Below are 144,179 nucleotides of genomic sequence, written 5' to 3'. Positions count from 1 at the left end.
CTCACTCCGCTCTGCTGACCTCTTCTTACTCACTGTACCCCCTACACCATGCGCCTCCTCACGCTCCCGTTCCTTTCAGCTCTTGGCCCCCCTACACTGGAACTCCTTACCTCTTTCTATCCGCTCCATTCCCACCTACTCATCCTTCTGCACCTCCATGAAAGCCCTGCTTCTCCACCCCCGCGACTTTCCTTCCCTTCCTTCCTTCTCCCCTCTCCAACTCTCCTGTTCCCTTCCCATCACCTTTCCCTCCCTTCTCCTTCTCCTCTCACCCATTGGTCTCAATTCAGTTATTTGTAACTTCCTACCCACCTCCTCTCCCTCTCCCTTCTCCCTTCCCTCTCCCTTTCCCTCTCCCCCTCCACCTCAGTAAATTGTTCTACATTCTGCCTCACTGGTTTGATTCATGTTTGTATATATGCTTCTTTCTTTATTGTACCTTGTTGTTATACTGTAAAGCGCTTTGGCTTAAAGCGCTATATAAACCCAATAAACAAACCTTTCCGCAAACAAACACTCTGCACAGTATCGAGTTGGGTGTGAACATTTCAACTAGACCACATGGGACATTAGAGGCTTGGGGGATAAACCGAGGGAGGCGGAGGGGCTTCGTTGTGGTTAATATATTACGTTACACCTAGCTCTCCTTCTAAAAATAGGAACTGGTATATTTGTAAAGCAATGCAGGAACAGTAAGGTAACAGTAACATATGAATACATGTATTGGTGTCCATGCTAGACCTCTACACTGAACCGTGATTGTATCCAGGGCATTCTAGTGCGATAAGTGTGATCCATGTGTCGAATGTGTTAAATGTGCTAATATGCAAATATGCAAATGTCCACAGTGTGACATGACCTCGGGTTAAACTAGCTAAATACAGAATTGCTAATTACTAGCCGAACATGACAAACTTGCCACTCCCACCGCTGTAAGTGCGGCAAACTAGCACCTTCTGTGCTACCACGATTGTGGTTGGACTGCGGCCTGAAGAAAATTAAAAGCTATTAAGCTGTTGTTGACCACTACTCTAGACAGTGTGACCTAGAAACTAAACGCGTTAAACACACAGCAGCTATAGCATGTATAGCTGGTGTCCACCGTCTTCAACTGAGCAGCTCTTACTGACTTATAAACGTAAGGGAGCAGCATAATAAACAACTGATGTGCGTCCCGCTCAAGCTGGAGTCTATTTGTGTAGAAAATAACAATGGACGAAACAACACAGGCTTGCAACTGCTCTCACGTTGCGATAGAAACTGGTAAAATATCCAGAATAAAAGAGCACACAGAAACAGATGCCACTGCGATACCTGCTGAATCTGAAAAGCCTAATACTATCCAGATTCGATGATCCAGCCGTACCTGCCCCCCTAAGGTTATCTCGAACTCCAAATTATCTGTTAATTCTAAAAAGCTAACTTCATTTTTTTCCTAAAGAGATCCTGCTAAGTAGGATTGATGAAAAAAATGCTCCAAAAGAATTAGCCTCAGAATTAAATATATCCTTGAGCTGCTTAGGTTCTAAACTCATTGAGGACGTAATTCAGTCAAAAACTGATGTTGGAAATAAAGAAATACCTATACATACTCTGGGAGTAACCATATCACTTAAAACTCAAATTTTAAATGAGAATATAGAAATACAGGAGCCAGTGGACAATTTGCAAGATGAAGTCCATACAGCAATTGCTAAACATAATATTCCAACAGATGTTCGACAGGGTCACCTGACCCATCATGACACTCAAGTCAAGCTGGTAGCGACAACAAAAGTACACATTCACAGTGGTGTGAATAGTACACTGATCGATCTTGACACAACCATTGATTTGCTGCCAATGAGTGAAGAAGTAGAACATTTAGGCAACGCAATGGAGCTCTCATCTTGTCCATGTGTGATGTCAATTGACCCATCGAGCTTCTTTGACACTCCACAAGTAGACAATCCACTCACGACCCTTAGGGACATAAAAATAGGCGCCACTGATGAAAACTATAAACCACTGTGAAGATGACATGCTTATGAACATCGAGGAACCCAAAACTGGTATAGACACAATAGTATTGGCCACACTAGAAAACAGAGAAGTGAGTAGGACCTCTGATGAAATGTTCCTTGCCTTTGAATGTCTCCTAACCACGCTGGTGAATACTTGAAGTAAACTAGAAAAACAACTCGATATTCAGTCCGTGCTTTTACATAAATGTATTAATAGAAATCGAAAAATCATGTGTGATCAGACTAACACTGAAATAACTGGTAACATAATGAGCGCAACCTTCACCTTTAATGGAGACACAGACTCGCATGCAATGAAAAGTCCTCAATTGACAAAACTGGTCGGGGGTAAACTACCTGCTATTTTTAAAAATGTGCTTAATGGAAAAAGACAAAATAAAAACAAATCTGTTACACATGCGTTTATGTACGCTTGACGACCAAAGACCACAAAACATCTAGGCAATACTAAACTAAAACATAATTCGGGTATCAAAATAATATTACCTGAAACCTCTCTCTATGACGGTAATCCAAAAGAAACCAACTTGCAATGCCTCGCTGGCAGTTACAGAAGATGATCTGATAACCACACTTCCATCTAGCAAACCTTTTACATCGGATAGCCAGCCGACTAAGCCAACAATATCGAACAAACAAATATCTTGCTCACCCCCTCCTATTGAAAGTGTGGTCTTGTCTAACCAACGTGTATCTGTAGATTCAATACGACAAAGGAAATTGACGGAATTATGGCCGAATAACACACATATCAGAAATTCTACTCCTGCTAGAGGGGATGTAAATAAATCTCTTCAATTAAAACCAGAGAACTTTCCTCCTCTGAATAGAGCAGCAGTTCTAAATATACTTCATTCTAGAATTGGCTTACGTTGTATACGATCTGAGGATATTAAGATCGTCGACCAAATTGACCACAGCCATACAAGTATTGCCAATATTTGGTTTGAATTCTCTAGCACGTTAGATTACAGTTTAAAATTTGAGAACACGTTGATTAAACAAGATTTCACATGTGAATTAGAACCCCGGTTGTAATTTGAGATAGCACCAATAAAACGGACAGTATAGCCAACACTAATAGTAAAAATAAAAAAATAAGCTAATTGGAGGAAAAAATCCAAGCACCACCAGTACGATCATTGTACCTCTAAGACCTCTACATCACAATCTATAACCAAGAAACAATACACTATTCAAAATATGCAACAATTCACTGGAACTGGTGCTAAAAAAAGGAAATGAGTGACCAAAAAGGTGATGATACCGGATACTGGCTCCGGTTAGCCTTGAAGTCTCATGTATCTCAACTGAGCCGATGACATTGATCTTTTGTATTGTATTTGGAGACAAAGGGCTATTGTCCAACATGAAACTATTCAGTATTATAGTACTGTAAGAAACATGGTTGGCCGACAATTTGCTGCTCAAATTTGCTGCTCGTTCGACGCACCACAATCCAAAGAAAACCCGTCTAAAGGCAAACTTGGCCATCCGAAAGGCCGGCCTGTTGATTACTGTTATGCCTCAATGGTCCGTCATCGAAATCCCATGTAATTCGCCTTTAGTACTAGTTGGAATCTTTTCAAGGCCAGATTTTTTAGCGATTATTATGAATATATACTATGATAAAAAAGTTTTGCAACATACTACCACCCTATATTATGGGTGACTTTAATGCCAATATAATCTCTGTAGATATCGAAACGCAAGTAAACCTCCACTCCATGCTTAAAAGTAAAAAAAAAAGGAAAGAATTGAGTCAGTGGACAAATATGGTAGCCACATATGACTTGACTATTGTAAATGGGAACTACCGGCCGATGATCACAGAGCATTCACACGAGTAAGCAGGAAATGTGCTTCAACTCTAGATTATATCATCGCAAATGAACGTGGGATTGAATGTGTAATCGATATGGGGATCGTAGCCGGGATGAGAGTGATCTCATTATGATCCCACTATGCCTGAAATTTAAGCACCTAGGCAATATAAAAAAAGAAAATGGCTATGATAGGTCTCGGGACATGTACCTGAATAATGCTAAAAATCGAATCCAATGGGACACGGCTACTTTAGTAAAGGGTCAAGTGATGGCTGAGCAATTACTCCCCGATTTCATACATTTTTGCAAAACAGAAGAGACGGATCGTGAAAAGCTGTGTGATGCTTTCGCAGTAATGTTAAAACAGATTACAAATTTGGTGGTCTCCTCATGTAGTAATAGGTCTGTTCGGGAACTCACTAATAGAACACAAAAAAACGCAATGCCTATGACCCCAAGATCAATCAGGCCAAAAAACAGCTACGCATGACAATTGCTAATTTACTGGCCTCTCACACATGGAGTCATGATGCGCCTGCAGTAAACAGCAAAATCCAAGAGGCAAAAACTATTTATAGACGTTGGCTTGGTCATTATAAAAAGTGTTGTGAGAATGAACGTTGGCTTGCCATTGCCCTTTTGGGCAAAACAAATGACACAGTGAATATGTAGAGAACATTGAGAATAAGTGATAGGAATGAGCTGCCTATCAATTGCATAGCAGAAGAAGTATGGGTGCAATATATAACTAGACCCTTGGGAGTTAGTGATAAATCTGCGACAGGATTGGAAATTCCTGATGCGCCTTGGGTATGTAAACCGACCTGCACAGAAACAAGAGCGATAATTGAAAAACTCAATAGATCGAGGGCATGTGGCCCTGACGGAGTAAATAATGGCCTTTTGCAAATGTCTGCCGAGTTATGGGCAGAAGCGTTGCGGCTATTGTTTAACAGGATTGGAAAATACGGTACTATTCCCGAAACATGGAAAAAGAGCTACACATTGCCAGTTTACAAAAAGGGCCAACAAAGTGACCCCAGGAAATACAGACTACTGGCCATGCTGGACATACTGGCAAAGGTTTTTGCTCGGTTACTCTTAGCCGATCTAAACTCCTGGATTGAGGAAAATGATATCTTGAGTAAGTACCAGACTGGCTTTCGAGTTAAATCTAAAAGAGCCCATAATATACGTGTATTAGTTACTGCTATTGAATATGCCTGGGTACGTAGAAAGACACAAGTATATGGTGCTTTTAATGCCGCTTTTGACACAGTGCTGAGAAATAACCTGTGGCGCAAACTTAAAGCATGGAATATTCCTCAGGGCCTGCTAAGGGTGCTTCTGCTATTACCCAGAGAAACGAAGGTAAAGGTTAGACTAAATATTAATGGTCAATTGTCTGTATCAATACCCACTGGATTAGGCATAAAACAGGGGTGTATAGTGGCCGCAACTTTATTTAATTTATACTTGGCAGATCTTTTTATGTCATTTAACCCAGCTGGTTTATCGCTTGTAAAAGTGGGCACAGAGCGTATAAACTGGCAGGGATATGCCGATGACTTGCTGTTAATTGGCTAAACACCCAAAGGGGCTACAAAGGCTACTTGATGGCCTAGGGACCTTTGAAAAACTGAACATGCTTCATGTGAATGTAGGAAAAAGTAAAGTGACGATATTCTCTGGAAAAAGCAAAAAGCTTGCAAACATGAGCTGGTATTTAGAAGGGAAAAGAACTAGAGCAGGTAAATACCTACACACACCTTGGCCTCTTTTTTGATGAGACCTTAGATCGGAAGCCTAACTGGGAAAACACCAAACTGAAATGTTGGAGAATGGTAGGCGCAGTGAGCGCCTTCCTAGGAAGAAATGGTGGCCTCTCATTAAAGACTGTACTCCTCTTGTACACAATGAAAATAGCCCCGGTATTAACATATGGAATCGAAATCTGGGGCCACAGTTTACATGCAGAATTAAAATGGTTTGAAGGCAAAATGCTTAGAAAATTGTTCCGTATGCCAAAGGCCTTATCTCGAAATCGACTTAACTTGTATTCTATCTAGCCTAATACTAAGCACCTTTATGTGTTAAATTCATTTAATAACCTTGAACAACAAGACCAGAATGGCAATTATGCTAAGGCCTTTTTGAGCTTGGATAATTATGAACAGATTGGCACATGGGGAACAATATTCACCGCCTATAATCAGTGTAGGAGAGGATGTGATACTGAAATATCCGCTACTAATAAAAAAAGGATACAATATTGGCTGTAAAAGAAACTCAGACTATTTCATCGCGAGAACAATTCCGTACAATTAACGTGCAGTTCTCATAGCAGACCTTTTATCCAGTACATAGAATCACGAACTTGCCTTCCAACCTATATTGTGGCCTTCCCAGAATTAAGGCTGATGAGACAGTACTTACTTTTAAAATGTTTTAAAAGTAACGTCCTAGAAACTGATGGAGCTCAGAAAGGACTGGCACAAAACGAATGGGAAGGACAATCGAATCATTAGAACATATCTTGATAAGATGTGAAAGTCTGACATATATTAGAGACCTGTCGTCGAAAGCGTACAATAACTGTTTTAGTGTCCGGGACTCTACCATGCTGCGGCAAATGTCCATGAATGGAAGTTATTTATATTTTATTTATTACATGACTACATTTTATATCAAATGAAATGCGTTCATTGCACTTTTTTGAGTTATGTAGGAACTGTTTTAATCACTACATTTTAGAAAGAAATCATGAACCTGATATATGAATGAATTTGATGTAATTATGAAATTGTCTTAAAGATTTCAGTTGACACTATTTATGGTTGTAGGTGATTTATGTCTGTAATGTACATTTTAAATGGTCGTTTTTAATGTTGTATATACAAAGCTTTTATGCTGAAAGTATATTAATAAATTCAATAAAAAAAATGTCAGAAATGAAAACCGTTATGGGCAAATATTGCTGGGGGAAATTTGGACCTGGACGCAGCATCAGGTAATTCCAAACTTTACAGGAAGATGATAGCTGTTGGATTGAGGGATAATCCAGTTCTGCGCCTTGACAGAATTTCTGGGATTTCAGCCAGAAACTGGTTTGGACATTTCTCAAGTGTATATATTTTCTTTTTGTTTAATTAGCATTTGGTTTAGCATTTGGTTTTTGACTTAAACCTTAGCTATACAAATACAAATCGCAAACCATTAAAATGTATTATTACATACATTTCACAAGTTCAGAATTTTCAATTACGAATTTGCAAAATGTTCAAATTAACTTCAAACAACTGAGCCCCAACCTTGCTGGGAGCACCCTCACTTTCTAGCAGCCCTCCTCAGGCACACAAATAACCCAGTTTGCTTACTCATCAGGTGATGCTCCCCTTACTTTCTTCCCCTTCTCTTTTTTGATAAGAGTTATTTGTCCCCTATCAATTCAAACAGATCTTCTTCAAAGGCCAGACAAGCCAAAGTCCGCGAGGTTTGGGTGCTTGACATCAGTTTCCCCCAGTGTGAATAATCTAACGAGCAGCTCTCCTGATTTAGGGCTTTGTAAACCAGATCACAGGTCTACTTGGGAGGTGTTCGGGAGGATTCTCAGAAATGTGCTAATTGCCTCCGCCTTAAAGACCCCCAGCAACTTTGCTGGATTTTGAGGACTTGATTTTATTAACCTGGAGAGAGTGAGACCCTTTTTTTCCACTCTCTCATGTATTTTAATGTGATTTTGAACTCTGTTTCTTTTGGTTGTGGAGTCTGACAAACTCCACAGGCATCATCTTTTACATTGGGCCACACAGCACCTTCAGTGCAGTGGCACAGGGAAGTCTTTCAAATTTCCCAAAGGTTTAACTGCCTTCTCTGGGATAAACTACTGTTTCCCAGAGCAGTAAAGTGAAATTGATTTTACTTACCATTGTAACTTCCTAGACCCAGCACAGACTATCTTACAACCGGGTGCTGGAGGGGTTACCTAGTATCCCCTTTGTCTAGCTTCTCATGTAACATTTTATGTTACCCTTTTCGCACTGAATGGCTGATGGCAGTGGTTTCCTTTTAAATACTGTGGTGTGCATTTACCGTGGGCTGCGTTCGCAGCTGCAGAGAAACACCCAAGGGTGCAATTTCTTTCAAAATGGCCCTGGTCTTTTTTCGCCATTCCTTTGCGGAAAGGTCCTTCTTGAGATTTACTCTGCGCGCCAAACCAGGGTTGGTCCCATTGTTCACTTTGACTTTGGTGGGATTCACGAGTGAAGCCCGCTTGGCTTCAGGGTGTCTGGGGGTAGGCAGGAAGTGAGGGAGGTGCCCAAAACTCCCTGTGCTTAGTCTCCTAAGAGACCCAAATGCACTCTGTGGTGATTGGCCGGCTGACTGTCCGGCAAGGACAGCCACCCTGCTGGGTGACTGACAGCTAGGCTGGAAAGAATGGGAGAGATCTGAATAAAAGGTGAGGCTTTTGGCTTGGAAGGCAGAGTCAACCACTGGATGTAGGAACTGAAGAAGAACTTGAAGAGAACGCCTGCTGTAACTCCTGGACTGTTGGTTTGCCCGGCGAAGCCCTGCTGCTGTGCTGAAACTCCAAATTCGTATCGACAGAGAAGCCCCTGCAAGGACGACTTCTCCCTTTTAGTTGGTGGGACCAATCAACTCCAAAGTAAGCCACCTGAACATCCATCTCAGAGCTGGTTGAATTTCCACAGAGTTGCTGCTGGAAACCGTATAGCCAGGGAGAGGAGCACCAGATTGTGTGTGTTGCTTTTAAGCTGGCCTAGAGCTTCAGGAAGACCCTCCGCACTCCCAGGAAGCAGGACTTACCGAGCCTGAGCCCCCTCAACAGAGTGCGGGAACCCAGAAGCAAGGAAAGTTCATCTCGACAGCCAGGAACCGCGGTGTTGCTATTTGTGCTAGATGCGAGGAGCTGAAACACTGTGTCAAGGAATGGCACTCTGTCAAGAGTGGCACAGGGCACCCGGGTAGGTTTTGGGTGGCTGTGCTGATATAAGGTGACAGATAAGCACACACAGCAGGAAGCTCAACAAGAAAGAAGAATAGGCAACAGTAGCTGTGAACAAAAAGGGGCAGGGAATACAAAGGTACAAACAAACTGGATTCCCTCTTGGGGTGTATGCTGAAATGGGAAAGAGTGTTCCACGAACCTTAGGAAACTCCAGCCTTCTGCACAGATTGCTATTACAGAGGCCCACGCTGTATGCTCATGGCTGGGAACAACAGCAGTGGGTGTCTGTACCTGAACCCTAAGGCACAAACAAGGTAACAGTTCTTCACAAGACTGAAGCCTGTACGGGTCCAGCAGGAACCAAACAATGACACGAAGTACAACACTGAAAATGCGGCAAGGGAAGGGGCAGAGGTTGCCCGCCGGAAACCAACAGTCAAGCTCTGTACAAAGGACTTACATAAGACACAAGTGAAGACAAGAACAGAAATATCCAGGGAAAAGGAAGTCAAAGAGAACAAGGTTCAGAACAGGATCCGGAAGAAAGGAAGGGCAGAACCTAGGGAACTAACTGTAGGGAATGGTGACCGGAAACTGTACTCGGGAAAAGGATAACCTAAGGGGAGGACAGACAACTCAAGGAAGAGAAGGACAGGGATCAAGAACAGGGGGTTGCAAGCAAGGAAGAGAGCAAGGGAGCAGTGGCCAGGAAACAGGGGGGCTGCAAACAAGGAAGCAGGGCTGCAGTAACGGATGGCACAAGGTGCAGGCAAACTGTTGTGGACTGCAGAGGACTGTAGTAGGCTGCAAGGCAGGGAGTCCAGAGGAGCCGGACATAGAGCTGTAGTAGGCTGCAGACAGAGAGGCCAGAGGAGCAGGGCAGCAAGGAGCGAGCCCAGAGGAGAAGGGCAGCGAGGCAGGGAGCCCAGACGACCAGGGCTGAAGGCAGTGGAGTGAAGCAGGCTGCAAGGCAGGGTGCACAGAGGAGCAGGGCTGCAGGCAGAGGAGTGTAGCAGACTGCAAGGCAGGGAGCTCAGAGGAGCAGGGAAGCAAGGAGCAAGCCTAAAGGAGCAGGGCAGCGAGGCAGGGAGCCAGAGGACCAGGGCTGAAGGCAGAGGAGTGTAGCAGGCTGCAAGGCAGGGAGCCCAGAGGAGCAGGGCAGCAAGGCAGTGATCCCAGAGGAGCCAGCAAAGGACACTGGATTAGAAGCAGGATAATACGGCAACAGGAACTGCATACACATCATGGCTCAAGGTAAAAAAGGGGCTGGGAGAACTCTTGATGCAAGAGACAGTGCTCCTGCAGGCAGCTGCTTAAATACAGCCCTGCCCTGTACTGAGGCAGGCTAACTGGCAGCACCTGGAGCAACACACCTGAAGGTAATCTGCCTCCTCCCTCTCTGGTCCTGAGAAGGTGGAAACAGCACTGATCGCTAGGGTTTCTGGGGATTGTGATTCCAATACTGATGAATGGGAATAGCCAGGAAATGATAACTGCAGCAAGGTGCATTATGGTACATGTAGTTAGCTGAATTAAATAAGAAAGTACCAAAGTCGTGCAAATGGAAATGAAGGACCAAAGTGTGAATAGGGGTTGTTCAAAGAGTATTATGAAGATAAATGAGTTCCAAATAATCCATGATGGTTGCCAATGTGTGCGCCAGTGGCACAGGCATGAAACACTGAACAGCCACTGAAAGTGAAATTTGCCGGTTGCGAGTTATGACCGTCCCAGTGCATTGCAGGAGTCTCCCGTCGTCCTCCCTCTTGTCCCCGCGACTGAGGCCCAGGAACAGAAGTCATCCGCTGCATCTTTTCTTCATTTTAAAGGTTCTGTACAAAGTCTGAGAGAACTTACCTCTTGCTGTGGAGTTGCTTGCATCTTCTACCACTCGTAAGTCTATTCAGCTTGTGGCCCTACATTTGATTCTTCTTTTCTTCAAAGACTTCTAAAACATTGTGCAAAGACTTTTCCATGAACCTACCAAAGTGCTTCATCCTATATAAGACTTTTTGCCCATTGGCCTTGGCTTAGCCTGTTATAACTGAATGACGCTTCTTGGGGGGGATCCAAAAATATTTACCTGCTTAAGAATATTTGTGGTCTTTTGTTTGTTCTAAATAATCTTTTCCTTTGACTTATTACTATATGATCCTAAATGCAACAGTGACATATTAATGTCCCCAGCACCCCAGCAATTGAAGTCACCTGAGGGTGTAGGTAGTGTCTGTGGGCCATCCCAAAAGGGTACTTACTGATTTAGAGATATTAAGAGTGTGTGTTTTGAAGTGTATTTGAGTGTTACTTTCATATTGCTCCCTTCTGAAGGCTTACTTTAACTGACTGATAAATACATTAATAATTGTTTATTCAAGAAACCTTGAGTATAAGAGTTTATTTGAACACTATTAACTGTAAATCTCTGTGTAACTCCACTACAGCTCACATTGAACCCTCTTGAGATAAGCCTGGCTGCTCAACACGCTACCAAAACTGTGTAGTACAAGCTCATACCAAAGGTTGGGTTTCCTATACCTGTAGTCAGAGTTGTTTGTGGTGTTACCAGAAGGTACTGCATACAAACTTTGCATAACAGGAGGCATGTCATTTGAGTTCTAGTGATTGCTTAACGCTATGCATGGAAGAGCTTGCATTAAATAAGATGACCAATGGCAAATCTGTAGACCCCGATTTGGTTCCGATTGAGCTTTTCAAATGTGAACGCCTGATCTGGTTGCCAATTTTTGCCAGGGCTTTTAATATTTCATTGCTCCACAGGGTCATCCCTCACAGTTGGAAACCGGCAATGAGTCTCCTCATTTTTAAGAAAGTCAATTTGGCAGATCTGGCATGTTATTGCCAGATTTCTTTAATTGATACTACAGCCAAGTGGTTTGGTAGGGCGCTATACGGAAAATGTATGGTATGGGCTGAAGACAGAGCTATTTTTTCTGATATCCAATATGGTTTCCCTAAGGGTTTGGGTACTGCCGATCAAATTGTAAATCTGAATTTGATCCAGCAGAAGCATGTCAATGTATGGGTTTCCAATTCACTTCACTTTAATGGACCCAACCACTGCTTTCGAATAGTAGAAATTGTGTACATCCCTGCAGGCTCCTGACACGTGACCCCAGTGCTAGAAATGTGGGTCAACATGCACAGGGGTTTGTCAGTAAAGGTTTGTGACAGCTCGGGATGATTTACAGACCAAATTAAATCAACCCATGGAGTCGGGCAAGGTTGCGTGCTAGCCCCGTTACTTTTTACATATTAAATCACTCTCTTTTAAAATGGTTGACTCATCGAGCAACGTCCCCAGATTGGGCAGGAGGCGCATCCCTGTGTCGATGCTGTCCTCATCGCGAAAAACAAAAAAGGCCTTACAATTATTGATAACAGACTTTCAGGAGTATATGATGGCACAGGATTTAAAAAATCAATTAAAGGAAATCCAAGGCCATGTGCAAAGGCACCAAAAGTGTAATCAGGCATTAAAGGTGGAGAGAAGCAGCTTAGACAGGGCAGATTCATTTGGTTACTTGGCATTACTATAACAAAAGGGTTCAAGTGGAAGACTCATTAAATCCCAAGAGAATAAGTCTTGAGCAGCTTCCGGAACTTCAGGTGGTCCAGCTCAAGTTTGTGAGGGGCAGTGAGGACATTCTAGAGGGAGGCACCTGCAGAGGTGAGAGATCTACCCCCATTCTCTGTCTAGAGAAGCGTCTGACCCCGAGGGAGTTGGCGGTAGCTGAGCGAAAGGGCTCGAGAAGGAAGGTATTTTGGAAGAGAGTTGGATGTAGTGCGTGCCCAGAATGCCCCTTGGATGGTGCAGAGGGTCTTGAACTTGATCCTTGCAGACAGTGGAGAGATTTCAGGGCTGGACAGGTGCACTCCCGGGCTTGAGGCCCAAGATAAGTCTTGCAGTCCTGTTCTGGTTTAGATGCAGAGGGTGGAGAGTAAAGGAAGGCAGATTAAGAAAGAGGCTGTTGCTGTAGTCCAGCCTAGAGAGAACCAGGGCTCTGGAGACAGTAAGCTTCTGGTTGGGGGGGAGAGAAAAAGAAGAATACCTCTGAGGAGAGGCGGTGGTAGTGGGCCTTCTTGGCAAGGCCCGTGAAGCGAGGAGAGAATGAAAGATTGGAATCGAAGAGGAATCCAAGGTTTTTTGCTTCACAGGAAGGTGGGGGGGGTGGGGGAGAGGGCCCAATGAGGGCGGTGAGAGAGGGATAGCGGGAGCAGGAGTCCCAATGAGAAGGATCTTGCTGGCATTAAGACAGAGATATTTAGAGGCGCACCAATCCTGAATCGCAAATAGACAGTCAGGAATGAGTGAGAGAGGAGAGGAGGCTGAGGGGAGCCTGAAAGAGAGCTGAGTGTCATCCGCATGACAGTGAAGGTTAGAGGAGAAGGTAGAGATCAGGTGGGTCAAAGGGGCCAAGAAGACATTGAAGAGCCAGGGCGAGAGGTTAGAGCCCTGAGGAAAACCACATGTGGAGAGAGAGGTGGTAGAGAGAAATGCCCCAAGTTGGTCCTGGCAGGGACTGTTCAGGAGGAATGAGGTCATCCGCTCCAGTGCCTGACCTGCGACACCCAGGTTCTTGCAGAGTCGATTGATTAGGATGGCGTGAATGACCATGTCAAAGGCAGAAGAAGGGTCCAGGAGGATGAGGACAGAAGGAAAACTGTAATCAAGATTAGAGAGCAGACCTTCACGGGTGTTCAGGAGAGCAACTTCTGTGCCTCTGGCTGCTCTGAAGTCAGACAACCAACAGATTGAGTGAGAACAGGAGGTCCTGGGTTGTAGTGGTGAAGTGAGAAGCCAGAGCCGTGTAGTGGGCCTAGGAGGAAACAGTACAGGTAGAGACTGAAGAAGGATTGGCCAGCTCCTTGCAGATTTTAAAGAGTTTGGTCATGTTGTTGAGACCGCAGAGACGCAGGATTGAATGTGGACACTCTTCTTGGACAGGACAGAGTGTCTGTATTGTCTTTAGAGCAGGCGGCAGGCCAGTTTATCATAGGATGCGCTAGAAGCCTTCCACTAACTCTCAGCCACCCTGCACTTGCATTTCAGGGTGGCGAGTCCAGAGTCATACCAAGAGTTGCACTTGGAGGTAGGCTTCAGACGGATTCTCATGACAGGGGCAAGGCTGTCCAGAGCATTGGAGATAGAAAGATGCAGGTTAGAGAGGGCTGTGTCAAGAGTGTGAGTCAGCCATTGGATTATGAGGAGCAGAGAAAGAGACAAAGGCATCCACTGAGACACGCTTCATGGAACGGATGACTGAGAAAGTAGGTGGCAGTAACGGGTTGGGCTTTCCCTGAGGGACAGAGAATTTCAGGTGAGAGGAAAGCAGAAAGTGGTCGTTCCAAGAGAGGAGTGGTGAGAGGGTTACAGAAGGGGGATGTCTGAAGAGATGAGAACATCCAAGGTGTGTCCTGCAGAGTGTGTCAGACCAGAGGGAAGAATGGAAAGAGGGGGGAGTGTTGCAGAGGTTGCGGAAGAGCCCAGAGGAGGGATTAGAAGCATCCAGGTGGATGTTGTGCTTTCTAAGGAGGAGAAAGTGAGAGGTGGAGGTGAGGAGAGAGGAGGAGAGGTCAGCCTACTCTGAGAGGAAGAGGGCAACCTGACCAGACGGCCTGTAGATGGTGGCCACAGTCAGAGAGAGGCCTGGAGAGATAGAGCACCTGCAGATCAGACATTGAAAGGAGGAGTAGGCCTGCATGGGAATGACAGAAACAGGGACCCATTCCGGAAAGATCAGAGCTACTCTACCTCTGGGCCGGTTGGTTCTAGGTCTGAGACGATCTTGTTGCCAACATGGACGAGAGTGTTGAAACTCGTGACAGAGCTGGCCATGAACCATGTCTCGGTGAGAGCGAAGACATCCAGGACAAGTTCTTCGAGGATGTGGCAGATGTCAGTGGAGTGTTTGACAGCAGAGCGAGAGTTGTGAGTAGCAACGTGGAGCAGGGTGCCACATTTGAAAGTCTTCCTGGGTGGGGTACAGCTTTAAGGTACAGCCAGCGGAAGTGGTGGAGTTAACAAAATGTGTTCAAAAGAAATTACACCCATAATACCAGGAATACAAGGGGGGAGACAGGCCACCTCAGCAGCAAAGAGCAGCCTGTGCAGGGACACATGAACCGTAGTAGTCATTTACCTCTCGGTGCCTGGGCTTCCTGCTTCTTGCAGAGTAAGGTGGCACAGTAGTGTGTTCAGATCTGGAAAAGGCGGGCATTCCTGTTATTAATGAAGTGCTACAAACACAAGACATCCAATAACAGCGATATGAGAGGGGCCGCCACTGCTCGCCTCCCTGCGCTATACAGTGCCCTCCATGGCAGACACAGGGCACAGGAGGGAGGAATGGAGAAGAGAGGGGGAGGGACAAGAAGGGACAGGAAGGGGCACAGGGACAGAAAAGAAACAGGGAGGTTCACAGGGGCAGGAGGGAGGAATGGAGAAGAGACAGGGAGGGGCACGGGAGCAGGAGAGAGGATTGGAGAAGAGACAGGAGGGCGAGGGAGGGACAGGAAGGGGCACAGCACAGGAATGGAGAAGAGACAGGGGAGGGAGGGACAGGATGGGCACAGGGGCAGGATGGAGTATTGAAGAAGAGACAGGAGAGAGAGGGACAGGAAGGGGCACGCGGGCAGGAGGGAGTAATGAAGAAGAGACAGGAGGGAGGCACAGGAGAGGCAGAGGGGCAGGAGGGAGTAATGAAGAAGAGACAGGAAGGAGCACGGGGCAGGAAGGAGGAATGGATAAGAGACAGGAGAGAGAGGGCGGGACAGGTAGGGGGACAGGGCAGCAGGGAAGAATGGAGAAGAGACAAGAGAGAGGGGGATGGAAAGGAAGGGGCAGGAGGCAGGAATGGAGAAGAGACAGGAGAGGGAGGGAGAAGAGATAGAAGAGAGAGGAAGGGGCAGGACGGAGGAATGGATAAGAGACCAGAGAGGGAGGAACAGGGAGGGGCACAGGGGCAGGAGAGGGGAATGGAGAAGATACAGGAGAGGGAGGGAAAGGAAGGGTCACGAGGGAGGAATGTAGAAGAGACAGGAGAGGGAGGGAGGGAGGTACAGGAAGGGGCACGGGGGTAGGAGGGAGGAATGGAGAAGTGACAGGGGAGGGAGGGACAGGAAGGGGGAGGAGGGAGGAATGGTGAAAGGACAGGAGAGAGAGGTAGGGACCGGAAGGGGCATGGGGACGGGAGGGAGGGATGGAGAAGAGACAGGAGAGAGAGGTGGGGACAGGAGGGAGGAATGGAGAAGGGACAGGAGAGAGAGGTAGGGACAGGAAGGGGCATGGAGGGAGGAATGGTGAAAGGACAGGAGAGAGAGGTAGGGACCGGAAGGGGCATGGGGCGGGAGGGAGGAATGGAGAAGAGACAGGAGAGAGAGGTGGGGACAGGAGGGAGGAATGGAGAAGGGACAGGAGAGAGAGCTAGGGACAGGAAGGGGCATGGGGGCAGGAGGGAGGAATGGAGAAGAGATAGGAGAGGGATGGACAGGAAGGGGCACCGGGGCAGGAGGGAGGAATGGAGAAGAGATAGGAGAGGGATGGACAGGAATGGGCACAGGGGCAGGAAGGAGGAACCAAGTATTGCTTAACAGACAGAGAGGAGCCCCTCCCCCGCAACTCAGGAGCTCGCATCTGCAAAGCCGGGCCCCAAACCCGGAGAACAGACATGCGCAGAGATGGGACACCGATCATAAGAGCATGCGCAGATGGGAGCAGGTCACACGAGCACAAGAGCGGCCAGGCACACGAATACCCATTTGCAGAAAGTGCCGACCCCAGGCATGGGTTTGGGAGGTCATTACTGTGATGGGGCGTGCCCGTGCCTCAGGCCGCCCTGTACTAACACGTCCACTCACACACGCACTGACACATTGAGGGAGACATCCGTGTGTTCCAGGGTCCCGGCGGCAACTGCCTTCCGGCCCGTCTTTATTTTCAACGCGCATCCGTGGCCATAACGAGGCTCGTGCATGCGCACAACTTACAAAGACGTAACATTCCTTTTTTTCTTCAAACAATATGGGAAAAATAAATAACATATACCTTTAGCAATGCATCAACTCACAATAACAACTTATACAAAGGATACACTCGACTGGTGCAACGAACAGTCACTGGGTGGTGGCAGTCACCCATTCAGTCTCCTGAGTCCAGGACGTAGTCCTTGAGCCTAATAGGAATGTTGCGATCATGGGTACCTCCTTGTCACTTGAGGACCTGGTGGTGGGGTACCACTTGGTGGAGGAGACGCAGCTGGGCTCTTGTTGTGGGTCTCGGCGTCATCTTCAGGTTGTTCCACTGTCGGCATTCTTGCCTCCATGGGCCGGAGGGTAACTTTCTTGAACAACGATCGGTTGCGGGTGACCGTCGCCTTTTCACTTGCCGCGGTAACCATCGATCCCTTAACATGGGTGACAACCCACGGTTGTGGTTCATAGGGTAGGGAGAGTTTTCCCTCGGGCCTGCGGTTTCGTACTAGCACCGAGTCTCCTACCACTATCTCCTTGTCCTGCAATCCTCTCCTTACACTCTCCTTGTCATTGTGCACCTCTCGTTCTTGTCTCACCCTATCGTTGTCGATCACTCCCGGTTCACGGCCCTCTGCTTCCGGTAAGAGACCTCTCAGGCAGTGTTAGGGATAATTCTCTGTTTAGGCTGAGTTTCCTAACCTAGTGAGTCCCCGAACAGCTTTGCTGGAGTTCTGGAGTTTGTTTTCTTCATCCTGCCAAGAGTGAGACTCTTTTCCTCCCACTCTTAGACATGATTTATGGTATTTCTTTGAATGTTAATGTGTTCTATGGGCTATGGGGTCTTTTACTCCATAGGGTCTCATGTATTTTGCTATATGTGTTACACAGCACCCTCCGTGCCGTAACACTGGGGTGTCCTAGGTGACACCCACCTTAGACTCCATACCCTGGGACTGACTACTGTCTCCCAGGGCCTGTAAAGTCACCATTGGCTTTACTAGGCCTAAATTTACTAACAGAACTAGTACAAACCATCCTATTGTGGACGTACTGGTAGGGGTAATTCGATTACCCCTGGGTCTGTTGTTCGAGGGGGCACTGTCTCGTCGGCCCTCGTCGAGTTTGGGCTGGTGGCAGTGGATACTACTTTTTATATTCAACCGCAAATATATTCCTATGGGAGTCTTCCCATTGTTCGAGGCTAATACTTTTTCACATTAGTCTCTAACAAACCGCCGGTTTATTTATCTTAAATAAATTCACTGGTTGGTATTTTCTGCCAGAACTCAGTTTTTAAAATGGCGTATGTGTTCGCCTCTGTAACTCCAAACCAAAGTTTGAGCCCTTTGTTCCACTTTTGGCGGGCTTCTACACAGAAGCCCTCCAAAGTGGTGCCATTCTGTCTGGGTACCACAGGGGGTGTGGGAGGGGGTTTAGGCATCCTGGACTGAGTTGCCTTGCCAACTCAAATCGCACTCTGGTGTGATTGGCCCAAGTGGTGAGCCGCCCCGCTCACCACTTAGCATGTTTGAGTGACAGCATAAAAGCAGGGCTTTTGGGACTGGAATTTCAGAAGTCGCCACAGGACCTAAAGAATCCGACGAGGGTAAAGCTGAGCCGACCTGCAACTACGACACCTCCGGTGGACCCCTGGTGAACCGACTCACCACTTCCCAACAACAGAGGAGATCTCCCTGCCGGAGAGTCTCCTTCCCCTGACTGGTGGGAACAACCAGTCCCTTGCTTTTTCTTCGCTTCCAGGACGTCTAGTGGTCGAATTGCCCGTGCTGAGCACCCCGGCAACCGGATAGCCACTAACCACTGTACCGCGACCAAAAGGTGGTGCCTTGTGACGAAGCACTCCGCGGCTGGTCTCTTCCCTGGTGGTGCAACGATCTTCGCTTTCCTCTACGAGGAGATCATCTCTTCTTCTGGCAAAGTCCCGACTTGCATCCACCACCAGGAACAACTGCCCCCGCCGGAGCTGTCTCTTCACTTTCAAGGTACTGTGTCCGCCTGGCTTCCCTTGTGACGGTGAGCGTGAGGTGTCTTAAATACTTACCTTTCCACTGGGTTGCCTCCAGACCTTCTTAACTTTTGTTCTGAAACTGGTCCAACATTTCTGTGACATTTTGCTACAAAGACTTGAAGTGCATTTCCACTGTGATACTTTTTGGGACATATCGCTTTGCCTCTCTCCGAGGGGGCCTGGCCTCTGAACTTTGCGATCTACAGTAGACCCTGCCTTACTTGTCTTGCATTTGCTGCGTAAAAGAGTTGGTACTGAGATGATTTCATACCCTGCCTTTTCTCTCCCTTTCTAACGAATATTAGAGTGCCATCTAGGTTAAAGCATTCACCTCTGTCTGCCAATAAGTGGTGCCGTTGAACCTAGACTTGTCGAAATATTGTTAGGGGATTGATATACTTATAGTAATTGTGATTGAAGTTGTTTGCCATATTAGTGCCAGTGTGTTTTTCATAGATGTGTTTTTAAATAAATAATTATATATCTTTACATCAGAGCTCTGGTGTCTGCTTGTTCTACTGTGTAATTTGCCCTATTTTGTATACTCTAAATACTGCCTAACTCATCTTGAGAGAAGTCTGGCTGCTCAGCCACAGCTACCAGGTAAATCTGGGTGGTACAGACTGCTACCAATTGGGTTTACTGCTAACTCCTGTAGTCTTAAACTTTTTGCAGTGGTCCCAGAGGGAACTGCACAGGTTTCTGCCTAACAGGCAGCGGCCAAACAGAGCTTCGGCAGGGGCTACTCCTGTGGAGTGGTGAGGTGTCGCTCGGTACTCCCTGAGAAACTCAAAAAGACTCATTTTCAGTTCTGTTCCACTGTTCGCCGCTATGCGGAACACCTTGTTAAGTGTCCTCATTAGTCGCTCTGCTTCGCCGTTGACCTGAGGCCAGGGCGGCGACACTTTTCTGTGCTGTATTCCCTTTTCTTTTAGATATTGCGCAAATTGGTTGCCCGTGAAGGGCGGGCCATTGTCCGAACAAAAGATCTCTGGGAAGCCGTGCGTGGCAAACATCTTTTCCAATGCGAGAATCGCATGGTCCGTAGCTGTTGACTCCACTAGTTCCACCTCCGGATACCTGGACCACTGGTCTACTACTGCTAAAAAGTACATGCCCCGCCCTGTCGGCCCAAAGTCAGCATGGACCGTGCCCCATGGTCTCTCACTCCTTTCCATCGAGTTGATCGGTGGTGGTCTTTCCAGGGGGCTTGATGCTTGGCACGGCAAACACCCTCTTACATATCTCTCTACCAGGCCTTCCAAATCCAGAAACCAGACTTTGGTGTGCAGTCTCGCTTTCATCTTGGCCACACCTTGATGGCCCGTGTGGGCCAGCTCCATGACTCTCGCCCTCAGCGAGCGGGGTATTACAATCTGGTCTCCTCTCAGCAGCAGCCCATCCTCCGATATGGATAGCTCCTCACAAACCTTCCACAGCGCCTGGATATCCCTCTGGGTGACTTCTTCTCTCCTTCTGCCGCTTTGGAGGATGCCCCTCCACTCTCCGCTCTGGATCGCCTCTCGGATGATTCTGAACACCTCATCATTCGCTGATTGCTGTGCCACCACTTCCCTGGCCATTGCCAGTGGCATGGCCCCCTCAACCACATTGTGAACAAACTCCTGGCACTCTACCACTTCTTCATGGCCACCTTCCCTCTCTGTGTTGGGGTGCCGGGACAAGTAGTCCACCGGATTGTTTGTTCCTGGTCTGTATACCAACTCAACCCAATTAGGGCGAGCATCCACCGCTCAATCCTTGGGGGGGGCTTTGATGACACGCTAGCTAAGATCGGCAGAAGCGGCTTTTGATCGGTTACTACCGTTACGGGCTTGCCTAGAACATACAGTCTGAAATGTCTGCAGCCCCACAGGATCGCCAAGGCCTCCCTCTCTATCTGAGAGTAGTGTTTTTCAGTCTCCGTGAGAGCCTTGCTCGCGTAAGCAATGGGCCGCATTTCACCTCTGGCATCTGCTTGCACCAGAACCGCCCCCAGACCTACCCGGCTGGCATCTACGACGATCTCGGATTCCACAGTGGGGTCAAAGTATGCCATTGTATCTTGATTGGACAGTGCCCTCTTGATTGCACAAAATGCATCCTTCTCTTTTTGGTCCCAGACCCAGGCAGCGTCATTCTTAGTCAGGGCCCGGAGGGGTTCAGAGAGCGACGCCAGCCCCTTGATGAAACGGCCACAGAAATTGACCATCCCCAGGAAACTGCGGACTTCTGTCGGCGTCTGGGGAGCAGCGGCCTCACGGATATCTTTGACCTTTTCCGGGTCTGGGGACACCCTGCTTGCGTGAAACACGAATCCAAAGAACCCAATGCGGTCCTTGAAAAACTCACATTTCTCTCGATGCAAAGTGAGTCCCAGATCTTTCAGCCTCTGCAGGGTTGCCTCGAGTCTCTTCAAATGTTCGGCGTGTGAGGTGGCAAAAACCAGGATGTCGTCACTCATATTTATCACTCCCTTGAGGCCTGCCAGTGCGCCCCGGATGGCATTTTGAAAAACCTCAGCGGCAGAGGATATTCCGAAGCTGAGGCGCTTGAATTGGTACAGACCCTCATGCGTGGTAAAGGTGGTAATGTACCTTGAGTCTGAGTGCAGTTCAAGCTGGTGATACCCTGCTCTCAAGTCCAGCTTGGAGAATATTCTGGCCCCTGTAGTTCACTGATTATATCGTCCAGGGTGGGCGTTAGGTGACGTTCACGCTTTATGGCCGCATTGGGCAGCCGCATGTCCACGCAGATGCGTACTGCGGCAGGTTGTTTGGGCTTTGGCGCCACAACGAGGGGCAAAACCCATGGAGTTGGCCCTTCCACTTTTTCAATGATGTCCATACTGACAAGTGATTTGAGTTCATCCTCAACCTGGGATCGAAGATGAAATGGAATGTGTCGATGTTTCAGTGCTGTCGGACGGATGGTTTTGTCGATGTGCAGCCGCACGGGGTCTGCCTTCATCTTTCCGATGCCCTGAAATGTGCTCGCAAACTTTTCTAAAAGCACATCGACGTCACTTTGATAGACCTCCAGAGCAAAATGCACGATGTCCAGTGCTTCTGAGGCAGCACAACTCAAAAGTGACCTATGCCATGGTTGTGCAGTTTTATAGACAATTATCACAGCACAAGATTCCTCTTTGCTTCTCTGAGTTTGCTAGGGCCAGTATGCCATGGTTTTGCAGTGTTATAGACAACCATCCTCCCCGCCATTCTGTACAGCTGTACCCCTCCTCTATGGCCCTCTGTGTCCTACCCTCCACTGTATATCTGAACTGTTGTTACTTCTGTAAAGCGCTCCATTGCTTCTCAAAGCTAGGTCCGGGCTCAATAAATACAATCATTATAATAATTAAGCCACGGCTCTGGTGGAATGTGCCTTAGGTCTACCTGGCAGCGACCTGTTTGCAAGGGGATGACAATACGAGTTGCAGCCAGATAGCCACCTGGAAATGGAAGCCTTCAACAGGGCCTTTGCTTTTTCCACAGGTCCAAAAGTCAAACGTTCTGCAGAATTCTTTTGTGCGTGCAATATATAACTTCCAAGCACAGGCAGGAGAGCCAAAGAACACTGGCAGAATTAATGGCTCAATGAGATGAAAGGACGATAGCACGCCAGGCATAAATGAAGGGTGAGTGCGTAGAACCACCCTGAATTGAGGGAAAGTCAAATACGGCCGCTTACAGCAGAGAGCTTGGAACTCTCCAACCCATCTGGCAGATCTAATGACCACCGGAAAAGCACTTCAGAGGAGCCCAGTGTAGGGGCTCAAATAATGGCCCATTGACTTGGATAGAACCACATTAAGCTTCCAAACTGGAGCAGGTGCCTTTACTGGAGGAAAAACTCAAAACAGTGCCTTGAGAATCTCTTTAACCAGTCTGCGAGACCAGTGAGAAGTCTGGCCAGTCCTGTGAGTGCAATGAGAAATAGTAGCAAGGAGGACCTTCATGGGTGCCTGGGCCAAGCCTGGTTCAGCCAACAATAGAAGACATGGCAAGATCTGTTTAGCCTTGATCTGAAGAGGGTCGTACTGCTGCAACTGACAGCACCTGGTAAAAGGCTTCCACTTTTGCTTGTAGCAGGAAAGATTGGACGTAGCTCTAGCCTTTGCCAGAATCTTACAGCATTAATATTTTTATTATTATTTGGTGGTGACAGAGAAGTCCAGGCTTGATGCTCAAGAAGTGAGTGGGTGGGTGGTTCACAAGCACAGTGCACACTCTTCAAAAATACTACCATGAGAGACTATGTACACACTATTATTAAAAATATAATGTTTATCTAAAATCACACCACACTTACAGGTAGGGAAACTTTGAAAAAGATACATAAAGTGCCACAATGTATTAGGTGCGTAGAAAAATTCAAGAAGAGTGAGTCAGTTCAAGAAAAGTCTCTTTCCTAGAAGGTAAATTGCAGTAATACGTAAATCAAAGTCCTATCTAAGGAAGCAGTTTTAGGGGCGAACAAGGGAGGTCACTTGAGCAAATAGGGGCAGATTTTGGAAGGAAAAGGTTAGCTTAAGCAACATTGTTTCAAAAGAGAATTTCTGGAGTGCCGGAGAGAAGGGATGGGGGGGCCTAGGGTGTTTTTTGACCGGTCAAGCAACAGGAGACCATTGGTGTGGAAGAAGAGGCCAATAGTTGAGGAAAAAGGCAAAGAAAAGGCTCACCAGTAATGCCAGACAGTCAGCAGAGGAATACCCTGAGACTGGAAAAGCAGGTCTGCAGCAGGTGGTTGCTGTTTCCCAGAGGCTGTTGCTGTGCACGTTGTTTTTTTGTGACTTCCTTAGGCTCCAGCTAAGAAACACTGGTGTAATGGATCCCAGGCACTTACAACAGGGATTGTTGAAGATTCGGATACCCAGGTCCAGTGTCCAGGCGGCAGGAGTGGAAATGCAGAACAGCATTGGGCATCCTCTGGCACAGGACATGGTCTCTAACGCTGGGGTTGTGGAGAGGAGATCCTGGGGAAGAAAGATGACTGAACACTTGTTTATAGAGTCACAGTAGAGATGTACCAGCCAACGAAGAAAGACCAGCAGGAGAGCTCACTGGTGAGGTGCAGGATTGAAGGCTGCACAGAACATTCCAGCTTCCCACACAGTCAGATGGAACCAGGGCACTTAGAACCTGGGATGAAGATTCTCAGGTCGCTTCCACAAATCTCCAAATGCCATACATCAAAGGGGCACCTGCTTCTGGGTCCGGCGATACAGCAAGCAGGATGTCCCCACCGGATATGGGCAACAGAGCACTGCTGCATGTTCCTTCTGGCAGGCGTAGCACTGCTGTGTGTTCCTTCTAGTCTTACTGGAGTAGAGCTTGAGATAATGCAGGCGGAGCACTGCTGCATGTTCCTTCTGGTTTTACTGGAGTAGAGCTTGAGGTGATGCAGGCGGAGCACTGCTGCGTGTTCCTTCTGGTCCTACTGGATTAGAGCTTGAGATGATGCAGGCAGGGCACTGCTGCGTGTTCCTTCTGGTCTTACTGGATTAGAGCTTGACATGATGCAGGCGGGGCACTGCTGCGTGTTCCTTCTGGTCTTACTGGAGTAGAGCTTGAGATAATGCAGACTGAGCACTGCTGCATGTTCCTTTTGGTCTTACTGGAGTAGAGCTTGAGATGATGCAGGCGGGGCACTGCTGCGCGTTCCTTCTGGTCTTACTGGAGTAGAGCTTGAGATGATGCAGGTGCAGGGCCTTGATCTTTCTTCAAGCAGCAGGACTCCCAGAGTGAAGGTAGAGTTCTAGCTATAGACAAGGAATATAGCCAAAGGGGACTGTCTTTGCCTCCCAGAGTGAAGGTAGAGTTCTAGCTATAGACAAGGACGATGGCCAAAGGGGCCTGTCTTTGCCTCCCAGAGTGAAGGTAGAGTTCTAGCTATAGACAAGGACGATGGCCAAAGGGGCCTGTCTTTGCCCCCCAGAGTGAAGGTATAGTTCTAGCTATAGACAAGGACGATGGCCAAAGGGGCCTGCCTTTGGCTCCCAGAGTGAAGGTAGAGTTCTGGCTATAGACAAGGACGATGGCCAAAGGGGTCTGCCTTTGCCTCCCAGAGTGAAGGTAGAGTTCTGGTTATAGACAAGGATGATCGCCAAAGGGGTCTGCCTTTGCCTCCCAGAGTGAAGGAAGAGTTCTGGCTATAGACAAGGATGATGGCCAAAGGGGTCTGCCTTTGCCTCCCAGGGCCTCATCACGAGTTGGGCGGTAACGCCAGCGCTAAAAGCCCTAGCGTTTTTAGCCCTACCGCCAAACCCACCGGCGCTATTAGCTCCGGATCACTGGTTTGGCAGAACGGGTATTGCCCATTCCCCATTGAGCCCATTCGGGAATTCCCCATTCCCCATTGGGCTCAAAGGGGGAAATTTTGCACTTTTACCGCCGATGGATTTCCCGCCAGCAGTAAGCGTGCCGAAAATCGGCAAAATCTCTGCAGATTTCCCCCAGCTGTGAGCTGGGGGGAAATCAGCCGAAGCCGTGATTTGGTGGACCTTTAAATCTGGCGGTAACAGTGCTACGGCCAGATTTAAGGGCTACCGCCAAACTCATGATGAGGCCCCAGAGTGAAGGTAGAGTTCTGGCTATAGACAAGGATGATGGCCAAAGGGGTCAGAGCACCATCTCATCACCCTCTTTAATGCCTCGTTCCCAAGGGACCTTTCTCTGGCACCTGTTCTTCTATTTTACTATGAACTTCATTCTAACACTCTTCTGGGCTTCTGAAGGTGCTCGTTCATCCTGGCACCTCACAGGCGTCGGTACACATCTCCTTCCATTCTCTGCTCACCTGGCCTTCCTCAGTCTCATCTTCTCCAGGCCCGCTTCTGAACACCCCCTCAATCCTTTGCTCACCTTACCACCTCCTCTGTTATTACTACCACTACCGTTGCTGCCTGCTTTTCACCCGACCTTGCAGCACTTCCAAGGTGACCGCCGCTTTCTCTTTGTTGCTAAGGTTGTTGTTGTGACCTTCCTACTTTTCCCTGCATTCTCATTGGCCAATGTGTGATTTTTTTGACCAACTGGGGACTGGCAGGCTTTAGCCAGCCTCCTCCCCAAATGCCCACTTCCTAAGGCCCCTGTCTGCTCCCTGTTCACTTTCAGTACGCTGTTGAGGGATTACCTGCACCCCCTCATTCGATCATTCAGGATGTTGCTACTTCACACTTCAAAGGAATCTGGACTACCAGGACATTCTCACCAACTTAACTATGAGTTAGTTCCCCTCTACTGGACACAGGTACCCTCTGAACTTCACCTACTTCACTCCATCTCATCTTGCCTCCCACGCTTACAGACTTCGATTACACTGTATTCTCACCCATTGCTAGCAATCTGAATCTAGCTGTATTTCAAATCTAGCTGTGTTTTTGCATTTAGCTGTATTTCGAATCTAGCTGTGTTTTTGCATTTAGCTGTATCTCGAATCTAGCTGTGTTTTGCAAATTTGCTGTGCCCTTTTGTTGTATTGAAAGCTTTTTAATTTGAACTTGGTTGGCCCAGTGACTGTGTTGTGCTACTCTGCCCGTTGGCCCTACCCTGATCCTCCCCCCTGCATCTCCCCCCTCTCTTTCTACCTCACCCATGGTGCTTTCTGTTTCTCCTATCTTCTCCAACTGTTTCTCCATTGACTATCCCTCCCTTCTCACCAAGTCTGCAGGAAGAAGTTCAAAAAGGATATCTTGGTCTCTAACCCTGGTCTCCCTAGCGCTGAGACTTATACCAGTGCTTCCTCCAGACAGACCATTACCGACATCCTCTTTGTCGTTCCCTCACCAGATCTCAGGCCAATCTCCTCCTCTTTCACAGACACTTCCCATGCCTCATAAATGTCCTTTCATCGCCTGCTGCCCCCTCTCTTGCCTCCTCGGCTTCCTTGCCTCCCCCTCTGCTCCCTCTTGGCTACCTTGCCCTCTCCTCCTTCGTCTTCTGCCCCCCATCGGGCTCCATCTACACCCCCTTCCTTACCTCCACATGGCGTACCTCTGATATATACTCCTCCCCGGAAGTCCTTTAAGGTTGGCAACCTTCTCCACCTTGCCACTCTCAACTCCCGGTCAGCCATCAACCGGTCTACAAGATCCTCTCCGCACTCAGATCCACTCGGTCCAGATGGGGTGTAGCCCTGATATTCCCTGAGTCGATTCCTGCCTCTGAAATTCCTAAACTGACCTACTCCTCTTTCCAATGCCTTGTCTGCAGGCTCTCTCTCTCCTGGCCACTCTCTTACCGTGGCTACTATCTATCGGCCTCCTGGTCAGATCACCTCCTTCCTCTCTGAGGGGGTGGACCTCTCCTCCTCCCTCCTGGCCTCAACCACTCAACTCCTCCTTCTTGGTGACCTCAATATCCATCTGGATGCTCCCTGTCCCTCCTCTGGACTCTTTTGCGACCGCTGCAATTCTCTCTCCCTTTCTATTCTGCCTATGGCCCAATTCATTCTGCAGGGCACACGCTTGATGTTTTGATCTCCTCTGACCTCCCCCTCTCCATCCCTTTGACCACTGTCCTCCCCTGGAGCGATCTCTCACTCTCTACCCCCCAGGCCAAGCCAACCCCAAAACTGGCACCTACATTCTCGGTCATACGGCCCATGAAGCATGTGTCAGTCGAGGCTTTCGCTCCCCCCTCCCTCTCTGGCTGACGCACATCCTGACACAACCCTTTCCATGCTCTACTCTTCTATCTTTGATACTCTGGATGCTCTTGCCCCTGTCATGAGGATCTGCTTGAAGCCCAAAGCCAAGTGCAATTCTCGGTATGACTCTGACCTAGCTACCCTTAAACGTACGTGCAGGGTGGCTGAGAGGAAATGGTGGGCTTCTTGTTCATCCTCTGACAAACTGGCCTGACGCCTGCTCCAAAGGCAATACCTGCTCCTTGTTCGTACTAAGCAGAGAGTTCACATCCAAGCCCGTATTTCTCCGGCATCTGACAACTCGGCCAAACTCTTTCAAATATGCAAGGAGCTGGCCAACCCTGCTGCAGTTTCTACCTTTCCTGCCACCACCCAGGCCCTTTGCACGGCCCTTGCCTCTCACTTCATCTCAAAAACCCAGGACATCCTGTCCACCTTCTTGTCCCCTCGTCCTCTTCCCCCTTCTCTTCCTGCTAACTCTGGCTCTCCTGTTGCCGCCCCCCACCCCACCCTCTTTCTCTTCCTTTCCTCTGTTATCCCCTGACGAGGTTTCTAGACAAGTCCGATCTATGAAAGTTTGGTCAAAACAGGTTCTTCCCTGTTCTTCCAAAACCATCAAGGACCATATTGACACCCTTGCTCATGTCCTGGCCGACTTCTGCAACCTCTCCTTTGCCTCAGGAGCCTTCCCCTCCCCTTTGAAGCACTCTCTTGTGCACCCTCTTCTCAAGAAAGCCACAGCTGACCCTCTTGCCCGGCTAACTATTGCCCGATCTCCATCATTCCTTTCATGGGCTAACTCCTGGAAAATCTGGTCATCTCACTGCTTAACTTTTACACCGATTCTGTTGGTTGTCTTCATGATCATCAGTCTGGCTTCAGAGCAGCCAGAAGCACGGAAACTGCTCTCTTGAACATCCACAAAGACCTGCTCTCCAAACTTGACTCTAACATCCCTTCTGTCCTCAACCTTCTTGATCTCTCCTCTGCCTTCGACATGGTCAACCATTCCATCTTGCTCAACCATCTCTGTGATAACCTGGGTATCACCGTCCAGGCTCTGGCCTGGCTGACTTCTTTCCTCTCTGATCGACCCTCCCAGGTCCAACTTGGGTCCTTCCTTTCCTCTATCTCTCTCTCTACCTGTGGTGTTCCCCAGGAATCTAACCTTTCTCCCTGGCTGTTCAACCAATACCTGGCACCTCTCACCCACCGCATTGCTGTTCTCTGATCCAATTTTCCGTACAATGCAGATGGTATTCAACTCATTTTCAGACTTCCCTCTGCCACCTCATCTCCTCTCATCTCGGACTGTCTGTCTGCTATCCAGGAGTGGTGTGCCACCAATGATCTCTTCCTTAATGCCAGTAAGACGGAGATTCTCATTGGCACACCTCCTGCATCCTTTCCCTCCACTCTCTGACCGACCTCCCTTGGCCTTCTTCCTACCCCCAACCTGTGATGCTAAGAACCTCAGGGTCATCTTCAACTCCACGCTGTCCTTTTCTGCCGACATCTCTGATGTCTCTAAAAAGTCAAACTTCCAACTGCACCCCCTCAGAGGTATTCTTCCTTTCCTCTCCTTCCCCCAGAAGCTCACTGTCTCTAGAGCCCTGGTTCTCTCTAGGCTGGACTACTGCAACAGCCTCTTTCTAAATGTACCTGCTTCTACTCTCCGCCCTTTGCAACTCATCCAGAACAGGACTGCAAGACTTGTTCTTGGCCTCAAGCACTTGGATCGTATTTCTACAGCCCTGAAATCTCTTAATTGGCTCCCAGGGGCTGCAAGGATTACATTCAAGACCCTTTGCATTGTCCATAAGGCTTACTGGGGCATGGGTTAAAAATATCTTAAACTCTCCAGCCGTAAATACCTTACCACTCGAGCTCTTCGCTCCTCCACCTCCAACTCCATCAGGGTGGTATCAGGTAATATTATCCCCACCAAAAATATCGTCGTACATATGGTCGTCGGGAACAGCCATAGGCGATATTTTTGGTGGGGATAATTTATAGGGTAAATGGGTGGGGGGTTGCGGGGGTGTCCCCCGCAGGTTCCATCGGGTAATATTGCCGGAAAAATATGGCGACATTTTTGCGGGGATATTATCACATGGAACCATCAGGGTCAGTCGCTTCTCCTTGCACGTTCTAAATGTCACTGGGCCTAGTAACAAGATCGTTGTTTTGTCCCCCCCCCCCCCCCGCCTCATCACACTCTGAAACACTAGATACTAGAACCAACAAACTAACATGTGAATTTGGTCAGATTGAGGGGAGTCATAATTGTATAGAACATCTCTGATAATCAAATGCAGACCCCAGATGTTTGCTCTAATCACCACCCTGAGATGATCAAGCATTTCTTCTTTCACTGCCTGCACTTTTATCTAAAACAGGACAATGCTGTGTAAAGGCAAAATGTTTTGCACGAGTAATAATGAAAAATAACGAGATGCACCCTGAAGAAGGCTGAGATTTGGAGAGAGTGTGACAGCTAGTCTCACAGAATTGACATGACCATCTCTGAGGATTATACAAAAAGCATCAGCTTATATAGACAGATCACAAATACAATGTGATATTGGGCCAAATCCAGACAGTTTGCAGAAGGGTAACGGTTTCTTACAACATACGGCTTCTAAGCAGCTTTCAGGCCATACGGTTGCTACCCTTTCGTAACTTGGGTTCAGCTGGCATAGCTTTGCATATATGATGTGAAAACAGTGACTAAGCACCAAATTAGGCAATGGTAGAAGAAGAGGACAGCAAGGTCAGAGGTCAGGTGGTTGCTGCAGCTTAGCAAGATGTGCCAGGCCTGGAGTGTGTGCAGAAATGGGCTACACACACTGGGCCTAGGCAAAGCACATGGATATTCTGCCACAAGAGCTGTAAAGGTTCTCAATAAACTAAGACTATTTCCCCCTTTCTTTTTCACATGTGTTGGGCCACGTTTAGTCTAATTAGCCAAAGTGAGAATACATTGCTCTCCAGTTCTGTTGAAGAGGCTCAAGATAATTTGGAACACTTTACCATCTATGTTTTGAAGTTAAAATTCGTTTTTGGAGGTGTAAAAATATAAGTCACACCAAGTGGAGGCAATTTGTTTACTTAAATAAAAATACTGTAAAACTGTTCTCTTTGTAATTGACTTTAACTTGGCAATAATGTAAAATATGAATTTGTCCTCAATTTCTCCACAGAGCCAGGATCACTGGCATCACTGGGCAGTAATACAGTGGCAGTGCCTGGCTGGCATCACTGGGCAGTAATACAGTGGCAGTGCCTGGCTGGCATCACTGGGCAGTAATACAGTGGCAGTGCCTGGCTGGCATCACTGGGCAGTAATACAGTGGCGGTGCCTGGCTGGCATCACTGGGCAGTAATACATACCTGTAGAACACCTGCCAGTGGCAGTGCCTGGCTGGCATCACTGGGCAGTAATACATACCTGTAGAACACCTGCCAGTGGCAGTGCCTAGCTGGCATCACTGGGCAGTAATACATACCTGTAGAACACCTGCCAGTGGCAGTGCCTGGCTGGCATCACTGGGCTGAACATACTCATGCAGTCGAGTGGGTGAAAGCAGGAAGGACATCACCTATGTGTCCATTGTGTCCAGCTTTTAAGTTGGGAGTATTGGGTAGTTGCATATTTTGGTGAAGTAAACGTGGCGAGTGCACTGCTTGTCTGGAGGGCAGGTATTATGCGCTACCTTGGTTTCATTGTCAATGAAACGTGTTCACTCAGATGTTTGTTGGTTGAACAGCAGGCGGCCCTTAAAACAAAAGGGAATCCAGCAGAAATTGACAAAAGGCAAACAAGAATAGATGGTCTTCAGCAAGCATCTGAACGCCACAAGAGTGCAATCTTAGACCAAGGACATTCCTGTTATATAGAGCAAAAACCAAAAAGGATACACCATCTGGCTACCTTCTGGATGGATGGACTGCAAAAATGGGGGACACGTGCCATAAAGGGCCTGAGGTATTCTAACTGTGGGGTAGGTGGGTGTGGGACCCCAGCCTAAAATGAGACATTTTTTGGGGGAATTCTTTTTAAAAAGGGACGATAGAGAAAGCGGGGCTGGGGGCAGCATGAGTGCCTTGTCCATAATGGGCGAGGGGGCCTCGACCCAGTGGCCCTCTTACCCATTATGGCTTAGCCATGGAGCCTTCCCAGGGAGACACTGAGTGCTCCATCAGTTGTTTTTTTCCAGCTGAGGCAGCGCTCCTGTGCTGGCTGAACTGTCAAAGGGAAACCCTGTTTCCCTCTGGCACTTCAGTTACCCAGTTACCCACCCGCACATGCTCAATGAGCCATGCAAGGCTGGTGGTGTTTTGCTTCACCGGAATTGCATAGCTTATTGGAAATTCTGGCTGTGGAAATGCATGTCTGTATGTGCAAGGGGCGAGCTCCTGCGCCTCTTCGCACAGACTGAGCAGGCTGGAGCGGGGCGTTTCAGCACCCACGCTCAGGCCCCTGCATGCATGTGCAGGAACCAGAAGATCTTGCTTCCCGATTCCTGTTCAAGATACAGGAGCTGGAGCGCAAGGGAGGAAACTTCAGGGGAAGGAGGTAAGTTTATGATCATTTATGTTTTATTTATTTATGTGCATGCTTCTGTTATCAGTGAGTGAACAATGAGTGCTTGTATGAGTGAGAGAGAGAGAGAGAGAGAGAGAGAGAGAGAGAGAGAGAGAGAGAGAGAGAGAGAGAGAGAGAGAGAGAGAGAGTGAGTGAGTGAGTGAGTGAGTGTGTGTGTGTGTGTGTTGGTCCACGGAGCTGATGTTTGCAAGTGGGGGTGAGAGGAGGTTGTACAGCAAAGGTATTTTTAAAATGGCGTTGTTGCACAGTCTCCCTACCCACCTGCCAAAATCAGCTCTCCTTGTGAGGTTGCTGTGGAGCCCAAGGATGGTATTTTCTCTACTGTACATCTATCATGTCAGTTAAAAGAATAGATCCCCAGTGCCTAGCATACACATATTCACTTGGCTTTTGTACGTGCGTTAGGCGCTGTGAGGCCCAGGAGACAGGGATGTATCTTTTTACAGGACTTCTTTCATAGAGGTCCAGCAAAAGATACCATGCCTGCTGTTGTATCAAGTAAACGTTTAAATATGTAAATAAATTGTTCTCCCATTACAAACATCAGCAAAACAGTCCCCCACACGGTCATTGGAAGATTTAATATGACGCGACAAGAGGAGACATTGAGATATGTCCCACAACTATTTAATCTTTGCGTTTTCTTTTCTCTTCTTACCCTTAACCATCCTCCCCTATTCTCCTCCCTCCATGTCAATACGCATTTGGTAAATGTTCATTAATTACATTGTTTTGGACTGAATGCATGATTATTAATGACATTTTGAATGTATACATTATTACCATTTTAAACAATGTGGGTGACTGTTTTGCTGAACTTCACTTCACTAATGATCAAATAATTTTGTTTTTGGGTTTCTTTATATAATGTTTCTGATTTTTTATGTAATTACTCAAGCCCTGATTTGAAAAAGACGGGAGTATCCGTTAAAACACTTGTCATCATAAAGGGCAACTTTAAAATTAATAAACAATCCATGATCACAAAATATTGAGTGTATTCCTTTTTTCCTTTGGCGCATGAACATAATTAAGAGTAACTGCAGTTATAGTATTCTCAACAGTAGATTTGAAAGCGGCTTACCATCAGATCAAGCTACACCCGTCTTCTATGGATCTTACAGCATTTATAATGCCCTTTGGTTTGTATAGGTGCAGGAGGATACCATTTGGTCTGATTTCTGCATCTAGCGTATTTCAAAGAGTAATGAATAAATTGCTCAAGGAAATAGAAGGTGTAAGGTCTTATGATATGATATGGCATTTATAACGCGCCTATACACAAGTGTTTCAAGGCGCGACGAGGCAGGGAGGGGGGAACAAGGGGAAGACAGACAGCGATCCTACTAGGCCAGGTGTCATTCAGACTGCGCAAATGCAGGGGTAGGGGGAAGGGAAAAAGTGCAAGGGGAAGGGGGGGGAGTGCAGTACAAATAAGTAGAATAGAAATAAAATAATAAATAAAGATGATATCTTAGTGTGGGGAAGGGATGTAGAGGAGCATGACAAACGATTGAAAAGTGTGTTGGAGAGGATGGACAAAGCTAAATTTGACTATAAAAATGGAGAAATGCAGGTTTAGAGTGAAGAATGACAGGCATTACTCAACGTAATCGCATTTCTGAAGATTGTATCTGATTAGATTCACATGCTGTGCATATAGTCCGACATCTAGTGGTAATCGCGGAGTATTGCATATTTCTTTCGAGGATCGAAAGGGACGTCGACATGGACATGACTGTAACACTATACCTAACGTGATGTGTAGTGTACCCAAAATACCTCACGCGTCGAGGTCCCTCCAGTTGTTTTTTTCTGCAGTGAGGGAGCATTATTGTGTGCGTGAGCGAATACAGAAGAGAGGAGGTGTACGAAGTATATGTTCCTTCTACTCCAAGAGGGGAGGAATGGTGGGTGCATGTGAATTCAAGCAGATACAGTCATCGGGAATGCTATTACGGTGAGTAATGCATGTCTTCTGATGCTTGTGGATGTGCTTAGAATCACATGCTGTGCATAGACTAGCGAGCAGTACCCCGAGATGGTGGTGGATGTGTAAAGGAACAGTAGCAAAGAGATGTCTTATCACTGCTTGTCCCATTGAGAATCACACCTAGAGTGTGTATCTAGGCAGTAGTGTTGTGTAAAGGTGTGTACAGAACTCCAGGTTGCTGCTTTGTAAATAGAATCTAGAAGAACATTTGCAATTAATGCTATGGTAGCACCTGTGCCCCGAGTAGAGTGAGATCTAGGTGTGAAAGGTAGATCTCTCTTGGCAAGAGTGTAACAGAGTGTGATGCAGTTTAGGATCCACTTGGAAATAGCTGACTTAGTGACAGGGTAGCCTTCTCTACCAGCTGCCACTGATATGAAGAACAGGTTATTTTTAACTAGTGGCTTTGTCTTTTCCAGATAGTAAATTACCGCTCTTCTCACATCCAATGTGTGGAGGCTTCTTTCTGCCACGTTAGTGGGGTTTTTGAAAAAGATGGGTAGTTCTATGTACTGGGGTACCTGGAACTTTGAGATAAGTTTGGGCGCAAAGTGTGTGTGTGCGAATGGGCCCTGAACGGAAAGGGCCTGCAGTTCACTAACTCTCCTTATAGAGGTGATCGCCACTAGGAAGGCGGTCTTGTGAGTGCCTTAAGGCTAGCCTTGTGCAATGATTCAAATGGAGGTCTCATTAGCCTGGTAAGAACCACATTCAGGTCCCATCCAGGAGCTGGGTTGGAGATAGGGGGATGAAGTCTCTTTACCACCTCCATAAAGGCTTTAGTTACTGGAATTTTCCACCACAATGCCCTGCTCTGCGATGTAGTGTACGCCGAAAGCACAGTTAAGTGGACTTTTACAGTCCTGAATATAACAGGTGAGTTAGGTACAGGACGATGTCTTTAGGTGAACAATCCACAGGATTGATGCCTTAGACATTACACCAGATAAAGCGCTTCCACTTGCTGGAGTAGCAATATCTGTTGGTAGATTTCCATGCCTCTATGAGCATGTGCATGCATCTCTGAGGGAGTTTAAGGTGCCCAAACTCTATGACTTCAGGAGCCAGGCTAAGTTGAGAGTTTGGGGGCATGGGGTAGTGTCTTCCCCTGATCTTCCCACAAAGGGGCCACCAGTATCATTGTGACTGGTTGCTGGTGCATCTTGTACACTATTCTGGTGAGAAGGGAATCGGGGAAAGTGTAGACATATTGGGCCTCATTACGACCATGGCGTTAAGGGGTTAACAGCGCCGTAAAAGGTGTAGGCGCCGTTAAACCCTTAACGTCTAATTATGCGGTCCCTTTGCAGGTTTCCGACCTTAACGGCTCGTTTTACCAGCCGTTAAGGAATGGACCCGCAAAGGGACCTTGGCGGCAATTACGGTACCGCAATTACCGCCTTCCCCATTCCCATTGAGCCCTATTGGGCAGAAATGGGATTGGGGAAGGGCAAATGGTGAATGGGGAATTACCGCCCCGCCAACCTTGGAATGGGGCAGTAATTCCGCCATTCACCATGGCGGATTCTGGCATCAACCATGGTGCTAATAGCGCCATGGTTAACGCCTGGGTTGTAATGAGGCCCATTGTTACGCTCACCTGGCATCCACGGGGACGCCAACCAGCCCTGGTTGGAAAATTTGCACTCTCGAACCCTCTCCTGGTCCCTTGGTAAGGTCTCTGGTTATACATGAGTCTGCAATATAGGAGAGCTGGATTCAATACCAGATTGTCTTTATGTTTTCCTACCTCCCTTGGCCTCAACTCCTTCCTCCCCCTTGGGCCTTCTACTCACCTTTATATTGTAAAAGGTGGATTCTCCGTCCTGCTCCTCGTGGCAGGGGCGCATAGATGTGGGGGGCGAGCAGCGACCAAGTTACTTCACTGGTGCAAGCCCAACTGTGGGAATCCAGGCCTGCTGTGACTCCGTAGGTTTGCTGCTTTACAGTCTTTATATGCAGTTCTTATGTTCCTCTTAGTTCGAATAATAATGTCTTGCTTCTTTCCTTTTAGGTATGGAAAGGTATTTTGGTGTTGTCATGCAGTTTGAAGATGAGCATGGGCCGGTAGGCGAAAGCGCGGTGTGCGCGATGCTGTCCGGTGAGAAATGCGCGATGCGCGGCGCTGTTTCGCCTTTTATATTGCTAACCTGTGTCTTTTCTCTCCTTGCAATTTGCGATGTTCCTCGCCGAGCGCCGTAATGTTCCAGCAATGATACTGACCAGGAGATGACTACCCAGGTAAGAATTGTGTGGTTTTCTTCATTCGGGAGGAAACATGAGTAAACACTTACTAATGCTGTCTTTCTTTCTCCTCTTTCCAGGTTATGGTATTCCAGGATGCATGCGGTGCCGGATGATGGAGTTCGTACCTTCAGGTGAGTGGAACTGAAGTCAGCAATGGATTGAAGACAGGATACTGTTCCATGTAAGTTTTGTAGTGTTCTTTCTCTCTCTGCAGGTCCTTGGTTTCAGGTAAGCTGGCATCAAAGAACTGGACAAGGTGAGCGTTACGCTGCCCACAGCAGAATAACGCAAAGCATGTTCTGCTGTTTGGGTGTGGTTTAAATAGTCTCAGGTAAAGTAGTCCAGGTAAAATAGTCCCAGGCCTGCCACACCCAAAGTAGTCCAGGTAAAGTTGTCCCAGACCTGCCACACCCAAAATACTAGACCGCATAGCTCAGTTCCTTGTAACTGAGCTATGTGTGTGCCTCCATGTTGGCTGAAACCCCCCCTCTCCCAAGTAAATAGTCCCATTCTAATGTTGGTCTTCATGATGGTTATGAGCCTGGCGTCAAAGGACTGACTCCAAGAGAAGGCTGACTTGCTGGTGAGGGCCAGGGGCATCATGACAGATATATAAGAACATCCTGCACACTGAAATATTTCCCACATGCACAGCACTGAAATGGACCCTCGCAGGCATGTCCTCGCTCATGACATATAAGAACATCCTGCACACTGAAATAGTTACCACATTCATGATACTGCAATGGAATCTCACAGGCACGTCCTAGCTCATGACCTATAAGAACATCCTGCGTACTGAAATATTTCCGACATTCACGACACTGAAATGGACCCTCACAGGCATGTCCTCGCTCATGACATATAAGAACATCCTGCGTACTGAAATATTTCCCACATTGATGACACTGAAACGGACCCTCATGTGCAGCTTCTCACTGATGCCTAATTATCACTGAACCTTTTTCCACATTATTTGCACTGATACATTTCTTGGTCTGCATGTGAAATACGATGCCCCTTCAAAAAGAAGCGTTCGCACATTCTGTGCTCTCATGCAGTTTCTCACCTGTATGTGTTCTTTGGTGGGAAATAAGAGGTACCTTCTGATAAAATCTGTTTATTTTTTAGTTGGTAAGCTTATTCCAACATGGAACATTTTCACCGTAAAATGCAACTACAATCAGACATGACAAGATAAGAAAATACTGTCATTACACACAATAGAATCACCAATACAAAGACATTAAAAAATCATCATTAAAATCACGTTAAAACTACAATTCATGTAGGCTATCATTCATCAATCCCTTGATAAAATGAAACAAGAACATTTAGTAAAATTCATTTATTTTGGGAATAACTCATTTAAAAAATGCAATGCAGCAAGTTTCCAAGAATTAGATCGTGAAACTAAGATGTACTGCCAAACCACATGATTACATGTTAGATGACTTGAGTGCTCGTCTCTGTGCAGTCAATTCATTAAATTGCAAGAGTAAATTATGCAAGGTCTCCATTATTTCTGCTTCTTATTATATTATCTACAGGTTCTCTTAGATCGCTCTATGCCCTCTCTACCACCCAAGATCACATTTGTGGGGAACAAATTGAGGTGCATTCGAAGACATTGGGCCTCATTACGGGTCCGGCAGTAACAGTGCCGGTGATACCAGTGGGTTGCCCCTGGACCCATAAATATTTACTGGCACCTTACTTCCTGGTAACACAGAGGGATTACAACCCCAGGCGCAGTAAATTGTAAGTCCCCATTCCCATAGATGGGAGTGGGGACCACGGAAGCACCGGCACTGTTGTTAACGGTGTCGGTGCTTCTGTGACGGTCTGCCTGCGGTGGCCACTGTGCCCGGCAGGGTCAGTCCTGTTGGACACAATGGGCCTCATTACGACCCAGGCGGAAAGTTACCGCCTGGGTCGTACCTTTACCACCATGGCGTAAACTATGTTTACGCCATGGTGGTTGGCGGACTTACCGCCCCATTCCGAGGTTGGCGGGGCGGTAAGTCCCCAATCCCCATTTACCCTTCCCCATTCCCATTTTTGCCCCATAGGGCATAATGGGAGTGGGGAAGGCGTTAATTACGCCACCGTAAATTACGGTGGCGTAATTAACAACAAGGTCCCTTAGCGCCATGGATTTTAACACCTGCTAAAAGCAGGTGTTAAATCCTCCATGGCGCTAAGGGACCTCGGAATCAGGCGGTAAGGGTTGGCGCTGTTTACGCCGCCGTAAACCCCTTACCGCCTGGGTCCTAATGAGGCCCAATGGCTCCGGCAGACAGACCTGTAATATGCCGGTCTGGAAACAACAGTGCCAGTAAGCTTACCGGCACCGTTGATTCCAGACCAGCAGGCTCAGAATGAGCCCCATTCTCTACACCATTGTTGACTCAGAAACCTTTGTAAATAAAATGGCAACACACCCACAGATCTAACATCCAACAAGATTGTGGAGTATAGCTTATATCTACGAACAGCCTCAATAGTTTCAATCCATTCCATTTCTTTAATTCTACATTTTGCTTTTGACAGTGTTAAATGTAGTTGCTCAAGAGAAATCCCGTAATGGGTCATGTGGTCCATTCGTTTCAGCATCCGTTTACTCGAGGGTTTACATTGGCATTTATTTTTCATTACATTCAGACACCACCACATAGTCTGCTCTTCTGCATATGTAAGTTGGTTCAACATTCTCAGGTTTCTCCAAATTACCCCAGAATATAATGAGGGTGAGCCCAACTCAGACCTTCATACTTTACCCAGTCATCCTTCAAGTCATAAAGTAATGTTTCTGCTCCATATGTCATGGATGGGAAAACCTTTTCATGTAAAATTCAGTGCCTGTCGTTAAAGAGAAAAAGCCGTACTTCTTGTTCACCTGGATCGCTTGTGCCGATAATGCTTTAAGTTTTGACTTTTTTTGTTCAAATATCAGACTTTTACTCTTAGATCCTAAAAGATGGAAACCAAGATAAATAAAGCTGTCAACCTTTTCTTGAATACTTTGAGCCGGAGACCATATAATTTTAGTGCAGGGATTAGTTCTTCCAGATTTACATACACACACTTTTGTTTTTGATACATTTATTCGTAAACTGTTCTCCTTGGTGTATCTTTCTAATGCATGTAATTGGTGCTGTAATCCTATTGGAGTGTAATTCATTACCATCAGATCATCAGCATATAGTAAATGATGTACCTGCACATCACCCACAACCGGGGATCTCCATTCACACTAGATAAAGTAGCGCCTATATCTGAGATTAATAAATGTAAAGGTAATGGAGCCCACAAGCATCCCTGCTTACTCCCAATGGGCACTGAATGCCGGCCCTGCCTGTTAAATCTTACTGAGATAATCGTGTTGTGTAGAGAGCAATTATCGTTTCTAATAAAGGCCCTGGGCAATTCCAAGCCTGCAGTTTAGACCACAGCGTTACCATCAAAAGCCATACAGAAGTCTATAAATGTGACGCACCAGGATTTCGACTTCTCCACTGCTTCTTGTTTAGACAGACCCAAGATAAAACCATTTGCCGTGGTCCCAATTCTTTTACAGAAGGCGGTCTGGAACACATTCAGTCTTTTGGTTTCTCTTGCCCAGAATTGTAAATCCATGAGAAGCAGTACCGAAAATATTTTTTATGGTATGTCCAAAGAGGCTATGGGGCTATAATTACCCGGATCCATGCAGGGGCCTTTTTTATGAATAGGTACGATAATAGAGTTTAATCAAGATTTTCAAAAATGGTCATCAACTACTTTTCACAAAAACATATGTCCCCACCCTTGGGAATCATGGCGGCCAGGAGCTCCTGAATTCTTGCTCCAAGATATTATAGAAGGAATTGTGTCAAGATTTCTGTCTCATTCCCATACAACATTCGTCGGTTTCATATCTAATACACAAATTACTTTTTCAGATCATACATTTCTTAGAGATGTGATATCCAGTTATGTTCACTAACTGGATTTACTTCAGCTGTTGCCTGGGTCGTCTTATTATTAACCACAGACCAAACTCTTGTGCGTTATCTTCCACCACGGACCAAACTCCTGTGTGTTATCTTCCACCACGGACCAAACTCCTGTGTGTTATCTTCCACCACGGACCAAACTCCTGTGTGTTATCTTCCACCACGGACCAAACTCCTGTGTGTTATCTTCCACCACAGACCAAACTCCTGTGTGTAATCTTCCACCAGTGCACAAAGCAGTTTTCATGCAGCAGTTAGTATTTGTTCATATTTTTGAATACGTAGACAATTTTCAAACAAGCATTTCAACCGTCATCTCTCCATTATCTCATTTATAGAGCTTCCAATGCTTTACGGAGCTCTTTTTTTTGGCGAAATCACAGAATTATATCAATTTTTGTGTAAGACCCATGTAGCTTTGTTCCTACTAATCATGTAAAGGCCTCTGCTAATACATTCTGATATAGGTATTGCCTAATACTATCAGAAAAAAGCATATCCTGGATATTTAGCTACTAATAAAGTGTTAAACTTATACATGTTATTATGATTACAAGTTACTCTGTTTTAACCCTAGGCTACCTCCAGGTCGTAGCCGTATCTGTTACTTTCACAATCATGAGCTTGTACCAAACAGACAACGCTCAAAGGACAGTGATCGCTCATTGTGTTCAACTCGATATGCAGGGATTTAATATCTAAAAATATTTAAACGGACACAAAGCAGTACTCCAAGATATGCCTTTGCATTCCTCTCTCTACTGCTTCTTTTCCCTTCCCTATGACTGATGCTTTAAAGGACAAATATGCATCTTGCGTTTAAGTCACCACACAACATAATTGAATTTGAATTACACAAGCATTGCCAGGAGAACTAAATATGTTCTACTGAATCTACAAACTCTTCACAAGGATTACAGTACAAATTCATTATGAGGGTGTAATCCAAGGAAGGATCATTCTCACGGTGCCACGTTAGTTCTATTGCCTGCAAAAACGGGTTTGGGTGGCTATATGTCGCAGTCTTTACATTAAAATAATTGATTAACCGTACCAGGGAACCTGAAGATGGACGCCTGATCGCCTTTGATCGCAGGCAGCAGAAGCAACGTGAAACCATCCACGACTGGGGGTACAGATAGCCATATTCATTGTAGACAAAGAATATCCACAGAACACAAGTCTACCCCTCATGTGAATAGATGGGCCGCCCCCTCTTGTATTTCACGATAATAGCATAATATCTTTCCTTGACCCATCAGAATGAAGTAGTGGGGTACTAGATATTTGTTTTAATCCACTAAGAGTTGGCTCAGCTCGAATTCAAGGTGGCAGCCAGCCAGTTCCAATCTTCTATTTCTGATGTATTTTTTTTAAAACGGCTGTGTTAATAATTTGTCTTTTTTGGTCCTCTGCTCGGAAACATTTTATTTGCTTTTCCACATTCATTGCACTGATATGGTTTCTCACCTGTATGTGTTCTCAAGTGAAGAGTAAATGTTCTCCTCTCAGCAAATCCTTTCCGACATTCAATGCCCACATGAGGTTTCACACATGTATGTATTCTCTGGTGGTGAATAAGCTGTCCCTTCTGAACAAACTTTCCAACATTTTGTGCACTCATGAGGTTTCTCACTGGTATGCATTCCCTGGTGGAGAGTATGTTTTCCATTTAAAAAGAAGCTCTACCCACATTTAGTGCACTCATGAGGTTTCTCACTGGTATGCATTCCCTTGCGGAGAGTAAGATTTCCCTTAAAAAGAAGCTCTTCCCACAGTTAGTGCACTCATGAGGTTTCTCACTGGTGTGCATTACCTTGCGGAGAGTAAGATTTCCTTTAAAAAGAAGCTCTTCCCACAGTTAGTGCACTCATGAGGTTTCTCACTGGTATGCATTCCCTTGCGGAGAGTAAGATTTCCCTTAAAAAGAAGCTCTTCCCACAGTTGGTGCACTCATGAGGTTTCTCAGTGGTATGCATTCCCTGGCGGAGAGTAAGATTTCCCTTAAAAAGAAGCTCTTCCCACGGTTAGTGCACTCATGGGGTTTCTCACTGGTATGCATTCCCTGGCGTAGAGTAAGATTTCCCTTAAAAAGAAGCTCTTCCCATGGTTAGTGCACTCATGGGGTTTCTCACTGGTATGCATTCCCTAGAGTAGAGTAAGATTTCCCTTAAAAAGAAGCTCTTCCCGCAGTTAGTGCACTCATGAGGTTTCTCAACTGTATGTGAGAACTGATGGTAAAAAAGACCTGCTTTTTTACTGAACTTGTTCCAACATTCTGTGCACTCATAAGGTTTCACACCCGTATGTGTTCTCTGGTGGCATGTGGCACCTTCTGAGTGAATACTTTTCCACATTCTGTGCACTGATACAGTTTCTCACATGAATGTGTTCTCAGGTGAATAGTAAGATTTCCCTTCACAGCAAATCTTTTTCCATATTCAGTGCACCCGTATGTGTTCTCACCTGTATGTATGCGTTCTCAAGTGGAGAGTAAGGCTTCCCTTATGAGCAAATCTTTTTCCACATTCAATACACTCATGAGGTTTCTCACCTGTATGTGTTCTCAGGTGGAGAGTAAGGCTTCCCTTCAGAGCAAATCCTTTCCCACATTCCGTGCACTCATGTGGTTTCTCACCTGTATGTGTTCTCAGGTGGAGCGTAAGGTGACCCTTCTTAGCAAACCCTTTCCCACACTCAGTGCATGCATGAGGTTTCTCACCTGTATGTGTTCTCAGGTGGAGAGTAAGGGATCCCTTCTCAGTAAACCCTTTCCCACATTCAGAGCACATATGGGGTTTCCAACCTGTATGTGTTCTCTGGTGGAGAGAAAGGCTTCCCTTATGAGCAAACCCTTTCCCACATTCAGTGCACACATCGGGTTTCTCACCTGTATGTGTTCTCTGGTGGCTAGTAAGATATCCCTTCAGAGCAAATCCTCTCCCGCATTCAGTGCACTCATGAGGTTTCTCACCTGTATGTGTTCTTAGGTGGAGAGTAAGCTTTTCCTTCTGACGAAATCTTTTCCCACATTCAGTGCAATCATGCGGTTTCACACCTGTATGTGTGCTCTGGTGGCTAGTAAGCAGCCCCTTCAGAGCAAATCCTTTTCCACATTCAGTGCAGTGATAGGGTTTCTCACCTGAATGAGCTCTGTGGTGGAAAGTAAGCTGCCCCTTCTGAGCAAATCCTTTTCCACATTCAGGGCAGCGATACGGTTTCTCACCTGTATGTGTTCTCAGGTGGCGAGCAAGGGGTCCCTTCCAAGCAAACCCTTTCCCACATTCAGAGCACATATGGGGTTTACCACCTGTATGTGTTCTCAGGTGGAGATTAAGATTTCCCTTCAAAGCAAATCCTTTTCCACAGCCATTGCACTTATGAGGTTTCTCACCTGTATGTGTTCTCAGGTGGAGAGTAAGCGTTCCCTTAGTAGTAAATCCTTTTTCACATTCAGTGCACTGATAGGGTTTCTCACCTGAATGTGTTCTCAGGTGGAGAGTAAGGCTTCCCTTCTCAGCAAATCCTTTCCCACATTCACTGCACTGATAAGGTTTCTCACCTGTATGCCTTCTCTGGTGGCAAGTAAGCGGTCCCTTCTGAAGAAATCTTTTTCCACATTCAGTGCACTCATACGGTTTCTCACCTGTATGTGTTCTCTGGTGGCAAGTAAGCTGACCCTTCTGAGCAAACCCTTTCCCACATTCAGTGCATGCATGAGGTTTCTCACCTGTATGTGTTCTCAGGTGGAGAGTAAGCCTTGTCTTCTCAGTAAACCCTTTCCCACATTCAGAGCACATATGGGGGTTCTCACCTGTATGTGTGCTCTGGTGGCAAGTAAGCTGCCCCTTCCTAGCAAATCCTTTCCCACATTCAGGGCAGCAATATGGTTTCTCACCTGTATGTGTTCTCAGGTGGCGAGTAAGGGATCGCTTCTCAGTAAACCCTTTCCCACATTCAGTGCACTCATGACGTTCCTCACATGTATGCATATTTTGGGGGCAGTTAATTAGATCATGCAAATGGAAGATATTCCCACATCCCAAGCACAGATAAGGTTTTTCACCTATGCTCTCATGTGGGCAGTAAGTATGTTAGTTAAATAGCACCTGTTTCCACATTCTGCACATTGGTAGGGCTTCTCTCCAGTTTACTGTATTAGGTGCTTAATAAGAGGACTCTTTCCTATAAACATTTCCCCAAATTGAGAGTGGAGATGAGTTTTCTGATTTGTGATTATTCGTCTCACTGAAGCATTTAAAATATTCAGGACATGAATAATATTTAACAGTTCAAACTTAAAGGGGTTTCAAATAAATCCTTTAAGCAAAGAACCTTTACATTTGAAATTCATGTAAAGTAGCACTTGTATGTGTTCTCTCAGGACTAATAGTCAAAAGGGCTTTTCTTACTGCACATCAAACACACTGTTGCTATCATTAGTCTGTAATGCTACATATGGATTGTAGCGTTGTGCTACTGGATGCTACAATAAATGTGTTGAATGAATGAAACCCATCATGTATTTCATAGGCTTCACAACCCCAGTTCCTGTATAATCTGAGACGACAACTGGACCAAAATCCTGCACACTAAGATGTTAGGAAATTGCACATTGTATCAATAAAGGTTCCAATGCATTAGTTCAGAGAATGTAACAATCACTGCTGCTGCATTTCTGGGGCGTCAATCACCTGCTGAAATAAAAGGAGAAGCACATTATTAGTTTCAAAACGTTGCCAATCACAGGCATCAAATATAATGGACAGACTGGTCTCAGTAGTAGTGATGTGATTATTAACTCACGTTTTAACTCATAAGACCTTGAAGTGCATCTATTTGGGAAAGGCATCCTAAGAGGGGACAGGATAGTGGTGCTCTAATGATAACAATGTGAGAGGTGAAATAGTCTTATTCCTTTTTATTAAGACCATTTAGTATCCAAGAGCAAGAAGAAAAGCAAATGACCAGCCGGGTGAACAAAATATGTTATGTGGATATTTTAATCATCGGGACCAACAATGTGTGCCCTACTATTTTATTTCTTCATAAAAACTACTACACAAAAGCTCCCCATTTCCATTTACAAACAATAGAGACAGGTGTTCAACACTAGGTCAGCTGTTTTGTCACCAATCCTACACATCGTTTGACCAGTCTATTAAGTCATTAGTGATGACATCATTATCTTTGGACAAATGTATATTGCCCCAAAGATAAATATACAAGCAGCTGCAAAATTTAAGAAGTGAGGACTGAATGGGATTTAAAGAAAAATCACCAGTCTCCTTCCACAGTGAGAATGGCACTACATTCAACCACGAAATGTAAACCAAAATAAACTCCAAATACATTCTCCCCAAGGATTAACAGAAAGAACAAGCTTGCATCAGAGATCAATAAAATGGCAATGAGGCAAAGTGTATGGGGACATCCATCTACTCTCAACTATCGGCTCGTTTGCCATCCTTATTGCTTATACGCAAGCGTAATCGCCATGTACTATAGTTACTTGACCAAAAGGGTGCCACTAGTACCAACCTGTTGAAAATATCACTAGGTAGTTTTTTTAAAAATAGATCTAAGTTGGGGGGTGTGAAGTTTGCCATTTTAGTATAGCATAAAATAGGGAGTCTGAGCCAATAAGTAGTTGGTGTGAATCACAAGAGAACCCACTTCTTTTATTAACTTCTAATTTTCTTTTCTATATTTACTGAAAAAGGATATGTCTTCTCATCGCCTTGGAGTCTTCATGGGAGGTTTAATGACTGCAGACAAAACAGGTAAGTTCTTGGGGATCTTGATAGTCTTTATTTATATTATTTCTCCCTTATGGTCTATGTCTCTCTCTCTCTCTCTCTCTCTCTCTCTCTCTCTCTCTCTCTCTCTCTCTCTCTCTTTGTTTTCTTCACGTTATCTTCCACAGCAATTCTTTTCCCTTCCGGTTGTATACTACCAATCTCTGTATTTCTCCTTCCCTTGCTTTGAAACAACTTGTCAGGAAAAATAGTCTCTTTCCATTTATTTCTTTACTTCTCATATATGGTTATGTTTTAGATAACACAGTAGAGCTTCACTGAGGTTTTTGAAGCATAAGGTTTTGTTGGCAACTTGTTTTCTTTATCTACTTTCAAGCTGTGTCGTTCCTCTGCTCTTTACACAAACCTTTTTCCTCAAAGTTCTCTTTCTCTCTCACTTTTCGGCAACTCCCTGTCCCTTCACGTTTTCTGTAGGACTTTCGCTCCGTCTGCTATTCAGGCACTCTCGCTCGTTTGTTTGATCAAACACGGCCCTTCATCCTTCTCTTAGAAATACATCCTTTCTCCATTGACGTGATTCAGTCGACATGCCTCCACATCCTTCACTCTTCTCATGTATACTTTACGGTTTCTGGTCCGACGTAGTTTCCGACTCTTCTTCGTTTCCAACCTTAGCAGAGACTTCGGTTCTGGCTCTCTCCCTCTTCGCTGCGCAACGGCGCTCCTCCTCTCTCTTTGGGATACTCACAACGGTCGTTCCCGTTCTGTTAGCACAGCGCAACGGCACTACTTCAATATTTCTTTATAATGAGCGACAACGGTCGCCTATCTATAGTATTTGTAAACGAGCGCAACAGCGCTACTATTTCTGCTTCACACACGTTGAGCGCAACAGCACTGCCTTCCCTCCTTTATACAGGGTGAGCCCAATAGCGGTGCTTTTCTCGCTGCTCACTCGGCAACCGCGATCAACTAGACAAACTATTATTGTAATCTGCGCAACGGCATAGACATTTTTTTATATCTCTCCCTCACGTTGTCAGTTGTTCACCTCAGTAAGCCCTGCTGAAAACCGTTGGGATTCGCCTCCTCCTCGTCAGCCCCGGTTTCCTAGGATACCAAAACATACAAGTCTTATTAGAGGAAAGTCCATACAGGATTTGCTTCCTGCTTCATTTCCAAGATTTAACAGTGTTTTCCTTCCCCGATACAGAAACATTTAGATGTATGAACAGCCCAGCACATTGCCACAGTGGGTCACTCAGCTTTATTGTTAAGGAGTGTCTGTAAATTGTACCATCATTTGCCAATTTCCCATAACCCGTTCCAGACCCCTTCTTTTTTGGTGGATTATGATCATTGGAACGTAGTGTGAATATCTGCGTCCCCCAGGGGAGTGGGGAAGAATTCATACTATGATAACACCATAAAAGTGTGCTGTGAGGAGTAGTTTTAATATGTGGGTAAATGACGACATAGGAGGATTCTGGGAGAATATCTGAATTGTTACTCACTACCTGTATTCCCTAGTGTTTATTTTCCTTTGGAATCCCTGCAGACATTGGGTAGGGAAGTCACCATGTATTGGCCTGAGGCAATGCTTGTCCCAGAGGGCTCTGCAAAGGAACATGTGCTGTAGGACTGCTGAGACAGCACTTCCGGAGGCACTAAGGGTAACTGGGTGAAAGTCATGCATTCGCCATCTTTGAACTAAACTAGTCTTTACGGGTCCAAACAAATCTTTTCATTGTGTTATAGTAATAAATTAAGACTTTTCACAAAGAGAAATTACAATTTAAAACAATCCAAAAATACAATTTAGCTCTGTCGGCTCTCACCGATTTCCATTATCAATTTAGCCTAACCTAAAAATCATCCAGTCCCAAAATTCAAAAACTTCAAGTACTATAATAAAATATCACTCTTTACGAAAACTCCTAGTTAAACAGCAATAAGATTTAGCACTTTTAATCATTTTTCAATTTCCATTATTAGGAATACTTTGTGCTCGGACACCAGTCTCTCCCAAAAGGAGACCATTGTTAACCACCAGATTTTATCAAAATTTTTGACAATTTCATCACTCTTTTCTAATGTCCCAGCACACTCACTCAAAAGGTGTTTTGGGGTCTGTGCACTAGTGCCATCACATAGCGAGCAAAGGTTGTCCCCATATTCATCCTTGTAACTAATGTGTAACATTTATCGTGTGGGCAACAAATTGAGGCAGCGTATCAGAAAATCCGACCTGCTATGAGAATCCGAAATCTTCTCAAGTACCTAGCTAACTATGCTCGCGGTTTATCCACATTCGGCAGTGACAGAAACACAATCAAGGACGGCATTAATGCAATCGTCCTGATCCAATTAGCTCTTTTTATTGACTCTTTCACTTTCATAGGATTTTGAATCAGATCAATTTCTAAGCGTTCACAGCTCATGAGAAATTCAACAACTAGAGCCTTCAAGTCAGTCAGATAACAATTGGAAGTCCCCTCTAATGCACACCCTATATCCTCATATAATGAGGAATGGAAACCAGGATTAGCCTATACAAAGATACCCACCTCCACTCCATCAATGATCTCATAGAGTGAAGCTCCAATTCGTACCTCAGACTAGCATTTGGGGTAAAATTTGGCAGATTTAATACAGGTTTCCATGGTTTACCCTCTAATCTGTCCCAGTCCATTAGTTTCGACTGTGGGTTTTCATCCAAACCAAATAGCAGAGATAGGATGACTTTACCAGTGTAGTATTTTATGACCGGGGACAAGAAGAATTTACAGTACATATTTATAATGTTCTTCACTTGGGAGCCAAATTGCAATAGATTCCCCTCCAGAGATATTGCTCGATGATTTTTAGTTAGAAAGGATCTCACTATTGACCCCAAATATGTTACTTCTTTAGCAACTGGGATAATTTGATGATCTAAACGTCAAACAAATGGGCGAACAGCCTTAAGTGGATGCTTGAATATAGAAATTCTTGACCTTTGAGGTTTTATCTTCAGGTCATTTATCCTTGCATACTTCTCTAGTGCATTCAACAAACGTTGAAGACCTATCGAAGTGAAGTCCAGAAGCACGATGTCGTCTGCGTTGCCCATTCAATTAATTCTCTCCTTTTCAATCTTCGGACTAGCCAACGCGGACCCATCTAGTCTCTTTGCCACATATGATAGGTAGAGGTTAAAAAGAAAAGCATCCTCAATACATCCCTGTCTTACCCCCCTTTCCGTTTTGATAACACTAGACAGTCTCCCTTTTTTATCAAGCCTTACCTGCAGTTATGAATCCTTATGCAACTCAACTATTATAGCTAGCAAGGTTTCAGGTACGCCCCATTCTCCTCAATGTACCCCACAAATGCTCTCTGTTAACAGTGTCAAAAGCTTGGGATAAGTCAATCCAAGCACCATGCAGTGTCTGCCCACCCTTTTGAAAGGATCCGCTACAGACTGTTCCCATTACCAGACAATTCAGAGAAGTAGAGAGACCCCTTCGAAAACCCACTTGATGTTTCGATAAGATTCCTTTCTGATCAGCCCACATTTCCAACTCTTTTAATACCAAACCATCACAAATCTTCCCATCTGCATCTAAAAGCGAGATCGCACAGTAATGTATAGGATCCGTTCGATCCCCTTTTTATAGATTGGGATGAAGATGATGGCTCGCTTCCAAGACTCTGGGAGTTGTTTGTAGCTCACTGCTTCCCTGAAGAGTACTGTTAATAAGCGGGACAGAGACCAACATCAGATTTCAAGATATGATTGCTCAAACCATTGGGACCAGCGGTCCGGGCGGCTGAGGATTTTTTAATCAGCTCTTCTATTCCTCCTTGGGTGATGTTCAGTTCCCAAGTTACTCCCTCTCAGTAAATAAGCTTAGGTGCCAAAACCGCCCCACAGAGTTTTAAGCAATGATCCCTGTAGCATTCTTCATATGTGGAATGCACACATAGAACTTGGAATGAGAATGTGGGGAAAGCTTGTTAGCTCCACAGCAACAGGTCAGTTGGTGGGAGCCTTTGATGGGGCCAGTGGGATGTACCTATGGACTCCAGTTATTACAATAAAGAAATGTAATCCTTACCAGTGTGGTTAGGATCATTTCAAGGGTGACGAGGATACTCCACCATGACCTCTCACTGAAGAGCTGTTGTGCCCGACTACAGTGCTGCCAGCAATGTCAGAGCGCTCTACCTGTGATTGCGCAAATGTAATTGGTGACCCGAAGTGGTGTGCAAGTGGAAGCAGTCATTGCAGTCTCCAATCTTTTTGAGTGAATTCCTGTGCAAGAACCTGTTTTGGAGTCCTACTTCACTTTTTACTACCACTAGAGGTGGAGGAGTTAAAAACTCCCAGGACCGCGAAGCGGAGCGAAGTGGTGTGCAAGTGGAAGCAATCATTGCAGTCTCCAATCTTTTTGAGTGAATTCCTGTGCAAGAACCTGTTTTGGAGTCCTACTTCACTGTTTACTACCACTGGAGGTGGAGGAGTTAAAAGCTCCCAGGACCGCGAAGCGGAGCGAAGTGGTGTGCAAGTGGAAGCAGTCATTGCAGTCTGTGCAGTCGGCGGAGGCAAGGCGGGGAACCCTGATTTATCATCCATCTTTTGTAGCAGGTAAACCCCCATTGACTCGAACTGTGGCCAGTATATTGACACTAGATGAACAAGTTACTTTCTTACCTGGTAACGTTCTTTCGATGGGATGGTCCGACGACGTATTCCATATCTATGACATGTAATCACCACAGCTGTGCTGCTTCGGAAACTTTTTCGGCGTCTGCGTCCTGCGTCGATGACGTCGATGCGCCGTCGTCGAGGACCTCCTCCGACGTCATCCGATGTGATAAGTAGGACGCACGACGCCCATAGCCTCAGTTGTAGTTTTTTCCCCCAGAACGTGTGACATAAGTCAACTGCCAGTCAGACACAAAGCCTTGCGGAACGTAAGCTGCAATCGCAAAAGAAATTCTGCAGCGGGGAAGGCCGGGCGGGAGCGATATGGAATACGTCGTCGGACCATCCCATCGAAAGAACGTTACCAGGTAAGAAAGTAACTTGTTCTTCGAGGGGATTGGGTCCTCCGACGTATTCCATATCTATGACAGACTCCCAAAGCAGTACCAAAGCAAGGAGGAGGGAAAGAATTTAGAATCAAAATGTAGAATAGCCAATCAAATAGCAGAGCAAAGGACCGCCTTGCCAAAGGCCAGATCCTGTGCTCGGATGGAATCAAGGGAATAGTGACGTACAAATGTATGTACTGAAGCCCAGGTGGCTGCATCACAGATGTTGCGAATAGGAACACCCCTCTGCAGGGCAGTAGACGCAGCCATACCCCTGGTAGAATGGGCCCGCAAGCCAGCCGGCGGGTCCTTACCCGCCAAACGGTAGCACTCCGAGATGGCCAAAATAATCCAGCGAGACAAAGTCTGTTTCGTCACAGCTTGCCCCAAACGCTTTCCAGCGTAACCAATAAAGAGTTGATCATCCACTCTGACCCGGGACATGCGTGAAACATAAAAGCTTAAAGCTCTCCTAGGATCAAGCCTATGGAGCCTCTCCTCTTCCTTACCAGGATGCGGAGGAGGATAGAATGCCGGAAGAACAACCTTCTGGGCCAAATGAAATTCCGTCACTACCTTCGGAAGAAAAGAAGGACGAACTCTAAGGACAACCCTGTCCTTGTGAAATACAGTGAAGGGAGGCTTAACTGAAAGTGCCTGTAACTCACTCACTCTGCGAGCGGAAGTAACCGCAACTAAAAACACAGTTTTCAGAGTCAACAGCCTCAAAGGGCAAGAATGTAAAGGCTCAAACGGAGCACCCATAAGAAACTTAAGAACCAGGGTTAAATCCCAACCGGGCACCAGGAAAGGTGACGGAGGGAACACATTAGTGAGCCCTTTCAGGAACTGTGAAATCAAAGGGATTTTAAAGTAAGAACACTCTTCAGACGAGCGCTTAAAGATGGACAGCGCCGCCAGGTAACCCTTAACGGTACCCACTTGCAAGCCCCTGTGGGCCAAAGAAAGTAAAAAGGACAGAACCATGGGGATGTCACATGCAAAAGGATCCACATTCCGAACTCTGCACCAGTCGCAGAACTTACGCCAACGGCAACGGTACAGAGACTTAGTTGCCGGCCTTCGGGCCGAAAGCAACACCTCCATCACGTCCTCAGAGAGGTCCCAATCCTTATACCTCAACCTTTCAGAAACCAAGCGTGAAGGTTGAGGGAACTGACCTCTGGATGGAGAACCTGACCCCCCTCCTGTGAGAGCAGATCGTCTCGGTAGGGAAGACGACATGGAGGGCAGATGGATAAGTCGAGAAGGTCCGGGTACCATGTCCTCCGAGCCCACGCCGGGGCAATGCGGATCATCCGGGAACCGAACTTCCGTAACCTCCGCAGCACTTGCGGGATGACGGGGACTGGAGGAAACGCGTACAGCAGCGGGAATGACCACTCCACCACGAACGCGTCTCCTAAGGCTCCTTCTGGAGGAAATTCCCGCGAGCAAAACCTTTCGCACTTCCGGTTGACACTGGAGGCGAAGAGATCCACTTGAGGGGTCCCCCAAAGGGCGAAGATCTCCAGGAGAATCTCCTGAGCCAACTCCCACTCGTGACAGATCGCGCTCTGCCTGCTCAGAGCGTCCGCCGTCACGTTTTCGGCACCGGCCAGATGAACTGCCGAGATCGAAACTTCCTGCTGGATGGCCCAGAACTCGAGCTGCATCGCCTCTCTGCACAGCGGAAGTGACCCTGCCCCCCCCTTTTTGTTGAGGTAGTGCATGGCCACTGTGTTGTCCGTCAGGATCAGGACATACTTCCCTCGCACAGACGGCAGAAAAGCCTTCAGGGCTAGCCTGACGGCCCTCAGCTCCAACAGATTGATATGGAGTCCGGACTCCGACGGAGACCAACGACCGCTGACTGTCAGCCCGTTGGCATGAGCTCCCCATCCCGTGAGGGATGCATCCGTCACGATCGTCACCTCCGGCCAGGGAAGCCAAAATGGAGCCCCCTTCATCAAGTTGCCTTCGACGGCCCACCACAGAAGGTCCCGGGCGACCGAGGACGGCACCTGAATCGAGTCCGACATCCTGCCGGAGGACTGCGACCATTGCGTCTTGAGTGCCCACTGCAAAGATCTCATCCGCAGGCGAGCCTCTGGCACCAGAAGAATGCAGGATGCCATGAGGCCGAGCAACCTCAAGAACTCGAACGCTGGGAGCATCTGGGCATGCTGAAACTTGTGCACCATCTGCTGAATGTGAAGAGCCCTCACCTGGGGAGGAAAACACTGCCCCAGGGAAGTGTCGAGCACTGCTCCGATGTACTGGAGCCGCTGCAATGGCGTCAAATGGGACTTCTTTAAATTGAGGGAGAAGCCCAGCCTGTGAAGGGAGCGACAGGCGATCGATAGATGATCCAGGACTTGCTCGGGAGAGCTCCCCCTGATCAACCAATCGTCCAGGTAGGGGTAGACGTGAATCCCCCCTTGCCTGAGATGCGCTGCCACCACCACCATGAGCTTGGTGAAAACCCTCGGGGCGGAGGTCAATCCGAACGGCAGGACCCGAAACTGAAAGTGCGAGTCGCCAACCGCGAACCTCAGGTACTTCTTGTGCTTGGGATGGATCGGCACATGGAAGTAAGCATCCTTGAGGTCGAGTGACACCAACCAGTCCTGAAGCTGAAGGGCCTGGAGGACTTGAGAGAGAGAAACCATCTTGAACTTGTCCTTCCTGAGGAGTTTGTTCAAATCGCGCAAGACCATGATGGGTCTCAATCCCCCGTCTTTCTTCGAAACCAAAAAATAAGGGGAATACCATCCCTTGTTCCTCTCCGCTACAGGCACCAGTTCTATGGCGCCTTTCTCCAGCAGGGCTTGAATTTCCTGCGCAAGGAGCGGATCCGGACTCTGCAAAGAGAGGTTCCCCGGTGGATTGTCGCGAGGCCTGTGCCGAAAAGGAAGACAGTAGCCGTGGGTTATGATCTCCAGAACCCACACATCTGAAGTAATGGCTTGCCACTCTACAAGATGCTGCGCCAGCCTTCCCCCAACCGGCGAACCATGGGACATGGCCTCACGACCGAATGGGAGCGGCTGCGGCGTTACCTGAGGGCAAAGAGGCAACTGCCCGAGCGGCCTTGGCAGCACTGGTACCCTGTCATCCACCTCTGGTACCCCTGCGTTGGCATCTTTGACTGCCAGCTCCTCTCGCTTTACTGAAGGATGAGTAATAGCGAAAGGAACCACCCCTCCACTGCTGTCCCCTAGGACGAAAAGGCGGAGGTTGGCGAACTGCAGCGCCCAACGACTTCGCTGCAGCTTTTGAGGTCTGCAACCTCTCAAGGCTCTCATCAGCCTTGCTGCCAAAAAGGTGTACACCATCAAAGGGCATGTTGAGGAGCCGGGACTGCACACCAGGAGCAAACCCCGACTTCTGCAACCACGCAAACCTGCGTATCACAGTGCTCGCCGCCATGGACCTACTGACGCATTCAGCCAAGTCCAGACCCGACTGAACGGACTCACACATGGCATCCTTACCATCCTGGACCATGGCAAGGAAACCATCCCGTTCAACCCCTTCGGGAATATGTTCAGCCGCTAACGCAACACAGTTTCACGAGTGTGCGTGAAACGCGACAAGGCACAAACGGAGTTGGCCGCCTGAAGCGCCATACCACCAGAAGAAAACACTTTCTTCGCCCAGCCATCAAAACGTTTGTCGTCCCTATCAGGAGGGATGGTAGGGTACGACGCCTGCTTTGCCGGGGCCGTGGCCGCCTGCACCACCAAACTTTCCGGAGTGGGGTGCCTGGTCAAGTAGCAGGGGTCGCTACTGGCTGGACGGTATTTACGCGACAAGGATCTGCCCACCGCCGGGAGACTCTCCGGAGCAGTCCAAGCCGCCGCCACCCTTCTCTGTAAAGCCATATGGAACGGCAGTACCGGGTCAGTTGGGGGACCAACATCAAGGATGTCCGTCAGATCATCCTGCACAAACTCCCCTGGGGGGAGCAGACCATCCCAGATACTCAGACACCCTAGCCATAAGGCGCCGGTACGAGGAATCGGCATGGGAGCCAGGCTCAGGCCTACAAAATTACACCCCCGGAGAGGTGTCCAGTCCACTGGCATCATGCAGTGACTGCCTCAAATCGTCAAACTGACTATGGCCCGAGACAATTTCATCTGGCACCTGACTAGGAACCAGGCCATCAGAATCCTCATCCGCCTCCGAAATATATTCCAGGTGGCGAAAAGGCACCCTAGAGTGCTTGCTCTTAACCAGAGCCTTCCTAGGGGGTACACCCGTGACACGGGGCACCTCCGACACGAAAGGCGTCGATGGCGTCGAGCGAATCGGCGCCGACGCCGAGAAAACCGGCAACGGCGCCGAGGAAATCGGCGTCGACGTCAGATGCAGCGCCTCCAGTATCGGCGGCGTCGACACAGCCCTCGAAGCCGGAGCCCAGAGCGTGTCCTTCGACGACCTGATCGTCGACGGCTTCGACGAGGCCCTCGAAGCCGGAGCCTCGAGAAAGCCTGTCGACGCCCTCGACGCCTCAGACGTCGATGTCTTCCTCGAAGACTTCACAGGAGCACACGGTCTCGAACGCGTCGAGGACCGGGACCTGGAACGGGTACGGCGAGAACGAGCCTCCTTGTCCGAACGGGACCGCTCCCGTGACTCGTGCCGACCACTCTTGCGAGCGGCGTCTCTCGACCTCACACGGCCGACCCCACTCGGGGGCGCGGACGGCTGAGTACCCTGCGACTCAAGAATCGCCAACATTTTCTTCCCAAAGGAAGCCCATTCTTCCGGCGTCGCACGGCTGGTGGGGTAACCGACGTGCCGTGCAGAATCCTCGGAAGAGGACCCGGAAGGCGACCGGTGACGGCGCTTCCGAGAATGCCTCGAAGAGGCCGAGGAGTGGCGAGACCCACTCCTAGAAGAAGACCGACGAGACTTCCGACGATGACGCGGAGAGTCACCCCTCGAATCATCCGTCGAAAGCCCCGCCGACTTCGACTTCCGGGGCTTGGACACCCGACCTACCGACAACTTCTTCATACGTTCGCGTAAGGCTTTGGACGTGAGCGACTGGCAGTCGACACAGTCATCCGTGTCGTGGGCCTCCCCGAGGCACCAGAGGCAGGCGTCGTGCGAGTCAGTCACCGACATCTTGGACCCACACTCCCCGCACTTCTTAAAGCCCGGACGCGGGGTTGAAGACGAAGTGGAAGACATCGCCGAAGGAAATTCACAAACGAACAGGTTCGAAGAACCAGAAAGAACAGAACTCCAAAGAGTCGAGGCTTAGAACCGAGAAACACGAAGCAACACGTTCGCGGAAAAAACTGAACTGAGGCTATGGGCGTCGTGCGTCCTACTTATCACATCGGATGACGTCGGACGTTGGAGGAGGTCCTCGACGACGGCGCATCGACGTCATCGACGCAGGACGCAGACGCCGAAAAAGTTTCCGAAGCAGCACAGCTGTGGTGATTACATGTCATAGATATGGAATACGTCGGAGGACCCAATCCCCTCGAATGACATTTACTAATGACCATTTGAACTGAACTGAGCTGCTTGATATCGCTACTGCTTCCACGGCGAAAATTTACAAAAACATTAGGAGCGAGTGTCGCAATAATCTAACATCACCTCTGCACGATTGTCACAGCTAGTGGAAACAACGTGTGTGGGGAGTAAGAGGAGCTGTGTGCGGCGACTGCGGGCTTCGTAGCCTTTGAGCCGCTTGACTCCACCGCGTTCATTTTAGCGTGGGAAGCAAGAGAAGGGCTGAGCGGTGACTGTGGGCGTTTTAGCCTTTGAACATCTCGGCCCCAATGGGAATTACATCTCCTCGCATGAAGTAGGAGGAGCGTTGTTCGGCGTCTGCGGGGCTCCCAACCTTTGAGCCGTTTGACTCCAACGCGATTCTCTTCTCCGTGGGGGAAGCAGGAGAAGGGCCGAGCGACGACTGTGGGCATTTTAGCCTCTGCGCCGTTCGTTTCCCACATATTCAACACTCATACGAGGGAAATCAGAAGAGTCGAGTCCTCTGCATTTGGTGGTTTTAACATGTGCTGGGAAACACGGATAAACCTTTTTTCTTTTTTTTCTTCCCAATTTTCAGTGCACTTTTATCTCTGTTTTTACCTTCCCCTTTTATTTTGCCCTTCTCCTTTTTTTCTTTCTTGGTATATATCTAAGATTAAATCGGACCCATGAAATTGAGGAGCACTTCATTGCATGATGATCCCAGAGCCCCTGAATGGGAGGATCCGAAAAGGAAAGAATGCCAGTCGAATAGTGGCGCTATATGCTCAACAGAGGATTCTAGCAGGGGTCAAACTATGGAGGTGGGAGAACCGCGGACGCAAATTCGAGCGTTAGTGCATGTAGACTCTTGTATATCTTTGGTTTCTACGCCAGTGAGATGTGTTGGGGCCCTGGGCTCTGAGTCCCCCTTAGTTGACAATTGGAAAAAAGGACTCGAATATACAACAACAACAACAAAAATTCAGAAAAAAATAAAAGACATCTTTGGGGTAAACAAAGTGGTGCTTGAAAAAATAAATCATAGACTCAGTAACACATCTTCAAGCCCTGTAGGAGCCAACAGTCAACCGGATGAACTTATCAATCCCCCCTTTGCTCTGGATACCAGTACTCCTATCTTGAGCCATCTGAATCTCTCGAGCATAGAAAACAATCAAGAACCCTTGAGTCTGGTGCAGGATCACCCACCGATTGAAACATCTTTTGTTATCAGCTCAAGTGAAACCCAGGAGGCATTTGTGGCTGAGGGGGCTGAGTTGAATGTTAACACATTAACTGCAATCAGTTATGTGTTGAATTCACTGGTCTCTGTTTTTGAACTCTTGAAAACTGAAGTACAAATCCAATCGGGATCCATGATGGAATTGACAAAAGAGGTAGCTGTATTGGACGGCTCCGTAGTAGGTTGCTGCAATGCCGTCAATTCAAGTGTATTGCCAAAACTACAGTTGATGCAGCTGGAGTTTGTCAAACAAGGATTAGACATCTCTGCGATGCAGAGGACCATTGCAGACATACATAAATCAGAAGAGGCCAACAAATCTGTAAATAAAGCTCTATTAGCCCAATCGCAAATGTAAAATCTAAACTTGCAAGAACAGGCGGTGCCAGAGTTTAAAGAGGCAGTCCCTTCACATGGGAATGAAATATCCCTCTCAGCGTCAACACTAGAAGACTTTATGAGACTGGCGAATGTGAATGATGATCTCTTTGACGTAGTCCCAGTGGAGAAATCTTTAGTAGTAAACATCGACAGTCAACTGGACTCCAAAGAGGACGTATGTGATGAAGTCAGTATCATAAGTCCAAACCAAGGCAGGAAAAAAATGAGAAAGAGGGCAGCAAGATGGGCAAAAGGAATCAAAGAAAAAAAATCTAAAATGAAAGAAAAAAATCTGGTGAAAAAGCCAAAGAACCAGAATCGAGTAAAACAAAATAACTCGGCAACCAACATGTTTCTAAAGAAAATTGGGACTATTCACTCTTCAGTGGCAGAGGATGATAAGGAAATGATTGAACTGCCATCCCCGGATAGACCACAGGCAAAAGAGGGAGGTGCAAAGAAGAATTTTAATCAAGAAAAATCTTCGCAAGTCATTCATGAAAACAAAGAAAAACCAGGTGCTAATAGAAACGAGGTCAATCATAGTATGCTCACGAAAGGATCGCAAACAGAAAAGTACTCAGATAAGCCAGATGTAGTTCAAGTATTGTCTAAATCAAAGAAGGCAATCTCTTTGGCCCCCATTTTTCTGAAAGTTAGATCAAAGATGGGCGCTACTGTAACATTGAATGATAGTGGACCGGCGGTACTAATGAATTCTAGTACGAAGATTGCTCCAATCTTCTTGAAAAAACATAGTGCTCGAAAAAACCGTGTAGTATCCAGCAATTTTGAGTCGAATGACATTACAAATGTGCCTAAGAAAGTTAGAGCTCAACCATACTCACCATTAGAAGCCTTGGTAAAGGAAATTTCGCAGAGTGAACTACGGAAGATACAACAGCAGGAGGTAGTACCTGCAGTTAAAATGAGCAACATTAGTGAAAGTGTGGATACAGTCCATGACAGTAGGGTGGATTTAATGGCCCACAGATCCGAAATTAGGAAGGCTGTAGATGCTTATATGCAAGGCCATTTTATTCCTCCATTTATAGCTCCAGTGTCGACAAATATGCATTGTAGATCGATTGACTGTGACGATAAAACTGTGGAGATTGAGAAACAAGCCCAGAAGGGCATTGAGACTGGGGGGGTCTATCTCTATGTATCCAGGAGTGGTAACATCTGCGATTGCCCCACTAAGTGTGGAATTAGACACCCCAAGGGTAATCACTCCTGTGGTTGATTCTGAATTATCTTCTTCTGCACAAGTGAGTCTACCTAATGACTTTTCCAAAGAGGTATTGTCACTGATTAAAAATGCTTTAGGGGAATTGGATCTGAATATATGAGAGAAAAATATTAATGTGGCCTCTGCCAAGCGAGTCAAAACACAAGATGCCCAGGGAATGGGGAAAGTCACCCCTCGATTGGCCCTCTGTTCTATGATTCTGAAATGTAGACCAGCCCCATGTATTCAATATGACTTGAACCGAAGAGCAATTTTAGCAATTTTTTCAGATATACCATCATTAGAAGATATTACTTCTGCTGATTTGACTTTGGTTGGATTCACATCCAATCAGAATCTAAATGCAGTTCGGGTGTGGATGCAATCTAAAGTAATACGTAATTTGGTATGGCAGGCTAAAAACTCTCTATTTGATCTGGGCTTTTTGCTTAATATAGAAATGGACAGTGCAATAGACCCAGAGGTGCCAAGCAACATGTATTCCATACCAAAGGCAAAAAGTGCAACCTTAAATGGTCAAAAAACAAAGCAACAATTACAAGAGAGGAACTTTTGTGCTTGCAATTGTAATGGGAATTTGAACTAGCTATCTAATACGGCAAATTCTATTCCTCTAGCATGCTGGAATTCGTGGGGATTCAAACATCTGTTGAATAATGATGAGAGTGGCTTAGGTAAATTCGATATAATTCTACTACAAGAGACCTGGTTACTAAGCCCCATAGTTTGGTCAGGATATCAGATACATTTGAATCCAGCTCGGAAGTCCGTAGTAGGTAGACCCTCAGCAGGTCTGCTGATAGCCTTGAAAGATGAACCAGGATCATCATCAAATCTGTGGGCAATGCCAAATGCGCACATGTTACTTGTAAGGGCGGTGATTAATGGTGATGCCTACGCGATTTTGAACATATACTGGAACCCAGTAGCAATCTCATCTGAGTGTTTCTTTAGGGATCTGAATACTCTATTTGACTTAGTGTCTGCTGATGAAAAGATTCTGTATTTCATCTTAGCAGGGGACTTGAACATGAATTGCCTAGCCACAAATGTTGTGCAAAAGAGCGAAAAGTTGCTGCAATGGAACACAATGGTTACCCTTAGAAACTTGCAAGTTTTGAATGGAGCATTCAAGACAGACATTCCTCCAGCACCAACTTGGAAGAGAGGAAAATCTGTATCCACTATTGATTTTATTTATGTAAACCCTGCATTATGGTCAGTGATGTGTTCCTTTTGTGTGTCTCCATCTGTGACAAGTGACCATAACATGTTGTGCGCCAGTTGGCAAGTAATGGCAGAAGTTAATGTCAACAAACCTAAGACAATGAAAGGTGGATGTTTTGTGATAAATGGTGGAAAGAACCGACTATGATGGACGGAGAACGCCTTGTTGCACTTTAACCAAATTCTATACGATTCAAATAACTCAACTAATCGGCAAACATCTGATGTGGGTTTAACATATAGTAATGTAATGCAAATATATAGTCAACAGAAGAATGCCAATTCTCAAAGAGAAAGCCATATCCATATTTTTGATAGATCCATATTCATTACGAAGAGAGCGTATCGTGCCGAAGTGAGAAGTTTAACAAGGCATACTCCCTCTGTCAGAGCGGTTCTTATAAATAAAATCCGCTTGAACTATAATAACTGGCTTAAAGGACATCGAGCCTCACTATCAAAATGATGGAGCCATTATGTTGGCAACTTTGGCTGATAAAAATATTTCAAAAATGTGGGCCATACTAAACCATACAAATAATGCCCGCCAGTTAGATATTCAAACAACAGCAGTTGAGGTACATCAGTGGATAGAATATTTCCAACTACTATATGCTTCACCCTTAAACACTGTCTCAACACTAAATTCGCGTAAGGTGTTGAGGTTTTGGTTACATATTGATCAGAAGGAAATAAGACAACTAATCATGACCTCAAGCAACTCACGCGCTGTGGGCCCTGATGGGATCTCAAACTCTGTGATGAAAAAACACCCTGAAGCTTGGAGTTCAATTCTTTACCAGATATTTTCTGCTATATATAGAAACCAAAAATTACCTAAAACATGGACGGAAGCAATCACAGTTCCGATTTACAAAAAAGGCGACCGGCAACTACCGACGAGCTACCGCCCAATCTCTTTATTGGATGCTCCTGCTAAGATATTCTGTAGAATAATACTAAAAGAGCTTAATGAGTGGGTGGACAAAAACTGCCTAAGAGACCTTCTACAGTCAGGCTTTGTCAAAGGCATGGGCACGATACCTAACATCTTAGCCCTAACAATGATACAATCCGAGCAAGTTGATGGTGGACTCCCCTTATATTTGGGGTTTATTGACTTTAAATCCGCCTTTGACTATATTGATAGAGATATGCTCGTAGCTAAACTTAGACTACATCGGTGCCCAACATCCCTAGTAAATTTAGTGATGTTATTATGTACCACCACGTCTATGCGAGTTAAACTGAATATGGATGGAAAATTATCACCAGCCATCTTCACACATAGAGGGGTGAAGCAGGGATGTGCTCTTGCTTCATTCCTATTTAATTTCTTTATCCTTGATTTAGGACCTGTCCTAATGAATTGTGTAGTAGATGCGCCTCGCATAGGATCTCAAAAGGTTCCATATTTACTATATGCAAATGATTTGGTATTGTTGTCCCGTACACCCGTCGGCCTGCAAAATATGCTAAACCAATTGGGTTTATATGCAATAACAAATAATCTTGTGATTAACACAGCCAAATCCCGAATACTAGTCTGCAATAACAATGTCTCCAAAAAATATCATCTTAAATGGTCCCTTGAAAATTGTGTATTAACCAAAGTTGTGAAATATAAATATCTTGGAGTGTATATTGAGCACAAGAAAACCCTAAGCACTACGTACGACCACTGAAATGAGGGCTAAGCCGAACGCCTTGATATCTCAATCAAAACTTCTCCTAAGAAGATATGGCAAGTTTACAGTGAAACATATTGTGTCCTTTTATAAGTCCAAGGTAATACCAATTTCGCTATACGGTGTTGAGGCCTCGGTACCACAAAATCATATGTTTTGGGACAGCATCGAAGCTAGATTTTGGAAAACTGTTCTATCACTCTCTTCTGGAACACCTTTAGCCATATTGTGATTTGAATTGGGATTGGTCTCTCTATATGCCCATGCATTATGGAAGCAGTGTGCTCTTCTACGAAAAAAGCTGGAGGGGTTAGGGAGGCCTACCTTTTTGAATGTATTAGCCCAAAATCTTTTAACAGCAAAAAATGGTATGTCAACGAAGTGGAGAAATCACACTCTAAATGCGGCTTCTGATGCCTCGGTATCGATTGAGCTCCTTTTGACAAATCCTGATCGTGCCAAAAATAAAATGTATCAACCTGACTGGATTAGCAATATGGAACTCTGTACAAAACTCAAAGACTTCGATCCCGATGCATTTGGCACCAAAAGGTATGGAGTAATAGCTGAATACCTGTTGAAATTCCCGTCACATGCATGCCGACAGAAATTTCTAAGATTTAGATTAAATCAGTATGAATCAAATGAGATCTTGTTTAGAAGAAAAGTAATATCAAAGGAACAGAATTTCTGTCGTCATTGCAAAATTAAAGCACAAAGAGAAACGCTACAACATATTATAATTGAGTGCCCTGCATTACATGATATAAGAGTGAAGTGCTTTGGGGAAAAATTATTGGTTCAGAGTGGCACAGGTTATACACAAATATGGAATCACCTATTCTCTAATCCAAGAATAACTATACAGATTGTAATTGTGCAATTTTTAAATATAATTTTTCCTGAAACGAAAATTGCATAAATTAAATCAAAGTGAATTAGCGATTAACATGTGTAATGTAAGCTGGAAGAAGGGTGTATATTCTGTTGTCTCAATTGTGCACAACTGGGTTCAAGTAATTTCCAAGTGTAGATGCTTTCATTATGTTTTATGAAAATGTATTTACCATCTATAACAAATAAAATAAAAAATAAAAAAAAAATTGGTGACCCGCTTTGAAATTAACAAGAGGAAGCGAGAACCAGCGTTCTATCTACCCTGAAATTAGCGAGGCCCAGCTTGAACCTGCGCCAAAGCCCTGTGTGCGAACCATTCAAAGAAGCTCATAAACAGGCCCAAGCGCGTGCGCTACAAGGTTCCCCTGGCAACCCCCCACAAAGAAACAACCATAAAGGAGGCAACCAGTGTCACGCGATACCGGACTACGCAGCCCCGACATTAACATTGATGCACTAGAGGAAAGCACCTAGCAGCGTCGGATTATGCCACGCCATATTTGTTACTAAGGCAACCAGCACAACAATCAGTAACGGAAATGCTGTTCCCATTACGCAATACAGTTGGAAGTACTACGCAACGTGACACTATTTAACAATTAAAATATATTCAAGGCTTGTAAACCAGATACTCAAATGCACGCATAGCAGTGTTGCAACAACTATTAAAGCACATTAGACTATTGAAAAGAAAAAAAGGATAATTGATTGCACGCAACGTGATGCTGCACAACAATTAACCCCTTTACTGCCAATGGTTTTCCCTCCCAGTGCCAAGACCTCTTTTGGTGATTTTGGTATGTTGCCATTCAATCCCCTGTAACCTTTTTGTTACATGTGACATTTCGGCTAAATTTGACTAATTTTCTTCCTACATGTAGCCAGTCATAACGCCACCAAGGAATCCTAGTTTGTTGTATGGGGGTGAGTTTTTTCAGAAAATGCAAATAAAATGATGTACAAAGAAGCCTATGTTTTTTTCCTTGGAAGACCTAGGAACAAATGGTTTGCTGTTCTGAATTAGCCATTATCCAGGCTTTCAAGAACAGGTTCAGTGGAAACCAAAGAAAACATATTTTTATGTGAGAGATAGGCGATTCAGCGCCCAACCCTGGCGGAAACCAGTCCGATCACTCGAAAGAGGACTAATGGCTTAGGATTACACAAGACAAAATTACTAAAGAGATGGCGCTAGCACTAGAAATCAAGGGCAGGGTTGCAAGAAGGAGTGACAGTTCAACAAGTTATCAGGATGAGGATAGGATGACTTAGAGAGTGGGATAAGGACAAAGACAAGATAGGCTATGGGTTTAGATTGGGGGGGTGATTATACTCACAATCCACTTTTTAGTTTTGGGATTTTTGGACCATCAATGGTTCTTGTCACTAGGCGGCAGCGCGCCTGGCAAACAGTTGGGCAGTTCTGGTCACTGGATGGCACTTCTGGACTGGCAATTCGGGTCACTGGATACTAAAGATCAGCTGGATGGTAGGTTTACAGCGGGTATGCAGTTAGGGGGCAGCAAGCCAGGCTGGTTCAGCATGCTTCCCAAAAGAATACTTACCACAAAAGGGATAAGTACTCAAAGGCATCCAGGGGACATATGAGTAGCGAAACAAACACACATAGGGGGGTCCCCCAAATGAACCATTAAACAAATAGTTCAGTGACCCAGTCTTTACTTATACTGGATCCTATTCCATAGGTTATTTAAATGACTACACGGAACAAAAACACACAGTGCAAGGTATTTATCTTATTGTACTAAAACTATTATAATTTATTACATAGGCCATTGGTCCTATGTTTACAAGCTAAAGCAAGCCACATAAATACATATATCAATATGGAAAATGAATGCATGTATCCATTAACGTTTTATGAATAAATCATTAAAAACTATGGTGGCACTGTAAAGAACCCAATTGTGAGGAAAAAAAGCTGGAAAAAGACATCTTTCTGGCCCTATCTGGCTAATAAGTCACAGACGTCCTCAGTTTACCAATGTCACCTATTACATATTCTAAAAATAGTTATTCATGACCAAAAAACACATCCCGGGTCTACGTCCATGGTAGCGTTGTTGAACCATACAGCATGACTCAAAACACACAGAATTATTCAAGGGATGTTTCGGCAGGACATCAAATATGCTGCCTTCATCAGGACCCCAAGGGAGATGGAGCTCTGTGGATGTGATAAAGAAAAAGTTTTACTGCCATGTAAAAACATACTATAAAAACAGCAACCAAAAATAAGCTGCTGGATAAAAGATGTTAAAAAGTGAGGGAAAGAACCTCCACCAACAAACACCAAGAACCTGTGTGTTGGCGAGATACCACAACCCTGTAGTGTGATGTCGCCAAAGTACAAAACCTCCACCCGGACATCGTGTTCAATTACCCCAACCACATCTACCAACCTAAGGTAACGTAGCAAAGGGGAAACGAACAAGCGAGAGGAGGAAGGGAGAAAGTAGGGAAACAAATACCTACTGCCCCCAAGTGGCTGTGTGTAGTGATGCTGTGCCAAAGCGCCAGCATGCAGGGCACCCCAACACCCGAGCTCAAGAAATCTGCGGTGTAAGAGAACACACTTAAAAAGGAGTAATCTTAACACTCAACTTACTATGCAGGGTTAAACAATCACCCAATAGATTGTCGCGGCAAAATTGTCTGCGAGATTTGAGTCCTCAAGACCTTCATGTGAGGATCCCCATTCAACGGTATCACTAAAAAAGAATGCAGAGTAGGAAAAGAGGAAAAAAGGAAAAAAGAGAAAAAGAAAGGGAGAGAGAGGGACAAGGGTCCAATATATCACTCAACCGTATTAATGGCAAATACAGTTTGCTGCTAGCCACCCCGGTCAATTTATTAGAGGCTACACAGTTGCTCACCTGAATAGTAAAAAAGGACATATTAATAAATGCCCCTCTATTATGGGTCTCCCTCGCCAGAGCCAATATCTGAAAGTGAAGGTACTTGGGATGGATGTAGAATGAATCGTCGCCGATACCAGATCCCACGCTAGAAAGAGAAAAAGAGCAACATTCACATGCGTGCGGGAGTTCAAAAATCCATGGATACTTAAAAAAGCAAGTCTACCCTTAGAGCGCCAGGGAATTATCTAATGAGGGTGCCAGCGGCCATTAGCACAATACCCAAACGGGCACCCAACTGGGTCCCCAAGCGGAGCCTGTTGCCTTCAGTCCTAGGCTGCAACTAAATATGGAACGCACTATGTAGGCAGCCTAGCGGGGCACATGAATGATGAATAAAAATGATGAATAAAAAGCACCACCCCCGCCGCTCTACGATGTGAAATGATAGCAAACTAAAGTGAGCCAAGTAACGCAGGGGCCTGTACATGGGGGGCCTACCTGGGTGTATGCGTGGAACAACCCCTTTATGGGGCTCCGAAGCGTTGAGGCTTCCAAATCGCGGACCGCTGACGACCCGTCAGCACGCTGAATGTGCGCAAAGGCCGCTGTAATGATGGTGTTTTTTGGGTCATGAATAACTATTTTTAGAATATGTAATAGGTGACATTGGTAAACTGAGGACGTCTGTGACTTATTAGCCAGATAGGGCCAGAAAGATAGTGTCGTTTTCAAGCTTATTTCCTCACAATTGGGTTCTTTAGCGTTCCACCATAGTTTTTAATGATTTATTCATAAAATGTTAATGGATACATGCATTCATTTTCCATATTGATATATGTATTTATGTGGCTTGCTTTAGCTTGTAAACATAGGACCAATGGCCTATGTAATAAATTATAATAGTTTTAGTACAATAAGATAAATACCTTGCACTGTGTGTTTTTGTTCCGTGTGGTCATTTAAATAACCTATGGAATAGGATCCAGTATAAGTCAAGACTGAACTATTTGTCTAATGGTTCATTTGGGGGACCCCCCTATGTGTGTTTGTCCCAAAAGAATACCACAGCTTTCGCCTTTTTAATGGGAGATTAGTGGGTTTTCAGAATTGAGGCCTTGCTGGGAATAGGATCAGCACTGCTTGGGTTTTGCAGTGGGCCCTGAAGTAGGGTCAGCAATGCTTTGGCCTAGTAGTTGGGATCTGGAATGTGGATGGATGGAACAGGAACTCAGCGCAGGAACGTCAGGAAGAGTGTGTGTCTAGAGTCTTGTCAGGGACTCTTATTTATAATGCATAGTGACATCAAAGTATATGACTTGGGCAGGATTAACTAAACATGCCTCTAACAACGGGATTGGACAAGGGTGATAGTCTCTGCCTCACTCTCAGCTGGTTGGATTTCAGGAAAATAATGTCAGATTAATGACGTGAGTTTTACAATGTCAAATTATATACACAGGTTACATATTTTGTGCAGCACATATCAGTCCAATCCTCCAGTCCTTGAGACCTTGTTTCGCCCTTCTACCAGTTTTTCACGCTTTTCAATGGGATTTATATTACTCCAAATTCTATAACTTTATACATGGGTGTGGATTATCATAAGGGATGTAGGTACAAAAATGTGCATTTGCAACATGGATGCTTTTCTTGTAATCTGCCATACTTTGCCATTTCTGTCCCCAAGGTGTCATAGAATTCTACCATGTTGTCAATGAAAGCCCATAAAATTAAATTTAAACTATAACATTTTCACTAATAGTTGCTGCAGAGATAAAAGTCTTTAAAGTTTATTTATGAAATAGTCTTTGGAAGCAAATGGCAGTCTTTTGTCACTGGACCATTTATTTTCCTTCTTTAGCTGCCACCAACTGTCACTTCAGCCCTGTATGGGGTGAGGGGTCCCAGTTTGATTGAAGGTTTTATGGCTCCTCCACTTGACAGTTTAGTGCCCCAGGACTTCTATTGTCCCAGCCTGGAGCACAGACGAATGTCTGACGAGCGTGTGAACTTTCCTTGTCCTGGCCCATTCAAAGCTTTTTTCAAGCTAGCAATTATCACTTTCGTGTCCTGGAAGTTTATGGTCTGGCTCCCTTCCTAGGGGGAAGCTTTAACTCTGCCAACCATAATAACCTGTTTTTGACAGCTTGCAAATCCAGCCAAGGTGGTTTATAATCTTTATTTTCTGATATTTGGTCCTGAATTAAAACAAACCTGTGGAATAAAATAGCCCACGTATGTAATTTCACCAGCCACAAACCGCTTCACATTGCTGGGAAATGGCAGGCTTTCCTTCAACAGTTTTTAAATGGCAATTTTTCTCCTTAAGTTTCGCAAAAGCCAATTTTTACACATGTGTTGAAAACTGCTAGCATTTCCTTTCAAATTCGATTTTGCCATCTGACTTCCCAATATTGCCTTGCAGCCTTAGTTATTTTCTTCTAGGCAGTAGTTTATTTGAAGCACAGATGCATTGAAACGGACATGGCTCAGATAGCTGGAGTCTCTTTTGAACTACTGAGCTTTGATACATTTGTAAAGAAATGAATGCATTTTCCCGTGCAAATAAAAGTGAAGTTCCTTGTTGATTTCTCTCAGAGTTGGTTTGACAGGGCCTGTCATTCAGAAATCATGCCTGGTTCTGCTGAGGCACAATGAAAGATATTGGGCATGGCAGGGCCTTATTGACCACAGTGGTTTATGAGAGAACAGATGGAATTAGCGTCAAAGCAGCAATTTTTAAAGGGCGAAAACGTTTCATTTTTAAGGGGAATTTTGGTTTTGGCAGCAAAGCAACAATGCTTTTCCACTTTCTTCCTTTTGTATGTGTCAGAACACACTGTCACACTCCTTCAGTGTGTCCCCTTGTTCCATCCTGCCCCTGTGTGCTTGGTAAGAAGGTGCAGCCATCTTTTTGTTGCTGCAAAAACGCAGTTTTGAGGCCATAGCACTCACAGGAGCCAGCGCAGCTATTTTGCTGTTTCTGTGCACATGCAGCTTGGTGATGTGGGGAAATGCTGTTGATTGGGTCAATATATCCCACAGCTGGTGCGACGGGGATCATCCGGCACCGGCACCGTCTGAGTTTATTGATGACTCGAAGAAGCAATAGCAACGGAAAGAATGCATACAGAAACAGGCCTGCTCAAGGGAATGAGAATCCTGTGGGAACCTGCTGGCGGATCTCCAGCACTTGGTGTTCGTCGCCGTCGCAAACAGATCGATCTCGGGATTGCCCCATTTGAGGAAAAGGTAGTCCACTTGATCCTGTCGAAGCTCCCACTCATGGCAAGAGTGTAGCTTCCTGCTGAGGGAGTCGGTGGTGGTATTTTTTACTCCTGCCAGGTGAAACGGACCGAGGAACTTCTCCTGGGCGACAGCCCAGTGCCATATGTCCAGTGCCTCCTTGGAGCGCGCTGGGGATCTGGTGCCCCCCTGCTTACAGATGTAAAACATTGTGGTGGTATTGTCCGTGAAGACACTCACCACCTTGCCCTTGAGGGATGGCAGAAACGACCTGAGGGTCAAAAATACCACCCATAGTTCCATGATGTTGATGTGTAACGTCTTCTCCTCTGGTAACCACAGGCTTATGGTGTGAAGACGGCTGGTGTGGGCTCCCCATCCGTCCAGGGAAGCGTCTGTCGAGACCGCCTCCTGGTATGGGGGGTCTGGAAATCCGTGCCTACAGAAAGATTGGAGTGCATGCCCCACCACCTTATCACTCGAATGAACTCCTTGTTGAGCGCGATCCTGTCCTGGAAGCCTCCGGACACCTTGACCCAACGGGCGTCATCGAACTCGTGTAGCGGGCACATCCTCAACCTGCAGAGTCGAATGAGGTAAATGCATGACATCATGCCAAGAAGAGACTTCACCGTGGCACTCTTCAGTGGCAACAGCTGTTACACCTTACCAAAGATGGCCGTTACCTCTCCTCAGACGGTGCTGCCAGGCATGAAACCGCGTTGAGATGGGATCCCAGGAACAGGGCGTCCTGCGATTGTCATGACCCTTGCCTCTGGCACTCACTGGCAAGTCAGCCTTCCAGTTAGGGCCAGGTCAAAGGCCTTAAAACCTCATCCAAGACTCTCTTGGAGTCAGTCCTGGCGCCTTTGGCGCCAGGCTCATAACCATCATGAAGACCAACATTAGAATGGGACTATTTACTTGGGACTATTTAACTTGGGGGGTTCAGCCAACATGGATGCACACACATAGCTCAGTTACAAGGAACTGAGCTATGTTGTCTAGTCTTTTGGGTGTGGCAGGCCTGGGATTACTTTACCTGGACTACTTTGGGTGTGGCAGGCCTGGGACTGTTTTACCTGGACTACTTTGGGTGTGGCAGGCCTGGGACTATTTTACCTGGACTACTTTACCTAAGACTATTTAAACCACACCCAAACAGCAGAACATGCTTTGCGTTATTCTGCTTTGGGCAGCGTAACGCTCACCGTGTCCAGTTCTTTGATGCCAGCTTACCTGAAACCAAGGACCTGCAGAGAGTGAAAGAACACTACGAAACGTACCTGAAACAGTATCCTGTCTTCAATCCATCGCCAACTTCAGTTCCACTCACCTGAAGGTACGAACTCCATCATCCGGCACTGCATGCATCTTGGAATACCATAACCTGGAACGAGGAGAAAGAAACACAGCATTAGTAAGCGTTTACTCATGTTTCCTTCCGAATGAAGAAAGCCACACAATTCTTACCTAGGTAGTCATCTCCCGGTCAGTATCATTGCTGGAACATTATGGCGCTCGTCGAGGAACATCGCAACCTGCAAGGAGAGAAAAGACACAGGTTAGCAATATAAAAGGCGAAACAGCGCCACGCATCGCGCATTACTCACCTGACAGCATTGCGCACACCGCGCTTTCGCCTACCGGCCCATGCTCATCTTCAAACTGCATGACAACTCCAAAATACTTTTCCATACCTAAAAGGAAAGAAGCAAGACATTATTATTCAAACTAAGAGGAACATAAGAACTGCATATAAAGACTGTAAAGCAGCAAACCTACTGAGTCGCGGCAGGTCTGGAATCCTACAGAGGGGGCTTGCACCAGTGAAGTAACTTGGTCGCTGCTCTCCTCCCACATCTACGCGCCCCTGCCATGAGGAGCAGGACGGAGAATCCACCTTCTACAATATTAAGGTGAGGAGAGGGGGAGGAAGGAGTTGAGGCCAAGGGAGGTGAGAAAACATAAAGACAATCTGGTATTGAATCCAGCTCTCCCATATTGCAGACCCATCTTTAACCAGAGGATTTACCAAGGGACAGGGAGAGGGTTTGAGAGTGCAAATCATCCAACCAAGGCTGGGTGGCGTCCCCGTAGATACCAGGTGAGCGTTACAGAACGCAAAGCCTCAATAATATTATCCACCTGGGCGTCATGGAGACTTCAGAGACTGACCAGTTAGTTCAGTTGTTGGGACAATTACGCGCTGAAGTACATTCAGCCAGGCAAGAAACCAATGCTCTTAGGAGGGATTTGATTGTTACTAGGGATCGTACCGACGAAATAAGTAGACAATTGCTCCAATCACAGGCAGGACAGACACCATTTCCTGGTAACATTCTGCCAGGACATGTACCAACTTCTACCAATCCAGTACAAATAACCCTTTCTGGGGCAGTTGCTTTAGCTCCACCTCAACAATTTACAGGGGACCTCAAGAAGTACGCAACCTTTATGAACCAGTGTTGCCTTCATTTCCTTTGCAGACCTGGGGCTTTTCCTAACGACCAAACGCGGGTTGCTTTTGTTTTGTCATATCTGAGCGGCAGTGCTGCGGATTGGTCGGTACCATTGGTAAGTCAGGATAACCCGTTGTTACATGGCTTTGGGGATTTCCAGATGGAAATGGAAAAACTCTTTGCTCGTCATACTCAAGGCCAAGCATTAGACAACAAACTTTTGTCACTCAGTCAAGGAAGTCAAGACTTGCTTACATATTTAGCAACATTTAACAGACTAGTCGTTGAAGCTGGGTGACCTGAGGAAAAAGGACACTATTTCAACAAGGTTTACGAGGGGAACTCAAGGATGTGCTTGCTCAAGTGGTTAACCCCTGTAAAGACTGTGCAGAATTCATCAACCTTGTGGTACAATTAGATCACAGATTACAAGACCGAAAAGCGGACCGGGTAAGGTTAGACACTCGAGCTGTGTGTGTCCGGTTGTTCCACGTACATTGGGAAACACAGTAGAACCCATGCAAATCGGAGGTGTACGGCCCCCTTTAACTAAAACTTAAAGAGACAAGAGAAGGCAACAGCAATTATGCTTATATTGCGGAAAATCAAGCCACTTCCTCAAAGAATGTCCAGTGAAACCACCAAGGAGAACTGTTGGAGCCACAGAGAAGGAAGATAATAACAAGGAGTCGGAAAACTACCAAGCCCGGCAAGCGTAGAGGTCGCTTGTCGAGCGAGAAGGATGAGCCACAGAACTCACACTTGGCATTACCAGTAATTTTGATCAATCACCAACAACCGTCTCGGATGCATGCTGTCGAACGACAGCGGAGCAGTTGGGAATTATGTAGACCAAGATCTGGTAGCAGAGATGGGGCTTCCCATATGCTCTAAGTCGACTACTGAAAAAGGTACTGCTGTTGATGGGACAGAAATAGCTTCTGGACCAGTAACCCAATGTACAGCAGCACTAACCCTACTGTGCCAGGATGGACACCGAGAATCTATTGCATTCGATCTCATCAAAGCTCCACAGTTTTGACTAATCTTAGGGATGCCATGGTTGGTATCTCACAACCCTCTAATAGATTGGTGTGCCAAGAAGTTGGCCTTTTCCGATGATTGTGCTCGCACCTGTTATTACCAAGAAAAGGGGAAAACAGGCTTATGTACATCTGCTACTCCCAGTACAGCAGTGATTGTACTAAGTGTGACTAGTACTCTACCAAATGAATACCAAGATTTTCAAGACGTGTTCCAGAAAGAACAAGCAAATACTCCACCACCGCACAGGCCCTACGATTGTCAGATCGACCTCATACCTGGTGCGCAAATTCCTTGTGGCCGAATCTATGCACTTATTGAACCAGAAAACCTCCATTTGAAATCTTATCTTGATCAGTACCTGGCAAATGGATTTATCCGCTCATCTAAATCACCGGCAGCCAGTCCCTTATTCTTCGTACCTAAGACGGAAGGAGATTTGAGGACTTGCATCGACTATCGCACATTAAACCAGATCACAGTAACAAACCATTACACACTGCCCCTTATTCCTGAATTATTGGATCAAGTCAAAGACGCTCAAATCTATACCAAACTGGACCTTAGGGGGGCGTACCATCTTGTTCGAGTGAAGAAAGGAGACTAATGGAAAACGCCTTTCGTACCAAATATGGCTTGTATGAATACCAGGTAATGCTTTTTGGACTTTGCAACGCTCCCGCTGCCTTCCAGTACTTTATGAATGATGTTTTGCGGGAGTACATCGACGTTTGTGCCCTGGTTTACATTGATGACATCTTAGTGTATTCTGCTACAAAAGAAGACCATGTCAGGCATGTCCGCTCCATCCTTACTAAACTCCGCCAACATAAACTGTATGCTAAACTCGAAAAATGCTCTTTTCATGTCACCGAAGTGGAGTTCCTTGGTTTTATCCTCACACCAAAAGGTATCAGAATGGATAGGCACAAGGTAGATGCCATTCTTAACTGGCCATCACCAACTTCACTTAAAGGAATCCGGAGTATGTTGGGCTTTGCAAACTTTTATCGCCGATTCATCCCAGATTTTTCCCAAATAGTGCATCCAATTATATCACTATTGAGAAAAAACAATAAAAAGTTCCATTGGACCGTAGATGCAGAGAAGGCCTATCAAGAACCTAAGAAAAAATTCACTTCTGCTCCAGTTCTACGGCATCCTCGCCCAGACCTCCCTTATATAGTTGAAACAGATGCCTCTAGCATGGCTATGGGAGCTGTTCTCTCGCAAAGGGACCCAGGAACTAGCCAATTACACCCTGTGGCCTTCTGGTCATGAAAATTCTCACCTCCCGAACGCAACTATGCTATCACAGACAAAGAACTCTTGGCTATAAAATCAGCTTTCAAGGCATGGCAACACTATCTCCTATGTGCTAGACATACTGTCACGATCATAACTGATCATCGAAACCTGCAATACCTAAAAACAGCAAAGGCTCAATCATCCCGTCAACTGCGGTGGGCTCTTTTCTTCGCTGAATATGACTATGTGATCACCTACCAGCCAGGAGTCCGAAACGGAAAGGCTGACGCCTTGTCACGCATGAAAAGGTATACATAACTCCAGATCCAGTAGCCATCATTCCAGAAGACAAACTCCTGGGTCTTACGACAACATAGACACAGGGTGAGCTCCAAAACAACATCCAACTCTTAATGGATGACTCTGACTTTCTCACAAGAGTGGTGTACTCAAGGAGAACATTACACCATTAAAGACCAGTTACCATATTTTAGGAACCGTCTATACTTGCCAAGTAAAGATTTACAAGAGCAGGTTATTTCGGGTTATCACGACTCCCTGATTGAAGGTCATCCTGGAATTGCCAAAACTCTAGCTAAAGTAAAATGAAACTATTGCTGGCCCCCATGGCGTAAAGACATCATACAATTTATCCAATCTTGTGGTGTGTGTGCACAAAACAAGTCCCAAAAGCAGAAACCAGCTGGTCTTCTCCAACCATTGGAAATTCCTCCCGCACCATGGCACACTGTCCCTTGATTTCATTACAGATCTACCTCCCAGTCAAGGATTCAACACCATCTTAGTAGTTGTAGACTTGTTCTCTAAAATGGCACACTTTATTCCTTTTAAGGGTCTTCCAAATGCATCCAATTTAGCAACGGTATTCCTGTAGGAAATCGTACGGCTACATGGCTTTCCATCGGTCTTGATCTCAGATCGAGGTAGTCAGTTCGTATCCAACTTCTGGAGGAAATGCTGTTCAATGGCCCAAATTGACATTCGACTATCCACGAGTCACCATCCTCAAACAGATGGCCAAACAGAAGAACAAACCAAATGCTCGAGCAATACTTACGTTGCATTTTACATCAAGTGGAAAGAAATGGGAAGGACTTGTTATGAATAGCTGAATATGCCTATAATAATTCATTACACACAAGCACTGGACAAACCCCTTTCTACACTGTGGGCCTCATCACAACTGTGGCGGTAACCCTTAAATCCGGCGGTAGCGCTATTACCGCCGGATGTAAGGGTCTGCCAAATTAGGACTTCAGCGGATTTCGGGGAAATCCACCGAAAATTTGCGCTCATACCGCCGGCGGGAAATCCGCCGGCGGTATTAGCGCAAAATTTCCCCATTGATCCCAATGGGGAATGGGGCATTCCCGAATGGGCTCAATGGGGGATGGGGATTAACATTACCGCCGAACTCGTGATCCGGCGCCATTAGCGCCGGGGAGTTCGGCGGTAGGGCAGATAGCGCCAGCACTAATAGCGCTGGCGTTACCGCCCAAGTCGTGATGAGGCCCTATATATGGTAAACATCCACGTACTTCGGAATTGGATCTCCCAACCCCTTTGGAAATGCCAGTGGTTAAAACCCTACATACGACTATTTCCCAGGCCTTCAAAGAAGCAGCAGAACATTTACTCCAAGCCAAGAACAGACAAACGAAATTTGCTGACCAACATCGTAGTAAAGCCCCCGACTATCAAATTGGAGACAAGGGGCCTCATTACGACCCCGGCGCTAAACCATGGTGCTATTAGCACCATGGTCCATGCTGGGGTCCGCCATGATGAATGGCGGAATTACCGCCCCATTCCAAGGTTGGCGGGGCGGTAATTCCCCATTCACCATGGGCCCTTCCCCATTCCCATTTTTGCCCCATAGGGCTCAATGGGAATGGGGAAGGCGCTAAGTACGGTGCCGCAAATTGCGGCACCATACTTAGCACCAAGGTCCCTTTGCGGCACCCTACTTTAACGGCTGGTGAAACCAGCCGTTAAGGTTGGGTCCCGCAAAGGGACCTCGTAATCAGGCGCTAAGGGTTTAACGGCGCTGACACCTTTTACGGTGCCGTTAAACTCTTAACGCCAGGGTCGTAATGAGGCCCAAGGTCTGGTTAGCATCAAAATATGTGCCCATAAAAGGGACTCAGACCTTTCGTCCCCGCTATCTGGGACCTTATTCTATAGAATCCATAATAACTCCAGTGGCAGTTAAATTAGCCCTACCACCCACTATGCAGATTCATCCTGTGTTTCACTTATCACTCCTGAAACCGGTACAAGCCGGTACTCGGGTTACAACACCACCAAAACCAGTATTAGTTGACGGAGAACAAGAGTTTGAAGTAAAGGATATCCTAGACTCAAAATACACCAGATCCAAACTATACTACTTAGTTGATTGGAAAGAATACGGCCCTCAGGACAGATCATGGGAACCTAGTGAATACATCCATGCACCTCACTTAATTAAAAAGTTCCATCAGAATTACCCAGCCAAACCAGGACCAGTCAGAAGTGCCACCGTGAGCCGGGCCTTGGGGGGGGGGGGGGGGGAGTGCTGTTATGACCCTTGCCCCTGGCCCTCACTGGCAAGTCAGCTGTCCAGTTAGGGCCAGGTCAAAGGCCTTAAAACCTCATCCAAGACTCTCTTGGAGTCAGTCTTGGCGCCTTTGGCACCAGGCTCAAAACCATCATGAAGACCAACATTAGAATTGGACTATTTACTTGGGACTATTTAACCTGGGGGGGTTCAGCCAACATGGAGGCACACACATACCTCAGTTACAAGGAACTGGGCTATGTGGTCTAGTCTTTTGGGTGTGGCAGGCCTGGAACTACTTTACCTGGACTACTTTGGGTGTGGCAGGCCTGGGACTATTTTACCTGGGCTACTTTACCTGAGACTATTTAAACCTCACCCAAACAGCAGAACATGCTTTGCGTTATTCTGCTGTGGGCAGCGTAATGCTCACCGTGTCCAGTTCTTTGATGCCAGTTTACCTGAAACCAAGGATTTACAGAGAGAGAAAGAACACTAGGAAACTTACCTGGAACAGTTTCCTGTCTTCAATCTATCGCTGACTTCAGTTCCACTCACCTGAAGGTACGAACTCCATCATCCGGCACCGCATGCATCCTGGAATACCATAACCTGGAAAGAGGAGAAAGAAAGACAGCATTAGTAAGCGTTTACTCATGTTTCCTCCCGAACGAAGAAAGCCACACAATTCTTACCTGGGTAGTCATCTCCTGGTCAGTATCAATGCTGGAACATTACGGCGCTCGGCGAGGAACATCGCAACCTGCAAGGAGAGAAAAGACACAGCGTAGCAATATAAAAGGTGAAACAGCGCCGTGCATCGCGCATTACTCACCGGACAGCATCGCGCACACCGTGCTTTCGCCTACCGGCCCATGCTCATCTTCAAACTGCATGACAACTCCAAAATACTTTTCCATACCTAAAAGGAAAGAAGCAAGACATTATTATTCGAACTAAGAGGAACATAAGAACTGCATATAAAGACTGTAAAGCAGCAAACCTACGGAGTCGCAGCAGGCCTGGATTCCTACAGAGGGGGGGGGCCTGCACCAGTGAAGTAACTTGGTCGCTGCTCACCCCCCACATCTACGCGCCCCTGCCATGAGGAGCAGGATGGAGAATCCACCTTTTACAATATTAAGGTGAGGAGAGGGCCCAAGGGGGAGGAAGGAGTTGGGGCCAAGGGAGGTGAGAAAACATAGACAATCTGGTATTGAATCCTGCTATCCTATATTGCAGACCCATCTTTAACCAGAGGCTTTACCAAGGGACCGGGAGAGGGTTTGAGAGTGCAAATCATCCAACCAGGGCTGGGTGGCGTCCCCGTGGATACCAGGTGAGCGTAACAGCGATGGAGTCTAGCAGGATTTGGCATAATTCACTGACAACCCCAGATCCGTCTGTAGGTGGACGGTCCTCGCATGGTCGTCGACGGCGATGTCTCTTGATCTGGCCCAGATGAGCCAGTCGTCCAAGTAACAGTAGACATAGATCCTTTGCAGTCGTAGATGGGCCGCCACCAGAGCCAGGCACTTGGTGAAAACTCTGGGTGCTGACTTCAGTTCGAAAGGCGGGCCTTGAATTGGTAATGTTTCCCTTGAACTACCAAGTGCAGAAACTTGTGGCGTCCTTTGTGGAGGGGGATGTGGAAGTACACATCCTCCAGGTCCAACGATGACAGAAAGGTTCCCTCTTCCAGTTGTCTGAGCACGTGTTGAAGAGTGACCATCCTGAACTTCTGGGATTTTATGTATTTGTTCAGTCGTCATAGGTCAAGGATGAGCCTCCAGCCCCAGGTCTTCTTTCGTACGAGGAAGTACCTTGAGTAAACACTGGAGCCCCAGAGCCGTTTTGGAACAAGCTCTATATCTCCCCTTTCCTTAAGATGGCCCGCACCTCCAGCAGCAACTGAGGGATGTGTTTTTGTGGTGTTCGTGGACAGTTTAGTTGGAATTCTAGTGTGTGTCTGTGTGCGAAAGAGCCCAGCACCCAACGGTTGGTGGAGATGGTTTTCCACACGCTGACGAAGTTTACCAGCCGTCCTCCCATCGGGGTTCACAGGTGGGGGCCCAAAGCCCTGATCGGTTCAATCCTGTTTGAAGGTTTAACGGCCGCCCTATGGTCCCTGATGACAGCGACTACCCCGAAGACCTTGGAGCGGCCCCTGTTGTCTTCCTGGGTCGATGAGCGTGATGCTGGTGGCAAGAGGTGGAGTCCCCATCGAAACCTCTTGAAGATCAGCTAGACATCCCTCTTGAGGAATGAAAGGACTGCCGTCGTTGTTGTAGAGTGCCTAGGGCGCATGCCGTCTCCGTGTCTGCCTTGATGGCCTGGAGTTATTCATCCATGCTTTTCCGAACAGGTTGTCCCCATCAAAGGGCATATCCAAAACCTTTGTCTGGACCTCCTGCCTAAAGTTGGAGGTCCTGAGCCAGCCACAACGACGAAGGCGGACGCTGTTACCCATCTAGAGGAACCCCTCGTCTGCAATGTCCATTGCCACCGTGATGGCAGGATCCGAAGTCACCTCGCCTTCTTACAGGAGTTCCAAGGCCTCAACCAGCTTGTCGTCCGGGAGGAAATCCAGGATTCGAGCTAGCTTAAACCACAGCTCCCGGTCATAGCTGGCTATGATGGCGAGGGCGTTAGCAGCCTTGATCATGGTTGCTGCAGAGTAGATAACCTTAATACCCATCAAGTCCAATTTCTTCCTCTCGCTGTGGAGGGGTGGAAGAAGCCGAAGACGTCGAGCCCGATGTTTTCATCCTGGCGGCCGCTGAGACCACCGAGTCTGGCGATGGTTGAGACCGCAGGCACTTTGGTGCAGAGTCCGGCACCCTGTACTTCTTCTCCAGCTGGTCTCTCTTTGCTGGGGCTGTGGCGGAATTCTTCACCAGAGCCAGCCCTTCATCTCAAACATCGTCCTGTAGAGGAAGCGTGAGGAGAGTCTTCCACTTCACCTTTCGGTGCCGATACAAGATACCCTCCTACTTTTCCTCCGGCATGAGCTGGAAAAGCTCTGATGCTCCGGAGATCATCTCATGGAACTATCCTATCTTGTCGGTAGAGAGGCTCTTGGCAGAGGTGACAGGAGGTTCCCCTTCCCGCCATCGTCATCCGTGCCCATCGTTGCTGTGTTCGATTCGGTCTCCCTTGGGGGGGGGAGCGGGGGAGAGGTTGGAGAAGGGTGGCATGGAAGCATCAGGTGTCTCCTCTTCTTGGTTGGTGGTTCCCCCGATGGCAACGCAGCGACCGGCACTGGTGCAGCGGGAGGGGCAGACAACAGGAATCCCAGTATCCTCTGTAACTCAGACACTGAGTTGAGGGCCGAGATGATGTCCAGTACGAAGTCTCTAGGTGGCCTCTGGGGCGTAGGGGAAGGGCCTGCCTCCGTCATCCTGGGGCCCCTCGTCGTCACCTCCATCAACGGTATCCACGCCATCGTCGCCCTCACCGTGGGGCGAGTCCATGCCATCGGTGTCATCGCCCTCCTGGATGTTATGGACGGAAATTACCTCGTCCTTATGTTCCACCAAAGAAATGTCTGTTCCCTGCAGACTTTCCATGCCCCCTTAACCCCTTTCTTTGGGTCCAGAGGGGTTAGTCTCAGGCTGAGGTCCGGCATACTCTTCTCTGGAGTCTTATCAGAGTGCATGTTCAAAGCCTCCCTCCTGAGAGGAAGTGTCACCCTTGCCGTTGCCAGGGCACTCTGCGAGTCCACCCTTACAGCCTTTGAAAGTGACGCCACTACCACCACGAGGGAGGGTGAAGGTTTTGCCTCCTGGCATACCTGGGCCTTCACAGTGAGGTCAGGCTCCTTGTATTGCTTGGCCTTGCCCTTCACGGCTGAATCAGAGGTCTTGTCCTGTTTGGCCTTCGTCTTCACGTCCGGATCGGACCCTTTGTCTCCTTCGGCCTTCTCCGCCACAGGTAAGAAGGACACCGTACCCTGCTTGGCTTCCTTCTCTGGATTCTCCCCTAGCTTACCCGGGTTATCCGACTTTCTCTTGGAGGAGGAACCAGAGCGTTGACTGGAGATCGACGTAGATGGTGATGATGGGCGCGCCCTTACCGTTGCGGGACCCGCAGCAGCGGCGACCCCGACTGAAGGGAACTCGCAGTGCTTGGCCTTGTGTTGGGACCCCATGGGTGGGGCGCCCTCAAAGGAATTAGAAGCCCATTCAGTTTTCCAGGATATGGGAGAGGTATGCCCCTGGGTGCCACCAGGTGCAGCGGCCTTGGCCTTCCAGCTGTTGATGTCGGTCCCTCAACATGCGCTTCGAGAAGCCGCAGCAAAAAGCACAATCTTCCCCCTTGTGGCTAGGGTGCAGGCAATACAGACACTGGGAATGCTTGTCGTCCATGTATACATTCCACAAACTGCTGTCGGAGCACAGCTTGAAGAGGGAAGTGAAAAACAACCCTTCAGGGGCGTTGAAAAATTTGAAAATGGGTCCCCGTTAGTCAGAAGGATGATCGATGGAGCACAAGGGCTCGATTGACCGGAAAATAGAGTTTAACTCTCAAAAACCGAAAATCACAGCAAACGCTTGAACAGCAAAGCACAAGGATTCCCAACACTTGAACGTGCAGTAAAAATCTAAAGATGGCTGCCTGAGGAGGGGCGTAGATAGTGGGCAATCATTGGCTGGGGGCAGTATGACCCAGAGCTCAGTGCTTGGTTGTTAGGAGAAAGACAGTTCAGAAATGAAAATGAAACTGATTTTTTCTTTTACCGAGGATTCCCAGCCTGACAACGGGGAATATTCATGAGCATGTGAATTCATGCCAGACCCCATGCTGGAGAAAAGCTTTATTTTAATACTTGTCACTGTGAATCTCTATGTTGCAACCCTACAGCTCACATTGACCCCTCTTGAGATAAGCTTGGCTCCTCAGTCACTCTACCAACTTGTGTAGTACAGGCCTATACCAAAGGGTGGGTTACCTATTGCCAAGAGGACAAGGGTGGTGTAGACTACACCAACCGTGTCCTCCTGGCAATAGGTAACCCAACCTTTGGTATAAGTCTGTACTACACAGGTTGGTAGTGTGGCTGAGCAGCCAGGCTTATATCAAGAGGGGTCAATGTGAGCTATAGGGGTGTAACAGAGTTTCACAGTGACAAGTATCCAAATAAAACTTATACTCAAGGTTTCTTGATTAAACAATTATTTATTTAACAGTCAGTTTGAATACACCTTCGTTAGAAGGGAGCACTGTGGAAATTGATATAACACTGGTACATTTAAAGCAATACTGAGTTTGGTGTCAAAAGGAAAAGGTTATTTACAACGCGCTTAATACCCAGAGGTTTCTAAGCAAAGACCCAGGGATCGAACCTGTGTTGCTCTGTGTCGTGTTGCTTCCAAGGCAAGCATGTTGCTGCTGAGCTATCCTCCCGAGAGGGAGAAAACATTGGTTAACAAGTTTCTCAAACTGGTAAGTACTTTTGAACCCCCCAATGCAATGCAAATTAACCCTTTCCCAGCTACACAAGTAAAGACTGTGTGACTTTTTTGAGGGACAGATCAAAACACAAATTCAGTGGTTAGAAGAGAGTCTAACAAGGAGCCAGGACAGGCAATGTCAATTGAGCAAAGTCTAGGGGGAGCTGAGGCACTTCTTGAAGGTAAGTAAAAATTCTTACACAATGTTATAGAGAGTTTGTGTTGTAAAAGAAATCACTGTTGGGCCATAAATTGGGAGGCTTGTGATGGGCAAAGCTGCAAGCAACACTGCAAAAGTTAACAAAGGCTAGTCTCAACTGAGAGCTGGCAAGCTACACAAAGAGGTAGGTACCTCTTAGTTTACAGTACCTTAGGTCTGAAGAAATTGGTTCCAGCTGGCTTCTGTTCCAGTTGTACTATGACAGATCCTTGTGGATTTTCAGATGAGTTTGTATTGGGGTCGATTGGTCCCACCAACCCAAGGGGAGAAGTCGTCCTTTGCAGGGCTTCTCTAGTCGAGGCGAATAAGGAGCTTCAGCACTGCAGCAGGGCTTCACCGGGCAAACCAACGGTCCAGGAGTTGCACTAGGCGTCTCTTCCAAGTTCTTCGGATTCCTTCGTCATGTGGTCGACTCTGCCTTCCAAGCAAAAGAACTTGCCTTTTATGCAGGTTTCTCCCATTCATTCGCAGCCTAGCTGTCAATCACACAGCAGGGTGGCTGTCCTCCAAAGATAGCCAGCCAATCACCATTGGGTGAATTTCTGTAACCCAGGTGTGGAATTGGATAAAATGAGGAGCCTGGGATGGTTATCATTAGAAGAATCATAAGACTCTGTAGAGAACCATTACCCATTAGTAGACCCAATGATAGAGAATCATAAGAATCACTGTTACAGAATCATTACTCTTTGCAATGGAATCATTCCATTATTGCATTCTGTTTAGCTCTGAGTAGTACATTGCTGAAGTAGACACTATCCACATATTAGACTGTCACCTTTCTATGCATTTGCCATTTGCTTTTAGAATGATAGAGAAACATGCTAGACACATTTTGCCATTTGCAATAGAATGACACTTGCATATATTTGAAGTGCCATGGTAGTGCTTTAGAGACACGGTATATTTGCAACATGATTTGCTATGCATCTATGTTTGCATTAGAAATAGCGCTTATGCTGAGAGAAATGTATTGTTGGAATGACACACACAGTCATATTTGAAATGACATGAAGAGCCATTTAGTACACATGCACGCTTTGTAGAGACACATTTAGAGACTGTCATGTATGTATGTTTGTATGTTGAGTCACTTAGAATGAGTTTGCATTATAGTGCTTGGAATAGTGTAAACGCTAGGAAGCATTTAGCACGAGGCCTGAGCCATTTGCTGATGGAGAAACACAGAGAAAGTGGTTTTGCACTGGGCCCAGCGCAAAGAAATGTTATGGTTAACACACTGAGAAGGAATTTGTAAACATTTGCTGGCACACAGATAATATGAACCCTTCTCCGAAAAGGGAGCCTAATCAGCATGGCTGGTGTTCACAGAGACTGCGAAGGTGGGGGCATGAGCACGATGGGGAGATGGAGAAGGTGCTTTTGCATCAGAGAGACGGGCCTAAAAGAGCATTTTGTGATGCCAACAGAGCCTACAGTGGAAGTGCATGGAGAAATAAAGGGAATAGATGGTGTTTTGCACCAGACAAAGAATGGCCATGAAAGAAAGATATGATGTTCAAATGTTACGCTGACAGCACACGAAGTGAAAGGACATGCCATGCAAGGAACATGCAAGCAGACTGGCAGGCATTTTGCTAAACGCTGAGGGAGAGACATTCTTAGACATTCTTAGTATAGAATGTGAGTAACCATAGAGATATGTGCGTCATTGGAGACTATAACCAGAAGGGCTGGAGAGAAAGGGATTAGAGATCGGGAGAGCCAGTGGGTTGCGGAGAAGTTGGTTGCTGAGAGCGAGTTTGAGGGAGTTCGGGAGAGTTGGATGGAGATGGAGTACGAGATGAAATGAGAGAGAAGCAGACTGACAAGACCTTGATGAGATCGATATGGCAGAGAGAGAGCTTGGCAGTTGGCAGTTACCAGATCTTGAGGCCTGCCACTGACAGAGGAGAGGCATGGCAAAGACAGAGCTGGAAATGCATGCAGAATGGGAATTATGGTTTTGGCCTCCACTAAATTGATTGATTAGGACAGACACTCACATAAGGGGAGAAGGGGAAACCAGTCAGGGATTGTGTAGAGTGAGTGTGTGAGGATGGTGTGGATTGGGGTGGATTTGCCCATGGAGGAGATGGATGCTGGCGCTTGCATTAGACGGCATTAGATCCACACATTAAGCAGCACAGGCTTGCATTAGAAACCTGAAAGGCTTTTAGTTATTGCAATATTTGTTTTGCACCACCAGAAGTATAAAAGGTGCAAATTAGACATAGCATTAGAACTGCCTGCATTGTTATGCATGCATTATGCTTATCTGTGTGATCATAAATAAATGTATCCTATTGTTATAAATTGAATGGACTCTTTGTGTTTTCTTTGTTTTGTGTTTTATGTTATTTGTTATTCTGTTACCAGTAGTAAGATAGGAGTAATAAAGTGCACATAGGGCCTGAGATATGAATGCAGCAAGGGGGGGGTCTAGTGATCCATAACCCCCTAGGAGGTTGTCAAAGATTGTCTGAGACTGGAGCGAGCTTGCCTAGGGGGGGCAAGACGACAGTTAGGGATTTTGTTTTTTCAGACTGACAAAGGAGACTAAGCACTGGGAGTTTCGGGAACCTCCCTTGCTTTCTGCTCTGCCAGACACCTTGGAACCAGAGACGGGCTTCACCAGTGAATCCCGCCAAAGACAAAACAAACAAAGGGACTAAACCTGGTTTGGCGCGCAGAGTACCTTCTCAAGCAGGACCTTTGCACAAAGAAATGGCGAAAAAAGAAGACCGGGCCATTTTGACAAAATGGGCACACGTGGGTGCAAAACGCAGCCTGCGGTAAAAACACTCAATGGTAGTAAAAAGTAAACCACTGCCACCAGAAATGAATTGTAGAAAAGGTAACATAAAAATGTTACTTGAGAATCTAGCAAAGGGGATACTAAATAACCCTTCCAGCACCCTATGGTAAAATAGTGTGTGCTGGGTCTAGAAAGTTACAAAAGTAAGTAAAGTCAATTTCACTTCACTGCTCTGGGAAACAGTAGTTTATCCCAGAGAAGGTATTTAAACCTTGGGGAAATCTAAAAGACGTCCCTGTGCCACTGCACTGAAGGTGATGTGTGCCACAATGTAAAAAGATGCCTATTGGGGTTTGTCAGTCTCCAAAACCAAAAGAAACACATAGTTCAAATCTCAGAAAAATACATGAGAGTGGGAAAAAGGTCTCACTCTCTCCAGGTTAAAAATGTAAAGTCATAAAGTCCAGCAAAAGTGCTGGGGGTCTCTAAGGTAGAAGGGGATTAGCTTTCCCAAAGTTTTAAATACCTTCCCTTGGTGAAACTACTGTTTCCAAGAGCAGTGAAGTGAAATTGACTTTACTTACATTTTGTTACTTTCTAGACCCATCACACACTATCTTACCAATGGGTGCTGGAGGGGTTACATAGTATCCCCTTTGTCTAGTTTTTCATGTAACATTTTTCTTACCCTTTCTACAATTAATGGCTGGTGGCAGTGGTTTACTTTTTCCTACCATTGTGTGTTTTTACCACGGGCTGCTTTCACAGCTGCAGTATTGCACCCATGGGTGCCCTTTTTGTCAGAAAGGCCAGGTCTTCTTTTTTCGCCATTTCTTGTCAGAAAGGTCCTTCTTGAGTTTTACTCTGCATGCCAAACCAGGCTTGGTCCCTTTGTTCGTTTGGTCTTTGGTGGGATTCACGAGTGAAGTCTGCCTCTGGCTCCAGTATGTCTGGCATGGGCAGGAAGTGATGGAGGTGCCCGAAACTCCCTGTGCTTAATCACCTTGGTTATAGGAATACACCCAAAGGTGATTGGCAGTGATTGACAGCAAGGCAGAGTCGACCACTGGACGAAGGAATCCGAAGATGATTTTGGAAGAGATTCCTGCAAATCCTTGACCCTTGGTTTGCCCGGTGAATCCCTGCGGCTGTGCTGAAGCTCCAAATTCACCTCGACTAGAGAAGCCCTGCAAGGACGACTTCTCCCCTTGAGTTGGTGGGACCAACCAACTCCAAAGTAATCCACGTGGACATCCTCTCGGAGTTGGTGAATTTCCACTGCTGCTGCTCCTGGAACCGAAGTGGCAGGGAGCAGAACACCAGATTGTGTGCGTTGCTTTTAAGTCGACCCGAGCACTAGGAAGATCCTACGGACTTCCCTGATGCAGGACCGACCAAGCCTGAGCCATCTCAACAGAGTGCTGGACCCCAGAAGCAAGGAAAGTCTTAAGTGGTATCCGAGAACCGCTGTGTTGCTATTTGCTGCCAGACACAAGGAGCTGAAACACTGAAGAACCGCTGAATAGAAGTTTGCCCATTGCTGCCGCTGACCTTCCCATTGCAGAGCAAGAGTCCCCAGATGTTCTCCCTCTTGTCCCCACGACTGAGGCTCAGGAACAACAGGATCTGCAGCGCTGTACAGGAACAGAAGCCAGCTGGAACCATTTCTTCTAACCAGAGGTACTGTAAAGTCTAAGAGAAATTACCTCTTGTTGTGTAGCCTTACTTGCTCTCAGTTGAGACCCGTCTTGGTTACCTTGTAGAGTTGCTAAAGCTTTGCCCTTCACAAGCCTCCCAGCTTGTGGCCCTTCAAGTGTTCTATTTTCAACAAACATTTCTAAAAACATTGTGCAAGACTTTTTACCTACCTGCAAAGAAGATCTCCAGCTCCCCTTGACATTGTGCAAATAACATTGGCTGTCCAGGCGGTTGTATACAAATTGATCGTTTTACAACTGCTTGAATGACAATTGACCTTTTCACAATTGACTGAATTGTGACGGTCAATTGTACCATATATGTGGGGGAAAACCCCCCACAACCCCCCACCGAACCCCAAACCCCATATATATATATATATATATATATATATATATATATATATATATATATATATATATATGTATATATATATATATATATTCAGTGAAAAAAACTTTGTTAAAGGGACGTTATGGTTAAGTTGCGCTACTAAAAACCTATGAAATTCAGTGAAAAAACTTTGTTAAAGGGACGTTATGGTTCCCAGTAAAACCGAAAAACCCTTGAAATTCGCCAGTTATGGTAAGCTAAGCAACCATAACTCGCGCCAGCACCGTGCACTGCTAAGACTAACACCCAGGACATCAAAGATGACATCACAAATGTCATTGATGACATCACTGATGACATCACATGTCTGGCTCACTATTTTTTCTTTTGCTGACATATCTAGGGCACATGGTTTTCCTCAGTAACAGTCAGAAACTAAGAATTTTATTTTATTTGTAGACATATCCTTCTAGTAGGTTCTTACAGTAATTCCCTTAGAGTACAGTCAAATCATATGAAACATATACATATGGGAAAACACAAGCTTTAAAGACAGCAATCCTTTTTGTGCATAAAGATAATCACTAGACTTATGAGCACTTTCTGATAGTTGTTTTTTTATGGATGTACTTTCCCTGTATATGGTCATATTTGTATACATTGTACTCACACTACTTTCCTTAGGGTCCAATCACATCAAGTGATACATATACATAGGGTAAATAGCAGCTTTGAAACAGAGTAATCATTTATTTGCATGAAACTAATCAGTTGAGTTATGAATTGTTTCTGCTACTACTTGTGCTTTTTTGCTAACTTCACTTTCCCTGTATATACCCATATTGGTATGTGTTCTTGTGTCTTTGTGTTTTGTCTATAGTAATGCAATTATGTAATACATGGGTTTTATTAGCTACTTATTACATATTTCACAGTACACAAAAATCTATTAAGAAAACAATTATCATTTCATTATTCAACATATTAACATTACAAATATCATACCTTCATCTTGTACGCTGCACACAATGTTATGTTTCTGTATGAGTAGCTTAGTATACTAGATAGAACCCCATAATAGGATGCTATTTATATCAATGCATCGTTCAATGCACTTATTAGGGTATATTTCTTGCAATGATTCTTGACACTTTTTTCGCAAAATAATAAGAATCCCTTCTACGCATATTTCATGAGAAGTACATACACATGTGATGTCATCAGTGATGTCATCAATGACATTTGTGATGTCATCTTTGATGTCCTGGGTGTTAGTCTTAGCAGTGCACGGTAGTGGCGCGAGTTATGGTTGCTTAGCTTACCATAACTGGCGAATTTCAAGGGTTTTTCGGTTTTACTTGGAACCATAACGTCCTTTTAACAAAGGTTTTTCACTGAATTTCATAGGTTTTTAGTAGCACAACTTAACCATAATGTCCCTTTAACAAAGTTTTTTTCACTGAATTTCATAGGTTTTTAGTAGCGCAACTTAACCATAACGTCCCTTTAACAAAGTTTTTTCACTGAATTTCATAGTTTTTTAGTAGCACAACTTCACAGTAATGACTTTGACTTTATATACATGTCATATGGAACTGACTAGATCTCTTATGAACTTGATGTCCGCGAACTTATTTAATGTTCGCGGACATGTTCGGAGAACAGTACCACTACCTAAAAACTGTGGGGGAGGGGTGGTGGGGTATGTTTGATTGTTATATCATAATATAGGAACATTTAACAAATTCAAAAATCAGCACACAAACACATTATATATAGTAATACATAAGAAATGTAACCCATATATGTAACACACTAACCATTCATTTAAATGCAATATGTTCTGAAATGGAATATACCACAAGAACATAAATTGGCTTCCAACATAATTACCTCACAGACACAACAGAACTGAGAACAAGACCAGACCCACTGAATACATAGGACTTATTTTACCAGAAAAAGTAAGTGTACTTCATTTTACTCATATATTTATAAACTTTCTGTATTAGATTAAAAAATATATTATCTTTTTTTTTTTCTCACAGAAATGTCTAGTACTCTGGAATGGCTAGAGGACAATTTCCCACATGAAGAAATGTCACAAGATAGTGAAACTAATGGTAAACACTTTATAATATAAACCATTTATTTATTTTTTTTTATATACATTTAACATATATATTATTTTTTTGTACAGAGCATACCAAAATAGAAAAAACTTCAGAAAACCCTGTTATGGATAACAGTCTTCACAATATAGAAGAAAAAATGGATGTATTGTTGGCTAATTTTAATAATTTAAAAACTTTTGTAGAAAATCATTTCAAACCAAAAACCTCGTACCATTGCCCCACATGTACTTGTCCCTCCTCACCATATCCCAGTCAATTATCCCCAAACCCTCTCCATAATCCAAAACGTTTTGATGAGACTTCCATCCCTTCTTCACCTAATACCAATCATGTTGAAACCCCAAATTCTCCTGTTTTTGTTTCTGTTTCTGCCTCACCTTCTCTGTCATAAATTATTAATATATGTTAAATAAAGTTTAATTTTTATATTGTATTGTGAATAGTTTCAGTTTTTTTTTTTTTAAAACAATAAAAGTGTCCGCGGACAGTGCGAGTGTTCTGAAATGTTCGTACATAAATGAAAATGGAGGTGTCCTGAAGAACACCACACCTGTTCGTACTGTTCGCTAGCATGTTGAAACTGTTATAAGAATACACGTGGTGTCTGAAATGTTCGTAAAGAAACGAAAATGATGTGTCCTGAACAACAGTACAACTGTTCGTAGTGTTCGCTAGCAACATGAAACTGTACTAATGGCCATGCACCCAAGACTCTATGCCCTGGCAACAACCACCGCAGCATATCACATCCATAGAGTCAAACATTTCAACTATGATCTATAGGAAACTTTTAATTTCCGCGAACAATGTGAGTGTTTTTAGAACACTTTGAAATTGCCAGCGAACAATACGGACACCGTTTTCAGGACACCCCCTACGAACATTTCAGAACAACGCGATAGTTCTTCGAACACTTTCAACTTAACAACGAACAATACGGACAGCGTCCTAAGGACACCCCCTACGAACATTCCAGGACACCGGGAGTGTTCTCAAAAACGTCTTCAGAACACCCCCATTTTGTTTATTTGCAAACATTTCAGGACACCGCGGGTGTTCTTAGAACACATTCAACTTGACAGAGAACAATACGGACAGCGTCCTCAGGACACCCCCTACGAACACTCCCCGGACACCGCAAGTGTTCTTAGAAGCGTCTTCAGAACACCACCATCTTGTTTATTTGCGAACATTTCAGGACACCGCGAGTATTCTTAGGACACATTCAACTTGACAGAGAACAATACGGACAGCATCCTCAGGACACCCCCTACGAACACTCCCCGGACAACGCGAGTGTTCTTAGAAGCGTCTTCAGAACACCCGCATTTTGTTTATTTGCGAACATTTCAGGACACCGCGGGTGTTCTTAGAACACATTCAACTTGACAGAGAACAATACGGAGAGCGTCCTCAGGACACCCCCTATGAACATTCCAGGACACCGGGAGTGTTCTTAGAAGCGTCTTCAGAACACCACCATCTTGTTTATTTGCGAACATTTCAGGACACAGCGAGTGTTCTTAGGACACATTCAACTTGACAGAGAACAATACGGACAGCGTCCTCAGGACACCCCCTACGAACACTCCCCGGACACCGCGAGTGTTCTTAGAACAGTTTCACTTTGCTTGCGAACAAAACGGACACATATTGAGTACTTAGAACACCCCCCAGTCAGTTTATTTAGAACATTTCAGAACACCCGCGATGTCCGCAAACAAATCGATCACAAAAAGAACGTCTAACACATAAAAAACACAACTTTCATCCTATCTCATACACTCCCACCCTCCCCAAACACTCCTACACACCAACACACTCTACTAAATACACATTTTGAACAAAGTTTCACTGCGCTGTCCGCGGACGTCCGTGAATCCAAGATGGCGGGCGCTACCGAAAAATCTGATGCGCTTCACGCTCCACGCCGTCCAATCAGCTAACACTTTGCATGTCCGCGAACATCACGCAAGACGATTGGCCAATCAGAACACTGTCCGCGGAGCGAACAGGGAAGTGTGTCCGTGAACCGAACACAGATATCACTAATTTTTTTTTACCTACTTTTTGGTCATTTTAAAAAAAACTACTGGACGGATTTTCACCAAATTTGCAAAAGCATGCTTTCGGGACCAAGCCGCTGCTCCTGGTCCAAATTTGGTGGAAATCCGTCAAGCGGTTTGGGCTGTAGGCGCGAGCTAAATTTTTTTCCCATTCACTCTATGGAGAGTGAGTATAATGTATACAAATATGAGCATATAGAGGGAAGGTAGAGTAATAAAAATAAAACTATGAGAAAGTGCTGATAACCATAATGATTATCTTCATGCACAGAAAGGATTGCTCTCTTTCAAGCCTGTATCTTCCGCTATGTATATGTTTCATATGATGTGACTGGACCCTAAGTCTACAAATATAGTACCTTTTCAATTTTTAAAGCACCAACCCGCTAAGGGACCTCGTAGTAAGGCGGTAATGGTTAACGGTCACCGTTACCATTAACGGTGGCCGTTAACCATTACCGCCTTCCGTGTAATGAGGCCCTTAGACTCTGTGTTTCCTTTGACTTTGGAATCTGACAAACTCCATAGGCATCATCGTTGCATTGTGACACACAGCACCTTCAGTGCAGTGGCACAGGGAAGTCTCTTAAATTTCCCAAAGGTTCAAATACCTTCTCTTGGTGAAACTACTGTTTCCAAGAGCAGTGAAGTGAAATTGACTTTACTTACATTTTGTAACTTTCTAGACCCAGCACACACTCTGGGCCTCATTACGAGGTTGGAGGCAGCCATGGTGCTATTAGCACCATGGCTGCCTCCAAAATCGTTCCGACTCTGATCTGGTGGATGGAGCAATTACCGGTCCATTCCGCGGTCGGAGGGACCGGTAATTCCCCATTCACAAGAGCCATTCCCCATTCCCATTTGAGCCCCCATAGGGCTCAATGGGAGTGGGGAAGGCGTTAATAATGGTACCGTAAATTACGGTACCGTTATTAGCTCTAAAGTCCTGCTGCGGGTCCCGTCCACAACGTCTGTTAAAAGCAGGCGTTAAGGACGGGGCTGCAAAGGGACCTCGGACTAGGGCGCAAAGGGATTACTGGCACCGGTCTCCTTACCGGTACCGGTAATCCCTTTGCGCCCACCTCGTAATGAGGGTCTATGTTACTATAGGGTGCTGGAGGGGTTACTTGGTATCCCTTTTTGTCTAGTTTCTCATGTAGCATTTTTATGTTACCCTTTCGACAATTAATGGCTGGTGGCAGTGGTTTACTTTTTACTACCATTGTGTGTTTTTACCACGGGCTGCGTTCGCTGCTACAGTTAGGCACCCATGGGGGCCCATTTTGTCAAAATGGCCCCAGTCTTCTTTGTTCCTTCTTGACATTTACTCTGCGTGCCAAACTAGGTTTGATCCCTTTGTTCCTTTTGCCTTTTGCGGGTTTCACAAGTGTAGCCAGCCTCTGGCTCCAGTGTTTCTGGCAGGGACAGGAAGTGAGGGAGGTGCCCGAACCTCCCTGTGCTTAATCGCCTTGGTTACAGAAATGCATCCGAAGGTGATTGGCCTTTGGCTGCCCTGGATGCACTTTCTCAAAGCAACGCTGCCCTGATTGATCTATCCTCTCCCCTTCCCCTCTTGCACTTCCCCTGTACTTTTTGTTACTGCACTTGCACGATCTGAATGACACAAGGCCTAGTAAGACTGCTTGTCTTCTCCTCCCCTCTGTGCCTGCCCTTGTCTTGTCGCTCCTAAAAACATGTGTACAGGCGCGCTATTAATGACTTCTCATATGACATTATATATAATATCATGTACGCGTCTCCTTAACCCGTTAAGTGTGTGATCTACTATTAGGACATCAGCATATGCGATCCAGTGTATATTTATTTGGCGGTATGTTATTAATATGGGCCAAGGTTCCAGGCAGGTCCGCCAGGTAGATGTTAAACAGCTTCGATCCCCTGAGTGTGGGTAGATCCTTTGTAAATAATCCCATGCGGCTCAATCTCACCTTCGCGCTCATACTACTAGATTCAGGAGTCCTTGCCGTATCAAAGGCTGCCTTAAAATCTACATACAAGGGGCCTCATTACACGCTAGGCGGTAAGGGTTTACCGGTACCAGTATTTTACCGGTACCGGTAAACCCTTACCGCCTTACTACGAGGTCCCTTTGCGGGTTGGAGAATTTAATGCCTGAATTTTGCAGGCGTTAAAAACCAACCCGCTTAGGGATCTTGGAGCTAATTACGGCACCGCAATTTGCGGTGCCGTAATTAGCACCTTCCCCATTCCCATTATGCCCTATGGGGCAAAAATGGGAATGGGGAAGGGCAATGGGGGAAGGGGGAATTACCGCCCCGCCAACCTTGGAATAGGGCAGTAATTCCCCTTTCCACCAAGGCGGTGCCGGTATTTTACCGGCATGGACCAAGCTGGTGCTATTAGCACCTTGGTCCACCACCGTCCGTGTAATGAGGCCCAATGTCATTAAGGGTGGATTCTTTATATCTTGTGCAGGCCCAATCAAGAGTGTTTAACCCCTTAACTGCAGTGTGTTCCTAGTGCGGAAGACCAGATAGGTCGTTCTCCGCAGTACTTACCTGTGGGAGGCGACGGGGGGGCGGATCACCCTCCCTGGAGCCGCGCTGATGCTACCAACACAAAGGCTGTGAAGGGAAAGAATTCCCCTTCCGTGACTGGGGGGGGTCAGCCCTGATTAAGTCAGTGCATGCTACGTGGCTTCAGCATGTAAATATAGCCGCCACGCGTTTGCGTGCTACTTGGGCATTTCTAGCCCTATGTCCTTGGGTGAGGGCTTGTTGGAAAGGGGAGACTCGACCTGCAATCACCACTGAACTACAGAGAATTGATTTTGGGGGTGGGGGTCCCCCCACACCAAAGAGCCCCAGCCCCTACGAAAAAGAAAAAAAGAAAAAAAGAAAAGAAAAGGCACAATGTTTTGCCTTCTTTCGGGGCAGATGGCTGCTGTTTTGCACCCAATAACGAGCCCCCAAGAAAGGCAAACAAAAAAACAATTGCCAAAAAGGCACACTTGGGAGCATTAGGGGGCCGGCCCTGTGCTTGTGGGCCGGACCCCCCTGACCCTCAGAAATCCCTGCAATGAAGGGCAGATTCTTGCTGCTTCCCTGGGGGCGGGGGGGCAAAATTGAGGGGCCGATCCAATTTCAACCAGATGGCATCACGTTGTTTTGCCTTTTTGGGGGTACATTGGCATAGTTTTCCACTCATTTGCCCCCAAGGAAGAGAAAACATAATACTTATATAATATTCACTAACAAAAAACATTGTCAAAGGGACGTTTTGGTTAAGTTGTACTAGCACAAACCTATGAAATTCAATGGAAAAACGTAACTGGGATGTTATGGTTACAGGTAAAACCGAAAAAAACAGAAATTCGCCAGTTATGGTAAGTTAAGCAACTATAACTCGCGCCAGCACTGTGCTCTGCTAAGACTAACACCCATGACATCAAAGATGACATCACAAATGTCATTGATGACATCACATGTGCATTTACTTTTCATGAAAAGTCTGCACACGGGATTCTCAATGTAATGTTGCCAGAAAAGTATAAGAGGTAATTTGGGGAACTATCATGAGATACATCATTCCTTACACGATGCATTGCTACACACACCATTGCAGTACAGAGTTCTTTCCAGTGTAGGAGGCAACTCATGCAGAAACGTAGGCATTGCCTGCAGCATGCGCCATAGAGGAGCAATAGTCTCATTTTTGCCACGTTGGATAGTGAAATGAGTAATGCTTTTGTGTCTGAATTTTGCATACTGTGAAACATGTAATAAGCAGCTACTAACGCTTCACTTACAACACATATCTGTAATACTACATCAAACCATAAGCAGACTACAGCGCACAGAAACGCGCCCATACACAGGGAAAGTACAGTTGACAAAAAAGCAGGAGTACTACCAGACAGTGTTCTTAACCTAATTTGTTATCTTTATAGACACCAATGTTTGCTCTGTTGCAGGCCTGCTTCTTCCCTTATGTACCTGTAGCACATGCTGTGACTGAACCCTTCAGAAAGCAGTGTAAGAACAAATGAGAAGGGTAAGCTCTGCAAACAAAGTACCTTTTCTATGTTTCGTTCCTGACTCTCGGTGAGGAAAACCACCCGCCCTGCATATGTCATTGAACAAAAAAAGAGGGAGCCACACGTGATATCAGTGATGTCATCAATGGCATTTGTGATGTCATATTTGATGTCATGGGTGTTAGTGTTAGCAGAGCACAGTACTGGCACCAGTTATGGTTGCTAAGCTTACATAACTGGCAAATTTCTTTTTTTTTTCGGTTTTACCTGTAACCATAACGTCCCTTTAACAATGTTTTTTTACTAGTGAATTTCATAGGTTTTTAGTAGGGCACTGTAACCAGAACATTGCTTTAGCATAGTGTTTTCAGTAAAGGCGATAGTTTTTTAGTAAAGTAACTTAACCATAACGTCCCTTTAACAACGTGTTTTCAGAGAGTAAGGACTGGAAGGTACCAAGACCAGAATGTCACTACAATGTAGTAATCACACTAAAGTTTGTGAACTAATTGCATAGTTGCTGCAGTGACCAATAGTAGAGAAGCATAATGTTTCACTTGTTACACAGCAATGGCAAGCACCTAGATTGGCTGGAAGAAAATTCCCCTCACGACGCAATGACTTACACTACAAACCCCATAGGTATGCACATTACTGTGAAGCGTACATTATGCACTATATATTGCTATATGAACACAGAACATATTAGAAAGGAAAGCTGTCAAACTGTTTTTCCAGGGCATAGTTGTGCAGATCTATGACACAGGGATCACCGACAGTCAATACAATGTGTTTCGCCATGTCAGTAACCCTCAGTACGCAGAGTATATGGTACAACAGTTTGACCGCCCCTTCCTGTGAACCACACCCACAGTACCTGATTGGAGAATCCCCACACTGCCATGTCAATTGGGCAACATGGTGAGAAGGGCAGATTGTGGCACGTGCGCTTCCGAAAGTTCCACGAGGGCCGCACCCCTGTAAAGCTGGAGCAGTCCTTCCCGTTGCACTATCTTCTCTGCTGCACTACCTCATATGGTTACGCGTAAATAGACACATACGCATCGACCAATCGCATCCAAGCTGACTTGATCCGACACTGTCACTCCAGTACAACACTTCAAATATACCGTTACACATTCACAGTACAAGTGTTGTGCCATTCCAAAGCAAGGCCACTGCAAAGTTCTGTAGAAGTATGCACGATTTATCCATCCACATACATCCACATGGCCACCCAGGATGAGGCACGTGTAATCCTTAAAGTACAGCGGAATGCGCTACCATTTCGTGATAGTGAGGGGAGGGGGCGCCAGGGGAAGCAATATCAAGCAGGGTAGGGGATTGGTTTTTCCATCGTAGATGTCGAAATGTTTTTTTTTTACGTGCGTGCAAGCAACTATTTGTTTTTATTTATATTAGTTTCTGTCTGCATCTCCTCACATTTTTACCACATTCTGCTCAATGCTTCTTGCACAGTGTAAAAGAAAACGGCATTGCCAACGGCGCTCAAATAAATGCCATTTCTACGGAACCACTGTATATTTTGCGACCTCATAATCTCATTGTGGGTCGATAACATGCCAGCAGTCTGCAGGAATTCACACATGCTTCTGTTTAGAACACACTTTCTGACCTCTGGCTGGGGACAAATGACACCAGCATGGGCCCATACTCCTCTTGGTGCTATGCATGAGAAAACGTCTTGGCAGTAGGAAAAATCTGCATCACTGTGTTCAGCAACCTCTTCAGCGGACGGATTAAACGTCCACACGACATGTAACCCAAATGTAGACTTCCATAGTGCACCATATCTGCAAAGGCAAACCATCCCGCCGAAACTGAAGTCATACTGACAGCCCCAGAAAGCATCCATTCCTTCCAACCCGAAATTACCAGCAACGCCTCTTTGCACACAACACCTGTGCAGATGACGCATAAAATTATCACTGACAATAAGAACTGTGCGTCTCTCCCTGTCTACCAACCTCATGACACAGTATTCGGAAGAAATGGTACCGCCCCTTCCTGTCAACCACACCCTAAACACCTAATTGCCTATTTCACACAATTCCATTTCCATGGCCACCATGCTCATAATGGCAGGATGTGGCATGTGCGCTTTCCCAGCTACAGTGAGGGCCACGGCCCAGTAAAGCAAGCACAATACAATACTTTTTCCCTTTGCACTGGCATTTTTGCAGCACTCCCGCATTGTGTGCTGCAACATTTTCAAATATGCATGCAGCAATCACATACAGAATCTCTGCTTTGCACACTATCTTTTCTGTATGCCACTCCATATTTACCGTTAAACACTCTCAGTGCACGTTCCCTTTCATTCCAAAGTACCTCCATCAGATACTCCTGCTAAACAGTGCATGATTGCAGCATCCACAAAGATCCTGAGGCGCACCTAGCACACCTTTGGCCATGCACACAACAGTGCAGCACTTTCCCACACCCACCACAACACTATGGGCCTGATCACAACCTTGGTGGTAATGCTAACGCTATTAGCGCGGGGGCTATTAGCGCGACCGCCATAGCCCCCGGCGCTAATAGCGCAGGATCACGAGTTGGGCGGACTTGGAAGTCCCCATTCCCCATTGAGCCCATTCGGGAATGCCCCAGTCCCCATTGTGCTCAATGGGGAAAATTTGCGCTCTTACCGCCGGCGGAGTTCCCGCCGGCGGAAATAGCGCAAATGTTCGGCAGATTTCCCCCCGGCCAAGAGCTGGGGCGAAATCCGCCGAAGCCCTGATTCGGCGGACCCTTAAATCCGGCGGTAATAACGCTACCGCCGGAATTAAGGGTTACCGCATAGGTCGTGATCAGGCCCTATGTATCCATGCATGCGACCATGTGGGCAGCTAACATTATGCACAAACGTAACACACGCAGCGGCACTTCTACCCAACTCCGCCACGCCATAAAACACCCATTCACGAAAACGTGTCACAATTAGCAGAATCCACAAACATACCACAGCCTGCACCCCCCTACCCACTGCCATTCACAAAGTGTTGTGCCACTGGCAACCTAAGCACAACATCTTCACAACATTGGACCTACTTCAATAAATCTGCACGCAGCAGAGTAACCAAGCACATATAAGCTTCACTTCACCATACCCTCTTCCACACTCACAGTACACAAACACTGCACCCTGTGGTCACACTGCACCATCTCCTGCCGTACACCAAATACTGTACCATGCTGCAACTATCACCACAACCAAGGAACGCACAATACACGCTTTTTAACTCACTTGTGCAGCTGTAGCACGTCTACAATGTGCTCCACACACATTCTCCAAAGATAACCACCCTGTGCCTGATGCACTGTCAAACCTGCATTGCTGCAGTGGGTGTGCTCCTTGCACACATTCACTTCACCGTAATGCAACCATGCATGTCAGCATGTCACCAACTACCGTGATGCACATACGCACCACTGGCATCAGCACTCATACCCAACCTCTGCACCGCAATGGAGCTATACAGTGGAAAATGCAACAGTTACCATAATCTACAAACATTACACTGTCTCCGGGACCCCTATGCACTTTCATTCACATACTATGGTCTTACCCACTTCCACTCAGAAAGTATTGTGTCACTGCCAACTTAACCACAAAACGTTCACAACATTGCCCCTACTCCAACCAATCTGCACACAGCACACTATCCAAGCACATATAAGATGCACTTCAACCACACCCTCTTCCATACTGACAGTTTTCAAACACTGCACCCAATGCTCATACTGCATGATTTTTCGCTGCACTATCTCTAACCACACATCAAAAACCATGCATGGTAGCTCACTTCGGCTGCTCTATGGTGTCTGAAATGTGCCCCACAACCATTCTTTACAGGTCACCACCCTCTAACTAATACAGAGTCAAAAATGCATTACTGCCGAGGGTGTGCTGAAGGCCTAGGCTCTACGGCCATGCACCCAACTGTCTAGGCCTTGAACACACCCACTGCAACTTAATGCCACCATGCATGTCACCATGCCACCAACTACCACAATCCACATACACACCACTTCCACCAGCACTCCTACCCAGCCTCTGCACCACCATGGAGATATGCAGCAACAAATGCAACAGTTACCATAATCTACAAAGAAAACACTGTCTCCGGCACCCCTATGCAGTTTCATTCACATACTGTGGCGTACCCACTTCCATTCACAAAGTATTGTGTCACTGTCAACCTAACCACATAATGTTCACAACATTGGCCCTACTGTAACCAATCTGCACACACCACATTGTGCACGCACCACCCTCTACCTGATACAGAGTCAAACTTGCATTGCTGCGGTGGGTGTGCTCACGCCCTAGGCTGAACAGTGCATGAACTACGGCCTACGGCCTTCAGCCATGCACCCAATAGTCTACTCCTTCAACACACCCACTGCAACTTTATGCAACCATGCATGCCACTGTGTGCCCAACTACCGCGATCCTTCCACATAACACAGCATCCAGCGCTACCACCCAACCTATGTCATGTACAATTCACTCCCCTTCCGAAATTCACCTGCCACCACTCACCACGGAAAGAGGTTGCTGCAAACAGGTCGCCGCACAAGCTAGCTGCCCGTTACGACATCTGCCTTAATTCACCACACAAAGTAGTTGCCTGTCCAGGTACCCGCGCATTGGTGCAATATGCACAAATACTGCAGGTACACCTCTGTCTTCTTCCACCTACTTACATATGTCACATGAACCACTTCTCACTCACCCACCCTTTCCATCCCTTCTTGCCGCCAACACATGGCGTACGGTATATTTTCCAGACCCTTCCGCCGCTGCACTGTCCTCCGATACACCATGGCGGCGTTTGACAAACAATGTTGACACACAGCACGCTTCCCTCCAGCCAACCACCGGCCACCTCCAAAATTCTCCGACAGTGCTAGGAAAGATTTCCATTTCATGTGTCATTTTCCAGTTGTGAACACCTCAACTTTTTGCTTTGATTTGAACACCATAGTCTGACTTTACCAGTGGAGCCCAGCCTTCAGCTGCACTCCTCTGGGCTTTCACTCACTTTTAATGGGGAAACTTACATGCCCTTAAAGACAGTCAGTACTGGGAGACTTTGTTTCCCTTAGTCCTTGTGCATGTTGCAACTTTTTAGCATCATGTTAACACTGCACCAAGTACCTTACATTACAGTGCATTGGGGGTCTCTAGTCATTTCCAAAGGCCCTTGGTACTCTCTAAGGGATGTTTAGGAGAAGTATGGATGTGCTATGGACAGGGCTGGTGGCAGCTTATCTTTTCATATATTTTTAACCCTTTCCTTAACCGTGTTTGGCACATAGAGGTGGCCAGGCTCCAAAATGGCCATGCCACGAGGTTCTTTGTCCTGTCCTTTGGCCATCTTGCCCCTTCACCTTCCCCAGGTCGAGTCGACCCAGGTCAGTTCTTATTTGGGCATGCATTCTCCCGCAAAACACCAAGCTTTCGCAAGCTTCTGCATGCCTTGTGTGTGTGTGTGCTTCCAGGATGTGGGCTGGACTGTCTGAGTCCAATACACATCCTGGGTGCTAGAGAGTGTAGAGTGTGGTGAATGCCTGGGACCACCATAGTCCATGATTGGTCCACATATGGTGTGCCTGTATGTGAGCAGATCTCCCATTGGGTCACCTCTGTTTTGGCGCGAAGGAGACTTTGGATAAGAGAGACCCCAAAACAGCCATACTATCTTGATCTCTGGAGTTCTCACTGAGCGAAGGATAGGATCCAAGTATCCTAAAACCAAGAAGCCAAGTCGAGGAACCGCTGGTGACCCGCTGGAAGGTTTGGCACCCTGAGCTCGCTGTCATCCCGCTGGACCCTGAATTTCGTACACTTAGCATTCCCAGGTTTGGAGTAAAAAGAGAGAGCCCGAACCGGAGTACACAGCGTTACCGTGTTGTCCAGCCGTGGTGACAAACTTTTGTGCCCCTCTTGCACCTGAAGCCTGCTGTGGTGAGACTGGCCTGATCCATCTGCCAGGAGCGGAGAAATCACCACTGTCCCGTTTGGGAATCAACGCTGCAGCTTCGCCGCTGAAAGCCACAGAAACGCAGAAATTGTCGCATTTGAACCTGCAACCGAAGTGGACTTAACTGCAGAAGTTTGGTCCGGAGTACTCCTAGGGGCGGTAAATAACAACGACCCTTACCGGTGGCCCCTAGTGCATCCATCCATTTTTATGCACGAGTGGACCCTGAGGGCCCCTCTCCTTTCGACTGCTAGTGCAAACTAGCAAACTATTCCAAAGTCTTGGAACCTGCTCTTCCCTGTTGGGGAGACCCTCCACGAATAGTGGGAACTTATTCTTCATCGCCTCATCCTCCTTCCTGAGCTGCTACAGCCCCCTGAAGAGACCCCGTTTTGCTCATCTGAACAACCATGTGCGCCAGCATTGCAAGTACATTTGAGCACTAGGCTCCCCTCATTTTAGGGACTGGACTGCCTTTCAGTTAGGACTGTGATTGATGTCGAATTGCCTAAAGACTCTTTGCAGCACCTGCTTCCTTCACTTTCTAGGGTACGACGTCCTTTCAATGCGGGATGTTTTTCGCAGCCTTTTTCACCACAAATTATTTTTCGAAAAAACCCATCTCATTTTTTAGAAAATGGGGTGGAACCCCCCCAAAAATAATTGAAAAAAAAATTTTATGAGTTTTTTTGTTAAAGAAAACAAAAAACAAAAAAAAACAGTAAAAAACCCTGCGAAAAAACATCCCGCAATGAAATTACATGGCACACTTTCTAGGTTGTGGTCCCATTTCATGCATTTAATCCTTTAGGCCCCTGGGTCTTGTATATATGTATTTTGATTAGAATGTGTTGGTTTATCATTATTACTGTGAAGATTTTTGTGTGGTTAACTTTCAAAGGCCTTGAAATAAATGTACATATACGTTTTATATATACACCTGACTGGGAGTGATTTGTAAGTTCCTTGTGTGCTCATTGAGGTCTTTCAGTCACCCTCACCCCTCCTGAGACCTAGTTTTGACCGCCGGCAAGCTACCTTGATTGGTCTGGCTTGTCCAGAAGGTAACCCTCATTCCAAGAAACTAGGCTGGTCTTCTGAACCTCTGCCCACCAGGTCAATGTTCAGAAATCCATCTTAACAGACAGCACGCCATAACGCAAGCCGATGACACTTCTGTCTGCAAAGCGAACAGGGAAATGGGTCCACGGAGCGGAGCCAGATATCACTAATTTTTGGAGACTTACATTTCAACTTTTTGCACCAAAAGTACTGGTCGGATTCCCACCAAACACACAAAAGCACACTTTCTGAACCAAGACCAAGCACCTGGTCCTGTCGCAAAGTTTTTGCCCATTCAGTCTAGGAAAAAAAAACATTTTGGGACCCTCCCCTAAAACTCCCCCACCCCCTGCACGAAACCTCACCAAACTTTTCAGAGTGGGCCATATACTCTTTTTGCAAAGTTTGGTGAGGATTCCTCCATCGGGAGCGAAGTTATAAGCTGCCGAAAAAGTGGTCTTCCTAGGTGTTTAGCAACTTAACCATAACTACATGCCAGCTTCCACGGGCCGTGTAATATATATATAACATTTGGAGGTTATCGGGGTCTGGCCCCATGCTTGTGGGCCAGCCCCCCTAGGATTCTCCCCAAAGGACAGGCAGTCCCTTGCTGCTTCCCTGGGGGGGGGGGGAGGACAAAATTGGAGTCCTGGTCCCATTTTGCCACCCCTGCGAAGCAGCAAGGACCACTAGGCCACCAGGTATGTGATCTTGCAGGGTGGTCCCCCGGGTGAGGGTGGCAGGGGGTGGGCCCCTCCCAGGCCAATCCACCTCCCACCCTCAGAAAAATGCCAACAAGATTGCATAATGCCGTTTTGCTTTCTTTGGGGGCAGATTAGTGCTGTTTTGCACCCATGGAAGGCAAAACCATATAGGGCAATTTTGCCAGATGCCCACTTGGGGACAAAAGGAGGCTGGCCCTATGCCTGTCGGGCCAGCCCCCTCGGGAATCCCCCCATGGAGGTGCTGATACTTTCTGCTTACATGGGGGGGCAACACTGGGGGTCTGGTCCACTTTTGCCAACCCTGGGAAGCAATAAGGAGCTCTAGGGCACCATGGAAAAGATTTTGGGGCGGGGGTCTGTTGTGCCCGTTGCCGATCACAGTATCCCCCGCCACCCTAGAGCTCTGGGTGGGCTGCGTTACAGCTTTTCCCTCCAGGGAGGGAGGGGACCCTGCCGGGCTACCCGGGACTGTGGCTGGATTTGTGGACGGTTAACCCACATAGGAGACAGGCGTCCAAGGCCGGGGGCAGCACCCCCGGTTGTTATGTTATGTTATTTTGCATTTGTATAGCGCCTTATGTATCATTGGTATGATCTCAAGGCGCTGGTAGGTTGAACGCCCTCGGGAACCGCAGTTCAAGTCAGTTGAGAGAGAGAGAGAGAGAGAGAGAGAGAGAGAGAGAGAGAGAGAGAGAGAGTCGTAAAGTCTGTGGGCGCACTAGGTATGTGTGCAGCTGGTGTGGTTGTTGCATGATAGCTGCTTCTTAGCAGTAGGTGTGGTGCTCAGGAGATCAGTTGGATGTGTTCAGTCTGGAGGATGGACAACCAGACTGAGTTCTGGCTGTGTTAGGCCTGAGACGACGCCTAAGCTAGTCGGTATATGCTAGCTAACTGTGTTTTATAAGAATGATGGGTAGTTTGATGAGTCATGTTAGTATGAGAACAGCTTTACCCAATGAGTCATAGTACTGCTGTGTTCTAGTTGAATGGTGGTGTATAGGAGAGAGTAAGCGTAATAGTGTGATATTGTGGTAATCAGTAAAGTGTATGTGACCAGGAACACTCAATGATGTTGGAAATACCATCTTAATTCAACTCTAATACAGTGACGCTATTGGGGCATATTCAATGATGTCGGGAATACCCTCTAGATTCAAAATTAGCACAGCGACGCTATTAGGCACACTCAATGATGTTGGGAATATCCTCTAAGTTCTCCTAGAGCTCTGGCCATTATGCGTTACAGATTTTCCCTCCGGGGAGGGATAATGACTGCCAGGGCTCCCTGGGAGTGCCGCTGGACTTGGGGACGATCAAACTTTTTCTTTACCGCCCAGGTAAGTGCACCCACGGATATGAGTTATCGTTTTGGTCAGGACACCTGTGGGAAAGTGAGAAGGTAGGACATGTGTTGTTGCCCATGTGTTGCAGTGGTTTCCTGGTGGCAAAGGTCACAAAATTGTGTTTTCCCCTACATTATGGACTCTGCCAGGTCAGTGCACCCACACAACATGTGAGGTACCATTTTTATCGGGACACATGTGGGAAGGTAGGCTATTTGTTGTTTTCTCTTGGTTTTGAAAATCTTTTCATATATTTCCTACTGCACTTTGTTACACACCCTTTCATTTCCCAAATGTGCCCTACAATTAGTCGCTGCTTTAGGCACTGTACACTTTTGTAACCTGCGCAAGTCACCTATCTTACAAAAGGTCTGCCTGTGCTCTTTCAAAAAATGTATGCTTGCCATTCCTCACCACTTTAGTTTTCCTTATTTTCAAATGCCAAGAACGTCTGTTTAGTCCGTCAGCATAAAAATCCTGTGTACTATGGCTCCATTTTTGGCTCGTGGTATTGCTTGTTTTCTGAAACATTATGAAAAATGTGTGATTTCCTAACTAGAAGAGTTGGGGAATGTAGCGGTGCATTGCTTTTCTCACTATTCACAGAAGCCTGGTAGGTAAAGCTTTTGGGGCATTACCCCCTGGGTATACTACAACAACCTTAGTCTCCTGGTAATAGGAACCCAACCTTTGGTATAAGTCTGTACTACACAGGTTGGCAGTGTGGTTGAGCAGCCAGGCTTATCTCAAGAGAGGTCAATGTGAGCAGACAAGTATCCAAATAAACACTTATACTCAAGGTTTCTTGATTAAACAATTATTAATTTATTGAACAGTCAGTGATCTAAGCCTTCCTCAGAAGGGAGCAAAACATGTGACAATTATAATGCACTTCAAACCCCACTCTGTTTCTCTAAATCAGATGATACCCATTGGGGAGGGCACACAGACACTTCCTACACCCTCAGGTGACTTCAATTGTGTGCATGTGTCTCAGTGTCAGTGAGGCCATTAATGGGATGTCTGCAGAGCCAGTGAGGCTGCAAGTGTCTCAGTGTCAGTGAGGCCATTAATGTGCTGCTTGCAGAGCCATTGAAGCTGCATGTGTCTCAGTGTCAGCGAGGCCATTAATGGGCTGCCTGCAGAGCCATTGACGCTGCATGTGTCTCAGTGTCAGCGAGGCCATTAATGGGCTGCCTGCAGAGCCATTGACGTTGCATGTGTCTCAGTGTCAGTGAGGCCATTAATGGGCTGCCTGCAGAGCCAGTGAGGCTGCATGTGTCTCAGGGTCAGTGAAGCCATTAATGTGCTGCTTGCAGAGCCATTGAAGCTCCATGTGTCTCAGTGTCAGCGAGGCCATTAATGGGCTGCCTGCAGAGCCATTGACGCTGCATGTGTCTCAGTGTCAGCGAGGCCATTAATGGGCTGCCTGCAGAGCCAGTGAGGCTGCAATGTCTCAGGGTCAGTGAGGCCATTAATGTGCTGCTTGCAGAGCCATTGAAGCTGCATGTGTCTCAGTGTCAGCAAGGCCATTAATGGGCTGCCTGCAGAGCCATTGACGCTCCATGTGTCTCAGTGTGAGGTCATTAATGTGCTGCCTGCTGAGCCATTGACGCTGCATGTGTCTCAGTATCAGTGAGGCCATTAATGGGCTGCCTGCAGAGCCATTGACGCTGCATGTGTCTCAGTGTCAGCAAGGTCATTAACATGCCGCCTGCAGAGCCATTGATGCTGCTGTGTCCCAGGGCCATTGATGCTGTATGACTCAGTGTCAGAGAGGTCATTAATGTGCTGCCTGAAGAACCATTGACACTGCATGTGTTTCAGTATCAGCGAGGTCATTAATGTGATGCCTGCTGAGCCATTGACGCTGCATGTGTCTCAGTGTGAGGTCATTAATGTGCTGCCTGCAGAGCCATTGACGCTCCATGTGTCTCAGTTTGAGGTCATTAATGTGCTACCTGCTGAGCCATTGACGCTGCATGTGTCTCAGTATCAGTTAGGCCATTAATGGGCTGCCTGCAGAGCCATTGACGCTGCATGTGTCTCAGTGTCAGCAAGGTCATTAATATGCCGCCTGCAGAGCCATTGATGCTGCTGTGTCCCAGGGCCATTGATGCTGTATGACTCAGTGGGCCTCATTCCGAGTATGGCGGTAAGGGATAGCGGCCACCGGTAACGAGACCGGTGGCGGTATTCCCTTACCGCCATACTCCGAGTTCCCTCTGCGCCCTCGCCCTTAACGCCTGCTTTGAGCAGGTGTTAAAGTCGAGGGCGCAAAGGGGCCTCCAAGCCAATAACGGTGACCGTAATGAACGGTCACCGTTATTTGCATCTTCCCCATTCCCATTGAGCCCTATGGGGGCTCATTTGGGAATGGGGAAGAGCCTTGGTGAACGGGGAATTACCGCCCCGCCAACCTTGGAATGGGGCGGTGATTCCGCCATCCACCAAGGCGCTGCCGTTCCGGGTACGGCGTCAACCAAGGCGTTAATAGCGCCATTGGTTAGCGCCGTACTCGGAATGAGGCCCAGTGTCAGTGAGGTCATTAATGTGCTGCCTGCAGAACCATTGACATTGCATGTGTTTCAGTGTCAGCAAGGTCATTAATGTGCTGCCTGCAGAACCATTGACACTGCATGTGTTTCAGTGTCAGCGAGGTCATTAATGTGCTGCCTGCAGAGCCATTGACACTGCATGTGTTTCAGTGTCAGCGAGGTCATTAATGTGATGCCTGCTGAGCCATTGACGCTGCATGGACCGTGAGGATCTGGGTGCTGAGGAGATCTTGTAGCTCTCAGGGAGGAGAGAGTCAAAGCTTGTGCCAGAGCTGGCCAGGAACCATGTCTCAGTAAGACCGAGGACATCAAGGTCCAGTTCTTCAAGGAGGTGGCAGATGTCAGAGGAGTGTTTGACAGCAGAGCGAGAGTTGAGAGTGGCAATATGAAGAAGGTTGCTAGCCTTAAAGACCTTCCGGGGAGGGGTACAGATCGGAGGTACGCCCTGCGGAGGAGAAAAGGCCCTAGGAGGGGCAGAGGAGGAGGAGGAGGAGAGCGAGGGAAAGGTAGCCAAGGGGGGAGTGGAGGGGACAGCAGGAGATGAGAGGAAATTGATGAGGTGAGGGAAGAGCCTATCAAAGAGAAGGAGATTGGCCTGAGGGCCTTGGACCACGACAGTGCCATTTAGGTAGACATTAATGATGACTTTAGAGGAGTCGAAGGAAGCCATGAGAACTTCCCAACGAGTGCCACCATTAATGGGAGAGGAGGAGACAGGGCAAAGCACAGAGATCATATGGAGGGTCTATAGATCCGGCGAAGGAACGAAAAAGAGGATGTCGGTGAGGGTCTGTCTGGAGGAAGCATTGGAGTAGGTGTCGGCGATAGGAAGACCAGGGTTAGAGGCCAAGATATCCTTTTTGAACTTCTTCCTGCCAGACTTAGTGAGAAGAGAAGGATAGTCAATGGAGAAGCAGTTGGAAAAGATAGGAGAAACAGAAAGCGCCATTGAGGTGGAAGCAAGGAGAGGATGGAGATACTGGGGGGGGGGGCTAAGGCATGTAGGTGTGGGACAAAAGAGAGTGGTGAGGTCACTGGGCTGGCAAGTTACAGAGAAGCATCAGTATACAAGCAAAAAACTGAGAATTTCGCACTGAGCAGCAAGATTTGACTTTTTAGCACAAAGCAGAAACAGCAAGATTTGACTTTTTTGCACAAAGCAGAAACAGCAAGATTTGACTTTTTTTACACTGTTTGTTTGTTTGTTTGTTTGTTTATTTTATTTATATCGCGCACCTGACCCGGAGGTAATTGGGCGCTTGAGGGTGGAAGTGGTTACATGGTATAGTATAGGTAGTTGAAGGCATTAATACAGTTTGTAAAATTACAGTGGTACATATATACATAAACCTTATACATATTATACATTGGGTCATAGCAGTAGTATAGGATGGGTGACACGTATACTAGTTGAGCAGATCATCTAGCTATTAATGGTATCAAGAGCTACTGTTTTGTGTTTTGTTAAGAATCCAAGTGATAAAATGGCTTATGAAATTGTTGAAGGTTTGAATGGTTGTGATGTTCTGTGGGAGAGAGTTCCAAAGCTGGGCAGCTAATACCAGGAAGCTAGAACCTCTGGCTCTTTTTAGATTGTATCTAAGCACCACCAGGGATGGCGTGTTAGATGATCTGGTGAATCTATTGGATACCTTCCAAGTGAACTTGTCTGTGAGATAGGGGGGGGGGCTTGGAAGTTAATCACTTTGTGTGTGAGGCAGATAGTTTTTAGGGCAAGTTTGTCATGTATGGAGAACCACCTGTGTTGCTTTTACACTATGTACACTAACTAAATCTACACTCTCCTCCAGGTCAGTTACAACATATGCACCCAGTGGTTTCAAGTTAGCTCCATTATTGATCGATGTTCGTATTAACGCACAAAGTGTATTTTGGTAATGCGATATTTCCATCACCTCATACTGAACCCACATTTGTCAAACACTGAAAGACAATGAGGTAACCATTTCACACAAGGGTTCAAGTCCTAAAAATAAGTGGGGGGACTCATTAAAATACCATTTTAATGTGGCGTCACCAGAAATTAGCATATCAAGGTGCCCTCTGAAAAAAGTGGGGGGACTCCACAAAAAAGTGGGGGGACTCCGTCCACCCACGTGTACCCTCGATTTGAGCCCTGTATCACACGTGACAAGTTGTTAAACGCATTGACTGGTCTGCAGGGCACCATATGGGGGTCACAGCTATCCCCCAGCCCCATTACAGTGAACTCAAGATGATGGGAAGCCATACTGTATTCAGCAATGTGGAATATCACTTGGGAGGGGGGGGTCAACACAACTGCCGCAAAGGACGGCACTCCCGTCCTTCCTGTAACGGCCAAAGTGCATTTTTTAAATCTGATATTACCAACCCACATGTTTATGTATTCTGCCTGTGTCTAGACTCTCCACCAGATCGACTACCATGTGTCTGGGGCCGACTCGGCCTCTTAACCTCGCAGCTTGATCGTGGTGTCCTTTAATCGAGTAATGCCAATTGATGTCCGAGATATGTTACTTCCCAACTGCCTGCAACGGCTAATTTAGGACGTTTGTCAATATCCGCTTGGCCAATAATAGATGCATTCTCTGTGCTTCTTGACGGGCCCTTTACTGCCATGGCCGCTAGCCTACTATGCTGTCATCCAAGCAACTGGGTAGCAGTAGCAGTTGCTCTAAATTCAGTTGACCGGAATTAAATGTGTGCACCTTTTAAATTCAAAACAATGCTTAACTACAAAGCAATGCCGTACTGCTACGGGTTGTAGAGATATATTCTAGGGCTCGATGTATACACACTTGAGTGGTGTTGGTGGTCTGCCTAATAGCATATCCGCTGTGTAGTTGCATTTAGTAAGTCGGCCTATTAGCATATCTGTGGTCCAGTTGCATTCTGAAAATCTAAATAAAAACTGTGATATACTTGTACTTACAAGCAGTGAATAATCTCACCCTGTGATATAGTTGAACTTAGAGACTGTGAATAGTCTCACCCTGTGGTTTAGTCACATTTTGAAACTGTGAATAGTCTCACCCTGTGGTATAGTTGAATTGAGAAACTGTGAATAATATCACCCTATGGTATAGTTGAACTTAGAAAGTGTGAATTATCGCTGTGGTACAGCGGTAGTACAGTTAATCATAGCGAGGGTGTACAACTAACATCCGGTGGTATAGCTGTAGTGGGAAGGTGTGACTGACATCATCCAACGCCAACTATAACACAGCTCAAACTAACCTAAACCATGAGACCTCCCAACCCACCAAAGTCTGCCGAAAATGACCCCCTCGCGCCCACCCCCCTTCCCGCCTACCCCACCTCCCATCCCCCCTTCCCCAAACCATCCCGCCCTCCACCACATCCCCTACCCATCCCCTATCCAAACACCAAGCCAGAGGGGCACGATGGCGAGTCAACCATCCTAAGACCACTCCTCCTCCCATCACCTCCTCCCACCCGCCTACTATCATCATACCCGCTCCACCCAACCCCCGACCAATGGCCAGCCTAACCTCCCAAGCACTCCCATCCCCGCTACCATACACCCCCCCACCTCCCCTCCTGAGCCCACTCCTTCCCCTCCCTAACAATTGCATACCTCGAGCTGGCAAGAACAGTAGCCGCTTACCTTTCCCCCTCCAAGCCCCCTTCCCTCTCTCACACACCACATACTTGGTCTCCCTCAATCTTTCAGTACTCATCGCCACTCCTGTCTCGACCCACCTCCTCATCCTCCCAATCTCAATCATTACCACCCTCCCCCCTGCCTCGCCCTACCGCTCTCCATCGAATTCTCACCGACCACAACCGAAACTCCAAACCCCTCACACCCCACCTTCAAATCCTCTGACCCAAATCCAGTCAACCCATCACACCAGTCCAACCCCTCTCCCCAAACCCACCAACTCAACCGCCCGCCTACTCTTCCCAATCGACCACCAAGCACCCACCCTCTAGCTCCCCATTTCCCCCCTCCGACCCCCACCTCTGCAACTCCCTGATCACCGTCTTGTACTGAAGTAAATTGCATCCTTTTTAATGCCCGATCTGTAGCAAAAAACAGACACAGCATTTTTGACCTCCTCGTCTCTGACAAACCGGACCTGGTCTTTGTCACGGAAACCTGCTTCTCTGACGACTTCGCCCCTATAGCCAACGAAGCCTTCCCCCCAGATTATTCCCTCATCCCACTGAACTGTCACTCTAGAGGAGGAGGAATAGTAATCGCCTTCAAGTCTCACTTCTACGCCTCAATCATCGACAACCAGCCATCCATTCCTTCCTGCGAATCACTCCTCGTAAAACTATCCCTCCCCCCTTCGTTCTCCCACAGCTTCCTAATCATCTTCAGACCCCCTGGCTACGATAGACAATTCTCAAACAACCTCTGCAACTCTATTGCCACCCTCCAACTAAACCATCCCACCCTCACCCTTCTAGGAGACTTCAACATATGGCTCAACATCTCCACCAACCCTATGACCCACTCTCTGGTTGACGGCCTAGACGTGATTAACCTCCATACCCAAATAAACGGGCCGACTCACTATAAAGGACACACACTTGATGCCATCTTCAGCTACCACAACCTGATACACCTAAACCCCCGCCCCCATCATCTGGTCCAATCACTTCATTGTTTCTTTCGTCATTCGATCACCCAACCCGCTTCCATTACCTAAACCAGATCCTCTGAATCTACGCAAATGCTGGAAGCAACTAAAAATCCTTCCCGACCTAGCTGATGCACTCCTTCAGTCTCCACCCCCTCCCCGCCTACCCAATGAACCCCTAACCTCCGACGCCTTTGACTCATGGCTCAACACCTCACTAATCCCGCTCACCCCCTCTTGCAAACCATCAGCTCGCCATGGCCTCTTTCCGAGATGGTTCACACCAGAACTGAAGACCACTAAACAGCTATATAAATCCCTAGAATGCAAATGGCGGAAAGACAAAACCACCCTGAGCAGATCCTCCTTGGCCCGGCACCATCGCCACTACAAGGCCGAAATCCGGAAAGCTAAAAAAGCCCATTACAACTCCCGAATCCTAAACTGTAAAAACCCCTTCAAAGAACTTCACAAAATCATCGCCGAATTCACCAAACCATCATGTACCACCACCCTTCCCACCGCCTCACAATCACTGTGCGGCTCACTCTCGAAAGAACAAACTCTTTAACCAACAAACTAGCTCTCTTACACCCATCACGCAATCCACCCACCCTACCTGCCACCCCACCGCCTGCGACCGCTACCCAACCGACTTTCGACTCCTTCACTCCAATATCAACTGACCAATTTCTCAAACTTCTCTCTGCCCGCAAACCATCCGGCTCCCCGCTCGACCCCTGCCCAGCCACAACCCTCAAATAAATGTTTGCATCTACCTGCGCAGGAGAACACGCAAGAACCATCATAAATGACTCCCTCTCCTCTGGAACTTTTCCCAATGCGTTCAAAACTGCTCATGTCAAGCCTCTTCTTAAAAAACCTTCCCTCGTCCCTCTCGAGCCCAAAAACTACCGCCCCATCTCAAACACCAGATTCCTTGCAAAACTCATTGACCAAACCGCCTACTCCCAACTAAATGCATTTTTCGAAGCCAACAATCTCCTAGACCCCGCTCAATCAGGTTTCAGAGCCGGACACAGAACCAAAACCACCCTAACCTCAATCTGGGATGACCTTAAAAACACTGCAGATTCTGTGGGATGCGCCGCACTAATCCTTCTTGACCTATCTGCCGCCTTCGACACAATCAACCACTCAATCCTCCGTGAGTGCCTCCACTCTCTTGGAATCTGTGGAAACGCTCTCAAATGGATAGCATCCTTCCTCGACAATAGGAACCAAATAACCCTACTCTCCATCTATGCTTCCCACTCCCGACCAGACAACACTGGAGTTCCACAAGGAGCATGCCTATCAGCCCTCCTGTTTAACCTCTATATGTCCACCCTCCCACAAATAATCTGCTTGCACAATATCCTGTGCTATAACTATGCCGATGACACACAACTAATCCTAAAACTCCTGAATTCAAAACCCAACTGCCAACCCAACCTCGACATAGATCACTGGATGACCACAAACCACCTCTTGCTAAACCCCTCCAAAACTGAAATCATGGTATATGGCAACACCAAACTTCTTCCTCACCCACTACCCTGGCCATCTGCCATGGGCAATTCCCCCGACACCCTCAAATTCAGTAAAAAACCTTGGATGAACCCTAGACTCAGACCTAACCCTCTCACTCCAAGTCAACAACGTCTCCAAGTCCTGCCACTACCACCTTAAAAACTCTTAGGCACATTTTTCCATACCTCTCCTTTCCCAACAGACTCTCCGTGGTCCAATCAATTGTTATGTCAAGACTGGACTATGCTAACCCACTCTATCTCAGAGTCCACGCGTACCAACTGACTAAACTACAAAGAGCATAAAACGCAGCAGCCAAACTGCTACTAGCACTTAGCCCAAGAGATCACATCTCCCCAGCCCTCAAAACTCTGCACTGGCTTCCGGTTGCCCGAAGGGTGACCTTCAAAACCTTATGCATCTCTCACCGAGCAATGCATAAAACCGGACCTCAATATCTTCAAGACAAACTAAAACCCTACCATCCTCAAACACACTCTAAGATCAAGCTCTGCCGGCCTCCTAGTCATACCAAAAACCAACTCAGTCAGGTTAGGTGGATCATCATTCTCAGTCCTGGCCCCCACTCTGTGGAACGCGCTTCCACCTCACATCCGACTCACTGAGGACCTCATGTCTTTCCGCAAATTACTGAAAACATGGCTCTTCCCCTAAAATCGACTCTTAAGTCAAACTGGATAACAGCAATCAATGACCTTAGCCCAAAGCTGCTTTATCATAAATAACATTCCAGCATCATGATCCGAGCGAGAAATCGAAAACTAATAACCGTCAATGTAAATTAAAACTGATAAACTGAATAGAACGAGTGAAGGGGATGAATGTAGTGAAGTAGATGAAAGGAATAAACTGGAAGAAAGCAGTGAAGTGGATGAAATTAAGGAAATGGATGAAATCAATTAAATGGACGAGAGCAATAAAGTGGACGAAAGGATGGAAAGGACGAATACATGATACAGATGGAGTGCACAGAATAGATAGAGAGCATGGAACGGATAGATGGCATGAAATGACAGAGTGCATTAAATTAACGGAACAAATGGAACAGATGAATCAAGTGTATGACATGGATGGAGTGCATGGGATGGATAGAGTGCATGGGACGGATGACGTGGGTAGAACGGATGTAGTGCGTGGAACGGATGTAGTGGGTGGAACGGATGTAGTGGGTAGAAGGGATGAAGTGGGTAGAAGGGATGAAGTGGGTAGAACGGATGAAGAGTGTGGAGCGGATGAAGAGTGTGGAGCGGATGAAGAGTGTGGAGCCGATGAAGAGTGTGGAGCCGATGAAGAGTGGGGAGCGGCTGAAGAGTGTGGAGCGGATTAAGAGTGTGGAGCGGATTAAGAGTGTGGAGCGGATAAAGAGTGTGGAGCGGATAAAGAGTGTGGAGCGGATAAAGAGTGTGGAGCGGATAAAGAGTGTGGAGTGGATGAAGAATGCGTGGAACGGATGAAGAGTGCAAGGAATGGAGGAAGAGTACGTGGAACGGAGGAAGAGTGCGTGGAACGGATGAAGAGTGCGTGGAACGGCTGGAGTGCATGGAACTGCTGGAGTGCATGGAACGGCTGGAGTGCATGGAACGGCTGGAGTGCATGGAACAGCTGGAGTGCATGGAACATCTGGAGTGCATGGAACATCTGGAGTGCATGGAATGCATGGAGCATGAAGGTGCTCGATCTCAAGCACCTACTGAAAACCACCATATCACATCTCCACACTTACTCTCTTCTATACACCAGCGCTCAACTAGAACACAGCGATACTATGACACATTCGGTATAGCTGTTCTCATACCAACACCTGCCACATACCCCCCATCATCCTAACTAAACACACCTGGCTGCACACCCGCCAGCCTAGACATTCTCCTCAGGCCTAACGGAGCCAGAATCAGTCTGGTATCACCCTGCCAGGACGAACACATACTCCTGATCTCCCAACCACCACAACTACCATTAAGAAGCAGCTATCATACGATTGCCACACCTGATGCACACATATCCGGTGCACACACGCACCTTATGACTCTCTCTCGCTCTACTGACTTGAACTACGGTTCCCGAGAGCGTTCAACCTACCAGTGCCTTGAGATCATACCAATAGTACATAAGGCGCTATATAAATGCAAAGTAACATAACATAACATGTGTCTCAGGTTCAGCAAGGTTATTAACATGCCGACTGCAGAGCCATTGACGCTGCATGTGTCTCAGTGTCAGCGAGGCCATTAATGGGCTGCCTGCAGAGCTATTGACGCTGCATGTGTCTCAGTGTCAGCGAGGTCATTAACATGCCGACTGCAGAGCCATTGACGCTGCATGTGTCTCAGTGTCAGCAAGGTTATTAATGTGATGCCTGCTGAACCATTGACGCTGCATGTGTCTCAGTGTGAGGTCATTAATGTGCTGCCTGCAGAGCCATTGACGCTGCATGTGTCGCAGTGTCAGAGTGCCCTGAGAGTGATCTTATGTTCAAGGCTGGCCCAGTGTTGCCATGTTCACCTATTGAGATGCACTCGCTGGTCTAGTGCGGTCGGTGGTGCCCTGATAGAGCTCTCATGCTTGAGCAGTGTTGCCATGTTAGCATATGGCATGTTTTTTCCACAAAATCTCTACTTAGTGGATGCGTGTCACGGTTTTTGTCTGCTTGTTTTAACACACATCCTTGTAAAATTGGGCCTCCATAATTTCCAGAAATGTTCACATCGCATCCAGACTGAAAACATAGCACCAGACCTGGGGTCCTTACCTTGTTACATTAGTACTGCATTTTTGTTAATTGCCTGGGCATTTTTTAAATTCTGAAGTGTGGTCTAGTTAAAATAAACTTTACACACTTATACAATATACAATACAATTACATGAAGCACATGACTTCATATAACTTTAATAATACATATCTTGCCTGACTTCAAACCAAACTTTTCATTCTCTTTTTTTAGACATGTTTCTTCTATAACAATCCATAATTTCATGGTTGCGATTAGGAGGACCAGTTGTTTTCAACATCTCAAACAAAAACATTTTGTTTAAATCTTGTCAGACTATGTGACAATTAGATGCTTGCTTAGTAGACTAAGCACAGGGAGTTTCGGGCACCTCCCTCATTTCCTGCCTACCCCAGACACCCTGGAACCAGAGGCGGGTTTCACTCCAGAATCCCGCCAAAGGCACAAATGAACAGACACACCAAACCTGGTTTGGCGCGCAGAAAAAATCTCAAGAAGGACCTTTCCACAAAGAAATAGCTAAAAAATACGACCGGGCACCATTTTCACAAAGATGGGTCCTGCGGTTGCTTTACTTTAGCTGCGAACGCAGCCCGCGGTAAAGACACACCATGGTTGTTCAAACGAAACCACTGCCACTAGCCATTCAGTGAGGAAAGGGTAACATAAAACATGTTACATGAGAGTTTAGGCACAGGGGATACTAAGTAACCCCTCCAGCACTCTATTGTAAGATAGTGTGCGCTGCGTCTAGCATGTTACACTGATAATTAAGTCAATTTCACTTTACTGCTCTGGGAAACAGTAGTTTACCCCAGAGAATTAGTTAAACCTTTGGAAAGTCAGAAAGACTTCCCTGTGTCACAGCAATGAAGGTGCTGTGTGACACAATGTAAAAGATGATGCCTATGGAGTTTGTCAGACTCCACAACCAAAAGAAACACAGTATACAAAAATCACATTAAAACACATGAGAGTGGGAAAAAAAGGGTCACACTCTCTCCAGGTTAGAAAAATCAAGTCCACAAAATCCAACAAAGTTGCTGGGGGTCTCTAAAGTGGAGGGAATGAGCAAATTTCTGAGAATTCTCCTTAACACTCGTCCACCCCCCCAGACTAAGGGACACGAGGATTTAATCCACTCCTGGATGAATCGCCTTACTCCAGTCGGTCATACTTTCTGGAGAGACCATCAGCATTTTGGTGATTACATCCTGACCTGTGTTCTATAGTAAAATCAAACCTCTGAAGGCTGATTGACCATCTTAACAATTTAGGATTCTCTCCCTTCATCTACATTAACCATCTCAAGGCTTGGTGGTCTATTTGAATTACAAAAGTAGACCCATACAAGTATGGTCTAAACTTCTTCAAAGACCACACAATGGCAAAACACTCTCTTGCTATGGTTGCTGACTCAGAACTGCACCTATACCTGTATTGGAAGCATCTGTCTGTACAATAAAGGATTGGCTGTAGTGAGGAGTTCTTAAGACTGGAGCTTGACTCATTCCACCTGACCATTTTAGGGAATTTTGGAGAGGAGACCACATTCAAGGGAGAAGCTATGGTCCCACAGTTCTCTATGAAGTCCCTATAGTAACCAGTGAGGCCTAGGAAGGCTCTCACTTGGGTTTGAGTAGTAGGGGTGGCCCAGTTTTGTACAGCTTGTACCTTGCTAGACAATGGCCTGATTTCACCGCCTCCTACCTCATGTCCAAGGTAGACCACTTTAGTCTGACCAATTTGACACTTACTTGCCTTTATGGTCAGATGGGCCTGCTCAGGAGCCCGCAATACATATCCTAAGGGGTCAACATGTTCTTTCCAAGTAGGACTGAACACTGCAATGTCATCCAAGTACGACATGCAGAAGTCCTCCATCCCATTCAGAACTTGATTAACCATCCTTTGGAAAGTAGCAGGTGCATTCTTTAATCCAAAAGGCATAACCTTAAACTGGTAGAGGCCTGCTGGGGTGGAGAAGGCAGTTTTCTCCTTGGCATGGTCTGTCAGAGCTATTTGCCAATAGCCTGAGGTTAGGTCAAAAGTACTGAGGTACTTGGCTGAACCAAGTTTGTCCACCAACTCATCTGTCCTAAAGGATGGGCATCAGTCATGGTAACTGCATTAATGGCGCTATAGTCCACACAGAATCTCAACTCCTTGGATCCTGCCTTTGGTACTAGCACAACTGGACTAGACTCGATTACCCCGAGATCAAGCATCTTGTTGACCTCTTCCTTTATGTGGGTTCTTACATGGTCTGACATTCTGTAACCTCTGCTTTTAACAGGTAAACAGTCACCAGTGAGAATATCATGCTGACCCCAAGGGGTCAAGCCTGGTGATAGTGAAAACAGGAAGGCAAACTGATTTAACAGAGCTTTGCACTCCTCCTGTTGTTCCAGTGTCAGATCAGAGGAGAGATTAACTCCTATCTTTCCATCCAAAGGTTGTCACCTGATGAGGCCAGGTAGAGGTTCACTCTCCTTCTCCTCCTTCTGATCAGAGGCTAGAAGCAAAGTTGCCAGGTCTTGTCTAGAGATATAGGGCCTCATAACAAGTATGGAGGTAGCCATGTGCTTTTAGCGGCATGGCTACCCCCATACCGGGTGCCAGGTCCGGGTTCCTGGAATGGGGAAATACCGGGCCATTCCGATCTTGGAGGGCCCGGTATTTCCCCATTCCAGAAACCCGGACCCGGTACATACCCATTCCCATTTGAGCCCCCATAGGGCTCAATGGGAATGGGGAGGATGCTAACAACGGGCCCGTTAATGACGGCCGGGACCCACTAAGGACGCCTGGTTTTTACCAGGCGTCCTTAGCGGGTTCCGCGAGCAGACCTCGTAATGAGTCGGTAGAGGATTAACGGCGCCGCAGCTCTACCGGCGCCATTAACTCTCTACCGCCTTCCTCGTAATGAGGCCCATAGGCTTTTAGATGGTTGGTGTGAAAGACCCTGGGGGCCTCCTTAGGATTGCCTAAATCCAACAAATAATTGACCTCTCCAGGTTTTCCCATAACCTGGGAGGGTCCAATCCATTTGTCCTGGAAGGCCCTCTGCCTTGTAGGTACCAGAACTAGACCTAGGTGGTCTTGAGTAAACTCAACCATGTTGGCCTTCTGGTCATGCCAATGCTTCACCAGAGCCTGACCTGCTTTCAAGTTATCTGAAGCTTCTGTCATCATGTGTGTCATTCTCCTTCAGAGGCCTAAACACAGTCAGTGACTCTCACTGGCTTGGGGGAAGGAGCACTCTCCAACCCTTCCTTGATTAGGGCCAATGGACCTCTAACCGGATGACCATAGAGAAGCTCAAAGGGACTGCATCCACCCCCTTACTGAGGGTCTTCTCTATAAGCAAAGAGAAGGCATGGCAGTATGCGGTCCCACTTTATTCTAAGTGGTTCTTCTAAAGCACCTATCATGCTCTTCATAGTTCTATTAAACCTCTCTACCAATCCATTGGTCTGGGGATGGTAGGCTGTTGAGAACTTGTAAGTCACTCCACAGTTTTTCCACATGGCCTGTATGTAGTGGGACACAAGGTTTGATCCCCTGCCAGCGATAACCTCCTTAGGAAAACCTACTCTGGTAAAAATACCAAGTAGGGCTTTAGCCACGGCCTGAGCTGTGACAGTCCTCAAAGTTATTGCTTCAGGATACCTGGTAGCATGGTCTACCACAACCAATATACATTGGTTGCCTGAAGATGTTGGAGGGTGTAAGGGACCAACAATGTCGATTTCTACCCTCTCAAAAGGGACTCCAACCACTGGGAGAGGCACCAACGGTGCCACATTCTTGGCTCCACTCTTGCCAGATGTCTGACGTGTGACAGCTTCTACAGCATGTATCTACCTCAGACCCCAACTTAGGCCAGTAGAAATAAAGAGAAATCCTTCCCTTGGTCTTCTTAAAACTTAAGTGACCAACTAAAGGAATCTCATGGGCTAACTGTAGAAACTGATGTCTCACCTCATGGGGTACTACACGTCTTCTGTAGTCTCCTGTGGTAGACTCAGTAGGCTCACTGTAGAGGAGGCCATCCTCTCAGTATAACCTGTGCTTCCCTGGCTCTTGCCCTTCCATCTGGGAAGCTGCCTCTTGGCAAAGTCCTTCAAGAGTAGGGCACTCTTTTTGACCTCTGCTGAAGTCTGCCCTACAGGGGCCACCTTCTGCCAGTAAAGACTGCAGCTCAGGATGGTCTTTAGGATCCAGATCTCAAACAGGGGGAAGGTCTTCTTCCAGCTCTGTGTCATCAGTAGCTGACTCAACCTCTTCTGGTTGGATCTCACACTCAGCCTCAGCTGGTGGAGTAGTCCAGGTGTTACTTTGGACTGTCCTCTTGGGGATGTCCTGGTTTGATACACAGGAGTGCTATCTTTCTTGTTTTCTGAGACACTGGGTTTCCCCTTTGTCTCTTATTCCTGGAATAGAATTTGGCTTTTCCTTTGGACTGGGTGTTTTAGGTTCTTCTGTAACAACCCACTGAGAGTCATTTAAAGTGAGCTCTCTGGCCTTCCTAGTCTGCTCCTGCTTCCTTTTACTGGAAGGCCTGGGGGTGCTTGATAAAACTTTAAGAATGTTTAAGTCATTCCCCAGCAGGACTCTCCCAGGCACCTTATGTTGTACACTGACAGGTATTCTTACAGTCATATTGTTGCACTGGATGAGAGCTGGTAGTATTGGAACCATCTGTATAGGGACTGACTCCAGCAAGCTTGGGTGCCTTAGCAACATCCTCAGGTTTGAAAAAGGTTTCATCCACCACTGTGATGCTGGTCCCAGTGTCTCTAATGGCAGGGGTCTCCTGACCATTTAAAAGTACACTGTCCTGGAAGTTTTCTTTGGTGTTATCTGGTATAGTTAAACACATCTACAGACCCAGGGACACAAAAGGAACACTGGCAGAGACTCCAATGGGGTCTTCAGCCAATAGTTGAATGTTTCCACTTGCCATATGTACTTCTGCCTCAGGGATGAAGGCTAAGGAGGCAGTGTGGACCCCTGAAGGTTTACCCTTGCATCTGGGATCCCCTTTCACATGGTCAGTTGACCCACAAGCATAACATTTTCCAAATGTTTTGACAAATGGGGGCTTCTGCTGACCTCCCTCTGGTTTGGCACAAGAGGTTTCACTAGACTGACCTGGTTTCCCATGGGGCTTACCCTTCTTATGTGTGTGGCCCTCTTTTGGATGGGAGGTTTTAGAATTCTCTATGTCATCTTTCCTGTGCTGCTACCCCTTATCCTTTTTATGAGTGGCCCCAGAATCCTTGTGAGTAGCCCTGTTGGCAACCCACAAGTCAGCTGCTTTTGCTAGCTTCTTGGGATGAATTTCTTTAGAGTCAGTCAAGTGCTGTCTCAGCTCAGGAGAGCAGGGATCATAAATAGATTCCAACAAAAACAGATTTCTCATTCCTTCAAAGAGTTTGCTCTGTAACCCTTAACCCAACCATCTAAGTTGTTCAAACATTCACACACCCAGGTAGCCCAAGGGGTACCATCAGTCTTTTTGAGGGTCCTAAACCTCTTAAGATACTAGGAAGGAGTTTTCCCAAATCTAGCTATCAAAGCTAGCTTCACATTTTCATACTCCAATCTTTCAAGTTCCCCAACCTCCATTACAGCATCAGTTGCAACCTGGGGGAGCCTAGACAAAAGCCAAGGAATCAGCTGATTCCCTGTGAAACCCTGAATCTCATAGTTATATTCAAAAGCACCCAACCAATCCAAAATATCAAGTTACACATCATACATACTCACTGCTTCTTTAGGCATGCAAGGTCTCTTTGGACTGGAAGACTAGAAGACTCTGGGAAAGAAACATTTTCAAGAGACGATTTCTTCATTTCAAGAGCATGTTGCATTTCCATTTCGATTAGTTTGATGTCTTGGTGTTTGTTTTCAGCTTCGATTTGCAATTTGTTTTTAACTCTAACTCAAGTCTCATTTTTAAAAGAGAGACACTTTCTGGACACAGTACTGGACCTGGTAGGGTCTCTGTGGCTAAAGGTTGAGGCATAAGGGCCTGTTGGGGTAAAGAGGGGCTCTCTTCCTGAGACTCCTCTAAATCTTCGGACTCTTCAACAATATTACAGTTAGACTCTGAATTATCATCCTCATCATCATATCCCACATTTCCTGTGATAGTAGGTGTGACGCGCCTACTACCCAGACTTTGATGATTCAACAATCTTGCAATTAGTACATTTTTCTTTCCTTTAACAGGGAGATTCCTGACTTTACACATTTCTTTCAGTTGTTCTACTGTCAAAAAGATCTTCCTGCCTGATGTAATCCATATCTGGTATGTTACAATTGCTTTTCTAGTGGAGCTTAGCCTTGTGAAGGTTTTTAGTTGAAAAAAAGTAAAGCAAACTCTCAATGAAACAACTCTAAAATATATACTCTCAGCCTGCCACCAGTGTTAGGCAACGTTTGTATGCCGTACCCTCTGGGAACACTACAAACAACTATGACTACAGGTATAGGAAACCCAACCTTTGGTATAAGCTTACACTACACAGTTTTGGTAGCGTGTTGAGCAGCCAGGCTTATCTCAAGAGGGGAAATGTGAGCAGTAGTGGAGTTACACAGGGATTTACAGTTACAAGTATTTAAATAAACTCTTACACTCAAGGTTTCTTGCATAAACAATTATTAATTTATTTATCAGTCAGTTATAAAGCCTTCTTCAGAAGGGAGCAATAGAATAGTAACACACCAATACACTTCAATACTGTATACTCTTAGTTTCTGAATCAGTTAAGACCCTTTTGGCATGGCCCAAAGACACAACCTACACCCACAGGTGACTTCAGTAACAAGGGTGCTGGGGACATTAATATCTTACTGTTGACATTCAGAATACTTTTAGAAGTTGGTAAAAGGCAAAGGTTATTAGAACAAGAGACCACCAATATTCATAAGAAGGCAAATACTTTCAGATCCCCCAGAAGAGTCATACAATGCAATAGGCTATGCCAAAGTCAATAGGCAAAAGTCTTGTATTGGATAAAGCACTTCTGGTAAGTAAATGGAAAAGTCTTGGCACAAGTTTTTAGGAGTCTGATGAAAATAAGAATGCAATGTAGGGCCACAACTTGTGAGTTGTAGAAGTTTCAGTTCTCACTGTTCCTGAGCCTCAGTCGTGGGGACAAGAGGGAGGATGTTGGGGGACTCCTGCAATGCACTGCACTGGACGGTCAAAGCCTGCAACCGGCAAACTTCACTTGCAGTGGCTATTTTGTGTTTCAGCTCCTCGCGTCTACCGCAATTAACAACACCCCGGTTCCTGACTATAGAGATCGACTTTCCTCTCTTCTGGGGTCCTGCACTCAGTTGAGGGGGCTCAGGCTTGGTCAGTCCTGCTTCCTGGGAGTCCGGAGAATCTTCCAAAAGCTCTAGGCTATCTTAAAAGCAACGCACACAAACTGGTGTCCCTCTCCCTGGTTATATGTTTTCCAGCAGCAACTCTGGTCCCACCAACTCAACGGGAGAAGTCGTCCTTGCAGGGTCTTCTCTGTCGATGCAAACTTGGCGTTTTGGCACTGCAGCTGGGTTTCACCGGGCAAACCAACGGTTCAGGAGTTGCAGCAGGCGTCCTCTTCAAGCTCTTCTTCGGTTCCTACGTCCAGTGGTCGACTCTGCCTTCCAAGCCAAAGGACTCGTCTTTTATTCAGTTTTCTCCCATTCATTCCAGCCTACCTATCACTCACCTGTCACTCACCCAGCAGGGCGGCTGTCCTTGCCGGACAGTCAGCCAGCCAATCACTGCAGAGTGCATTCAGGTCTTCTAGGAGACTAAGCACAGGGAGTTTTGGGCACCTCCCTCACTTCCTGCCCACCCCAGACACCCTGGAGCCAGAGGCGGGCTTCACTCCAGAAGCCCGCCAAAGGAACAAATGAACAGACACACCAAACCTGGTTTTGCGCGCAGAGAAAATCTCAAGGACCACCTTTCCACAAAGAAATAGCGAAAAAATACAACCGGGCACCATTTTGACAAAGATGGCTCCTATGGTTGCTTTACTTTAGCTGCGAACGCAGCCCGCGGTAAAGTAACACCATGGTAGTTCAAACAAAACCACTGCCACCAGCCATTCAGTGAGGAAAGGGTAACATAAAACATGTTATATGAGAGTTTAGACAAAGGGGATACTAAGTGACCCCTCCAGCACTCTATTGTAAGATAGTGTGTGCTGGGTCTAGCAAGTTACAATGGTAAGTAAAGTCAATTTCACTTCACTGCTCTGGGAAACAGTAGTTTATCCCAGAGAAGGTAGTTAAACCTTTGGAAAGTCTGAAAGACTTCCCCGTGCCACTGCACTGAAGGTGCTGTGTGACACAATGTAAAAGATGATGCCTATGGAGTTTGTCAGACTCCACACCCAAATGAAACACAATGTACAAAATCACATTAAAACACATGAGAGAGTGGGGAAAAAGGGATACACTCTCCAGGTTAAAAAAATCAAGTCCTCAAAATCCAGCAAAGTTTCTGTGGGTCTCTAAGGTGGAGGGTATTAGCACATTTCTGAGAATTCTCTGTAACACATAACAATGACGTTTGCGCACAGGACTTGCTGAACCGCTGAAAGAGGGAGGGGCGACGCCCTGCAAGTATGAACACAACATCAGCCAGCGAACACGCTCTTCCTCATCCCCGTACTTCTTATACTGACAGACTGGCAGGTACATATAGGAACACTAGGGCAAGTGTTGCTGGGAGTGGGGTGGGAAGGTATGTTAGGGATAGGTGGGTTACAGGGATACCATGTTCTCCCCAGGTCGTGACTCATCCCATAGTGGGCTTCTCTCCCATTAGATCCACCTGCTGAGTACCATCCCCAGGGGTACTATCGGGTAGCAGCCTCACCTCCCTGGCCCCATGGGAAGGGGCTCTGCCTATGGGAGAAGGGACATCTTCCAAAGGTTTGTCACATACCCTTCCCCTATTGACTGTAGCTTTATCTTCTAAAGCTACTGACAGGATCTTCAGTGTCTTCCGAGAGGATAGTTTGGTCGGTGTTGTGAACTGTTGGGGTGGTCGATAGAGGTCCCAATGAGATAGAGGGTTCACGTTGTGCACGCCATATTGGTGACTGGGGTAATGGCGATGCTGACGCGATGTTGCAATTTAATCTGTATCTAGTGTAGTTAATAGGAATGGGATAGGAGTTACTTTTAGTGTTACTTGGTATTTATGTTCATACATTTTAGATTTGCACGCATACAGCAAGCAAACTGTCAAAACTGCAGAGGAAATATAAACAATGTGGTTTGCCACATAGCTCCTAGAAGTTGTGCAACAGAGAGCTTCAGAATGCGCATGCAAGAAAGGAGATTTTCAATGAGGAAAATACAGTCAGAGGACGCAGTAGTCTTGAACATACATGCACAGACATTCATACATGGGGATCTTCAGAGATATGTCTTTTGGGACAGATGGGGTACATGGTGAATATACAATGTATATGCCACAAGTTCCTCTCGTAAGCTAAGAATTATGCAGGCCTAGGAGACTGAGTTGGCAAGATGAACTCTATGTGACTGGGAAAACTGGTTTAGCGAAGCTGAAGGCTGAGGAAGGGCAACGAGCAGCTGCAACAATAGCAGAGGGTCAGCCACAGGCAGACTCAGGGTTTTTATGGCTTAGCACTATAGTGGACAGGAGATGCAATCTTTTTAAGTACATGGGAGCCTGTTATTCTTTGTCATGGATAGTCTGGCCATCTGTTTGTGACCCAGCAATAAACTTGGTGCAAGGGATGCTTAAGGGCAGAGTTGACAAATGCTTTATGGGTTTCGGTCAGGTTCTCCAGAGGCCATGTGTCAATTGGCAGTCGTGTAGATTAGAGTGAAACAAGGACGCCAATAAGTCTTGGTGGGTAAGATATTTATCACCAGTTCAATGGGAACTTATTATCTCTCCCCATCCGCATATCGTTAAAGCGTCCTTGCAAACCATGTGCATCACATCCAGGGTTAGAGGCCCCAGGCCAGCTGCAACTTGTAACGAATTAGGTTTGTGTGTAAATGTTCATCTATGCAACGACATCATGACCTACCACGAAAGATCCCAGGAAGGGATGTGCTACGAATACAAGCTGATGATGGAAGTTAAATAAATATGTCCAATGAAAGTGTGGGAATTAAAAGGAGATTGGATTTCTTTTGTATAGTTTTGACCAATCATGTGTGGGGGGGAATGATCTATAATAAAATATGTGGGAGTATTTTAACTGTTACAAAATGAATAAAATGTGTCAACTCGTGTGGTTCCCGGAGCATCAGGTTTGTTTGACTTACAGCCTAATCTAGCTCTTCCCGACCGTTTGTACAATAAACTTGCTTTATGGCTAAACGTGCACTTGCTTCTTAAGTGTTGGCCCTAATTTGGGTGAAGGTGATCTGAGGTCTGCACAGAACCTCTCCTCCGGTCTCTCTATCCCCACAATTTGGGACACCCACTGATTAAAGTGTGGTACTATGCCGCCTGTTACCAATTGGGTCGGTACATTTGGGATTACAGTCACTGTAAAACAGAGTTCTTTTCCTAGAATGGTAATAGGGAATTGTGTCTGTGGGCATTTTACCCAGTGGCCATGTAAACAGCCAACTCTTTCTTCTCCTAGTTTCTTCCACCCCCAGGGAAGATGTTTGGGTATTAAGGAACATCCTTTACTTCCACCATCTAATTGTGCCCAGATTGTTATCTTATTAAGGGTGGCTGGAATTCTGAAGGTGGACATAGGAAACTGTGGTCCTTTCCTTTTTCCTCCTTCTAATAATATTCTCCCAGGGAGTTATTATCTCCTCAGTCTAGGAACAGAGGATACAGGATTGTGTGGAATGTATTATCCGGATCTCCCTGGTCTTTTTGTGTTTCAGTTCACCTTGTAGACTAGTGAGAAGTTCAAGGAATAATTCCCTCTTTTCTCTCCTCTGGATGTAATGGGATTAATGTCCCAGGAGGGAGATATGACTGTGTTCTCAGAAATCTCACAGTCTTCTCACTTTAAAGGGCAGGACATTTCACGAGAAGGTGGGGAAACGGGAAGGCTGTTATCTTCCCCAATGGGTGTCCTGACTAGGGTTTTATTGGTTTGGAGGATTGGCTGGGATTCCCCTACTGGCAATTTGGGTGTTCTAACCTTCACAGGGTAGATAGTGGTATTTTCATCTCCTCCAATCCCCATAATGTGTTCATCTCTGTGGGAGGACAGTGAGGCTTCAGGGTCCTGAATTTCAAGGTTTTCTATTTCCTGAGAGAAGGAACTGTTAAGGGTATTGGGAAGGTTGGTGTTTTTCCACAGGGCTAGCCCTGGGCCAAATCATACCCAACGTTAGAACCGAGCTCAGCACTAATGGGCTTCCCCATTCTCTTGGGTTTCATCAGGCCCTCACCCTTGGATGTTGACGGAAAGACTGTAGTCTTAGGAGTGTCACAATCTTCCATTATTAATGTGAGAGGGATCTCCCATGATATTAAGGTACTGGGAGGTCTTGACCTTTCCCCAAGAGAGTCTTGACTTGGTCTGATCATAACCAGAGTCAGAATATAACTCCCTCTAGTTTCGAGCCGCACACAAGCTTTTTTTGGTTCTGCCTCCAACTGGGCTGGTTCTCTGGGATCTTTCTATCTCCCTTTATAGAATTTGGTAGGGAGGGAGGTTCCCATGGGTTTCATATACCATAAATCCTACCACCTGGCCACTTTTAACCTGTATCGCAATATACAACACATTTAAGAGAACGATTTGTATTTCTTCTCCATTGGATTTGAGAGAAAGTACTATTAATCTCTTCTTCCAGCCAGTTTCATCCAGGGGCATGAGAAAGATAACCAGGTTGGTAAGGATCTCTACCCTAAATTGTAGAGAGACTATAACGTTGTTGCTACTAGGAATTCGGTATTCGTGAGAAAAGAAATGATAAATATTCCACCTCCACATTCTTCCAAGCGGGGAAAATGGCTTGTGAAGTGAAGGGCAAAACCTGTTCCCCATCCTTTGGCCTGCATGGCAAATGCGCTCTCGGGTTCTCACTATACGATTTCAGCCCATAGGTAGACAAGATGATCTGTCCCAACCTTTTCCAGATGAACAAGTTGAGAGACTAGAATTAGTCTTGGTCAGTTTGGAAAATCTCAGAATCTCCTTCCTGTTGCCTTCAGCAATGCCCATCTCTCTGTATTCTAGTGCCTGGCTGTCATCGTCAGCCTGAACCTCCAGGAAGCCTGAACAGCTGCTTGGTGGGAGGACTCTGGGAAGCCTAGATCTTGATTGCTCCTTAGTTATCTCCTCAGCCTCACTGGTGATCTACTGTGCAGTTGCCTACCCCGGCCCTCCTTGCCTACATGTGTTATGCACGAGGAAAGAGGCATGCTCCTCTGCAGGCCAGATGGTGGGTGCCCACTTGCCTTTCTGACATTCATCTCCTGGGTGGTGTTGGAAGGCGTGGGGGTCTGTGCAGGCTGACATGAGATCCCTATTTTGGCCGGCATATAATCAAGTCTAAGCAACTAAAATGTATAAAGCGTTCAAGAGATTATATATATGTAGAACGTATCATAGTATACAATAAGTGGCTGCCACTAACGTTACTCGAGAAACTGGAAGGTGTTAGAGAGGCCTATTGCTCACATCACATCTAGGCTGACACATGTTGCATCCAGACCTGGGTGTCATCACCATGAGGACCAGCAGTGACTGCAGTGCTGCATGTCTTCAGGTAGCTGCATAACCTTTATATGTTTAAAGGCTTCGGCAATGGGACTGATGGGAGATTTCCAACTTAAGGGACCACTCCCCCCACACACACAGTTTCAATCGTGTACAAAATGCGTGTCCACAGCCAAGACCATTAGAGTGAGTTATACAGTAAAGCCTCCTTTGAAGCTAAGCCCATGACACCATGGATGTAAAGCTGACATGCAGAAAAAGGATGCATGTTTCTAGTCAATTGTTCTTCACATTATGCGTACCAGGAAGCTGGACGTTGATGACAATTTATATCCAACTGCTTGCATTCTATTCCTTGCACTTATCGGTTAAGTCGACTGTTGGAAATCTGATTCTCAGCTGGACTTCGGACCCCTCATCCTTTGTGGGTCGAGGTAGGCACTGGGGTGACATCATGAAATTAAGGTTAGTCTCAAATTAAATGTATATGCCCATTATAAATTATTAAACATATACATTATTAAAAGCAAAACGTTCTCCATGAAGCCCAAATTGGTTTGTTATTGCGCACAATCTATTACTGGTGTGTGCTTTAGTTATAAGTATGGAGGATAATTAAGAACATTATTTCCTGTAGGCTTAAAAAACACATTACCTCGGATTATTGTTAAATCAAACTTTTTAATTGATATGCACTATACAAATGAAAGACAGTTTTCTCAAGTACTGATTTCAACCAGAATTAAACCAACTACTTCCAACTGGAAAACCGTAAATGTAATATCTGTTCATTCTTGGTGAGCTTAGATGGTCCTTGCTCTGGGAGGAGTCAATTTAGTATTTAACCCTAAATGCAGAAGTCCTTCTGCCCACGCAGACTCTTAACAGCTCCTTTTCATCCAGTGCCTGACTAACAGTCTTCAAGTCGTGATGTCATTTCTGATGCCTTCTCTGCAGGCACCTTTCAGCTCTGCGAGAAGAGACCAATGGAAGACTCACTCGCTCGGGGCATGCCAAGTGTTGCCATGCTCACCTACTGAGACTCACTCTCTAGTCCAATCTGGCCGGTGGTGCCCTGAGAGTGATCTTATGCTCGAGGGTTTGGAAGTACTGCCATGCTCCCCTACTGAGACTCACTCGCTAGTCCAGTGTGGCTGGTGGTGCCCTGAGAGTGATTGTATGCTCGAGGCATGCCAGTGTTGCCATGCTCCCTACTGAGACTCACTCGCTGCCTAGTGCGGCCATTGGTGACCCGAGAGTGATCTTATGCTCGAGACATGCCAGTGTTGCTATGCTCCCCTACTGAGTCTCACCTGCAATCCAGTGCGGCCGGTGGTGCCCCGAGAGTGATCTTATGCTTGAGGCTTTGAAAGTACTGCCATGCTCACCTACTGAGACTCACTTGCAGTCCAGTGTGGCCGGTGCTGCCCTGAGAGTGATTTTATGTTCAAGGCATGCAAGTGTTGCCATGCTCCCTACTGAGACTCACTTGCTGCCTAGTGCGGCCGGTGGTGCCCTGAGAGTGATCTTATGCTCGCGGCTTTAGCAATGCTCCCATGTTCACATACTGAGACTCACTCGCTGCCTATTGCGGCCGGTAGTGCCCTGAGAGCGATCTTAGGCTCGAGGGTTTAGCAATGCTCCCATGTTCACATACTGAGACTCACTCGCTGCCTATTGCGGCCGGTAGTGCCCTGAGAGCGATCTTAGGCTCGAGGGTTTAGCAATGCTGCCATGTTCACATACTGAGACTCACTCGCTGCCTAGTGCGGCCGGTGGTGCCCTGAGAGCGATCTTAGGCTCGAGGGTTTAGCAATGCTGCCATGTTCACTTACTGAGACTCACTCGCTGCCTAGTGCGGCCGGTGGTGCCCTGAGAGTGATCTTATGCTCGCGGCTTTAGCAATGCTCCCATGTTCACATACTGAGACTCACTCGCTGCCTATTGCGGCCGGTTGTGCCCTGAGAGCGATCTTAGGCTCGAGGGTTTAGCAATGCTGCCATGTTCACATACTGAGACTCACTCGCTGCCTAGTGCGGCCGGTGGTGCCCTGAGAGGAGTGCGGCCAGTGGTGCCCTGAGAGTGATCTTATGCTCGCGGCTTTAGCAATGCTGCCATGTTCACTTACTGAGACTCACTCGCTGCCTAGTGCGGCCGGTGGTGCCCTAAGAGCGATCTTATGCTCGCGGCTTTAGCAATGCTGCCATGTTCACTTACTGAGACTCACTCGCTGCCTAGTGCGGCCGGTAGTGCCCTGAGAGTGACCTTATGTTCGCGGCTTTAGCAATGATGCCATGTTCATTTACTGAGACTCACTCGCTGCCTAGTGCGGCCGGTGGTGCCCTGAAAGTGACCTTATGCTTGCGGCTTTAGCAATGATGCCATGTTCACTTACTGAGACTCACTCGCTGCCTAGTACGGCCGGTGGTGCCCTGAGAGCGATCTTATGCTCACGACTTTAGCAATGATGCCATGTTCACTTACTGAGACTCACTCGCTGCCTAGTGCGGCCGGTGGTGCCCTGAGAGTGACCTTATGCTCGCGGCTTTAGCAATGCTGCCATGTTCACATACTGAGACTCACTCGCTGCCTAGTGCGGCCGGTGGTGCCCTGAGAGCGATCTTAGGCTCGAGGTTAGGGCAGCATTACTTTATGAAGCAACATTCATCTTCTTTTTTTGCCCAAAATAGAGTCTAACATTTAGAGGCTGACTGTCGCAGTTTTTGTCTGCTTATTGTACACTCATGCTCTCATAATTGTGATTCCATTATTTCCAGAATGGCCTATTGCTCACATCACATCTAGGCTGACACATGTTGCATCCAGACCTGGATGTCATCACCATGAGGACCAGCAGTGACTGCAGTGCTGCATGTCTTAAGGTAGCTGCATAACCTTCATATGTTTAAAGGCTTCGGCAATGGGACTGGTGGGAGATTTCCAACTTAAGGGACCCCTCCCCCCACACACACAGTTTCAATCGTGTACAAAATGCGTATCCACTTCCAACACCATTAGAGTGAGTTATACAGTAAAGCCTCCCTTGAAGCTAAGCCCATGACACCATGGATGTAAAGTTGACATGCAGAAAAAGGATGCATGTTTCTAGTCAATTGTTCTTCAAATTATGTGTACCAGGAAGCTGGACGTTGATGACAATTTATATCCAACTGCTTGCATTCTATTCCTTGCACTTACCGGTTAAGTCGACTGTTGGAAATAAGATTCTCAGCTGGACTTCGGACACCTGATCCTTTGAGGCAGACACTGCAGGGGGGAAGAGGCCTTTGACCCGCTACTTCAGCAGCTGTCAGCACTGAAGCAGGCTTTATAGCAGAACAGAGCTGCGCATGGCTGTCACGCCATCATCCAGCCATCTAGCCGGTGCGTGCCGGACTCAGCAACATGCATTTTCTACTGAGAACTACCCACTGGAACCCATCGCAGCCATGGCTACACTGGATAATAGGCAGGATTGCACAGTGACCCGGTAAGAACTAAAGATATTTACATTCATATAATCTTCGGCACCTCAGATCTTGCCCGCTCAAAATTATTAAAGTTCCTACCATTTCCAGCACTGTTTTAAAACTAACATCACAGGGAGTTCTTCCTCTGCGGAACTCTAGTGAAACTCACCATCTGCTAGTGCTCGACACTCAATTATTTTCCGCCCTGACCAGTTTGGCATGAAAATGCTAGAACGAATAACCAAAGCAACTAGCATGCCCCTTTCTGACTCTGATGAACTCACAGATACAACACAGGTGGCTTCTACTAACTCATCAACCAATCAGATCACTCCGATTGAAGGCTCTGACCAGCCCCTCATTCACAGCAAAGCTCCTAGAGAATTAACTCATGATCCAGAAGAAGCCCTTAATAGGAGGTAGTTATGTACTCCTCAACTACCACTACTTAATTAAACCTTGGATGACGACAAAAGTAATGGTCAGATGGCTATTGTGACCATAGATTCTGCAACTCAACTGGCCAATTCTGGCCAATTGCTCTAGTGATTCACTGAACCCCGAAGCATCCTATCTGCAATTCCAAGTATTAGAACGTTTATTAAACTTGTGATGGAAAAATGGAAACATCCACTGCTCATTCACCCATCCTTAGCCACATCCTGGAGTGGGTTAGGTTTCCCAGACCTATTAACAACATTGCATGTGAACATTGCATTCGCGCGTAGAAACACGCGTTATGAATGTCATATCATATCATAATGACCTCTCACCTTTGCCGACTCCTATGGTGAATAGTAGAAATCTGTGGATCCAGGTCTAATACTTCTGTGAACGGCCAGTTGACCAGTGATGCACGTGACATACCTGAATCCGTAGATATTGGTACAGATACTACTGTTCCTGTAATTATCGTGGACTAGTAAAAAAACTTGAAGGCTTTTCACTACCGTGTCATTGGGGATCCCTTATTCGGTGGCCAGAGAAGGGCCATCGCTATTGGATCCCGACTCTGGGGGTGGACACGCGAGGATCACCTGGGTAGAGGTCCACGGGGTGTGGGGATGGAGCACGTGAGGGCAAGACATGGTATCCCGCTGCCCCTGACAAACTTTCACCCCACATTCCCTCTACCGACTTCCATAATTCCCCTAATTGGTTTATCAGCCCAACTACTGAGACGAGGAAGAGTAGGACTCAGACTGTGAAGATTACCACCAGTAATAGGCAATGTCCCTGTCCCACTACTAGGGCCAGGCAGGGTCAGGCACTCAGTCCCAATCACACAAACATGAAACTTGATGGCTACTTTGAATATAAAATGTGAAGCACAGAAAGACAAATGCGGTGAGACCGGGGACAGCAAGGAAAGCAAGTCGGATGGTGAAGCAGAGGAACAACTGAGTGAGAGCCGTCAAGGACCAGGCCAGGGAGAACGGGACACTGAGATGTTATGTTATGTTATGGGAATTTATAAAGCGCCGGCAGCCCGGAGAAAGCGTGGCGAGGGAGCCGTGTCTCCAAGGAGGCGGTAAAGTTAAGAGAAGGGAGAAGAGGGGCAGTCTCAACTCTTCCCTCCTTATGCCAGAAGATTGCGCATTTCCCCCGCAAGGATGTGCGTTCGCCCGGGAACGTCTGAGGGTCAGGTGGTCAAGACCCTGACAAGCTGAAAACTGAAGAACACGCTGGAGCTATCACAGCCGGTGAGTTCAAAGAAAGGGAGAGCCCGGTTTGTGAAACGCACAATTGTGTGAAGCTACAATGTTGCACGTGAGGCTATGCTTTGGAGGATAAAGACATTTAACTGAATGCTTGATTGTGTCTAGTCGGCGAGGGAGCCAACAAGAAACAAATTAACAGAGCAGTGCTTTGTGTGAAGGCACGCTGTTGAAATGTTTCTTGAAAGATAACAGAACAGTGAATAATGAAAGTGAAATGTGTTGAAAGACATTGAAACTAAGGGCACGAAGGAAAGAGCATGCAGAGATCCTGAAAGGCTAAGGTGAAAGCTAACTATATTTTTGTGAAACAAGGAAAAGAGTGGCAAAGTGGCCGTTCTATGAAATCAAGTGCTAGAGGCACAGACTTTAAAAAGAAGACCCGAACATCAGAGTGGTCACGCACAGGGGTGAGAATACTATGCAGCTGCAAAGGTCTCCGACAGTTGAACATTGTGAATGAGAAGTGCAAGGGTTGGGGAAGGGAGTTCTCCCCAAGCTCTGTGAAGCGGAGATGTTTAGCTGGAAAGTGTTTCACCCATGTTTAAGTGTTTGAAGTCAGGCAAGCGCAGCCTGAGCAAGTGATTGAAAAGGAACTTTGTGAATAACTGTAAAAAACAAAGCTGGGAGAGGATAGAAAGCCTCCAACCCCAGTCAAACTTAATAAAGGTGTTAAAACTTGTATCTTTGTGTCTGTGTACTTACTTGTGCTACCATGCCAGCCTCACATACTCCAGTACCATTATGAGTGGAAATCAAAAGAATAAAGCACTCCATGAGGTGTAAAAAACGATTTAGGAGTAATACTAATCCGAAGGGTCCAGACAAGACAAGGATTTTGACAGTCAATGCATCATGTACATCCCTTCTCCATCTCGGCCCTTTTCAGATGTTGAATTTATTAGGTCATTGGATGTTGCCCTCTTGGCTTCAAAACGAAGATAATGAGAAATAAAAAGAATAAGGGGGGCCTGTGCTTCTCATTGCCATGAGAAGAAATCTGCCAGCGTTACACACTAGGGGCTGTGCACATTAATGGCTAGGAAACGCTACAAACCAAATAAAGGCAAAACAACTAAAAATAATTCTAAGGAAGACTGTCATCCTGGAGGACATTCATCAATTACTTGACTCTGATGCACTGGTATTTCAATCGTTAAGTGCTCACCAGATGACCAGGTCGAGTGGGATCTCTACACTAATTAACCAAAGCTGTAAATCCCTACCCATGGATAATTTGACAACGCTGGTGCCTCACATCTTAACTGAGCCTAAACAGGATATTCTAAAGGTGGAATTCTTCGATCCCAAGAGATCTAATATTGCAGAGCGTTATTCAAAATCTAATTCTGATAGCCTAGTGTTAAAGTCTGCAGGTCTAGTGTCGGCCGTCGTGATATGGCGACGTGTGGACTCGGATGAATGTGGGGTTGTTGAGGAATCTTCCTGGCGAGTCCAGCCTGGGTAGGGGGCAACTGGAATGACCAAGAATTATTTAGTTCTCTAGGTATGTTCTTCAAAAAGCATCACTCATGGTTCATCTGGCTATAGTGTCCTTACATATATTATAGTGATCATACATTGCACACACAAAGCGTTGGCTCACTCATGGCAACACCACTTGAAAACCCTGACCCTCTTCTAATCGCACTCTATTTTCAGGAAAGTGCACATTTCTGGTAATTGCCAATCCATATCTTATACTATGGTATGAGTATCTTCCATGTGGCGGCCATATCCGCTATTTATACAATGGTATGTGTATCTTCTATTAAGCTTCCATATCCTCTACTTATACTATGGCATGTGTATCTAACATTTTTCTACCATATCCTCTACTTATGCTATGGCATGTGTATCTAACATTTTTCTACCATATCCTCTACTTATGCTATGCATATGCTATAGCCCGTGTATATTTAATGTTGCTGCTATACCTGCTACTTATGCTATATGTGTATCACCCATGTTGCTGTCACTCTGTATCCATGCTTGGGCACATAGACATTCCATGAGGATGCTAATCTGAGTTATGTGCCTATGCTGGGGTAGATGTACCTGCTCTGTGCCATACATCTATACCAAAGCTTGTACACATGCCTCATACCTGCCATTATTGGTCTGGGTCCTGTGCCTATGCTGGGGTAGATGTACCTGCTCTGTGCCATACATCTATACTAAAGCCTGTACACCTGCCTCGTACCTGCTATCATTAGACTGGGCCCTGTGCCTATGCTGGGGTAGAGGTACCCGTTCTGTGTCCTACATCTATACTAAAGCCTGTACACCTGCCTCGTCCCTGCCATTATTGGTCTGGGTCCTGTGCCTATGCTGGGGTAGAGGTACCTGTTCTGTGTCCTACATCTATACTAAAGCCTGTACACCTGCCTCGTCCCTGCCATTATTGGTCTGGGTCCTGTGCCTATGCTGGGGTAGAGGTACCTGTTCTGTGTCCTACATCTATACTAAAGCCTGTACACCTGCCTCGTCCCTGCCATTATTGGTCTGGGTCCTGTGCCTATGCTGGGGTAGAGGTACCTGCTCTGTGCCATACATCTATACTAAAGCCTGTACACCTGCCTCGTACCTGCTATTACGAGACCAGGTCCTGTGCCAATTGTCGGATACAAACACTCTAATTGTGGAATGCTAACGTTAGACTTGAAAAGCCAACTGTCTATTATTCTGTGTCTAGCGTGGATGGTGGTGGGGTGGGGCCAGGGGCCTTCCAGGGTGCTGGTTTTGCTTGCTGTCACGGCAGCTTATTAAACAATGTGTTATGACAGGTGCGCACGGGGTGGACAGAGACTCTTGGATTTATACATTTCTTTTGAAAAACTGGAAAGACAAATGTATCTGCACGGGGCTCCTAAAATAAGTTGAAACTGCTTAAAACGTGACTTTTTAATTACCGTTCATGGATGAATATGTTATAATAAGCACTTTCGCCCTCATGCAAGCTCTCTGTTGATGTGCTGTGATTGCTCGTTACCTTCTGTGTGCTGCGCAACATGGGGCCATTTTCAGAACTTTTTTCAGGGCCACTTTTGGTTCCTAGTGCACCCCTGTGCACGAGGGGAGGAAAAGGAGGAGAGAAAGGGAAGAGGGAGAGGAGAGAGAGGGGAGAGAAACAGAAAAGGGAGGGGAGAGAAGGGGAAGAGGGGACAGGGAGGGCGAGAGTGCGCAGGTCAGGAGACAGAAGCACAGAGAGGCAGACACACATCAGAGCAGGTATTTACCTTTTGCAGTCTGTGCTCCGGGCCTTTTGCTGAACACGAGGACACGCCAATAAAGTGCTCAGGTCTGGAGAAAGCAAACATCACATGATTAATACATGTACAATATGAATGATCTAAATTACAGACTCCAGCATTAACATGACAACCAGAGACAATATATAATGGAAATGTCCAAACACCCCCAGCTCCCCCCCCCCCCATAACCCACTCCCACCTCCATACCCCGCACCCATCAGAAGCACAGGAGAAAGGCTTAAGGGAAGGCTGTGAAGGAAAAGAAGAGGCAGGACCACCTGTCCCTCACCTGCAGTACATGACACCCAGAGGCAATATATAATGGAAATGTCTACAGAATGGACTGCTGATCTCCCCCGCCCACCTCCATAACCCACCCCCATCACATGCACAGGAGAAAGGCTTAAGGGAAGGCTGTGAAGGAAAAGCAGAGGCAAGGCCACCTGTCCCTCACCTGCAGTACCTGACACCCAGAGGCAATATATAATGGAAATGTCTACAGAATGGACTGCTGATCTCACCCCCACCTCCATAACCCGCCCCATCACATGCACAGGAGAAAGGCTTCAGGGAAGGCTGTGAAGGAAAAGCAGAGGCAAGGCCACCTGTCCCTCATCTGCAGTACATGACACCCAATCCAGATTTAGGGTACTAGCGCTCCCCAGGAGAATGGTCTTTCTATTTGAACTGCTAGATGCCCGCTAACAGAACACCTAACTACTTAGCAATTTGGCTGATTAAGTAAGGTCTTGAAATATCCCAGGTGAAGACCCAGGGAGGGCCAGCTGCCCAGGGGGAAGCGCGGAGCTAAGGTCCTGTGATTTGTACAGCGAAGTACAAGGGGTGAGGCCAACAAATCTAGCTCTGCGCCAGGGAGGCATGGTGGGGTGCCTGCGTGTCAGTGATTAGGAGAAGCGTTTTGTTATTTCAAAGGGCCAATTTGACCTCGAGAATATCTACTGAGCTCATGTCCAACTACCAGGTGCACATCACGTGATTGGACTTGTGGTGCGGAAAACGGTTTATAGTCATAATGTAGAAAAAAAATGTCGACTTACAAAAATGTAGAAAACAATATTGTCGAAAACCTATACATATAATGAAAAGAGTCATTTTTTAGAAAAAAAAAATATCGAAAAAAAATGTCAATTAGCACTATCAATAAATAAATAAACAAGAAGAGTATCTTTTACTAGGGGGAGGGGGCCCAACCCACCTAACCCAACAACCCCCGGCCACCCCCCACCACCCTCTCACCCCTCATACTCAACACATTGTAATTATATATATATATTTTTTTTTTTTCGGAAAAATTCTAAAAAATGTAGAAAAAATTCGACATTATTGTTTTTCGACATTATTGTTTTCTAAAAAAAATTCGACATTTTGACTTTCTACATTATTGCATTCTACATTATGACTGACCACCGCGGAAAACCACGTGGAGGAGGGGCTGGCATAGATTAACTCTGCCCAATCGGGCAAGGCAATATAGGGAATTGATAGTATGTACATAGGGGGTAACCAATGAATACTGTATATTGGTTGCGTCACAAGTGGCAAAAATGTACTTTACAATGTCTTGTTTGCTTTGAACTAACCAGTGTGCACAGTGGCAGTGGGTTTTCAGACACCTTCCTGCATGTTTTTTCTGTCAGTATACTGAATAAACGTTGTTATCCTTGCAAGAGGTGCACCAAGGAATGTCTTCAGAGGACTGTTTTATTTTGTCTCATTGCCTGCCTTATAATGGCAGCACTTACTCAGAGCATTGCTGCCCTGTTTTCCCCTCCCCTCTCCCTTTCCCCTTGACTTCTTTTTCTCTGACTTGCATGATCTGAATGACACAAGGCCTACGAAGATTGTTTGTTTTGTCCTCCCTCTGTTTTCCCTCCCTTGTCTTGTCGCGCCTAGAAACTCTTGTGAACAGGCGTGTTATAAATGATATATCATATCATATCACCAGGGCCTTTCAAATCTTTCAGGGGGGCCCAGCATCTACCCTTATGTTGCCAGTCATTAGTTGTATAATGCTGCAATAGATTATTTTCGATAATATTTTGTTTCTCTGGGTTGAAATGTGTACTTTTAAGCGCTCACATTAGAAAATGTATTTGCTGCAGGCCTTCAGGCCGTCCCATGGAAGAGGCGACCCGAAGGGCACCAGAAAACGAAGCTTGTAATGTAAGCTCTGAAAAGCACACATATAACAAAGAAATACAAACGGGGTTAATATCCACCAATTATCATTAGACGGCCAGCCAGCAGGGCACTAAACCACTAAATGCCCATTGAAAAGCTATATACCCTTGTTTATCAGCAAGAGACTGATGAGTAGGAACCGGTGTTAAAAGGCAAAGAGGTGATAATCAGTGGGCATTTGGTGTGTCAGCTTCCTGATGCTCGTGTCATGTTATTTCTTTGTCGCTGGGTGCCTCAGACTGTCTTCCACTCAAAGCAAATGGGGACCCAGCCATCATGTTGACATGGGCCCCCGCACATCTGCTGCGGAGCCTGTACCCCAGCCTCCATCAGATACACAGGAGAAAGGGTGTAATATGTTGGTACCTGAAGTAACACCCGGACCAGCAGGTAAGACATATGTAGGTTTATTGTATGTTACTTGCCAGGAACAACATCGGCATGTCCCCTCAATTCAGCATAGCTCTCAACTGTAAATCTTACAACCAGCTTTCAGAGCATAACATCCCCTACACTCCACACACTCTGACATCACATTCCATACAACAGTGATGTCACCACCTCAGCTGAGATACACATTACAACAAAGGGTTAATGGAAGGTTTGTGGAGGAAAAGCAGAGACAAGGCCACATTTCCCCTGAAAGACTCGTTCCTTTTTAGGGGAGGAGAGATCCACAGAGACTTGGGGTCTCATGCAAGGGGGGGGGGGGGGCAGGGCACTGCTGATAATACACCTTGCCCTGGTGCTATGTTATGTTTCCCAGATGTTTCTAGAAGGCTTGGGTGTGACGTCATAGAAGTGTCCCTCACCTGCAGTAATTACCGCTTGAGAGGCACCTCCTTCTCAATCTATGAGGCCAGGGAGGGGTCCCAGGGACACACCCACCCACTGCTCAGAGCCTCCCAGAGGGACTGAGGAGGGCTGAGGTGCTGTGAGTCTGCATCAAAGGACCTGGGATGCTGAGCCGATAAATGGACATGCGCAGTGCAGAGACACTGATCTCCAGAGAATGCGCAGGAAGGGCATACTGCTAGGAGCATGCGCAGTGTGAAGATCCGATTTCACAGAGCATGCGCAGAAAAGGCATACTGCTAGGAGCTTCTACACCTGGAATCCGTAAAGGAAGCGCATGCTCAGAGAAAAGACGTTAATACACCTCAAAGAAAACAAGCTTTGCAAGGCTAAAGAATCACTGCTTTCTCGTACTTGCTCAATATTATTTACATACGTAGGGATAGGTTTTGATTAGAATTGTGTCCATGTTTATCACTAATGTGACCTGCATGTATTAGAATCTATACATTTTTTAAATTGTGACTACATACTAGATATTCAGCCACTTTTTCTCCTGTTTCACGGATATAATGTATTGGAATTTGCATTTCTTCTAGTCCTTGTTGAGCTTGTGATCCCTTTTCAATGTTTCCAAGAGAGTATGTTATTATGGGTTAATGCCTGGTGCAGTGGAGCTGCTGGAGAAAGTGGGGTCATCTTCAATGATTTCCGGGTTGCACTGGATTCAGGTTCTGTCTTCTTCAGGTGTGTCTGTGTTTGCCTCTTTCGCTCACCACTTCCATCAGTTATTTAGTTAATATTTGTTTTTGGTGTTTTCATACCTCTCAACTCACCCGAATATTTAAAATGTCACCCGCCACAGCAACATTTTCACCCTCCCAACACACAATTAACTTCAATGAAATCAACTGTACAGGAAAAACCTTTTATAAGAGTCAAAAATGCTTCGTTACCTGTACACTTTAATGGGAAGAACTGCCAGACTCAGCATATTTCACCTGCATACATGACAACATGTTCTAGCACGTGGGAGGGAGAGTCTCTGAGAGAAATCGGGAGAGCTGAATTTCCCCACTCAATTGCATTTGGGGTTAGATTTACTTTAGGTGAGAGACAGTAAAAAATAGCAACGTTTTTGTCACCAAAATTGTGAGTCTCCCGCCTAAATGGGGAGGGTTGGCATGTATGCACCTTCATAGCTCTCAACTCCACCCGCCTTGTAAACAGCTGACTCTCCCGCTAAGCCTCTTGCACGCCCATTCATTTCAATGGGACTCTCAGCCGCCAAAAATAAAATTGGGTGTTTTCACCCGCCTTTGGGACACAAATGGTTGAGAGCTATGCACCTCCCTTCTGTGGAGAATCCCACGTTGAAGGCACGGCTAGCAGGAAGGCTTCTTTAATGATGTGTGTGGGTTGCACATGGTTTTCTAAGGCTGAATAACGTTTTCATAGCCTTTATACTACATCCTTTCCCCCTAACAATACCTGTCATTGGAAGGATTTTTACAGCCTTAAAAGTGTTTTTTTTTAAACTATTATTTTGGTAAGCTTGATTGAAGTTGTAAGATACAGCTTTAGATATTATTTTGCTGGGCTCTTTTCAAATCAATGCACCTTAGAAGAACCTGTAACCAAATTGCATCATAAGGAGCTGTACAACAACCTCAAATGTGTGGAACATAACAATGTTCATCAATATATATAGAATGACATCCTCTGAAGCCAGCAATCACTTCTCCCTTTGACATATCTGAAAGCCCCGCTGCCAGCCCTCGTAGCCGCTGTGCAGCACGGAAAGGCCAGGTTTTTGCAGCCCTTTCTTACCAGTTGTCACGCGCCACTGTCCCAGTCCTCACACTCTGTGGCATCAAGCACAGCTCATGTGCCACCCCTTACTCTTCCTTTGTGTCTACCTCATAGCCAGTGCTGGAATTAAAACCATTGTTGCTAGCATGTACAGTGACCGGCTCAATTGCAGCCCCAACACATTTGATGCAAGCCTTGAAAAAAACAAGTATAAATTAATGTACGCATGTGCTATGGGGACACAGACCTGTTTATGCCCATAGTGCCCATGTGCCCATGTGCTATGGGGACAAAAACCTGTATATGCCCATAATGCCCATGTGCTATGGGGACACAGACCTGTGTATGCCCATGTGCTATGGGGACACAGACCTGTTTATGCCCATAGTGCCCGTGTGCTATGGGGACACAGACCTGTATATGCCCATGTGCTATGGGGACACAGACCTGTGCATGCCCATAGTGCCCATGTGCTATGGGGACACAGACCTGTGCATGCCCATAGTGCCCATGTGCTATGGGGACACAAACCTGTTTATGCCCATAGTGCCCGTGTGCTATGGGAACACAGACCTGTTTATGCCCATAGTGCCCGTGTGCTACGGGGACACAGACCTGTATATGCCCATGTGCTATGGGGACACAGACCTGTGCATGCCCATAGTGCCCATGTGCTATGGGGACACAGACCTGTGCATGCTCATAATGCCCATGTGCTATGGGGACACAGACCTGTGTATGCCCATGTGCTATGGGGACACAGACCTGTTTATGCCCATAGTGCCCGTGTGCTATGGGGACACAGACCTGTATATGCCCATGTGCTATGGAGACACAGACCTGTATATGCCCATAGTGCCCATGTGCTATGGGGACACAGACCTGTATATGCCCATGTGCTATGGGGACACAGACCTGTGCATGCCCATAGTGCCCATGTGCTATGGGGACACAGACCTGTGCATGCCCATAGTGCCCATGTGCTATGGGGACACAAACCTGTTTATGCCCATAGTGCCCGTGTGCTATGGGGACACAGACCTGTTTATGCCCATAGTGCCCGTGTGCTATGGGGACACAGACCTGTATATGCCCATGTGCTATGGGGACACAGACCTGTGCATGCCCATAGTGCCCATGTGCTATGGGGACACAGACCTGTGCATGCCCATAGTGCCCATGTGCTATGGGGACACAGACCTGTGTATGCCCATGTGCTATGGGGACACAGACCTGTGTATGCCCATGTGCTATGGGGACACAGACCTGTTTATGCCCATAGTGCCCGTGTGCTATGGGGACACAGACCTGTATATGCCCATGTGCTATGGAGACACAGACCTGTATATGCCCATAGTGCCCATGTGCTATGGGGACACAGACCTGTATATGCCCATGTGCTATGAGGACACAGACCTGTATATGCCCATAGTGCCCATGTGCTATGGGGACACAGACCTGTATATGCCCATGTGCTATGAGGACACAGACCTGTATATGCCCATAGTGCCCATGTGCTATGAGGACACAGACCTGTATATGCCCATAGTGCCCATGTGCTATGGGGACACAGACCTGTATATGCCCATGTGCTATGAGGACACAGACCTGTATATGCCCATAGTGCCCATGTGCTATGGGGACACAGACCTGTATATGCTCATAATGCCCATGTGCTATGGGCACACAGATCTGTTTATGCTCATAGTGCCCATGTGCTATGGGGACACAAACCTGTTTATGCCCATGTGCTATGGAGACACAGACCTGTATATGCCCATAGTGCCCATGTGCTATGGGGACACAGACCTGTATATGCCCATGTGCTATGAGGACACAGACCTGTATATGCCCATAATGCCCACGTGCTATGGGGACACAGACCTGTATATGCTCATAATGCCCACGTGCTATGGGGACACAAACCTGTTTATGCCCATAATGCCCATGTGCTATAAGGACGAAGACCTGCATATGCCCATGTGCTATGAGGACGCAGACCTGTATATGCCCATGTGCTATGGAGACACAGACCTGTATATGCCCATAATGCCCCTGTGCTATGAGGACGCAGACCTGTATATGCCCATGTGCTATGGAGACACAGACCTGTATATGCCCATAATGCCCATG

General features: G+C 46.4%; 1 protein-coding gene across 3 annotated transcripts; it reads right to left on the bottom strand.

Moving 5' to 3' along the window:
* Positions 1-37,674: 37,674 nt before the first annotated feature.
* LOC138570314 (zinc finger protein 615-like) lies at positions 37,675-140,413 on the bottom strand. 3 transcript variants are annotated; one of them, XM_069649096.1, is made up of 4 exons: positions 140,252-140,413; positions 137,223-137,286; positions 129,098-129,236; positions 37,675-45,036 (listed from the first exon to the last, which is right to left on the bottom strand). In XM_069649096.1, exon 4 carries the CDS (start codon positions 44,329-44,331, stop codon positions 42,802-42,804), a length of 1,530 nt encoding a protein of 509 aa, XP_069505197.1. In that variant the 5' UTR covers positions 44,332-45,036; positions 129,098-129,236; positions 137,223-137,286; positions 140,252-140,413; the 3' UTR covers positions 37,675-42,801. The 3 variants fall into 3 exon arrangements, with proteins under 3 accessions (XP_069505197.1, XP_069505198.1, XP_069505199.1); XM_069649097.1 differs by having other exon boundaries at positions 37,675-45,033; XM_069649098.1 differs by lacking the exon at positions 129,098-129,236.
* Between the last annotated feature and the right edge of the window lie 3,766 nt (positions 140,414-144,179).

This window comes from Ambystoma mexicanum, chromosome 2q, assembly GCF_040938575.1.
Source record: "Ambystoma mexicanum isolate Mex_15411 chromosome 2q, UKY_AmexF1_1, whole genome shotgun sequence".
Lineage (NCBI taxonomy): Eukaryota > Metazoa > Chordata > Amphibia > Caudata > Ambystomatidae > Ambystoma > Ambystoma mexicanum.
Note: the sequence above shows the minus strand (reverse complement) of the source record. Positions and strands in the feature narration are given on the sequence as shown.

Excerpts from the sequence above, each read along its gene's own strand:
- LOC138570314 (XM_069649096.1), bottom strand. The coding sequence starts at position 44,331 with ATGCATACATGTGAGGAACGTCATGAGTGCACTGAATGTGGGAAAGGG.